The 135,538-nt window shown below is 39.3% G+C and overlaps 1 protein-coding gene and 3 non-coding genes across 8 annotated transcripts; all 4 read left to right on the forward strand.

Moving 5' to 3' along the window:
- The first annotated feature begins 14,979 nt into the window (after nucleotides 1–14,979).
- LOC125108125 (small nucleolar RNA SNORA18) lies at nucleotides 14,980–15,110 on the forward strand. The gene has a single exon (XR_007129806.1). It is a non-coding gene; the product is annotated as a small nucleolar RNA SNORA18 (small nucleolar RNA).
- Nucleotides 15,111–60,961: 45,851 nt separating this feature from the next.
- On the forward strand, nucleotides 60,962–61,033 carry TRNAD-GUC (transfer RNA aspartic acid (anticodon GUC)). The gene has a single exon. It is a non-coding gene; the product is annotated as a tRNA-Asp (tRNA).
- A 626-nt stretch (nucleotides 61,034–61,659) lies between these two features.
- TRNAW-CCA (transfer RNA tryptophan (anticodon CCA)) lies at nucleotides 61,660–61,731 on the forward strand. Its single transcript has one exon. It is a non-coding gene; the product is annotated as a tRNA-Trp (tRNA).
- An 8,520-nt stretch (nucleotides 61,732–70,251) lies between these two features.
- TMPO (thymopoietin) lies at nucleotides 70,252–99,667 on the forward strand. 5 transcript variants are annotated; one of them, XM_047740471.1, is made up of 9 exons: nucleotides 70,258–70,782; nucleotides 78,378–78,504; nucleotides 82,170–82,328; nucleotides 87,849–87,946; nucleotides 94,833–94,952; nucleotides 95,052–95,147; nucleotides 95,566–95,676; nucleotides 96,639–96,727; nucleotides 97,423–99,667. In XM_047740471.1, the coding sequence occupies exons 1-9, from the start codon at nucleotides 70,504–70,506 to the stop codon at nucleotides 97,706–97,708; spliced, it is 1,365 nt and encodes a 454-aa protein (XP_047596427.1). In that variant the 5' UTR covers nucleotides 70,258–70,503; the 3' UTR covers nucleotides 97,709–99,667. The 5 variants fall into 5 exon arrangements, with proteins under 5 accessions (XP_047596426.1, XP_047596427.1, XP_047596428.1 ...); XM_047740472.1 differs by lacking the exon at nucleotides 94,833–94,952; XM_047740473.1 differs by lacking the exons at nucleotides 94,833–94,952; nucleotides 95,052–95,147 and having other exon boundaries at nucleotides 70,259–70,782.
- The last annotated feature ends 35,871 nt before the right edge of the window (nucleotides 99,668–135,538 follow it).

Genomic DNA, 135,538 nt, shown 5'->3' on the forward strand with positions numbered 1-135,538 from the left:
GGCATGAATTGAAACAAGAAATAGAATGAGGACTCATGCCAAGAATGCAGAACAGCCATGCTGACCACCAGGCTCCTCTTCTGTCCCATTTCAGAGCCTTCTCATGGCAAAAGATAATCCACAGAGGAGTTGTGGTTGGTATTAGAATTGTGGTCTCTGGAAGAAAGAAGTAGGACCGTCTGGAAAAACTGACCATCTCGATCAAGGAAATATGCCACATAGAAAACATTAAGAACTAATAAAAGATTAAAAAAAAAAACTGAGGACTGGGGTGCCAGGGTGGCTCAGTCAGTTGGGCAACCAACTCTTGATTTTGGGTCAGGTTATGACCTCAGGGTCCTAGGATCGAGCCCCACATCAGGTTCCATGTTCAACAAGGAGTCTGCTTGTGATGTTCTCTCTCTCTCTCCCCCTCCCCACCACGATCTCCCTTCTCTCTCTCTCTCTCTCTCTCTCTCTCTCTCTCTCATATAAATAAATAAATTTTTTTTTAAAAAACTGAGACTATCAGAGAAAGGTATTAGTCCTATAGGTGAGTTGTCCTAAAGTTCAGTCTTGGAGACATGGTATTGGAAAACCTGATTGTTGCCATGGATCCAGGCTGCAATCCCCAATTGAGCGTTACTAATTATAAAGCTGATTTTTTTAACTCTCCATCTGACTACTGTATTTACTTCTCAAATGGTTTGAAAGTTGGAAGAGGAAACGGTATGATTAAACCAGGACAGAACTGGGTGTTATACACAACTGATGAATCATTAAACTCTACCCTAAAATTAATAATACAGGATATATTAACTAACTTGAATTTAATCCAAAAAGAGAAAGAAAGAAAGAAAGAAAAAGAAAACCCAGAACAGAGACACTTAGAAAACCTTAGAACATTTCTTTCAAATATCTCTTAATTTTCTTTCTGTGCTCGCACTCCGTGGCAGTGGCTGCCGGCATGCCCTCAACATGCAGAACGAGGCTAGTGAGCCCGTGGACCTGTCCCTGCTGCAGAAATGCTCTGCCAGCAACTGCCATCATGGGCACCAAGGACCACACACCCATGCAGATGAACATGGCTGAGGTTGACAAGATGCCAGGTAGGTTCAATGGTGAGCTTATTTTTTTTTAAGATTTTATTTATTTATTTGACAGAGACTGAGAGAGAGATAGATCATGAGCAGGGGGGAAGGGTAGACGGAGTAGCAGACTTCCTGCTGAGCAGGGAGCCCGACACAGGACTCAATCCTAGGATCCTGGGATCATGAACTGAGCCAGAGGCAGCCGCTTAACCAACTGAGCCACCCAGGCACCCTCAATGGCCAATTTTAAGAGTCTCTTGCTCTACTGACTAAGCTAGCCAGGCACATTCAATGGCCAATTTTAAAACCTACACTATCTGTGGGGCCATTAGAAGAGTGGATGAGTCTGATGACTTCATCCTCCGACTGGCCTGGAGAGGATCATGGATATGGAATATTGTCATAAATAAATAGCAAACCCCCCACAAAAATAAAAACAAAAGACAAAAACTAGATATAATCTTAGACAGAACCTGAAAATGTAAAGCAGATAAAAATGCAATTATTTTAGTGAAAGTAGAGAAAATGAAGTGATGAAGTCCATCTCAAATTCAGGTGCCCCTCACTTCTGTGGGCCTCTGATTTTCCTCAGAGCACAGATTGAAAATAACTGCCTTGAAAAAAGGAGGAGACGAGAGGAGAAAAGAGAAAAGAGAACGGAAAAGAAAAGAAAAGAAAAAAAAAAGAAGAGAAAAACACTGCCTTAAAGAATTAGGGGCTTCTGTGTGGCTCAGTCCTTAAGCATCTGCCTTCAGCTCAGGTCATGATCCTAGGGTCCTGGGATCAAACACCGCATCGGGCTCCCTGCTGAGTGGGAAGCCTGCTTCTCCCTCTCTCTCTCTGTCCTTCCTCTTGCAGCTGCTCTCTCTCTCAAATAAATAAATAAACTCTTGGGGCGCCTGGGTGGCTCAGTGGGTTAAGCCACTGCCTTCGGCTCAGGTCATGATCTCAGGGTCCTGGGATCGAGCCCCACATCGGGCTCTCTGCCCAGCGGGGAGTCTGCGTCCCCCTCTCTCTCTGCCTGCCTCTGCCTGCTTATGATCTCTCTCTCTCTGTGTGTCAAATAAATAAATAAGTAAATCTTTAATAAATAAATAAATAAATAAACTCTTAAAAAGAAAAGGAAAAGAAAAGAAGGAAAGAAAGAAAGAAAGAAAGGAAAATGAATTAGAATCACCAGCCTTTTGATGCATAGGATGAACTGGCCATTTTTAATGGCAGTGAAACCCCCAGAGAAGCCTAATCCCTACCTTAACCCATTAAAAAAAAAAAAAAAAAAAAACACTCCTGATCTCTCCTTCCAGAGTATCCACAAAAATAAGGACTCTCCCTTTCCTCGCCGTTCCTGACTATACAGGGTACAATCCTGAAGTTTAACATGTATAAGAAACAGCTAGGGTTTCTGTTTTCAGTACAGATTCTTGAGACCCTCTCACAGAGATATCATTCACTGTTTCTAGTGAGGCTCTTAAGAAACAACTCTCAACAAGGTCCACGTAAATCTGGGTCAGATGTCCTGAGGACAACTCTTTAAGAAACACAGACTCAAAGACAAAAAAGGAAAAATGATTGGGGTGCTTGGGTGGCTCAGTTGGTTAAGCAACTGCCTTGGGCTCAGGACATGATCCTGGAGTCCTGGCATGGGGTCCCGCATCAGGCTCCCTGCTTGACAGGGAGTCTGCTTCTCCCGCTGACCTCTCTCCTCTCATGCTCTCTCTCTCTCATTCTCTTTCTCTTTCTCAAATAAATAAATAAAATCTTTAAAAAAAAAAAAAAACTTAAAAAAAAAGAAAAATGATTGGAGAACATATTAAAAAGCATCCATTGGCCTACATCATGAAGGATCTTGAATGCCAAGTGAAAACATTTGAACTTTATTCAATTAACTGCAGGGAGCTATTAAAGTTAATTGAGCGGCAGAGTAAAAAAAATGAACTTTAAGAAAGTTAGTCTGGAAGCAGGATGTGAAATCAGCTGAATAGGGAAACATATATTAGGAGGTTATTATAAGTGAGAAAGAATATAAGGAGTTTCCGGATTTGAACAGTTACAGTGAGAATGAAGACAAGGTAACAAGTAATCGCCCATATTGTGGACTGAATGTTTGGGTCCCCCCAGAACTCATACTCAAAATCTAACCCCTGACATGATGGTACTGGGAGATGGGATCTTTGGGAAGGTAATAAGGATTAGATGAGATTCTGAGGGTAGGCCTCTCATGATGGGATTAATGCCTTTATAAGAAAAGACACCAGAGAGCTTGCTTGCTTGCTTACCCTCTCAGCTCTCAATGCCATATGAGGACACAGCGTGGCCATCTGCAAACCAGGAACACAGCCTTTATCAGGACCTGACCCTCAATGCTGGCATCTTGATCTTTGACTCTCCAGCCTCCAGAATCATAAGAAATAAATTTCTGTTGTTTAAGCCATCCAGTCTATGGTATTTGGGTATGGAAGCCTGAGCTGACAGTCTACAAAGAATCAATATGGTTGTGCAGGTACAGATTGGAAATCAAGAGAAAAATGGATTCAAATACGAGACCAGGGTTTTCCAACTAATGGAATACATCCATTAGTTCCATCTTCCATCCATGAATTCCATCTTGGAATACAAGATGGTTGTTCCTTTAACAAAAGTGAAGAGATTGACCCACACAGATCATTGTGCTCACCCTGACTTGGGGCTTGCAAGAGGGATGACCACATAATCCCTCCAGCCATAACTGGTTAGACTGGTGTCAACATCTGACCCAGAGGCAGCCAACTTACAGGCTGATCAGGGACCTATGACCAGCCCTGGCTCAAAAACCTGCTCCCAGCCAATCAAATTACTTGTCTCAGGAGTCTGGGGAGAAAAAACCCACATATATATAAGGAAATCAGGCGGTTATATGTAGGTGACCCTGAAAGGATGCCAAGAAGAGTCATAAGCTTAAGAAGAACCATAAAGCATAAGTAAAATGAAGACATTAAAGCTGTGAGACAGAGGGAAAACCCAAGCCAGCAGCAAAGACAGAAGGAAGCAAGACATACAGAAAGTGAGGTCCATTGAGAATGAGTCACTAGAGTAGAAATCTACCAACAGCTACAGCTGAGGTCCTTTACTGGGTGTTTGGGATTCCTTCCTTGCCTAGCACATAATAAGCACTCAAAAACAGGTCCTTTGAACATTTAAAATGAAAGCCATTCATGTGTTGTCCCATCCTCCAGTCCCTGCTCTTCTGGAAGCCTTGATGTTTGCTTTCTCAGGTCCCCATGTGCATTCTCCTCACAACAGATCCCTCATCGCTTGGCAACCTGGATGAGAATTTGTCCACACCCAAGCAAGAGAGTGACTGAGGCAGAAACCGACTGTATTCAGGGTATTTCCAGAAAATTGAGGGGTAGAGGATGAAACTGCTGGAAATACAGAACTGAATGAAGCTCAGGGGAGAGGCCAAAGCACATGTGTACTTGAAGATCGCGCCTCTGAAAGCATTACATTACGCCTAGCTAGCTTGACAAAGCAGATCACACAGGATCAAGAAAAGAGACAAGCATAAGTCCTGAGGAAATCCCTCACTTAGAGGAGAAAAGTCAGAGGAGGCAAAAGACACAGAATCCATACTTTCAAAGGTCTAGCAGATTTTGCATCAGGCTTATACATGATCATTTGCACTGACTGTTTGAACACAGCTGCTTTTATCCTTCACAAATCCGAGTTTAGTGCGAGACCTCTTTCCCTTGGCTTTGTTTTCATGCAGAGTGATAGTAGCAAGAGTTAACAGTCCTGGCTCCTTGCCCACCCCCTTCCAGCTCCCAGGAGGAAGAGGAATGACTTACCGAATTGACAAACAGGTGACAGGAACAGCTATAAAAAAAAAGCTTATGCAGCACTCTGAGTACATTCGATTGGGAATGACAGATGAGCAAACCTGTTAGGCTCTGACCTAACCACATTCTCTAGTCTCCACTCTTCAATAATCAATCTAGAGAGATCTCTGTCTTTTTGACACATGTGCCAATCTCTCAATGAGTTCTGAAATTTGGGCTGGGCAAGGAAAAGTGTTTTGATTCTCTATCGCAGACTCGTTACAGAGAAAGCGACTCTGAGACAACAGTTAGCATGCAGGGAGCTGGTCGGAGCTGTTCTCAAGAATCAACAGCTGTGGAATAAGGAAAAGATGCACACTTCCGGGAGAAGAAATCAGGTCCCGATGCCTCATTGCTGCCAGATTTAGCAAATAAACACAGAGTTAACTTTGAATTTGAGATAAACAGTGAAAAGGATTCTAGCAGCAATATGTTCCATGCAATATATAGGACACACTGATTCTAAAAAATTGTTGTTTATCTGAAACTGAAAGTTAACTGGGCATCGGTATTTATTTTATCTGACAGCCCTAACACTTCGGCCACCCGGCGCGGAGCTTGGAAGCTGGGAAAGCCCTTTCAACCTGTTCTGGGTTGGGCAAGGAAGCTAGGGTTTTAGAGCCCCACGCAGGCCAGCCATTGGATGCAGCTGCTCCCGGGAAGGGTGCAGAAGCTGGAGCAGGGTGGTTCTTTCTAGCCACGGGCAATTCCTGGAAAGGGTTGGCAGCTGAGAAGTGTCCGCCAACTATAATCCAGGCAGCTGGGGGGATAAATCCTTCGGTCCTGAGAGGGAGACCAGGGTGGTACAACACAGCTACCATGACCTACCTCTCTCTCCTCCAAAAAGCCCTTGAACAATGATACATGATTTATTTAGTTCCTTCTGTGTTTTCAGCAATGGGCGAGAGCCCTCGAGGCATCACTTTTTTTTAACTGAAAACTGTCAGTTGGTGAAAAGAGAGAGAAGCCAATCTAAATATTTTGTGAGCTCAAATTTTTATATTGAGATTCTCGTGCTTTTCCTTGGTCTTTTGATTTGGGTAGGGCCCTGTCACAGTTATTCTTTCAAAAATAGTTTTTTGAAGACGCATATTCTATACCTATCCCAAATAGAAAATTTACAGTAACGTAGGGGAAAAAGATACTTTCTTAAATTGAAAAGGGATTTCCATCCAAAAGCCTAAAACAATTCTTACTTTTTTATTCAGCTCTATTTTTTATTTAACCTAATTTATTATGAAAATTTCAAACATATACACACAGAAAGAATAATGAGCTCTGTGTACCAATCACTCATCTTCAACACTTATCAACATTTTGCCAATTTCCAAATATCATTCTGAAAAGTAAAATATCTGTAAACTATCCTTAAGAGTAAAATACCACGTCTCCATAAAAGTCAGGAACAAGATAAAATGATGCCTACTTTTATGGTCAATAATTTGCCCTAGAGTTAATACCAACACAAAAAGATCAGAAAAAAAGAAATAAATAGGAAATATTTATAAATATACTGGCAAGGTAGATGTATATACCCAGAAAATCCAAGGCAATCACATAATATCTCTATGGACTAATCACAATTTTCAGAAAGACAGAAACAAGATTAACGTATAAAAATCTCATGCTATTCCTAATCAGCAACAACTAATTTGAAAATGTAATAGAGTGCTATAATTCAATTTCAATGAAACCTTGAATTACGTAAAAAACTTAAAAGTATGAGATGTATTGAAGACAACCATATAATTTTAATGAAAGTCTTAAAAGATATTCCTAGATAAAAAGGTTCAATATTATATAGATATGTTCTCCAAATTAAATAATACATGTGATGCAATTTTAATCAAAATTCCAACATGGTGGGGAGCCTGGGTGGCTCAGTGTGTTAAGCCTCTGCCTTCCGCTCAGGCCATGATCTCAGGGTCCTGGGATGGAGCCCCGCCTTGGGCTCTCTACTCAGCAGGGAGCCTGCTTCCCCCTCTCTCTCCCTGGCTCTCTGCCTACTTGTGACCTCTCTCTCTCTCTCTCTCTGTCAAATAAACAAATAAATAAATAGTCCAACAGAGCATTTTATAGAATTGGCAAGCTAATTCTAAAGGTCATCTTTGAGATGTGGCAAAAAAAAGTCAAGATTCTTTAGAAAAAGAACAAAAAAAGGACTTATTTAAACAGATATCAGTGCTCGCTTCGGCAGCACATATACTAAACAGATATCTACATGTACCATAAAGTCACAATATCTGAAATAATGTGCATTGTGAAAAAAGGCAAATAGGTGAATAGAACAGAATTAAAAATCCATAATATATATATGCATACAGGAGATCTTAGTATATGATAAATGAGGCTTTTAAAACAAGTCAGGAAATGAAAGAGTGTTTAATAAATGATGTTAGGAGAAGGAAAAAATTAAATAAAAATGCCTTCTTCATGCTACACTTTAAAATAAATTCCAGTTGTATTTTAAAATGTAAATTTTTTAAAGGATAAAAAATGGGAAAACATAATCTTGAGGGAAGAAAGCTGGTTTTTTTTTTTTAATAAACATATAATGTGTTATTAGCCCCAGGATAGTCTGTGAATCGTCAGGCTTACACACTTCATAGCACTCACCATAGCACATATCCTCCCCAATGTCCATAACCCCACCACCCTCTCCTGACCCTCCTCCCCTCCCCAGCAACCCTCAATTTGTTTTGTGAGATTAAGAGTCTCTAATGGTTTATCTCCCTCCCGATCCCGCCTTGTTTCATTTATTCTTTTCCTACCCCCCAAATCCCCCACATTGCATCTCCACTTCCTCATATCAGGGAGATCATATGATAGCTGTCTTTCTCCGAGTAACTTATTTCACTAAGCATAATACCCTCTAGTTCTATCCATGTCGTTGAAAATGACAAGATTTCATTTCTTTTGATGGCTGCATAATATTCCATTGTATATATATCCCACATCTTCTTTATCCATTCATCTGTTGATGGACATCTAGGTTCTTTCCATAGTTTGGCTATTGTGGACATTGCTGCTATAAGCATTCGGGTGCACATGCCCCTTCAGATCACTATGTTTGTATCTTTAGGGTAAATACCCAGTAGTGCAATTGCTGGGTCATAGGGTAACTCTATTTTCAACATTTTGAGGAACCTCCATGCTGTTTTCCAGAGTGGTTGCACCAGCTTGCATTCCCACCAACAGTGTAGGAGGGTTCCCTTTCTCCACATCCTCACCAGCATCTGTCATTTCCTGACTTGTTAATTTTAGCTATTCTGACTGGTGTGAGGTGGTTTTGGTTTGTATTTCCCTGATGCCGAGTGATGTGGAGCACTTTTTCATTTTCTAATGTGTCTGTTGGCCATCTGGATGTCTTCTTTGCAGAAATGTCTGTTCATGTCCTCTGCCCATTTCTTGATTGGATTATTTGTTCTTTCGGTGTTGAGTTTGCTAAGCTCTTTATAGATTTTGGATACTAGCCCTTTATCTGATATGTCATTTGCAAATATCTTTTCCCATTCTGTCAGTTGTCTTTTGGTTTTGTTGACTGTTTCCTTTGCTGTGCAAAAGCTTTTGATCTTGATGAAATCCCAATAGTTCATTTTTGCCCTTGCTTCCCTTGCCTTTGGCGATGTCCCTAGGAAGAAGTTGCTGCGGCTGAGGTCAAAGAGGTTGCTGCCCATGTTCTCCTCAAGGATTTTGATGGATTTCTTTCTCACATTGAGGTCCTTCCTCCATTTTGAGTCTATTTTCATGTGTGGTATAAGGAAATGGTCCAATTTCATTTTTCTGCACGTGGCTGTCCAATTTTCCCAACACCATTTGTTGAAGAGACTGTCTTTTTTCCATTGGACATTCTTTCCTGCTTTGTGAAAGATTAGTTGACCATAGAGTTGAGGGTCTATTTCTGGGATCTCTATTCTGTTGCATTGATCTATGTATCTGTTTTTGTGCCAGGACTATACTGTCTTGATGATGACAGCTTTGTGATAGAGCTTGAAGTCCAGAATTGTGATGCCAAAAACTTGGCTTTCTTTTTCAATATTCTTTTGGCTATTTGAGGTCTTTTCTGGTTCCATATAAATTTTAGGATTATTTATTCCATTTCTTTGAAAAAAACTGGATGGTATTTTGATAAGGATTGCATTAAATGTCTAGATTGCTTTAGGTAGCATAGACATTTTCACAATATTTGTTCTTCCAATCCATGAGCATGGAACACTTTTCTATTTCTTCGTGTCTTCCTCAATTTCTTTCATCAGTACTTTATAGTTTTCTGAGTATAGATTCTTTGCCTTTTTGGTTAGGTTTATTCCTAGGTATCTTATGGTTTTGGGTGCAATTGTAAATGGGATTGACTCCTTAATTTCTCTTTCTTCTGTCTTGTTGTTGGTGTAAAGAAATGCAACTGATTTCTGTGCATTGATTTTATGTCCTAACACTTTACTGAATTCCTGTACAAGTTCTAGCAGTTTTGGAGTGGATTCTTTTGGGCTTTCCACATATACTATCATAGCATATGCAAACAGTGAGAGTTTGAGTGTTCTTTGTCCATTCGGATGCCTTTAATTTCTTTTTGTTGTCTGATTGCTGAGGCTAGGACTTCTACTACTATGCTGAATAGCAGTGGTGGTAATGGACATCCCTGCCATGTTCCTGACCTTAGCAGGAAAGCTCTCAGTTTTTCTCCATTGAGAATGATGTTCGCTGTGGGTTTTTCATAGATGGCTTTGATGATATTGAGGTATGTACCCTCTACCCTACACTTTGAAGAGTTTTGATCAAGAAAGGATGCTATACTTTGTCAAAAGCTTTTTCAGCATCTATTGAGAATATCATATGGTTCTTGTTCTTTCTTTTATTAACATATTGTATCACCTTGATTGATTTGCAGAGGTTGAACCAACCTTGCAGCCCTGGAATAAATCCCACTTGGTCATGGTGAATAATCCTCTTAATGTACTGTTGGATCCTATTGGCTAGTATTTTCGTGAGAATTTTTGCATCTGTGTTCATCAAGGATATGGGTCTGTAATTCTCTTTTTTGTTGGGATCCTTGTCTGGTTTTGGGATCAAGGTGATGCTGGCCTAATAAAATGAGTTTGGAAGTTTTCCTTCCATTCTATTTTTTGGAAGAGTTTCAGTAGAATAGGAATGAATTCTTCTTTAAATGTTTCATAGAATTCCCCTGGGAAGCCGTCTGGCCCTGGGCTTTTGTTTGTTTGGAGATTTTTGATGACTGTTTCAATCTCCTTACTGGTTATGGGTCTGTTCAGGTTTTCCATTTCTTCCTGGTTCAGTTGTGGTAGTTTATAGGTCTCTAGAAATGCATCCATTTCTTCCAGATTTTCAAATTTTTTGGCAAAGAGTTGCTCATAGTATGTTCTTATAATTGTTTGTATTTCTTTGGTGTTGGTTGTGATCTCTCCTCTTTCATTCATGATTTTATTTATTTGGGTCCTTCCTCTTTTCTTTTTGATAAGTCTGGCCACGGGTTTATCAATCTTATTAATTCTTTCAATGAACCAGCTCCTAGTTTCCTTGATTTGTTCTAATGCTTTTTTTGGTTTCTATTTCATTGATTTCTGCTCTGATCTTTATGATTTCTCTTCTCCTGCTGGGTTTAGGCATTGCCTGTTGTTCTTTCTCCAGCTCCTTTAGGTGCAGGATTAGGTTGTGTATTTGAGACCTTTCTTGTTTCTTGAGAAAGGTTTCTATTGCTATATATTTTACTCTCAGGACTTCCTTTGCTGTGTCCCACAGATTTTGAACAGTTGTGTTTTCATTATCATTTGTTTCCATAAATTTTTTCAATTCTTCTTTAATTTCCCTGGTTGACCCATTCATTCTTTAGAAGGATGCTGTTTAGTCTCCATGTATTTGGGTTCTTTCCAAATTTCCTCTTGTGACTGAGTTCTAGCTTCAGAGCATTATGGTCTGAAAATATGCAGGGAATGATCCCAATCTTTTGATACTGGTTGAGACCTGCTTTATGACCCAGGATGTGATCTATTCTGGAGAATGTTTCATGTGCACTAGAGAAGAATGTGTATTCTGTTGCTTTGGGATGAAATGGTCTGAATATATCTATGATGTCCATCTGGTCCAGTGTGTCATTTAAGGCCTTTATTTCCTTGTTGATCTTTTGCTTCGATGATCTGTCCATTTCAGTGAGGGGGATGTTAAAGTCCCCTACTATTATTGGATTATTGTCGATGTGTTTCTTTGATTTTGTATTAATTGGTTTATATAGTTGGCTGCTCCCATGTTAGGGGCGTAGATATTTAAAATTGTTAGATCTTCTTGTTGGACACACCCTTTGAGTATGATTAGTGTCCTTCCTCATCTCTTATTATAGTCTTTGGCTTAAAATTTAATTTGTCAGTAAAAGGATTGGCACCCCAGCTTTCTTTGGATGTCCATTAGCATGGTAAATTGTTTTCTACCCCCTCACTTTAAATCTGGAGGTGTATTTGGGTCCAAAATGAGTTTCTTGTAGACAGCATATTGATGGGTTTTGTTTTTTTATCCATTCTGGTAACCTGTGTCTTTTGATTGGGGCATTTAGTCCATTTACATTCAGGGTAACTATTGAGAGATATTAATTTAGTGCCATTGTATTGCCTGTAAGGTGACTGTTACTGTATATTGTCTCTGTTCCTTTCCGGGCTACTACTTTTGGGTCTCTCTTTGCTTAGAGGACCCCTTTCAATATTTCCTGTAGAGCTGGTTTGGTGTTTACAAATTCTTTCAGTTTTTGTTTGTGACGGAAGCTTTTTATCTCTCCTTCTATTTTCAATGATAGCCTAGCTGGATATAGTACTCTTGGCTGCATGTTTTGCTAGTTTAGTACTCTGACTATATCATGCCGGTTCTTTGTGGCCTGCCAGGTCTCTGTGGATAAGTCTGCTGCCAATCTAATATTTTTACCATTGTATGTTACAGACTTCTTTTCCTGGGATGCTTTCAGAATTTTCTCTTTGTCACTAAGATTTGTAAATTGTACTATTAGGTGATGGGGTGTGGACCTATTCTTATTGATTTTGAGGGGGATTCTCTGCACCTCCTGGATTTTGATGCTTGTTCCCTTTGCCATATTAGGGAAATTCTCTACAATAATTATCTTTAATATACCTTCTGCTCCCCTCTCTCTTTCTTCTTCTTCTGGAATCCCAATTATTCTAACGTTGTTTCATCTTATGGTGTCACTTATCTATCGAATTCTCCCCTCGTGTTCCAGTATTTGTCTCTCTTTTGCTCACCTTCTTTATTCTCTGTCATTTGGTCTTCTATATCACTAATTCTTTCTTCTGCCTCATTTAACCTAGCAGTAAGAGCCTCCACTTTTTACTGCACCTCATTAATAGCTTTTTTAATTTCAACTTGGTTAGAGTTTAGTTTTTTTATTTCTCCAGAAAGGGCTTTTATCTCTCCAGAGAGGGTTTATCTAATATCTTCCATGCCTTTTTCAAGCCCGGCTAGAACCTTGAGAATCATCATTCTGAACTCTAGATATGACATATTACCAATGTCCATATTGATTAGGTCCCTAGCCTTCGGTACTGCCTCTTGTTCTTTTTTTTGTGGTGAGTTTTTCCGCCTTGTCATTTTGTCTAGATAGGAATATATGAAGGAGCAAATAAAATACTAAGAGGGTGGCAAAGATCCCAGGAAAATGTGCTTTAACCAAATCAGAAGAGACCCCAAATCATGGTGGGGAGAAAGGGGATAAAAAGAAGTTCAGAGAAAAAAAATTTAAAAAAGAAAAAAAATAAAGAAAAAATATAAAAAAGAAAAATATATATATTAGACTGGTGACTGGAACAGGGTCACCCACTTAATTTGGGGAGTATTTTGGTCTCTTAGAAGCAACTACTTCCCAAAATTTTAAAGAATGAAAAACATATATAAGGGTAAACACAATGAAGGGATGGAATATGCCTATAAAGATGAAAAAAAATTTTTTAATTTTTTTTAAAAAAGGAGTTGATAAAGTAAGTTGGTTGGGAGAATAAAGAAAAAGGAAATGGAGAAAATTTACTCAGGCTGGAGACTAGAACAAGCCTGGAGCTTGATTTAGGGTATATTTTGATCTATTAGAAGTTGTACACCAAATTTTTTAGAAGAAAAAGCCCTATGTGTATACAAAAAATAAAATTAGATACAATGGAGAATAAAATATGACTATAAGAATGAAGGTTCAAAAAGATTATTAATTTTTTTTATGAAAGGTGTTGTTAAGATAAACTAGTTAAAAAACGTTAAAAGAGGAACGGGTAAAAGTTAAAAAAAATTAAGCAGAAGAAAAAAAATTAAATTAAAAAATTAATTAACTGCAAGACTAAAGAATCATGGGGAGAAAGCCATGAATTCCATGCTTTGCTTTCTCCTCCTCTGGAATTCCTCTGTTCTCCTTGGTAAGTGAACTTGGTCTTGGCTGGATTTCTTGTTGATCTTCTGGGGGAGAGGCCTGTCATAGTGATTCTAAAGTGTCTTTGCCTAGGCAGAATTGCACCGCCCTTACCAGGGTCTAGGCTAAGTAATCGGCTTGGGTTCGCTTTCGGGAGCTTTTGTTCCCTGAGCGCTTTCCGTAGAGTTCCGGAGGACGGGAATGAAAATGGCGGCTTCCCAATCTCCGGCCCAGAGGAGCTGAGAGCTCGGGTCCCCACTCCTCAGTGCGCCTTAAAGAAAAGCGCTCAATCACTCCTGTCTCCCTGGCCTCCAGCCATGCTCCGAGCTCAACCAGCCTGTGACCAAGCATCTCTGTCTCTGGCACACAGCCCCGCCTGGAGTCTCCAAACCCCGCAGACCCCTGAGCTCTTCCAGGGGGTGTCTCCCTGAATCTTGTGGGGACCCCACTCACAGAGCAGTGGCCTGCGCCACAGACCACAATTTAAGGTAACCCCGAGTTGAGAACTCACTCCTCGGCTCTGTCTCTGTGGCCGGCTTCTCTGTTCTAATACCTGTGAGCTCTGTGACACTCAGACACCTCTGATCCTTCTGTGACTCCACGGGACCTGGGGCCACACTGACCCCACATGGGCGTCACCCCAGTTTAGCCTCTGGAGCGATGTCCCTCAGTGGAGCAGATTTCTAAAAGTCCTGATTTTGTGCTCCATTGTTCAGCCACTTGCCAGGAGCCAGTCCCTCCCCCCCGAGGTCTATCTTCCTGTCGCTTTGGATTCACTTCTCTGCTGGTCCTACTTTTCAGAAAGTGGTCGATCTTCTGTTTCTAGAATTGCTGCTCTTCTTCTCTTCGATCTCCTGTTGGATTTGTAGGTGTTTGCAATGGTTTGATAAGCTATCTAGCTGATCTCCTGCTACCTGATGTCGTCCCAGCCTACTACTTCTCTGCCATCTTGACTCCTCCCCCCGAAGAAAGCTGTTTTGATAAAGGCAGAAGACATATAAAGAAAGTCACTTAACTACAGACAATGGGGTACCTGGGTGGCTCCACCAGTTAAGTGTCTGCCTTCAGCTCAGGTCATGATCCCAGGGTCCTAGGATCAAGCCCCACATTGGGCTCCTTGCTCAGTAGGGAGACTGCTTCTCCCTCTCCCTCTGCCTGACACTCCCCCTGCTTGTGCTCTCCCTCTTGTACTTTCTCTCTCTCTCTGCAAGTGGATAAATAAAATCTTAAAAAAAAAAAAAACTACAGAGAACTAACTAATGGTTACCAGAGGAGAGATGGGTAGGGACGATGGGTGAAATAGGTGATGGAACTTAAAGAGTACCCTTATTATAAGCACCGAGTAATGTATAGTGTTATTAAATCACTATATTTACACCTAAAACTAATATAATACTGTATGTTAACTACACCAGAGTTAAAATAAAATAAAATAGAAAGTCAAAAAGCAAGTGAACTATGACAGACAATACTGTAACTGATACATCAAAATTTTAACTCATTTTTATGACATATGCATATCAATCTCATTTTATATGAATTAGCTAAACATACATTAATATTTTATATACACATACATTTATATTTTATATATATTATATCATATTATATTTTATTATATTATATCAATCAATAAGAAACAACTGAGGTAACCGAGGTCTATCCCCATGGGGCTTTCCTGTAGACCCATGTCACTGAAAATGTCTCATCGAGTAATGATGTGGTTTTGCTTTCCTAACAGAATTATTTTTTAGGTCTGTGGGAAAGAACTATAAGACAGAGTTATAAAACTATGAAAGGCCGAATGGTTAAATATTTTGACCTAAGCTATTGGCATATCCCACAGTCTGTACTATACTTGGGAATGATAAATGGGGAGGGACTATGATTTGACCCTAAAAGTGGCCCTAAAGTAAATCACTTGAAGAGATTAGATCTCAAGGATTCCAGGTGGGTAAATGTTTGAAGTATGTCATCAGTATGTCCATAGTCAACTGGAAATAAAAGAGGCCCAACTAAAATAATTATTGACTGAACACAACACAACTATGAATTAAGCATAGGTTCTTTTCAAAAGACCCATATGGAAGATAAAACCTGAGTCAAGCTTTAGAGGAACTGCTGTGAACTTGATGGGCAATAGAAGGAAACACAACATATAAAATTCCTTAAATAAAAATGTATTGACTTTAAATAATTTTCCCTAATGTTACACATAATTTTGAAAAACGGTTTACATTGTAGAAAAAGAAAAAGCAATAGTAATCTACCATCCAATTAAAAATGACCCAAAACAAGTAAAAAATAAAAACAATTTGCAGACAAGATACAGATGTTCAAAAGCACATACAGAATATTATTGCTATGAATAAGTTAATAAAATAACAAGACGTCAATTTTTTTTAAGATTTTATGTATTTATTTGACAGAGACCACAAGTAGGCAGAGAGGCAAGCAGAGAGAGAAGAGGAAGCAGGCTCCATGTCAAGCAGAGAGCCCAATACGGCGCTCAATCCCAGGACCCTGGGATCATCACCTGACCCAAAGGCAGAGGCTTTAACCCACTGAGCCACCCAGGTGCCCCACAAGATGTCAATTTTTGACCATCACCCTAAGTCAGAAAATATCAAGGGCTTGCAATTTTACCCTACTTGCAAGGTAGTAAGTTACCTTACAACAATATTATACACATTCTGACAGAAGAATATTTTAACACCCTCTAAAAACAAAAAGGTGCTCTGATAAGCTAATACATGTATGAAATCTGTTTGGTGTTTATGTTCCAGCATATGTATCAGTCTCTTAGAGGTTTGGTTAGTATGACTCAGTTGCCAAGTGTATGATCAACTCTGAATATTGATTAATTGTTACAGTAAGACCCTTGAACGTTCAAGTCTAGGAACAGAGTGAGGATCCATAGTGATTTTATCAAGGTATGGTCAACCTGCTGTACAGCAGTCTTTCCCAAAGACATCTATCTCTCTGACCCCTTGCACACTTTCATCAAACTGAAACATTTCCAGCTGTTTCTCTCTTGAGATCATTTTCAACCCCTGTCATTATCATAGTCATTTTCAGTTTATTAGTATCTGTTAAAATGTATCATCCAAACTTGAACACCCCACTACAGATGGAATCTGAATAGCATAGAACATAGCATACATACTGGACCCTATTGGTGCATGAATGTACCCTAAATATGAACTGGCTTTTTCTCCAGTTGCTGTACTTGGAGAACCTTCTCAAGCTTATCTTTAGCCCTAATTCCCAGGTCTTTTTCACATGTGGAAGGAATCAGATGAGAGCTTGCATTGTGGAATCAGACTTCCTAAGTTTGAATTCTTGCTCTGCTGAATGTAATGTTGGGAAAATTAATGACTCTAAACCTTAATTTTCCTACCTGTAAAATAGGAGCGATAATAAAAATACCTATCTCAAAGTATTGTTGTGGAGGTAAGTCACCTCCAAAGAAATACTTGGTACAGGTTGGAGGCAAGATGGTGGAGGAGTAGCAGACTGAGATGACATCAAGTCACAGGAGTTCAGCTAGGTAGTTATCAAACCATTTCAAACACCTACATACCCAACAGGAGATCAAAAATAAAAAAAGCAGCAATTCTAGAAACAGAAAATCAACCACTTTCTGAAAGGTAGGATGTGAAGAGAAGTGAATCCAAAGCGATGGGAAGATAGATCATAGGGGGAAGAGCTGGCTCCCGACAAGCGGTGGAGCAACAGAACACAAAATCAGAACTTTCAGAAGTCTGCTCCATGGAGGGATGTCGCTCCAGAGGCCAAGCAGGGGTGGTGCCCTTGTGGGGACAGTGTGGTCTCAGGTCCCGCAGAATCACAGAAAGACCGGGGATGTCTGAGTGTGGCAGAGCTCCCAGCCATTGAAGTGGGGAAGCTGGCTGCAGAGACAGAGCCAAGGAGTCAGTTCTCAGCTCAGGGTTACCTTAAACCATAATCCGCGGCACAGGAGGCCACCGCTCTTTGAGAAAGGACCCCAAAATGGCAGATCCAGGGAGACTCACCTCTCTCCTCCAGAGAAGCATGCTACAGAAATCTGCTGTGTTTGGAGATTCCAAATGGGTCTCTGTGCCAGAGACAAAAATGCTCAGTCACAGGCCAGGTGAGCTCAGAGCACAGCCAAAGACCAGGGAGACAGGAGTGATTGACCCCTTTTCTCTGAGGGCACACTAAGGAATGGGGCCCTGAGCTCTTGGATCCACCAGGCCGGAGATTGGGAGGCCGTCATTTTCATTCCCGTCCTCCAGAGCTCTATGGAAAGCGTTCAGGGAACAAAAGCTCCGAGAGCAAACCAGACCAGATTAATTAGCATAGCCTCTAGCTAGGTTGGTGAAATTCTGCCTCCGGCAAAGGCATTTGAGAATCACTGCAACAGGCTCCTGCCCCGGAAGAGCAGCAAGAACATCCAGCCAAGACTAAGCTTACCAGTCAAGAACAGCAGAACTTCAGCACTAGGGGAAAGCAATGAATGGAATTCATGACTTTCTCCCCAGGATCCTTTAGTCTTGCAAAGTTAAATTAATTTTTTTTTTATTTTAAGTTTCTTATTTTATTTTTTTAACTTTCTTCCTTCCTTTTTTAATGTTTTTTAATTAGTTTATCTTAACAATACCTTTCTATTAAAAAAATCTTTGTAAACCTTCATTATTATAGTCATATTTTATCCTGCATTGTATTTAACCTTATTTTTTGTATACATTTAGGGTTTTTTTTTTTTTCTAAAAAATTTTGGGATACAATTGCTTCTAAAAGATCACAATATACCCTAAATCTAGCACAGGGCTTTGTTCTAGTCTCCAGCCTGAGCACGTTCTCTCCACTTTTTGTTTTCTTTCTTTTTCCAACCAACTTATCAATTGCTTTTTTAGAATTTTTTTTTTAATTTTCATCTTTACAGTCATATTCCATCCCTTTATCAAGTTTTATATATATATATAAATATATATATGTTTTTTCTTTCTTTAAAATTTTGGGAGGTAGTTTCTTCTAAGAGACCAAAATACAGGGGCATTTGGGTGGCTCAGTTGGTTAAGCGGCTGCCTTCGGCTAGGGTCATGATCCCAGATCCAGGGATTGAGCCCCACATCAGGCTCCCTGATCAGCAGAGAGCCTTCCTCCCCCTTTCCCCTCTGCTTGCCACTCTGCCTACTTGTGCTCTTTATCTCTCTGTTGAAAAAATAATAAAAATATTTTTTTAAAAAGAGAGAGAGAGAGGGGGAGACCAAAATACACCCAAAGTCAAGTAGGTGGCTCTGTTCTATTCACCAGTCTAATATATACATATTTTTTTTCTTCTTACCCATTTCTTCTCCCCCAATTTGGAATCTCTTCTGACTTGGTTAGCATACATTTTTCTGGGGTCTTTGCCACCCTTTTAGTATTTTATTCTCTCTTCCTATATTCTTATCTGGATAAAATGACAAGGCAGGAAAAACTCACCACAAAAAAAAAAAAAAAAAAAAAGAGAGAGAGAACAAGAGGCAGTACCGACAGCTAGGGACCGAATCAATACAGACATTGGTAATATGTCAGATCTAGAGTTCAGAATGACAATTCTCATGGTGCTAGCTGGGCTCAAAAAAGGCATGGAAGATATTAGAGAAACCCTGTCTGGAGAAATAAAATCCCTCTCCGGAGAAATAAAAGAATAAAGCCAAACCAAGCTGAAATCAAAAAAGCTATTGATGAGGTGCATTCAAAAATGGAAGCTCTTGGGGCACCTGGGTGGCTCAGTGGGTCAAAGCCTCTGCCGTCAGCTCAGGTCATGATCCCAGCATCCTGGGATCGCGCCCCATGTCAGGATCTCTTCTCGGCAGGGAACCTGCTTCCCTTCCTCTCTCTCTGCCTGCCTCTCTGCCTACCTGTTATCTGTCTGTCAAATAAATCTTAAAAAAAAAAAAAATGGAAGCTCTTACTGCTAGGATAAATGAGGCAGAAGAGAGAATTAGTGATATAGAAGACCAAATGACAGAGAATAAAGAAGGTGATCAAAAGAGAGACAAATACTGGACCACGAGGGGAGAATTCGAGAGATAAGTGATACCATAAGATGAAACAATATTAGAATAATAGGGATTCCAGAAGAAGAAAGAGAGAGGTGGGAAGAATGTACATTGGAGCAAATTATAACAGAGAATTTCCCTAATATGGCAAAGGGAACAAGCAACAAAATCCAGGAGGCACAGAGAACCCCCTCAAAATCATTAAAAATGGTCCACACCCCGTCATCAAATAGTAAAACTTATAAGGCTTGGTGACAAAGAGAAAATCCTGAAAGCAGCTCGGGACAAGATGTCTGTAATATACAATGGTAAAAATATTAGATTGGCAGCAGACTTATCCACAGAGACCTGGCAGGCCACAAAGAACTGCCACAATATATTCAGAGCACTAAATGCAGCCAAGAATACCATATCCATCTAGGCTATCATTGAAAATAGAAGGAGAGATAAAAAGCTTTCAGGACAAATAAAAACTAAAAGAATTTGCAAACACCAAACCAGCCCTACAGGAAATATTGAAAGGGGTCCTCTAAGCAAAGAGAGAAACAGAAAGGAACAGAGACAATATACAGTAACAGTCACCCTACAGGCAATACAATGGCACTAAATTCATATCTTTCAATAGTTACCCTGAATGCAAATGGACTAAATGCCCCAATCAAAAGACACAGGTTACCAGAATGGATAAAAAAAAAAACAAAACCCATCAATATGCTGTCTACAAGAAACCCATTTTAGACCCAAAGACACATCCAGATTTAAAGTGCGGGGGTGGGAAACAATATATCATGCTAATGGACATCCAAAGAAAGCTGAGGTGGCAATCCTTATATCAGATCAATTAGATTTTAAGCCAAAGACTATAATAAGAGATGAGGAAGGACACTAATCATACTCAAAGGGTGTGTCCAACAAGAAGATCTAACAATTTTAAATATCTATGCTCCTAACATGGGAGCAGCCAACTATATGAACCAATTAATACAAAATCAAAGAAACACATCGACAATAATCCAATAATTGTACGGGACTTTAACACCCCCCTCACTGAAATGGACAGATCATCCAAGCAAAAGATCAGAAAGGAAACAAAGGCCTTAAATGACACATTGGACCAGATAGACATCACATATATTCAGAACATTCCATCCCAAAGCAACAGAATACACATTCTTCCCCAGTGCACATGGAACATTCTCCAGAATAGATCACATCCTGTGTCACAAATCAGATCTCAACCAGTACAAAAAGCTTGGAATCATTCTCTACATATTTTCAGACCACAATGTTCTAAAGCTAGAAATCAATCACAAAAGGAAAGTTGGAAAGAACTCAAATGCATGGAGGAATAAGAGCATCCTACTAAAGAATGAATGGGTCAACCAGGAAAATAAAGAAGAAATGAAAAAAATTCATGGAAACAAATGATAATGAAAACACAACTGTTCAAAATCTGTGGGACACAGCAAAGGAAGTCCTGAGAGAAAAGTATATAGCAATATAAGCCTTTCTCAAGAAACAAGAAAGTTCTCAAGTATGCAACCTAACCCCACACCTAAAAGAGCTGGAGAAAGAACAGCAAGGAAAGCCTAAACCCAGCAGGAAAAGAGAAATCATAAAGATGGGAGCAGAAATCAAGGAAATAGAAACCAAAAGAAGAAACCAAAAAAAGAAAACAAAAGAGTAGAACAAATCAACAAAACTAGGAGCTGATTCTTTGAATGAATGAATAAGATTGACAAACCCCTGGCCAGAATTATCAAAAAGAAAAGAGAAAGGACCCAAATAAATAAAATCATGAATGAAAGAGGAGAGATCACAACCAACACCAAAGAAATACAAACAATTATAAGAACATACTATGAGTAACTCTTTGCCAAAAAATTTGAAAATCTGGAAGAAATGGATGCATTCCTAGAGACCTATAAACTACCAAAACTGAACCAGGAAGAAATAGAAAACCTGAACAGACCCATAACCAGTAAGGAGATTGAAACAGTCATCAAAAATCTCCAAACAAACAAAAGCCCAGGGCCAGACGGCTTCCCGGGGGAATTCTACCAAAGATTTAAAGAAAGAATTAATACCTACTCCCCTGAAACTGTTCCAAAAAATAGAAATGGAAGGAAAACTGCCAAACTTATTTTATGAAGCCAGCATTACCTTGATCCCAAAACCAAAGACCCCATCAAAAAAGAGAATTACAGACCAATATCCTTGATGAACACAGATGTTAAAATTCTCACCAAAATACTAGCCAATAGGATCCAATAGTTCATTAAAAGGATCATTCACCATGACCAAGTGGGATTTATTCTTGGGCTGCAAGGTTGGTTCAACATCCACAAATCAATCAATGTGAAACAAAACAACTAATATGATTAATACAATTAATCAAAGAGAGAACAAGAACCATCTGATACTCTCAATAGATGCTGAAAAAGCTTTTGACAAAGTACAGCATCTTTTCTTGATCCAAACTCTTCAAAGTGTAGGGTAGAGGGTACATACCTCAATTTCATCAAAGCCATCTATGAATAACCCACAGTGAACATCATTATTAACGGGGAAAAACTGAGAGCTTTTCCGCTAAGGTCAGGAACATGGCAGGGATGTCCATTATCACCACTACTATTGACATAGTACTAGAAGGTATCCGAATTGGCAAAGAAATCAAACTCTCACTCTTTGCAGATGATATGATACTTTATGTGGAAAACCCAAAAGAATCCACTCCAAAACTGCTAGAACTCATACAGAAATTCAGTAAAGTGTCAGGATATAAAATCAATGCACAGAAGTCAGTTGCATTTCTATACACCAACAAGACAGAAGAAAGAGAAATTAAGGAGTCAATCCCATTTACAATTGCACCCAAAACCATAAGATACCTAGGAATAGACCTAACCAAAGAGGCAAAGAATCTGTATTCAGAAAGCTATAAAGTACTCATGAAAGAAATTGAGGAAGACACAAGGAAATGGAAAAGTGTTCCATGCTCATGGATTGGAAGAACAAATGTCGTGAAAATGTTTATGCTGCCTAAAGCAATCTAGACATTTAATGCAATCCTTATCAAAATACCATCAGGTTTTTTTTCAAAGAAATGGAACAAATAATCCTAAAATTTATATGGAACCAGAAAAGACCCCAAATAACCAGAGGAATGTTGAAAAAGAAAGCCAAAGTGGGTGGCATCACAATTCTGGACTTCAAGCTCTATTACAAAGCTGTCATCATCAAGACAGTATGGTCCTGGCACAAAAACAGACACATAGATCAATGGAACAGAATAGAGAGCCCAGAAATAGGCCTCAACTCTATGGTCAACTAATCTTTCACAAAGCAGAAAGAATGTCCAATGGAAAAAAGAGTCTGTTCAACAAATGGTGTTGGGAAAATTGGACAGCCACGTGCAGAAAAATGAAACTGGACCATTTCCTTATACCACACACAAAAATAGACTCAAAATGGGTGAAAGACCTCAATGTAAGAAAGGAATCCATCAAAATCTTAGGGGAGAACACAGGCAGCAACCTCTTTGACCTCAGCCGCAGCAACTTCTTCCTAGAGACATTGTCAGAGGCAAGGAAAGCAAGGGCAAAAATGACCTATTGGGACTTCATCAAGATCAAAAGCTTTTGCACAGCAAAGGAAACAGTCAACAAAACCAAAAGACAACTGACAGAATGGGAGAAGATATTCGCAAATGACATATCAGATAAAGGGCTAGTATCCAAAATCTATAAAGAGCTTAGCAAACTCAACACCGAAAGAACAAATAATCCAATCAAGAAATGGGCAGAGGACATGAACAGACACTTCTGCAAAGAAGACGTCCAAATGGCCAATAGACACATGAAAAAGTGCCCAACATCACTCAGCGTCAGGGAAATACAAATCAAAACCACAGTGAGATACTACCTCACACCAGTCAGAATAGCTAAAATTAACAAGTCAGGAAAGGACAGATGTTGGAGAGGATGCGGAGAAAGGGGACCCCTCCTACCCTGTTGGTGGGAATGCAAGCTGTTGCAACCACTCTGGAAAACAGCATGGAGGTTCCTCAAAGAGTTGAAAATAGAGCTACCCGATGACCTAGCAATCACACTACTGGGCATTTACCCTAAAGATACAAATGTAGTAAAATAAATAAATAAAGATACAAATGTAGTGATCTGAAGGGGCACATGCATCCGAATGTTTATAGCAGCAATGTCTGCAATAGCTTAACTATGGAAAGAACCTAGACATCCATCAACAGATGAATGGATGAAGAAGATGAGGTGTATATGTATATATACAATGGAATACTATGCAGCCATCAAAAGAAATCTTGCCATTTGCAATGATGTGGACGGAACCAGAGGGTATTATGCTGAGCAAAATAAGTCAATCAGAGAAAGACAAATATCATATGATCTCCCTGATATGAGGAATTTGAGAGGCAGAGTGGGGCATTTGAGGGGTAGGGAAGGAAAGAAATGAAACAAGATGGGATCGGGAGGGAGACAAACCATAAGAGACTCTTAATCCCACAAAACAAACTGAGGGTTGCTGGGGGAAAGGGGTTATCGAGAGGGTGGTTGGGTTATGGACATTGGGGAGGGTATGTGCTATGGTGAGTGCTGTGAAGTGTGTAAGCCTGACAATTCACAGACCTGTATCCCTGGGGCAAATAATACATTATAGGTTAATAAAATAATTACTTAAAAAAAAGAAAAAGAAATAGTTGGTACAGTTGAGGCTATTTATTTCCCATGCATCCCACAGTGTATTGGATAGACAACATTTTACTTAATGCCCACAGGAATGTTGTGATATTTATATTATACTGCATCCACTTTACAAATGTGAAATCTGAGGTTTATAGAGTTTGAGTAGTAGGTCAAATAGTTGTTTAAGTAGCAGAGGCAGGGTTTTAATAAGATCTGCCTGACTCCAAAGGCCAAGTTCTCTCTCTCTTGCACAATGGAGGGGCATTCTTCCCCTTTCTGCATTTCTACATTTTTTTTTAGCCTTCACATGGTATAATGAGGAGGTTAAGAGTGCAGACTCCCAAGGCAGACTGCCTTGTTTGATGATCTTGAACAAGTTAATCTTTATATGATACGAGACAAGTTATTTAACTCTCCAAGTCTCAGTTTCCCCATCTGTAAAATGAGAATTTTAATAGCAATACCTACCTCAGAGATTTCAGGACTGATTAAATGAGATAACCATTGAACACAGTATCTACCCATTCACTAATATATTAACAGATGTTAGCTGTGTAATTCCCACTCCAATTCACCTTGCTGATTCCAGCCAAGTCTGCTTAGGAAACCATCCTAGATTATTTCCAGGGTTTTGCCTCAAATTTATAAAATATCTCTGAACTTCCTTAAATACATGTTTTCCTGTATCTAAGATATGTCAGATTCCATCTAGAGTTCTTTTCCTCACTTTTATGAATTCCGGGATTATAGGGTTGAAGAGACGGAGAAATCAAGGACATCATAACTCATAAAATGCATAAGATGCAGAAATAACAGAAAGTTGACAGCTATGACTCATCAAGCGTGACTCGTGTCAGTTCCTACTGTTATACCACAATTCACTTCCCATATTGCTCAGCCCTATTTGTCTATCGCCTGCAACTCACTTTTGAGGGCACTGATTACAAAATGTTCTTTTATATATCAACCCAGCTGCCAGGAGCTCCCCCATCCCCACACTTAACAAAAATTGGTTTGGATAACTAAGTTTTCAGTATTTTAAGGCTAAAGGAAAAGTAACTCATAATCCTTACCATAGGCTTTGTAAGATATTTATTCTTGTCCCCAGTTTGCAGCTGAGGAAGGTAGGGCTTCTTGAGGCCACTATTTGTATTTTACCCAAAGTCACAGAGTTGATTAGGGGTGGAGATGAGTGTTGACCCTGCTTTCCCACAATGCCACTCCAGACAGAAGTAGCTTATAGGCAGCAACAGCAATGGCTCCCAAACTGGTCCTCCAACCACATGCTACTCACCTCAGCTTTGTAATATCTTCCTGCCTCCTAAATTTTATTTTTTTTTATTTTTTTTTTTTGGCACTCAGTTCCTCTACAGTTTATTGTTACAGCTTATTTTTTTTAAATCAGTGCATGTTTTGCTACCTAAATAAATGTAGAGAATACTAGTCTAAACAGTATCAGCTGTGAAATCACAGGCTTTATACACTGTGCATATATTGTATAATACAGCTTTTAAAGCGCATTCATTTCCCAAGGTTGCCATAACAAATTATGACAAAGTGGGTGGGTTCAAACAACAAAAATGTATTCTTTCATAGTTCAAGAGACCAGAAGGTCAAAATAAATGTGTCATTAAGGTTGGTTACTTCTGGAGTTTCTGAGGGAAAAACTGTCCCACACCCCTCTCCTAGCTTCTTGATGTTCCTTAGCTTGTAGACACATCTCTTCATCCTCTATCTCCATATTCACATAACCACTTCTATATATATGTGTCAGTGTCCAAATCTCCTTCTCCTTTCTCTCATAAAGATGCCAGTCATTGGATTCAAGGCCCACCCTAAACCTAGGATTACTTCATCTCAAGATCCTTAATTAACTCTATCTGCAAAGACCTTATTTCCAAATAATGTCATACTCTGAGGTTCTGGGTAGACAGGAACTTTGAGAAAGACACTACTGGACCCACTATAACAAGTAAATAATAATTATAATTTTTTTGAAAGTTTATCCATGTACCACCTAAAATCATCTTGCATCCTGCTAGTGGTTTGCAAACCACCCTGCAAAGACCTTGGTGCATACATCTGGAGGCCCCTGGGCACCTCTCCTAGTTTTAAAAGCAGGACATTTTACAGTCAAGATGTTTGGATGGTTGCATTTCCTTTACTGCATTTGAACCACTGTATGTTTCGGTAAATCAAGAAGATGTTCTCCTAGATAGAGCTGATTTTCTGGTTTTGAGAACTCAGGAAATGTTATTAATAACAGGTTGTTTCAAGTGCTATTTCAAGAAGGTAGATGTAGCTTATTGCATGATTCGTTATTTTCTGAAATTAGTAGCTGTGCACATACAGATCTCTGTGGGATTGTATTGGGGATCTATTAAGTCTTCTCTCCATGGAGACAACCAAAGAATCATAAGGTGGATTTGCAATTTAAAAGAGGCCATTAGGTAACACTGGATATTGTGAAACTCCATTTCGTGTAGGAAGACAGGCTGCCTAAGAACACTATAAGCAGGAACCCAGAGCAAGCCCAAATTTTCAGTCCAGAGAAGAAGGAGGGAAAGGGGAATTTATTTTCAGCAGCCTTTATGGATCTAGATTTCCATATGAATCACAAATTGAATAAACTTCGGTTTTTCCATCTGAGATAATATTCAGACAACCTTACTCTTATAAATGCACAGACATCAACTCTTTCTAAAAAGTATGCTTTAGATAATGGAAATTAAAGGTCTCAAGAAAGCCTTTTTTATTGATCACTTTTTATTTTTGTTTAGATCCCTTTTTGCTCCAAAATATTAAAAATTACCATTTACTGGGCGCCTGGGTGGCTCAGTGGGTTAAAGCCTCTGCCTTTGGCTCAGGTCATGATCCCAGGATCCTGGGATCGAGTCCCGCATCGGGCTCTCTGCTCAGCGGGGAGCCTGCTTCTCATCTCTCTTTGCCTACCTCTCTGCCTACTTGTGATCTCTGTCTGTCAAATAAATAAATAAATAAAATCTTTAAAAAAATGGCCATTTATCAAAAACATAAGAGGAGAAACTCTCTCTAATGAAAAATTATCAGATGGTGAAGATCAATTATAAGGGCTCCATGCAAAATATTATAAAAGATGCATAAGAGCAGATGCTATGCCTGAAAACATCTAAATAAGCACATTTCCATAAACACATATGGTGTAGGAGCTTCCATATACATACCTTAATGTTTATTACTAGTTAAATAATTCAAGATGGTATAACCAGCTTACAGAAATGTGATAAAAACACTTCAAATGAATTGGATTATGGCCATGACAAATAACCTAAACAAAAGAAACAATAACAACAAAACCCACTTAAACAAGAGGAGGTGGAGAAGTTCCCAAAACTGAAAGGCTCAGTATTTGTTGGTAAAAACTCAGAGTACAAAATATTACTAATCCGTACCTTGTATTTCCATCTTGAAGCAGCCCAAATTTTCACATATAAGTGGATACTGGCCTTCAAACAATATTTGCCACAATATGACTCAATATCACCCAACACTATCGCCAACATAGAGAGCTTTGTGAAACTTCTTTGCAGAATTTCCTTAGAGACTGACCACTCACCTCACAAGAAAATGTATTCTTTTGTTTTAATCATTCCCAGGTTTTCATGATGTGAGTTGCCAAATGAATAGGAAGGCTTTGGAGGATCAAGGACAAGCATCTCCAAATGAAAATATTGCTTTGCCAGAAATGTAAAAATGTACATTTTTAAAGATTTCTTTATTTATATTAGAAAGAGTGAAAGAGAGAGAAATTCAAGCAGACTCCATGCTGACTGCTCAATCTTGTGACCCAGAGATCACAACCTGAGCTGAAACCAAGAATCAGACGCTTAACCAACTGTACCACCCAGGTGCCCCAAATGTGCATTTTTTAGAAGTTTATTTTTTTGAGTCATCTCTACACCCAACATAGGGCTCAAAGTCACAACCCCAAGATCAAGAATCACATGCTCTCCCAGCTGAGCCAGCCACGTGCCCACCAAAATGTACATTTTTAACAGGTGACAGGCAGCATTCTGATAAGCTTTGACAGGGTAGGAAGTGGCGAAATGGGGAAAGGGAGAAGAGCCCACTGGAAGAAAAACTGAGAATGAGAAAAAATTTTGGTGTTATTTACTCTATTCCCCTTTCAGGGATTTAAAGCAGGTATCAATGTACTAAAAGCTCTATGAAAACTTTAACTTGGTTCAGCCTATCCTTTCTCAAACTGACCTAACTACAAATCCCTGTCTCCATGTAACAATTTGTAACATCCCAGTTCTACAGGATGTGTTTTAGGGAATATAGTAGTCTAAGACAGCTCTAAGGCTGTCCCCATGACTCTCACCTCCTGGTACTCCCATCTTTGTGTATTCCCCTCCCACATTTTCTAAGATTCAACTTGTGTAATGAAAATGATATTGCAGAAATGATAGATCGTAACCTTTGAGGCTGGGCCATTAGAGACATTGTGACTTTCACCTTGCAGTCACTTGGATAGCTCACTCTGGAAAAAGCCGGCCACCATGTCATGAGGACACTCAAGCTACCTGTGGCGAGGCCCACATGTGGAGGGACTGAACACCATGTGAGCAAGCCATCTCGGAAGTGAATCCTCAGCCCCAGTCAAGACCTCAGGTAACTCCAGCCCCAACTGACAACTTGACTACAACCTCAGGAGGGACCCTGAGCCAGAACAACCGTCTAAGCCAGTCCTGAATTTCAAACCACAGAGACTATGAGAGATCATAAATAGTGATTGCTGTTTAAGCCACTAAACTGGGGAGTAACATGTTACAATAGATAACTAGTACAGGGACTATTAACCTAAAGCATTTGGTATCAATCATTTTGGTTTGTCATTTAATAAGCATGAGGCCGTAGTGTAGAATATGTTTTTATATTATTCTACCTCTCTAGACACAGCTAATTATTTAATGGATGGACTCATACTTAAAGCCAAGTCAATCAGGGTCATTCCTTGGGATCTTTGTAACTGAAGCTGAACAGAGAGATTTATTTTCTGGTGGTAAGGATAAGAGAGATGAGACTCAGGAGCTGAGAGTGGCCATATTTCATACTGTGTAAAGAAAGATTTTCTAAGAGAAAAAATTTGACAACACAGAGTGAAGTGGGATTGAGAGACTGAAGAAAAAAATACCTAGCAGCATTCTGCTCCCCAGTTCTAATGACCACTGATCTGCCCCTCACCCTTCTCAGTGTGAGCCTTCCAATAAATTCCCCTTTGGGGGTTCCTGGGCAGCTCTGTCAGTTGAGTGTCCAACTCTTGTTTTGGTTTGGGTCATAATCTCAGTTGTGACATTAAGCCCCACTTCCAGCTCCATGCTCAGCAGGGAATCTGCTCAAGATTCTTTCCCCTTCTGTGCTTTTGTTCCTCCCCTTCTGTTCCTTTGTTCCTGGCTCTGCTCTCTCTCTCGCTCTCTCTCTCTTGCGTGCGCTCTCTCTCAAATAAATAAATAAAATCTTTTTTTTAAATCCCTTTTTGTCTAAGTTGGTTTAACTTGATTTTCTAAGCCTTGCCTCCAAAAGAATTTTGACTGATCCACTGATACACTCCCACATAAATTCATGCTTCCCCTAACACAGCACTGGTAACACTAGGCTGTAATTGCTATTGCTTATCTACCTCCCTGTCCACAGTGATCTTCATGTTCACAGCATTCTGCCCTTCTCTGGAAACTACACTCAACAGATAGGGTAAGACTCCAACAATCATGTCTGTACCTCACAATCTTGGGGCCTGAACCATAGTTAAGTAACTCAAGGTGAACCAATCAAATTCTCCCTTTAGGAATTTGGAACTGATAGCCACAGAGATTGGACACAGAAACCCCTTCACACTAACAAGAACACTCTCGGAGGAGGTGGTTAACCTCCAGCTAGTAAGATGCCCCAAGCTGCCTTAGTCCCTGTGAATTCTCTAAGAACCTCTAGTATTCTTCCAACAAGCCTGCAAGGACATTTTGCTTCCTAAAGCCAAAAGAAGGCTGACTAATACATGCCCTTACCTACTGTAATCTCCATGTGAGCAGAGACAAATTGTTCATCTCCAGATCCACAGTCAGAATTCACTAAATATTTTATGAATGACTGGAGCTCCCTGCACTCTGTGGGAGATGCTCTTCTTCCCACTAGTTGGCTAAATCTTGATTATTTTTACTCCCTTGTCTTCAAGGCCCTAAAGTCCTCTGTCCTGGCCTTGGTTCTCCCTGTGCTGTCAGCTATAGGGACCAATGACTCCTTTGTAAGCAGTACATCACATCCCTGATCAGCAATGCATTTTAGATACTAAAGGTCCTAGGCCTCCCATCACCCAGGAAGCTTTACCTTTGACTGCATGCCCAGGGCCACCAGTCTTATCATCCTGTTTTTATTGTGCATCTTGTCTGTGCTGAGCTAGAGCCATGCTGACCAGATAGCTTCCATGGCCAGAGCTGGTTTTATCCTGACAATGCTATATTTCCAGCAGGCTCTGACCCTTAGATCTTATTATTCCTCTGGTCTTTGCTCTCAGTAGTCTAGAAGGGGCTTTTTAGCATGAAGCTAAAAAGCGTTTTAACTTTGGGTGGGAAAGAATGAGTTTCTTTCTCCCATTGCTTTGGCTGGGAAAGAATGAGTTTCAGGGAAAATTCTGCCTTTCATAGGACCATCCTTTTAAGAACAGACCTTGTATATAAAGAAAATAAGAGCTAGGAATGGGACAAAGCACAGGAATTACAAATCAAGTTCAGGAGCTTCCAACTGCAAGAGAAGGAACTAAGAAATTGTGGTTAGCAGAGGATAAAGAAGCAAAGTGTGGTGGGCAATTGTTGAATGACTACCTAAAATTCATTCCCCATTTTCTCATATTTCTAAAAGTGCCCAGAGTTTCCTTTGGGGAACTGCTCCCCTATGCTTAGCTATGGATGGAAGTGATACCCCTTTAGCTCCACACCCAAAGAACCTGAACCAATCACCTTTTACCTCAGGGATCAATCATCATGTGACATTTCTCTGGTCATGGCACCTGATAAGCACATTACCTAAACTGGTTTAATCAGACTGAAGCCCAGCTCCTTGATATTTGGAGGACAAAAATCTATCTTTCTCTGACATGGAAAAAATACGTAGACCCAGAAGCTGCTGGCAGCCATCTTGCACCCATGAGGGCAGGTAGCCTTTGGATAAAGCTGGCAGCATGACAGGTAGAGTTGAAAATGAAAATGAATTGGGGAAGGGGCACCTGGATGGCTCAGTCAGTTGAGCATACAATTCTTGATCTCTCGATGGTGAGTTCAAGCCCCACATTGGGCATAGAGTTTACAAAGAAGGAAGGAAGGTAGGAAGGAAGGAAGGAAGGAGAGGGAAAGGAGGGAAGCAGAGGCAGGAGGGAAGGGATGGGAGGGAGGAAGGAAGGGAGGAAGCAGGGAGGGGAAGAGGGAAGGAGGGAGGGAGGGAAGAAGAAGGAAGGAAGGAAGGGAGGGAGGAAGGAAGGAAGGAAGAAAACGAACTGGGGCACCTGGCTGGCCAAGTCAGTAGAGCATGAGACTCTTGGTCTCAGAGTCCTAGAGTTCAAAGCCCACCTTGGGGGTAGATTTACTTAAAAAAAAAAAAAAAATTTTTTTTTTTTTTAATGAACTGAGTCCTGAGTGATGTCTTTGAGCTCCTAGAGCAAACTAACCTGTTGGCCCATTCTAGATTTGGCAGTGACATAAGCCAATAAACTCTCTAAGAGGTTAGAGTTTATATTCAGTTTCCCGATACTTAATGTCTAAAAAGTATGAACCAATACACAAGAGCTAACTAGCAAGCACCACATGCTAGAGTCTGGGCAGAACCATAGGGATGCTCTTCTACTATAGGAAGGACTCTTCCACAGTCTCTCGGTCCTGCCCCTCAGTAGGTATAAACCCACTGGTTTCAAAAGGGTAGACTTAGAACCCCAGAGTTGACAGAAATTCATTGAATAGTTGAAATGGAGGTAGTAATTCTAAAGTTTAGCAGCAAAAAGTGCCTTGTGATTTGAGCTATATTTAAAATTGCTACATCTAGTATGCTTTATTTAAAGTGTAGTTTAATCATAAGCAAATAAAAATTTACTAGCTGAACTCACTTGCAAGTTTAAATGTTGGAAACTGACAGAGGCTATTACCTTCTACTGAACTGTAGAGAATTTAGAAGTTTCTTGGGTTTGTCCAGTTTATTAGAAGGGAGTTTTTGAGGGGGGAAAAAAAAAGATCTTCAACATTTATAGGAAAATAAAGTCATTTGTTTTCCTGAAATCCCAGGAAGTTGGAAGCAAGGCGGGATGCATGTGTCCTTCTAGTGAACTCTCTCCCACAGCCCTGCATTTGATTCCTCTCTGGGCGTGTTCTACTTCCCCTACATTACAACCTTTGATAAAACTGGCCAAATGAAAGGTTGTACCTAGTGAACACTTGAGGAAAATAATTCTGCCTTAGGCTGTGAGCCAGAGACTAGGCAGGGCCGTTGGAACCCAGGCAGGCCTTTTCTCCCTCTGGGCCCTGGTCCCATTTTCCTCACCAGTGCCCTCCAGTTCACCTCTCCATTCTCTGCTGGGACCTTGATCCACATAGTATTGTGATTTTCCCCTTATTTCCAACTTCTTTTCTCCTGCTTTTCCCACTTAATCTATAAACATGCTCAAATTGCTCCTCATCCTAAAGAAAGAAAAGGGAGGAGGAGAAAACAGAAGGAGAGAAATAGAAAACACAACCTTCCTGTATCAGGTTGAATAGTGCCCACTACCACCACCCCCACAAATTCATGTCTACTTGGAACCTCAGAATGTGACCTTATTTGGAAACAGAGTCTTTGAAGATATAATTAGTTAAATTAAGATGAGATCATACTGAATTAGGGTGAGACCAAATCTAATGACCGGTATCCTTATAAGAGAAAACAGAGACCCAGAAGAGACACCCAGAGAGAATACCATGTGAGACACAGGCAAAAATTGGAGGGCTATATCTACAAACCAAGGAATGCCAAAGATTGCCAGCAACCACTGGAAGCTAGGAAGAAGCAAGGAAGGATCCTCCCCTAAAGCCTTCAAAGCAACCATGGCCCTACCAACATCTTGATTTCAGACATCTATCCTCCAGAATCACATGAATAAACTTCTGTTGTTTTAAGTCACCCAGTTTGAGGCAATGTGTTATGGTAGCCCTAGGAAACCAATCCACTTCCCATTCTGTTATTTTTCTTCTTGCTCATTTGAACTCTAATTTTTCTACAATGGACATGGATTATTTGAACAACAAAAGCCTAAAGATTCCAAACACTTCCTTGATTCTGCATCCTCTTGCTCCTTCCCTGCTCTCAAAGGCTATCTATACCCACTGTCTCTACTTGCTCTCCTCTCAAACCCTTCTCAACCCACTCACTGCTCTGGATTCTGCCTTCATCATCCCAATGAAACTGCCCCAGCAAAGTCTTCACATTCCCAAATCCCCTAATTTTTAACCTTTCTTATTGACTCTCTCTGCCATATCTGTCAAATATTCTTGCCTTCTTAAAAAGCTCTCCCTCTAACAATGTACAACATGGAGTATTTACATTAAAAACTATTGGTTAGATGTATATACATCACAGCAGACATGGATGGATTTTAAAACATAATGTTTGGTGAGAAATGTAAGAAATGGAAAAAGATCTCTAATACATCACTTATACAAACTAGAAATATATACACAAAGCATCAATATGCATTTTTTCAAATACATTAGAATGGTCTCCCACATGGTAATGGGGCAAAAGGAATAAACAAGTAAGGTCTTTCATAGACCAATAAGTTGTTCTTAGTATGCCATGAACTACAGTTGGCTCAATCCTCCACACCTGGGGTCACCTCCCTACCCCTAGAAAAACCCATCTCTCTTATCTGGGCTTTCATGACCCCACACTCACCTATCCCCCTCTTTTTTTTTCTTCTTCCATAAATACAGTAGTTCCTCAGAATTCCTCAGGGTTCCTTCTGCTCTTGCTTAGTCTCCCACAACTGGGCCTTCAAATATCATCAAAGGTTGATGACTCCCGTATTCTATATTTCTAAATCCAGGTCCATAAATCCAGCTTCCTTATATACCAGGAATACATGTTCATGAATTTATCAGAGCTAGGATGAGCTTCCTGATCACAATGTAGTGGCTTAGGTTAAAATCCAGAGTCAGCCTTACACAGGTTAAGAGGGTGGTGTGATACAAGACACAAAAAAGTAAGGCTCTCTTTTCATTTTTCACCCGGCCTTCTACTGCTAACTTACTTTCGGGCAAGCAGGTAGACACTGGGCTTATTTTACCTAACAGTAGCTGCTATAACACATAAACCCTAAGTTCTCAGCATCCTATTATAATCAAGGTTATTTCTCACTCACATCACAGATCAATGCAAGTATAACTGGTGGGGCAATCATCCTCCATCAGTGATCTAGGGATGGGGCTGCCTCTTGTGACATCACCATCTTTAACATACAGCACCCGAAGTCAACGCTGGTGGATGTCTCTCCACCAGCCATGAGAAGAAGAAACTAGTACTGAAGATGGTCCCTGGGGGATTTTATGGAACAAGCCTGTTGGTGATCACCTCTGCCCATATTCCAGTGGGCAAAACTCAACATATGACCACATTTAACTGCAGAGGAGACTGGAAAATATGGCCCAGCCATGTGCCGGGAAAGAAGAGGAAATCACTCAGGCAGACATAGCAATCTCTTCCACAGGGCTTTTCGTGCATTATCTCACTCTTTCCACAACTACTTTATTATCTTTATTTTACCAATTAGAAAATCAAGTCAGAGAGAAAAGTGAACAACGAGCCTTAAATGCTCAAGACCCTGAAGCATTTTCTCCTGGCCAAACTTACCAGTCAGGCAGTCAATTAGAGCTACAAGATCCGATTGGCAAAACAAAACCACTTCCATGAGCAACTTGTTGCTAAAATCCTTGAAGATGGCATGAATTTCATTTAGGAAACAGTCGATAGTCTAAGAGTCACAATTACCAATCTGTTTTTTTCTCTCTCTTTTCAGAGTTGAGCATTTGAACATAGGGATCCACAAATGGCTGGTACAGAATTCTCTTCCTGTGTAATAGCGGCTGGTGCTGTGTCTTGACGGTCTTGATTTAGAGTCATATTCCTTATTCGTTATGTTCAGGTACCTTTCCTTTCAAACAAATTGATGAAAGATAAAGGATTCACCTAGGCAGCTGAGAGCTGACATCTAAGTATTGTTCTATGCACTGACCTCCAATTAGCAATTCTAATTTTTTTGAAATAATGCACTTGACTTATAACCACTTTTAAATTCTAGTAATACCAAACCAAATGAAGGTCTTTACCTCCCTGTTAAAGTCTGACTAGTATGTTGACATTAGTTATATTATTCATAATTCCTGTTATAAGACTTCCTACCAATAACTCATTGTGCTACTAGGCCAGAATGACCTTGTAGAGAAAAAAGAAAAAGAAAATGTTACATTTGTTTATTCTGTTCTCATGATGAGACATTGGAGCTAGAGGGCATCTGGAGAAGTTGGAAGTTGTCTGCCAAAAGAAAATAATTACCATTTTTCCAAACTTGACCTGAGCCATGTGTACTTTTGTCTCTCAGAGTCATGTTTTATAACCTCTTTTGTCAAAACTTAAAAAATGGGATTAAACAATCCCTCTGCTCCAACACAGCAGAAAGGAGACAGTCCTTGCCTCACTGGAAAACAGGAGGGGGTCTTCTACAGTTAACAGAGGCACAGGGAACCTCAGTGAAATTTCCCCTCGGGACCTACGCTGACACAAGGCAACTGTCTCATTCAACTTTATGTTTCCATAATGCTGCACATTTAAGGGGTGCATGAGTATTGGAGCACCTGGTTGACTCAGTTGGTTAAGCATCTGACTCTTCATTTTGATTCAGGTCATGAGCTCAGGGTCATGAGATCATATCCCATGTCAGGCTCCGAGCTCAGCATGGAGTCTGCTTGTCCCTCTCCCTATGCTCCTCCCCCTCAGACTCTCTCTCTCTCTCTCTTTCTCAAATAAATAAATAATAGAAGTGCATGAGTATTAAAAAATACTTGAATTAGGGGTGTCTGGGTGGCTCAGTTGGTTAAGCTCTGCCTTCAGCTCAGGTCATTATCCCAGGGTCCTAGGATTGAGCCACACATCAGGTTTCCTGCTCAGTAGGGCGCCTGCTTCTCCCTCCCCTGTGCCCCCTGCTTGGGCTCTCTGTCTGTGTCAAATGAATTAATAAAATCTTTTTGAATTATTTAATGTTAGGCCATGTCATCTTATAAAATCAAAACATTAGAACTCTGTAAAAATTCAGTAGACTTATTCAGAATTCTATTCCTTTATTACTGAGACAATAAAAATTGGTTGAGCTTTCATATTTTCAGGAATTTGGTATGAAAAAATATTAACAAACTTCAGGGAAAATATTTTAATATAACTTCTTGCAATTGATTTTTATGAGAATAAAAATTTTTCTACCTTCCTCATTATTGAAACTTAAAAAACAATCAATGAACATAAGCCTTTGGAAATCAAAATGTTATTTAGGTTTTGTCTTGGCAGGCAGGTCTTAGGTTCCTATTGCATCGATAGGTCTATTTAAGTAAAACACATCACCTGTTTTTCCTCTCTAAAAGGTTTCGCTCCCAGATGATTTCTATGGCTTAAATCCTAGGACTACTCATTTCAGCAATCTGGAAGCTCAGACCTTCCCTTTACTTAAGCTTTCCAAGTGTTACAACTTGCTTTAAAACACAAAATCAAAACCACAAATACACACACACACTCTCCTTTCCAGAGCTCTTCTAATAATCTCGTTTATTTTCAAGGAGGTTGGCAGCGCCAAGAGAGTCTTCATTTTCTCTCTCTGGTTGGTTGTCCAGGAATGCCAAGCACGCCCTCATAGATGATGCTGGACGGGCATGTCAGTCTGGCAGCAAGAACGTGCTCTGTTCAACAACTACCACGAGACTGCCCAGAAGAACAGCACCCCCATCTTCCCTCCCTCACTCACTGAGTCAACCTGAACCAGATATGAAATCCAGACTAGGATCCAAATTCTAGCCCAGAGAAAAACCAACTGCTCCAGGCCAGGCATGAGGATTTCTTCTGACCTGGAATGACTCAGGAGCTGGCAAGTTAAAATCCACCCACTGAAGCTTCTCTAAACCAGGGGCTGCCTCTGAATTAAACCAGCATGTACTCTTCCTCCAATGACTTAATCAGCCTCTGATAAAATTAATCAGAGACTCAAGTGGTTTCTAATTCTACTCCTTTCAATACACTCACTTCAGTGAAAGTATTCTGTATGGTGTTATAATGGTAGGGACATACCATCACATTTATCCAACCATGGAGAATGTAACCCTAGGGTTACCAAGAGTGAAGACTAATGTAAACCATGGACTTGGGGTGATCATGATGTGTCCATGCAGGCTCATCAGCTGTAACAGATGTACCACTCTGGTGTTAGATCTTGATGGTGGGGAAGACTGTGCATGTGAAGGAGAAGGAGGGGAAGGCAAAAATTTATGTATCCTCTGTATTTTCCACTCAATTTTGCTATGAACCCAAACCTGCTTTAAGAAATAAAGTTTAGGCCGCCTGGGTGCCTCAGTGGGTTAAGCGTCTGCCTTCGGCTCAGGTCATGATCTCAGGGTCCTGGGATCGAACCCCACATCAGGCTCTCTGCTCAGCGGGAAGCCTGCTTCCCCTTCTCTCTCTCCCTGCCTCTCTGCCTACTTGTGATTTCTCTCTCTGTTAAATAAATAAATAAAATCTAAAAAGAAAAGAAAGAAAGAAAGAAAGAAAGAAAGAAAGAAAGAAAGAAAATCTATTAAAAAATAATGATAGATAGGGACACCTGTGTGGCTCATTCGGTTAAGTGTATGCCTTCAGCTCAGATCATGACCCCAGGTCCTGGAATCCAGTGGCACATCACTCTCCTTGCTCAGCAGGGATCCTGCTTCCCCTCTCCCTCTGCCCTTCCTCCTTGGTTGTGTTCTCTCTCTCTCTCCCTCAAACAAGAAAATAAAATCTTTTAAAAAAAAGAAAATGAGGGGGAAAAAAACATGATTTTTCTCACCATCCAGATGTGCATCATTCTCTTTCATATATATATATGTAACAGGACAATTTCTAAAATATTAATTGTTTTTGCTTTCTGTTTGTTGCTCCCCACCTTCAGCCAGATGGGTGGTCAGTCACCCAATGCTTTAGAGATTTTTAGCAGAGGTACTAAAGAGAACACACCATGTGTATATATATTTTTTTCCTTTTAATGTCAAAAGCCATATTGCAGTATAAAACAAACTACTGGAAAGGATATGCAAATAGTTGAAAACAGTTTTCACTGGCCCCTCCCCTACTCTACCACCCATTCCCTGACAAGCTAAGACCTTCTGAGCTGGAAAATTCGAGGAGAGTCAAAAGAGGAAGCAAGGTCAAGCGCAGAGTGTGGAGTGTGCATTGAGCCCTCCAAACAGACTCTGCTGTGACCCAGTATCCAGCCTCCACTTTCTTTCTTACTTCTACAACCTCAAATTTGTTCAGGTGTCATTTTCCCAGCCTTCTTCTTACAGTAAAGTATGGCCACGTGACATAATACTAGCCTACTACATGTGAGCAAAAGTCTGCTAGAAAGTTTAAGAAAATATTTTGCTTTTTTTATATAGACACCCTCTCTTCCTTCTTCCTTAAATGCAGAACTGATACCCAGTTGGCTACCATGAGGCAGCAAGTTAACAGACTAAGAAAGGATAGCAAACAAAAAGATAAAAGCCTTAGATCTGTCTGTCCAATGCAGTAGCTGTTAGTTTCATGAGGCTATTAAGCAACTGAAATGCAACCAGTTCAAATGAAGATGTGCCATAAGCATAAAATCCCATCAAATTTTAAAGAATTAGGACCTCCCAGAAGTGTAAAACAGTTCTGAAATAATCTTATTTCTAACTGTGTATTGCAAGGACATTATTGGGAATATATTGGGTCCGATGATATATATTACTAAAATTAATTTTACCTATTTACTTTTTTAATATTGCTACTAGAAATGTTTAAATTACATGTGATTCACATTATATTTCTACCAGACAGCACTGCTCTAGAATATGAATGACATCGTGGAGTCATTGCACCACTGAAACTTATGAGAAAAAATAAATCATTATTAAATCACAGTTAGTTAGGTTATCAGTTTCTTGCAATCAAATGCATTCCTGGCATATACAAGCATCCTTGGAGTGGAGTTTCAGAATGGGTAGAAATTTAAGAACCCCTTTAAACTTTGGGGAGCCAAGAATAGAGATCTGTAAGCTGAGCATAAGCTGAGGATGTATAGAGTCTCCTGACAGCCTCATGGAGCAGCAATCATAGAGCAGAAGAGAGGGACATTTCCATATTAAAAGAGCCTGGTGATCCCTAGATCTCCATGGTTCCCAGATTGCCCTGCAAGAGCATCCAGAAGCTTTTCAGAGTCTAAATGGTGCTTAGAAGTAAGCTAAATGAGGAAAGGAACTGCCTGGACCATAAGATCATCCTTCAGGGAGCGCCTGGGTGGCTCAGTGGGTTAAGCTGCTGCCTTCGGCTCAGGTCATGATCTCGGAGTCCTGGGATCGAGCCCCGCATCGGGCTCTCTGCTCAGCAGGGAGCCTGCTTCCTCCTCTCTCTCTGCCTGCCTCTCTGCCTGCATGTGATCTCTCTGTCAAATAAATAAATAAAATCTTTAAAAAAAAAAAAAAAGATCATCCTTCAGCCCAGATAAGAAATCACTACTACAAAAGGTAGGACATGGCCTTGCTATACTTGGGGAGTGTTGAGGATGAGGCCCCGTCTCCAAAGAGTGGAAATTAGCTGGAAACAGGCCAGGGCCTGAAGACCGTCAGGTGGGTAGGGAGACATTTGATGCAGAATGTCATGTACAAGAGGAAAAGCAGGCACCCCCTTTGCCCTGTTGCCAGAGTGGTGTTTACATAAGTTTCCGTGAAGTTCATGAAATAAGGAGGCCACTAGACTGATATGGCTTTAAAGCCGTGATGAGCCTACATAAGCAAACCAACTTCTAAGCCTGAAAATGTCCCAAATTTACAAAATCAAAATGCTAAGGACAATCAACACAAACGTCCTTCTAGGCTTTAAGTTGCAGCCGATCTGGTAACTTCCTTTCTTTGCTTCTGTGCCTTCTCTAGATGTCTTTCCCCTGATTCCTGTCCACAGAGCGCTCCTAGCCTCTTCTGGTTTGGCACAGCCCCCACTGGAATCGACTTTTGCTCAGATAAACTAAAATGTTTAATATGCCTCCATTTAACTCTTAACACTCCCCAGGGCTTAGCATCAACTCCAGGAGGACAAGAGGAACACAGAGAGGAAACAAGCCTATGTCAGGACTCAAAGACTGAATGACTGAGAAACCACTGAGGCCAAGTGTGTTTATCGGAAGCAGCTAAGTACCATTTTCTAGATCAGGAAGAATGGGCAGATAACTAGGGATGAGAATTGGGAATTGTAGTCATAAATTGAGTTTTAGAATATAATTATGTCACATTTTTAGCACAACCAATTTTTTGTGACTTTGATAGATCATACCCTCTATACACTCACACACACGTGCGCACACGCGCACTTATACATGTAGAGAGAGATACAGCTTTAAGTATTTTTGTAAATGGAATCATACTGTACATGCTGTTCTATAATCTGCTTTTCTCTGTTGATAACATACCTGAAAGTTCTTTACATGATCCAAACTTTCAATGCCAGACTGAAATGCACTCAGTCCACCAGACCCTTCCAGGGTCCAGGAGACTACATTTTCCAAAGAATCTTCAACAACATCTCCTACCCCACATGCTCTTCTGCCATGGGACCTGGCCCTCCGCCATCAGGAAGTGGAGACTAACCCCCACCCCCCTGAAATCTGGGCTAGCCTTGGTGACTCACTTATAGCAAAAAAAAAAAAAAATGTAGCAAAAGTGACCGCTTTATGACTTCTGACATGAGGCCAGAAAAGGCCATGCAGCTTCCCCTGGTACCCTTGCACAACTTGTTGTCTGAATGTGCTCTCTTGAAACGAACTGTAACAAACCTAAGCCCCACAGGAAGGCCAAACGTAGGTGCTCCAGGTAACAGTTCCAGTTAAGCCCAGCCTTCAGGATGTCCCAGCTGCCCAGGCACCAGCCATGTAAGTAAAAAGTCTCCAGATGATTCCAGCCCCTCACCTTCTAAATCATCCTTTGCTACTCAAGTCTTCCCATCTGAGGCACCAGATATTGTGGAGAAAAGGCAAGCAATCTCCACAGCCCCCCACTGGATTCCTGACCCACAAAATCTGGAAGCATAATAAAATTGTTCCTTTAAATTGCTAATTTTACGGTGGTTAGGTCTGCAATGATTGAAAACCAGGCCACAGGGCACCTGGGTGGCTCAGTAGGTTAAAGCCTCTGCCTTTAGCTCAGGACATGATCTCAGGGTCCTGGGATCAAACCCCACATCGGGCTCTCTCCTCAGTGGGAAGCCTGCTTCCCCTTTTCTCTCTGCCTGCCTCTCTGCCTACTTGTGATCTCTCTCTCTGTCAAATAAAAAGAGAAAGAAAGAAAAGAAAGAAAGAAAGAAAGAAAGAAAGAAAGAAAGAAAGAAAGAAAGAAAGAAAGAAAGAAAGAAAGGAAGGAAGGGAGGGAGGGAGGGAGGGAGAAAGGAAGAAAGAAAACCAGGCCACAAGTCCAACAGTATCTAGGGTGCTACAGACAGAATGTATCCCAGCCAAAATTCATATATTAAATCTTGGTCCCCCCATCCCACCCCCACTGTGATGGTATTAAGAGGTGGGGCATTTTAGAGAGGATTAGGTCATCAGGGTAGTACCCTTATGAAAGAGGCCCAAGAGCGCCCTTATCCCTTCCACCGTAGGAACACATATGGAGAAGACAACCATCTGTGAACCAGTAACAGAGCCCCCACCAGACCCCAGATCTGTCATAATCTTGATCTTAGACTTCCCACCCTCCACGCCTCTGCAAACTAGATTTCTATTGTTTCTAAGCCCCCAGTCTATGGTATTCTGCTGTAGCAGCCTGGACAGAGTAAGACCCAGGGAAAATGAATGCTGCCAGCCTAAAAACTAACTAAAAAAGCAAATTCTCTATAAACATCTAATGGAGTACAATAAGAGTCAAGCCCGAATTTAAATTTATTTTGGATTCTCTCTGCCAAATATCCCCCTTGTCAATGTGTGGCTTCATCATGTGTGGCCAATGCGTGTGTCAGACACTTTACAAAACACCAAACATACTAAACAGTTCATTTAATTCGCAAGAACTGTAAGAAAAGTATTTTACCCTCATGCTACAGATAATAAATCTGAGGCTCAAAACACTTAATCAGCTAATATATGGCAGAGCAGAGATCTGAATGCCAACCCTCGACTCCAGAACACCAGGCTCTACCCACTCCATTCAAGAGTTAGCTGTGTAGCATTTGCAGGAAAGCTTACATACCATAATAAACCAGCTTTTCCCACCATTCCCCTAAAAACAGAGAGAGGATTTCAGTGATATATGATCATGGAGAAGATCCCATGGCCTCATCCCTAGTTCTTTTTTGTGATGGTATACTCTGGCAATGTAGCCACTCATCTATTTCATGGGGTGGTTATATAGTTACATTTACATAGTTCAAATCCTTTTCTCAACCAAAATGTTTATCAAGCCAGTCTGTCAGCATGTACACATATAAAAGACCCGCTCCACCAAGAAACCCCAAAAATAACATTATCAATATCAACATTCTCTGAGTTGTTCTTTTTTCTATTTTTGATTTCTATAAGGGCATATGTTGAGTTATTACTGTCATTCTCTGATGTAACAGTGGACAAATAAAGTGGGGAGAATACATGGGTAGACAGTGAGTTTGACAGAGGCATTTATAATTTATCAGGATATTGGTACTAACACTTCTTGATTTTTATTTTTTGTTGTTGTTGTTGTTTTACCCAGAAAAGGGGGATCTGAATTTAACACTAAAATAACTCCTGGGACATAAACCATCAAATGGTTTCTATAAAGGTTCAATTTTATATCCTCAGCTTTGATTGTCCTAATATCAACTATAATACCAACAACATCTAGGATAATAATATGAGCTTATAATTAGAGAGTGTTCACTAGGTTAAATGCTTTACATTTTACCATGTTTAATATTAATAGCACCTCTACGGTATTTCCACTCCTATTATCTGTAACTTATACATGAGGAAACAGGCTTGAATGGCTGACCCAGAGTGACTCGGGAGAAGCTGTAGAGCTGATCTTGAACCAAGGCCCATCTGACTCCAAAATCCATGCTCTTAGCCCCTTGGGTTCTCTTTCCATTTGGCTGTCTTGCTGCCTTCACCGTGGCCCAACATCTATTGTACATTCTTCCTGTTTGGAGAATTTCTCACATGACAAGTCCCACACTCAAAGGCAGAAATCAGAGACTTGCTTTCTCAGCCTCTCTTGCGCCTAGGCAAGGCTCTACTAATCAGATGCATCCATATAAAAATTCAACTTGCAGAACCAGAGGAGACAACAGGCAGTGTCTTCTGGGAAAGGTGCCAATGGAGTTGCCAACCTCTGGAGGCAGTAGGGATAGATGTTCCAGTGGAGGTCTTCACCATGGACAGCAGTACACAGAACTCTAACAGGGCCTTTGGTGTGGCCACCATGTCATTTGTTTCTGGCTGTGAGGCCCCAAGCCTGACTCTGACCCTCTCAGAGTTTCTCTGACCTGTCAGTCCGTCCTCCATAAATGCTGTTTCTGCTAAACTAGCTACTAAGCTCTCTGGGACTAAGAACCCAACTGGCACAATACCTTCAGAACTCAACAAATATTTCAAAAGGAACTATACAGTCCTGTTTGTTTTGTTTTTCACAAGCTACATTTAAATTTATTAGTAATCATTTATTTTTTTTAAGATTGTATTTATCTATTTATTTGACAGAGAGAGAGAGATTACAAGGAGGCAGAGAGGCAGGCAGAGAGAGGAAGGGAATCAGGCTCCCTGCTGAGCAGAGAGCCCGGTGTGGGGCTCGATCCCAGGACCCTGGGATCATGACCTGAGCCAAAGGCAGAGGCTTTAACCCACTGACCCACCCAGGTGCCCCAGTAATCATTTATTTTACATGCACACAGATTTTGGGGCACCTGGCTGGCCCTGTTGGTGGAGGATACAACTCTTGATCTCAGGGTCATGAGTTCGAGCCCCCCATTGGGTGTGGAGCCTAGTTCAAAAAAATTAAGAATTAAACGCACACAACTTTTTCTAAGTGGATGAGTTCCCTAATAATTTGTCAAAAACGGTGGGACTAACTAACCTCCTCAGCTATGTAGAACAGACCACTGACTTTCTCACCAACTGAGAACCATTTCTTTTATGAACGGAAATCCCCAAAAAAACTTCAAATATACTTTTTTCCCTTTGGAAATATTTTCTTTCTTGGCTTTTTTGCAATTAACATTAATGTGATATACCTGGTTCTAATTATGAATTTCTTCAAATTTGTATTACACTGCCTTAACTTTATTCCTAAAGCCAAACTCTAAAAATTTTGCTCATCCTTATCCTTGACCTCTGCTCTACTGACAGACTGATCACTGCACCCTAAATGATGTTACATAACTGCAAAACATTCAAAACACTTTTAAAAAAGAGATTTATTTACTTGAGAGAGAGAGGGAAAGGGAGAGACTCTCAAGCACACTGTCCACTGATCGTAGAGCCTGATACAAATCTCAATCTCACAAACCCCGAGATCATGACCTGAGCAGAAATCAAGAGTCAGACACCCAACCAACTGAGCAAGACTGGTGTCCTCAAAACACTTTTGATATGCTCTTGCCTACTGGTTGCCATCTAATCAGCAGTCTTCAGGGTTCAGTGACATCACAGATACTATACTGAAATTGGGTGTATTAAATAACTGAGTTCACAGAATGCTGAATGCTGAGACCCTCAGTTCTCTTTCCTTATTTGTCTCCCGAAATGTTGGCAACAGGATCTGAATCCTCCATGTAGATAACTGAAACACTCTCGGAGATAAACAGCTCACAAGGAAAGAACTAAAGAGAGTCATGGGAATTGAGAATGGTCACTCAGGGCACCTACACAGTGAGGTTCCCAAAGTGAACAAGATTTACCTGTACTCTCAAAAGTGCAAAGTGCCTCTTGGGTGCTCACTCTTCATCAGGAGTGAGACAACCCAAGGTTTCCAATCATCTGAGAAAAACCCATAGCATATATAAAATATATATATATTTTATATAGTATATATATAATGTACTATATATATACTATATAAAATATATATTTATACATAGTACATATATTATATATAAATATATATTTATAAGCATATACAGAAAAGCCCTCTGACTGAGGGTCAGAGAGATGATTCTACCAGCCTGCAGAGAGAAGAAAGGGACCACATATAAAATATGAAGAATCAAAATTGCTTCAGATTTCCACACAGCAATACAACTGTACAAGTCAGGGTTTATCCAAGAAAACAGAAGTTACTCTATGAAAAAAAAAAAAAAGTTACTCTAAGCAGATAAATAGGAAGGGTTTGAGTAGAGGGAATAGAGGCTTATATAACCAAGGGTTGAGGTTATGAAGGTCAGGGAGAAGCCAGTCGAAGCAGGTGATTAGAGGACTTCATCTGCAAACCTCTGAACATCTCAGCACCCTAAGACAAGCCACTGCCTTTGGTTGCACCTGCTGAGCAAGGATCTGAGGGCCACCTCTAAAAGCTGAGAAAGGTCCCCACAAATACCCAGCAAGACAATAGGGACTTCCATCCTAGAGCTGCAAGGAAATGAATTCTGCTAATAACTTGAAGAAGCGTGGACATGTAGCTTTCCCAGTCAAGCCTCCAGATGAGACACAACCAATAGACACCCTGATTTCAGCCTTGCAATACCCTGGACAGAAGGGCCAGCTAAAATGTACTGGACTCCTAGCCTGTGGAAACTAAGGCAAAATAGGTGGGTGTTGTTTTAAGCCACTATATTTGTTACTCAGCAACAGAAAACATACCCATCACGGCCTGCTGTCTGGATGAGCTGAAGAACTTTACTTCACCCCATAGAAGGGGCCAGCTTTGACTTCCTCATGAGAACAGCGGAGAGGCCACAGAGAGCTAGAAAGCTGCCCACGCCAACTATATTTCTGCAGATGGACAATACCTGATACAAACTACACCGTTACGGGGTGTCCCAACTGTGGTATAGCCTGTGTTTCCCAGAACTCGCTCTTGATCCTGACCCCTGACCTCCCAGAGGAGTTTGTGGATTCCCTGAAGAACGCTGGGGCTAGACTTATCTTGGAGATCTGTTCAGCCTGTCTTTTGAGAGCCTGCGGCTACAGTTGTGTTTGCCACTCAATTGTCAAGGATCCGAACTACATTTTTATTTTTCAAAAATTTTTTTAAATTCTAGTTAGTTAACGTAGCGTGTAATATTGGTTTCAGGGGCAAACAATGTATTTTCTAAGGATAGAGATAGGTGGTAAAAGCATAAAACAAAGCAAAGAATAATTACAAAAAATCAGGATAGTGGTTACCTTTCGAGTAGGTGAGCAGAGAATATGATTAAAGTACAGCACCAGAAGGAATTTCAGGTTACTGGCCATTTTCACTTGTGAACCTGGGTAACAGGTACATGAGTGTCATTTTACCATTATTCTTTATATTCTACAGATGTTTCATACAGTCTTCTGTGCGTATTACACTCAACACAAAAGTGCTTAGCAAAAGGTGGTATTAATTGTAAAATGGAGAAGTGTAAGACATGAAACTAAAGATTAAATTTTCATCCTGACTCCTCTGCCCTTCAATTCCTTTCCTTAGACTTCAACAGAGTATTAAAAGTATGGGGTGCCTGGGTGGCTCAGTTGTTGAGCATCTGCCTTCGGCTCAGGTCATGATCCCTGGATCCTGGGATTGAGCCCCACATGGGGCTCCCTGCTCCACAGTGAGCCTGCTTCTTCCTCTCCCACTCCCCCTGCTTGTGTTTCCTCTCTCACTGTCTCTCTCTCTCTGTCAAAATAAATAAATAAATAAATAAAATCTTTAAAAAAAAAAAACAAGTACTAGTCATAAGAAATGGGGTCTCTGGGGCACTTGGCTGGCTCGGTCAGTAGAGCATGCAACTCTTGATCGCAAGGTTATGAGTTCGAACCCTACACTGGATGTAGAGATTTCTTAAAAAAATAAAATCTTAGGGGCGCCTGAGTGGCTCAGTCCTTAAGCGTCTGCCTTTCGCTCAGGTCATGATCTCAGGGTCCTGGGATCGAGCCCCGCATTGGACTCCCTGCTCAGCAGAAAGCCTGCTTCTCCTTCTCCCACTCCACCTTCTTTTGCTCCCTATCTTGCTGTGTCTCCCTCTGTCAAATAAATAGATAAAATATTTAAAAATAATAATAATAATAAAATCTTTTTTAAAAAATGGAGTCCCAGGGGCGCCTGGGTGGCTCAGTGGGTTAAGCCGCTGCCTTCGGCTCAGGTCATGATCCCAGGTCCTGGGTTCAAGCCCCACATCGGGCTTTCTGCTCAGCAGGGAGCCTGCTTCCTCCTCTCTCTCTGCCTGCCTCTCTGCCTACTTGTGATTTCTCTCTGTCAAATAAATAAATAAAATCTTTAAAAAAAAAAATGGAGTCCCTGAAAATCAGGAACCTTTTAGAGTTTCCATTAGTAGTAAAAAGGTGGGATCTTTGATAAACAATAATAAATTGACTTCATACCTCAAAATTTACACAGAAATAAATCTCAGATGGATCAAGATTTATATGTGGAAAACTGAAAACCTGAAAGTACAGGCATACAATATGGAAGAATTATTTTATAATCTGGGAGTAGGGAAAGCCTTTGTGAGCATAATACAAAACATGGAAGCTATAAAAAGCTATAAAAAAAAACATGGAAGCTAAATATAAATACTTTTTTTTAGTATATGTGCTGCTGAAGCAAGCACGAAATACTTTTTTTTTTTTAATCCTACTTAGGAAAAAAAAAACATAAACAAACTCAGAAGACATAAAAAACTAGGAACAACAATTTCCATTCCTACAAATCAATCAGAAAAAGACCGATAACTTAATTGAAAATGGGCAAAGGAAATGAACAAAAGTTCCCAGAAACGGAATTTCAAATGGCTTTTAAATATATGAAAATACGCTCAATCTTCTCCAGAATAAGGGAAATGCAAATTAAAACTACCAGATTGTCAGATTAAAATTTTGATAACACCATGTAGATGAAGGTTAGGAAAACAGATGCTCTCACATATTGCTGGTGGGAGTATAAACTGGCTCAGCCCCTGAGGAGAACAATTTGACAATATCTATCAAAATCTGAAATGCATATTTTGGCAGGCACCATTAGTTGTAGACCCCAAAATCATTCCCCCAGATTCCCTGCTAACAGAATCCAGTTGCTCAGGTGGCAATGTGCCAAGCTCCAAGTAATGAGTTTATTTATTGATTCATTCATATTTAAGCATTTTCTGTTCTAGCTCTGAGGATACAACATTGAAAGAAGCAGACCAAATCCTAGTCTTCATGATAATCCTGCACCAACTAATGGATATTCCAGATTTTGATGTATACTTCAAATAAGAGGTGACTGTATAATTTTCATCCAATTAAGACACTTTTGAGAGTGAATGGAGTGCTATTAATAAAATACACTGGGACAGAGGCACCTGGGACAGGGACAGGGTGGCTCAGTGGGTTAAGCCTCTACCTTCGGCTCAGGTCATGATCTCAGAGTCAGGGGATTGAGCCCCACATGGGGCTCTCTGCTCAGCAGGGAGCCTGCTTCCCCCTCTCTCTCACTGCCTGCCTCTCTGCCTACTTGTGATCATTCTCTCTGTCAAATAAATAAATAAAATCTTAAAAAAAAAAAATACACGGGGACAACAAAGTGCTAACTGGGGCTGTTCCAGGCAAACTGGGAAACACGGTCATCTCTAGTAATCCTTAAATAAAGATGATACCACCACTGGTCCAGTTGCTGTCCTAAACTATGCCCTTCCATTCTAACATGACTCCACCTGGAGTCCTCCAGTCCACTCTGGAAGAAAATTAGGACCCAAACTAGTTTTAGAGAAAGTACAAATGACAGATAAGTTATGAAAAGTTACTCATTAATAATGAGGAAAAATGGAATTAAATCAACAGTAAGAAGACTTGGAAGGATTTCAAAAAAAGAAAGGATGTGATCAGAATGCTTTCAAAACATATGCCTTTGATTTAAATGTTAATGCAATTATATAATTTTCTGGGCATATCTCCAGACATAAAAGTGATTAAAACATTATTGTTAAATTAAGGAAAAACAGTGTTATGCTAACAAATTTCAGTTCTTAAAAATAGCAAAGAAGACTAGAATACTAAAAACTGATATTTTAATCACTACTCATTTCCTTTTGCCAGATAGTCACTTTCCCAATCTCCTTGTGATCCAATACTGGCTAAAAAAACAGGAAAATAACCTCACAGTGCTTCCAGAATGATTTTCTTCCTGTTAAAAGGGACAAATTCAAAAGGAGCATTTGCTCAAATTGCTTCCTACCTCATGCTCCAACCTCAAAAGTGGCCATTATGTCTGGAGCAGCAGCTTGTAACCATGAAGGGACAATCATGAAAAGTCAATTTGTATAGGATTGTAGAAAAAACACACCTGAGGAAAAAGAAGAACCCAGAGCTCTTGATGACCTCAGTGAGCTACTGAATCCTCACATCACTTGGGATGGAAGAGAGACTTTCTTCTGTATACACTTTGGTACTTACTGAATTTCATATTTTGTGCACAAATCACCTATGAAAGGTAGCAGAACATGCCACCCCAAAATATGCCACTTTGGCATAAGAATTATTTTTGGAAAAATAATTTGGAAAACAGAAGGTTTTCCTTCCTAAAAGCAGGAGATAAAACGCACATTTGAAAAGTATCCTTCTTACACCAAAAGGAAAGAACTATGCTTATCACCAGAGATGGGGTTTCAAGGCTGAGAGAATTCTGTACAAACAGATCTTGTTAAAATAACTCTTATCTTCCTCTAGCCTCCCCCATATACTTTGGTTTCTTGTCCAAAATTGGCTCTCTTTGTTCAAACTGATAATATAAGCATTTAGGTTTTGCCGCTTCTTTGAGCCTTCATTTTCCTATGGGGGGGGGCACACACATTTTGTAAAAACTAGATGTTTTTCTCCCGTTAGTCTGTTTTATGTCAGATTAATTCTCAGACCCAGTATAGATCCCTAAGAGAACAGAGGTAAAGTTTTGCCTTCTCAACAGCCATTCAAATAAAGCTTAAAGCCTGGGATCTTGTCAGTTCATAAATATTTAAAACAAAAATATTATTTGCCTATATTGTTTTGCTTTGTGGGTTTTTTTGTTTTTATTGTTTTATTTCTTCAGTGGAAATGTAATTTTTAAAAACGCACAGTTTGATGAAAAATGCAGTATGAATAATTTACATTAGAAGAGGACTTTCACGGGGCACCTGGGTGGCTCAGTGGGTTAAAGCCTCTGCCTTCGGCTCAGGTCATGATCCCAGGGTCCTGGGATCAAGCCCCGCATCAGGCTCTCTGCTCATCAGGGAGCCTGCTTCCTCCTCTCTCTCTGCCTGCCTCTCTGCCTACTTGTGATCTCTGTCTGTCAAATAAACAAAATCTTTAAAAAAAAAAAAAAAGAAAGAAAGAAAGAAAAGGACTTTCAGGGTTGCCTGGCTGGCTCAGAAGAGCACGTGACTCTTGATCTGAGCATTGTGAGTTTGAGCCCCACGTGGGGTGCAGAGATTACTTACATATATGCATGCATACATACATACATACATAAACAAACAAACAAAAAGGACTTTCAGTATCAACTCTTGTAGTATTGTGATAAACCTAAAAGCGGCAGAAATCATTATCAGGAGTCAAGCTAAAGTCTAAGTATCCAGGCCTCTTTCACCTAATGTGTCAGCAATTACTCCAAAGTATTGACTTGCTAGAATTACAGAACTAAATTTGGCTTTCTTAGGTTCAGAAACCAGAAACCTAAGCTGACTACTTTCAGAATAGACTTACTATTAGATCTCTTTTAAATATGCAGATACTGATTTTAAGTGTTTTCTAAAAAATCAACCCACACCTATAGTTTCAAAGAGTAAACCTGCCAAGCTTTTGACGTGTGATTTCTTCCTCTAAAATGCCAGACGTTCTCGTCTCCAGGCATCATCACATGCGGTGAGTACTGTGTGAAAATGGCCGTGATCTTCGTGGGTTATGTCTAGTTATACCACACTGGGACACCAGAGGGCGCGCGGAGGGCCGGGACTTGTTTTTCTTTAAATCTTGAATCAAAATCCTTGTCGAGCACAACAAAAGACTGGGAACGCAGGGGCTGGAAGACAAAGGGACAAGGAAAAAAGGCTGCACACCCAGTTTTACTGACGTTGAAGTTCGCTTCCTCATCCCTTCACGTCCCTACCTTAAGGAAATAAAACAATTGAAACTGCAAAATGAAATCTTCAACTAACAAGGAAAATCAGAGTAGAAGAAAGAGGTTTTTATTATAGTTCTAGGGAAGACTGTATCACAGGTGTGCATTTACGCTGTTTGCTTTGCTTGGTATTAGTAACTTTTTTTTTTTTTTAATGTTACTGTTTTTCTGGGTTTAAGAATAATATATGCCCAGGGTAGATAATTTGGAAAATAGAGAAAAGCAAAAAGAATAGGGATCATCAACACGCTTTCACCCAGATATAACTACTTTTAATATTTGCACATATTACTTTCCAGACTTCTTTCAGCATTTATAAATGCAGGGGCTCCTGGCTGTCTCAGTCCAAGGAGCAGGAGGCTCTTGATCTTGGGGGTGGGTGGGAGGTTGTGAGTTTGAGCCCCAGCTTATGTGCAAGGATTACTTAAATAAATAAATGTTTAAAAAAAAGATTTTAAAATATTCATAAATGCATAGAAAAATAGTATTCTGCATACTTTTTGTGCTAGTTTTGTTCTCATTTACTGTATTATCAATTTCATTTTTACCAATAAATTCTGATAACCTTGCTAATCACATGAGTGACTCACAAATAGAAGAAATTTCAAAAGTGTTAGAGGCAGCTTTTTTCCTACGATGGCAGCTTCAATGCCAGACCTGAGTATTTAAGGCAGGAATTTTTGTTTCTTTGCATTTAGAAGAAGAAAGAGCTAAAGACAAAGTAAAGAAGTAGACATTATTTCATCCCACCCCAAATAAGCTGAATGAATTTGTCCTTCCGGTGTCTGAAAACTGACCTCAAAACTGATCTCAAAGGGTTAGGAGAGAGTGTGGGTCAAACAGGACCCAGTGGTTCTCCCAGTGGGGCCAGTGCTTGCCCCAAGGCCAGACAGATCAGCAAGTGTCATTATTAATACCAGCAAACCAGAGCAGGTGGTCTGCAAGGCACAAAATGTCAGGAACAGGAAATCAATGACCCTGAAGCTTGTAACCAATGCCAGCAGGTGCCTTCCTCAAAGGAAAAGAAGCTGAGAACAGCCCAAGAAGAGTTATCCACAGGAAAGGTGATGCCAAGATCTGATGCCCTGGATTCCCTTGCATCACTGCAACAAATAAAGGGGAAAGGGGTGACATTCTCCACCCTGAGAATTAGGGAAGTCACTGGAGCCCTCTGGGCCTCAGTTTCCTTAACTATATAAATGAAAGGGTTGAAAAGATCTGTAAGGTTCCTGCCAGCTCCTCAAAGTCTGTGATTTTTAACTATCCCCAACTGTGCATTATAATGAACAGTGAAGACATTTCCTGCCTCCCGCAACCCTATCCCAACAGCAGCAGGCCTTCGACTTGGCGTTTCCGAAATCCCACATACTCTTTCACAAGCTCTGAGCCTTTGTTAGTGCTTCCCTCTTCCAGAAGTGCTGGAAAGTCTTTTCCCTTCTCTTTCAAACCTCATCATCATCTTTAAAGATCCAGCTGAAAGTGGTTTTCTTTGAAACCCACCCCTCCCCCTGCCCCCGCAGACCCAGTCTTTCCTTTTTTGGAATCCCACAGTAGTTTACACTACTATGCATAACTTTGTTTCTTTGTGACCTTAACCTTCTTGTGCCTCAGTTTCATCATCTGTAAAAGGGGAAGAATTACTGTACCAAATTTACAGGATTGTAAAAAACAGTAAATAGTTTTCTTATTCTTATGTAAAACACTTAAAACAGAGCCTATTCATGGTAGGCTCTCAGGAAGCATGGACAATGTTCCCACCAAGCATTTAACAAACTATCAGCAAGAGGGTCCACCTCCCCCATGGAAACTGAGTTTTTCGAGGGCAGGAAGTGAATATTACTCATATCTTTGTCCCCATTGTCTATCTTCATACCTGGCACAAATACTAGATCAACAAAGTTGGGGTTTTTGTTGTAGTTTGTTGTTTTGGGGGGGTGGTTAATGAGAAGGAAAAGACTACAGTGTTGATTGGACTGGGTCGGGGGGGAGATTTGCCTCTCAGTTTTAACCCTGGATTATTTAGATAATTAGGCTGGGAGATGGTGAAGTATAAGCATCCTCAATAGAAACTTTTTTCCTTTAATAATCTAAACTTGTGGGGCACCTGGGTGGTTCAGTGGGTTAAGCCTCTGTCTTCAGCTCAGGTCATGATCCCAGAGTCCTGGAATCAAGTCCCGCATCGGGCTCTCTGCTTGGCGGGGAGCCTGCTTCCTCCTCCTCTCTCTCTCTCTCTCTGCCTACTTGTGATCTCTCTCTGTCAAATAAATAAGTAAAATCTTAAAAAATAAAAATAATAATAATAATCTAAACTTGTACCCACCTAAGTCTGTCTTCCAGGCCCAAATCATAAACATTCACCTTTATATTGAATTTTAATGTTTATGGAGGGTCCGTTTCATATTTGCATAGAAGTGTTGCATTTTAATAAACATAAATCATGTTTCTGTGAATGAATGATTCTAGAATCCAAAAACTACCAGGAGCAATTTAGACTCTTCTATATTTATGGAGGAGGAGGAAAGGGAAAAGAGAATGTTGAGTAGTGAGCTGGCCCAAGCTCTTGTTTACACTGTGTTCAAAGGTTAAGTTGAGGAAGTGAAAATAATACAGAAAAAAAGGGAAGAAACACAAGGTCATTATGCTCTGATAAAATAAAAAATTCTTTACTCTTCACTATAGGAAACAAACTGAGGACTGCTGGAGGAGAGGTGGGTGAGTGAATGGGGTAACAGGGTGATGGGTTTTAAGGAGGGCACATGATGTGATGAGCCCTGGGTGTTACATGCAACTGATGAATTATTGAGCTCTACATCTGAAACTAATGAGGTACTTACTATATGTTGGCTAAGTGAATTTAAATTTTAAAAAAAAGCTATACAAGTTAAAATTTTTAAAAAATCAAAAATTCTTTAAGAGAGGGGTGCCTGGGTGGCTCAGTGGATTAAGCCTCTGCTTTAGGCTCAGGTCATGATCTCAGGGTCCTGGGATCAAGCCCCACATTGGGCTCTCTGCTCAGCAGGGAGCCTGCTTCCCCCTCTCTCTCTCTGCCTGCCTCTCTGCCTACTTGTGATCTCTCTCTCTGTCAAATAAATAAATAAAATCTTTATTAAAAAAAATTCTTTAAGAGAGTGAAAAAAACAGGCACAGCTTGAGAGAAAATGCATCTCCTAAGATATATCATATATGCGTTGATATATCCCAAGATATACATATCAGATTTTTAAAAACAAGTAATCAGAATATACAAAAAAAACTTTCAAAATTCAGCCAGAAAACCACCCAATTGAAAAATATGCAAAATATAGAGATCTTTAAATAAACCCATGAAAATATGTTCAACATCATTATTCATTAGGGAAAGACCTATTCACCACACAGAGATTCTACTACACACCTATCAGAATGACTCAAACAAAAACTACTTACAATCTCAAGTGCTAGCAAAGATGGGGAACAACAAGAATGCTCATGTATGGTCAGTGGGAATGCAAAATATTCCAGTTAGTTTGGTAGTTTCTTATAAAGGCAAACTTACACACATGCCAAGACCCAGCTAGCCTACTCCTAGGTATTGACCCAAGAGAAATGAAGATAAAAAAATCTGTGTACTGTTAAAACACAAAACTCAACTGAATAAATGTGAAGACTTAATTGACTTTATTCAATGATTCATAAATCGGGCAGCATCCCATCTTCCAAGTAGAAAGGAGCTGCAGGGAACTATACCAAATAGAATTTTATAGGCAGAAACAGGAAGATTGCTAGCAAAAGGAAAGATTGTTTCAGGCAAGTTCACCTTCCCCTTAAGGGGCAGAGCAGGTGATCTTATCATCCATATTACCTCACAAGTGTGGACGAGGGAATTCCAGACTGATTGGTTTAAAATTTCACTCCTCCAGTGCCTGGGTGGCTCAGTCGGTTGAGCGGCTGCCTTTGGCTCAGGTCATGATCTCAGGGTGCTGGAATCGAGTCCCACATTGGGCTCTCCGCTTGGCGGGGAGCCGGCTTCACCCTCTCCCTCTGCCTGCCGCCCTGCCTGCTTGTGCTCTCTCTCTGTCAAATAAATAATCTTTTTTTTAATTAAAAAATAAATAAAATAAAATTTCACTCCTCTCAGAGAGGCTGAAACTGCAAACAGGTCTTGGTGGAGTGTAGCAAAGTGACTCTGTTTTGGTCCTGTTTCTTTTTAACAACACTAATGTTTGTAATAGCTGTATTTATAATAGTCAAAAACTGGAAACAACTCAAACGTCCATCAGCTAGTGAGTGGATAAACATCCATACGGTGGTACACTAATCAGCAATAGGGAAAAAAAAAATCTCGCTGGTATAGGAAACGCTGAAAAGCATCACGCTAACTGAAAGATGCCATATTCAAAAGAATACAAACTGTACCTTTCCATTAATTTGATATTCTGGACATGGAAATCACATCAGTGGTGCCTGGGGCTGGAAGGAAGGGATTGACTGCAAAGGAACTTAAGGGAAGTTTGTGGTGGGAGTGAAAAGAGTGATGGAAATAGTCTATAACTTGATTGTTACACCTAAAAAAGAGTTAATTTTACTAGATATAAATTGTACTTCAGGGGCCCCTGGGTGGCTCAATCCGTTAAGTGCCTGCCTTTGGGTCAGGTCGTGATCTCAGAGTCCCGAGATCAAGCTCTGTGTCAGGCTCCCTGCTCAGTGGGGAGTTGCTACTCCCTTTCCTTCTACCTGCTTGTGTTCTCTCTCTCTCTCTCTCAGATATATAAATAAAATCTTTTATTAAAAAGTTATTCCTCGGGGCGCCTGGGTGGCTCAGTGGGTTAAAGCCTCTGCCTTCAGCTCGGGTTGTGATCCCAGGGTCCTGGGATCGAGCCTCGCATCGGGCTCTCTGCTCAGTGGGGAGCCTGCTTCCTCCTCTCTCTCTGCCTGCCTCTCTGCCTACTTGTGATCTCTGTCTGTCAAATAAATAAATAAATAAATCTTTAAAAAAAAAAAAAAGTTATTCCTCGGGGGCGCCTGGGTGGCTCAGAGGGTTAAAGCCTCTGCCTTCAGCTCAGGTCATGATCCCAGGGTCCTGGGATCGAGCCCCACATCGGGCTCTTTCCTTGGTGGGGAGCCTGCTTCCTCCTCTCTCTCTCTCTGCCTGCCTCTCTGCCTACTTGTGATCTCTCTCTCTGTCCAATAAATAAATAAAATCTTTAAAAAAAATAAAAATAAAAAGTTATTCTTCAATAAACCCTAAAAATGGTAAATAAGCAAAAAATACATTTATTTTTAAATGAACAAGAGGCCAAGAAAAGGTTAACACAGCTTGAGAGATCCTGCACCGCCCACCCTACTGCCATGGGCCTTTCACCGTCATCTCTCCCACGGTCCTCAGGATCCCCATCCACTTCCACCCTCTTTGAAACCCTCTACTCACCACACTTCCTCAGTTCTTATAACCTCTGCACATACAACTCTATCTACCAAGAAAGCTCTTCCTTCTGCATCTTCTTCTTAGTAACTGTCACGATTGTAATTTTACTTTCTTGTTATTATTCTTTGGTAATGATATGTGTCTCCTTCGCTGAAATGAAAGTTCCTTGAGATCAGGGTCTTTGTTCTTCCGGGCACCTCCAGCACAGAGCACAATGCGTGGCCTATACAATGAGTACTCAACAGTAATGTTCAACCACCTACTCCATGTCTCAACCTTAACACAACCCAAACCGAAATGCTGATTATCACCCCCCCCCAAATACTGCTCCACATGCAGAGCTGCCATGTTGCACACTTCCAAGGAGGGCCAACCACAGCATTTGTGTGAATGGTGCCCTGCCTCCTCCCCAGTGTGCTCTTGTAGGGGGCCAAGGCGAGGCTGCCCCAAAATGGGCTACGTTGGCATTAATATTATTTTGAGTTAAAAAGCAATCCAAACCGAGCTGATTCAGAAAAAGCTCATGAGCCAATCCACAGCTGCCTAAAAGAATTGAGATATAAGTAACTACATTACAATATGAGCTAAGTATGGTAGATAGGGAGAAACCTAGCAAGGCCTATTTGGTTAAAGTCCTCTCTTTGTCCCTTGTTTCTGAGTAGCCCAGCACACACTCCTTTACAAAGTATTTACTCTTTTTCATTCTGCCTGAAGAACACAGGCCTTCCCTTTGAAGACCAAGATCCTTACCCCTTCTCAGTTCCTAATGACATATATGCCTCATTTTGCCTGTCTTTGGAATTTCCATGTCTGAATGGATTCCCTGTATGTATGTTATTAAATTTTTTTTTCCTATTAATATGTCTCATGTCAATTTTTTCCTTTTTTTAAGAGGGTTGGGGAGGAGCAGAGGGAGAGAGAATCTTAAGCAGGCTCCATGCCCAGCACAGAGCCCAACGTAGGGCTCAATCTCACAACCCTGAAATCTGTCTCATGTCAGTTTGATTCTCAGTCTAGCAAAAAGGACCTTCAAGGGGACAGGAATTCTTGCTCCCTTCGCAGAGACTATCAGTATCGATGATGCTGTCTGAAGTTGTGCACTACTCTTCTCCACTTCAGTTGATAGCAACTTTACCCTTCCAGTTGCTTAAGCCAAAAAATTTGGAAGCATCTTTCATTTCTCTTTTACACCTCTCATTCATGCTGTCAGGGGGTTCTGTCAGGAAGGCTCCACCTTCAAAATATCTGAGCACCTCTCACATTCTCCACAACTCTCAGGCTGGCCTGAACCACCTCACCTCCTACGTGGGTTATTACAATAGACCTCATTGATCTCCCTGCTTCTGCTCTTGGCCCTCTAGAGTCTATTCTCAACCCAGTAGCCCAAAACTCTAAAACATAAATTAGACCAGGTCACGTTTCTGCTCAAAACCCTACAGCAGCTCATTTCCCCTCAGAACAAAAACCAAAGTCTTGGGGCACTTGGGTGGCTCCGCTGGTTGGACAGCTGCCTTCAGCTTGGGTCATGATCCCAGGGTCCTGGGTTTGAGCCCCGTGTTGGGCTCTCTGCTCAGTGGAAAGCCTGCTTCTCCCTCTCCCTCTACCTGCTTGTGCTCTCTCTCTCTATCAAATAATAAATAAAATCTTAAAAAAAAAAAGGTCAAAGTCTTTACAATAACCTCTAAAGCCCCACAAATCTTCTAGATAACATAAGACCACGCCTTCAAGTCTGTTCAAATGCTACCTTATTAAAATGAGGCCTCTTCGACCATTGTATTTAATTTGCTACTCTCTAAAGCCCCTTATAATGCTACTTTTTTCTATTTCCACTCTTGTCACCATCTGGCATATTCATATATTATATCCCTTGTTTATTATTGTCTACCTTCCTTCTATTAGAAAATAAGCTCCACAAGAACAAAATGTATCCATTAAACCCATGTGTCTAAACCAATGTCTGGCACATTGTAGGTTCAATAGTGAATGAATAACTACAGTGCCTAAGCAATTAGAGACTAGTAAATATTAATACAGGAACGAGTGTGACACAGTATGTTGATACTAGTGATAAAGAATTTTCTCTCCATAACGCATGATTTGTTACTGTACAAGTATGTGGAACTATACAGCAGGGTGAATTCTGTACAAAATTTGCAGTTGAGGCCTGGGTGAGTCCTGGCCTCTCACCACTTCCTATCTGTGTGACTCTACAAGATTCTCTTTCTCCTCCTGTAAAATAGGGATAAAACACCCGCCCTAGTAACCTCCGAGGACTGTGGAGAAGATGAAATGAATGTGAATGGTTCTGCAAGCTGTGATAAGCTAGACAACCAATTACTTAGGTAGAGCAAGATTTGAAACTTTCAATAACATTGATTGTCACCATGCTATTCACCTCCAAAGAGAGTTCTGTGCCCTCTTTACTGCCAGTCAGATTTTAACCTTTACTTTCACCCAGTGCTGACAGTGAGGAATCTCTGAGCTCCCTTACCCTCTTCAGGTTAATTATCCTCTCTTCTTTTCCATTTTAGGAAAATGGGCAGCAGGTGGTATTTCCTGCTCCATGATCTCTGCTGACTCAGGCTGCTTCATTTCCCTAGGGAGGATAAAAAAACCACATAGAAACACATGTATGAACACTGGCATAGCTTTACCACAGCTTAGGTGGAGAGGACGATGTCTCTTCTGAGGGACGAGGATCAAGCTTCCCCAGTGGGAGTGGGGGAGGGTAAAGACAAGCTGTGTTAAATTAATTTGGGTTCCAACTGCTGTTGGCATTTTGCCAACAGAGACACCTGGGACAAATTCTTTAACTCTTACAAGGAAAAAGAAATCATCATAGTCATCACAGAGCCTTTTAGACTTCATAAGAGTTACTAGACAGAAGTAGAAGGAGGCCACAGGACATGGAGTTTTACTGAGGCTTTTGGTGCATTTAAGAGTGAAAATATATGCCAAAACAGGCCTCAAAAATTGCCGTTTTTTAAAGTCTGCATTAAATAATCCCTTTCATCAGATGGAAAACACCATGTAACCCATGATCCCTCCAAATTGTGTTAATTCATTACACTACAAGGAATGGATTCCATAAATTCAAGTTCGACAATGAAAACTTTCAATCATGTCAGTTTGTGACTCTACAAATTTGCTTATTTAGAGTTAATGTCAAAAGTTTATGTGGGGGGTCGTCCTTGGAACAGGTTTGATCCTGTTTATGAAGAAGCTAACAATGGTACAAATTATTCTATTAGCACACCTCTTTAACCTTCTTTTTAATTAATGGCACATCCTTATTGAGTTATTTAAGTGTATTATTATTTTGCCACTTATGTGTTTATCATTTTCAAGCAAACTGTAGACGCCTCAGGAAAGAGACCGAAATACAGGGGGGAAAAAAATCAGCCAACAGAATTGCGTTTGGCCACAGCTGGTCCAATGCGTGAGCCCCTTTGAGTCATAAAAGCTTAAGAATTGTTTGAAGAGGCACTGTATTGTGGGACAACCCTGACTGCCCTGGACATCTGGCAACCATATGATACCCTTGAACTTCGACTTCAGAATGAAAATAAGAACTTGTGAAGGTAAAGTTCTGCTTCAAGTCACATCCCCTTGGTCACTATTAAATTAAAAACCTCCCTTCAGAAACCTAAATCATCTGGAAAGCAAAAAGCTCCGGAAAACAATTTTCATTAACTCAATACTACTCAAACTGGAAGCGCATTTTGTTTCACTTATTCTAAATAATTTACCCTTTCCACCAACGACAAGTCGAAGTGCCCAGAGGGGATAGTGAGAGGAAGAGCGGTCCAAGTGCTCGCATTTTCCACACTTCCGGGTGGTAAGCGGAAAAGAAATGAGCCGGGGAAGGGGATCTTTCCTACATTTGAAGGGCTGTTTGGAAAAGCCCTTGAGCGGCTCCTCGTTAGTATAGTGGTTAGTATCCCCGCCTGTCACGCGGGAGACCGGGGTTCAATTCCCCGACGGGGAGGTGGCTGCTTTTTACCAATCCAATTGTTCTTTTCCTTATAATTCAACTCCATGGCATCAGACCTGCTGACAAATACAATATGCAGATATTTGTTTTACCACGGGTGCCTCTTAAGCTTAATGCTCACCTTGAAATAAAAGCCTTCCCTGACATTAAAAGCTCCGTATTGTTGGTGGAAGAGAAAGGGAACCACACGCTCCTCCACGCTAGCTACCAGAGGCGAGCTGGCACAGGCGTGCGCCTGCGCAGGACGCCTGCCAAATTCCAACTTGAGGTCATGAACTTGGCGCCGAACCCGAAGTGGGGGAGGGGAGAGAGAAGGCGGAGTTTCCGCCCCTAAAGGGGCGGCTAAGAACGGAAATTGACGTAGAAGAGAAAGGAGCAGTTTCCCTTGACCCTGGGGACCCGACTGAAAGGGAAACTCAGTTCTCCCGCCTTCGCTGGTCCCGTCTCAAGTTAAGTGGAGGGCTGGCGATCAGTAAAATTTGGGCGCTAAAGTGATCAGTCTCCAGCTTCAGCGTGTACCGGGTGGAGGGGCAAGGAAAGAATTGAAAAAGAGATGCATGTCCGGAAGAAACGTCATGTTACTTGAGTCCTAAGAAACTGCGCGAGCCACAGCCCAGCAGGACCTCGTGGCGCAACGGTAGCGCGTCTGACTCCAGATCAGAAGGCTGCGTGTTCGAATCACGTCGGGGTCATGGGCTTTTATAAGCTTTTTAAAAAAAAAACACTGGCTTCTTGAGATCCAGGAGCATTCCCGCCGTTTTTCGAAAATGCTTTAATTTTAAGATTAAATCTTACTTCTTCAGATGTAATCCTAGTAATCCTTAGGGTGCGAAAAGATAAGGCTGACTTTATATCGCATTCTTAACGCTGATCGTTTTGTACTGTTTGGATTTATAAATGGAGTTTTTTGTCATTTAATGTTCGTAATACATAGAAATGTGGACTATTACTACTGTGCACTAGTGGGCATATCAGTCCAACCCTCCTTCAGAAGAAATGTGCAAGTTGTTTTCCCAAAAATGGTGTTAGACCCTTTTGAAAGCAAGAACAATAGAGTAAAATTTCTAACTTTGAATATTGCTGCACTTTACACATCTTAGCCTGTGTGCCAATAAGCAATCTTACAACGTGTGATTAGTATCCCACTTTTACAGTCCCTATTCCTCTGACAAACAGAGGAATAGGGACCTGCCAAGGGTCACTCAAGTTTCCAAACAAGGTAACTTACTATATCCTTGTCTTTACTAAGTTTTATAATAAAGGTGGGGAAATTGTTGAAAAAACGTGCTAGAAGCCTTTGGGCCTAAGTGATATTATCAATGCCCCTTTGTATTTTCACCAATTCATATGAGTGGGGACAAGTCAGCTATCACTTTCAATTAATCTCTTTAATAGGGAGCAAAGCTTAGTCAACCTTTGTGAGCTCCAGAACTCTTAGTACTGAATATTCCCTGACAAGCATGTGTCAAACACTTGTACAAAAAATAAATAGCAAGATGATGAGAAATATTTTTAGATCTTTATTGGTCATGTTCCATAAAAGTCCCTGAGTGTTTCTGCTCCGTGTTTTGAAAATATCAAGTACTAATTTCTTATGACTTAACCTAATACAGCAGTATAGCTGGACATCATATTTTCACTTTGTGTAGTTTGTTCTTCTTTCTCCTCTTTGGATGGATTGAGATTAGACCATTTCAGCAGATATGAACCACCAACTATGATGAGCCTAATACTGTGCTCAGCACTGAGGGACACACTGAGTAACCAAATACTGTAATATGTTGGGCTAAGTGCCATGAAAGTAACATGAACAGAATGGTATGTAGATGCTAAAATAGGAACATTAACTCTGCCTTGGGTAGCTCAAGAAGACCTCATAAAGGAGGCTCTTCAAAAATAAAAGTTTGCTATGTTACTTTAGGCAGTAGATATATATGAATGTTTTCCATGAGTCAAGCACTGTCACTTAATATCCCTGGGGTCTGATTTATTCAATTACAAAAGTAGTTCATATTAGTTTGCTAGAGCTGCCTTAACAAAAGACCACAGACTGGGAGGCTTAAACAAGAAATTTATTTTCTCATAGTTCTGGAGCCTAGAAGTTCAAGATCCAAGTGACAGCAGGGTTGGTTTCTTCTAAGACCTGTCCTTGGCTGATAGGTGGCCACCTTCTCACCATATCCTAACATGGTCATTCCTCTGGATGTGCATATCTCCTGCTGATGTCCAAGTTTCCTTTTATAAGGAAACCAGTCAGTTTGGATTAGGGCCCACCCAATGGCCTCATTTTAACTTAATTACCTCTTAAAAGCCCTTATCTCCAAATATAGTCACATTTTGAAATACTGGTGGGTAGGACTTCAACATATGAATTGTGAAGAGTCACAATTCTGCCCTAACAGAAGTTATATTCCTTCTCCCCTGGCAACCTTTACATGTATAGAATGTATCTGTAAAAATACTCACTTTATCTTAGCTTGGACCAAATATGTTATCTCATTCGTACAAAATCATACTCTTGTGAGGTAGAGCAGGTAATGTTACCTTATTAATCATTTTGTGATAGCGGACCTAGCAAACTAATACAGCGCCTTTGGAGAACTGCTAGTACTCCAGCATGGCTGGAGAGGAAAAGAGAAATCTATTAAGGTAAAACAGGAATCAAATCAGTCAAGACCTTCTAACTAATTTGGATTTTATTTGAAAGGCAATGTAAATATTATTCAAGACTATGACAAGATCAGCTCTGGCTTTACAAAGAAAGTTAAAAAAAAAAAAAAAAATGGCCTAAAGCTGTTGTTTCCAGACCAGTACCCCCTGTGAACAAGTTAGATATGCAAATGTTCAGGCCCCACACCATACCCCATACCCACATCAGAAAAGTATGGGGATGGGGCCTAACAATCAGAGTTTTAACCAGCCTTCCAAGTGATTTTGATGCCAGCTAAAGTTTGAGAACCACTGGCCTATAGAGCAAAGCCAGATTGGAGATCCCACTTACCTGTCAGGGTTGTTAAGAGAATCAAATAAGGCACAGCATAGGGAATATTGTTATGATATTATAACAGCATTGTATGATGACAGATGTTAGCTACACTTGTGTTGAGCATAAAAGTAGTCAGTCACTATGTTGTACACCTGAAACTAATGTTAACATTGTGTCAACTATACTCAAAAAAACTTTAAAAAAAGAATCAAATGAGACATACATAAAAATGTTGTAAGGCAGTATATATATATATATATATATATATATATATATATATATATATACACATGTCATCATTTATACTGCTGTAGCTCTAAAACTGTTACTTCACAGGTTCCAGCTTCTTTCCAAGTTTGGACATCTGTACTTTCCTAGAATAGCCCATTTGCTGACTTGCTATAACTCTGAAACAACTTGAAATCCAACACTTCATTTTATCTTCTACAACCAATATATAGGAATGATGTCAGGAAAGAGGCTCTGAAATATAGATCCATATTTGAATTCCCACTTAATAGATCTGTGATTTTGTTCTTTTCCTCTAAAAACTTTCCAGGCATTTATTCTTCCAGGTAGATTTATCGACTAGTACAGAATGCTCTGACTATTTATTTCACCTGTTTAATAAACTAGCTTTCTCTTTTGAGATTATTTTTAATCAGTTACCGAAGACTGATGAGCTGATAAAATGGACGCTTTGGAAATATAAAACTGAAAGACTGAATTCTGATAAGCCAACTGATTACCTAATTTCTCACACTCATTCCAAAAGAAAAGTAGTTATGTTTATAAAAGCAAGTGTTCATCATAGAAATTTTGATAAATACAGAAAAAATAAGAAAGAAAACAAAAATTACTTGTTCCCCATCACCTAAACAAAATTACTACAAACACTTTGGTCTATATCTAGTCTTTTTTATTTGTATATATTTTAAAAAAAAATATCCATACACACTGTTCTTTACAGAACTGAGATCTTACTCCAATATGGCTCTCTTTTTGTTTTCTTATTTTTTACTTAAATGCTGTATTGTGAATACACTTTCATATTCTTAAAAAAAAAAAAAAAGTCAAGAACATGACTTTTATGACCATGTAGTATTTGGTCATCTGCTTTTGTTTGAGGTGACACCTTTAAATTCACAACCAAGCTCTATGCAAAATGGAATAATGAAAAACAAAAAAGTCAGCTGTACGTTAATAACATTTAAAACTTCAAAAATGAAAATGAAGTCAGTTATCCAAGTGATTTATGGGAAAAAAAGTTCCAGAACAGTTTTCTGACAAAGTCATTCCATTGATTTATTTTTTTAAGCTGTGGCTTCACATAAGATTATCTTTCCACTGTCTCCCAAGGTTTTAGGTATCAATGCTGCAACATTTTAAAGAGTTTAAAAAAAAAACAAAAAAACGAAAACCTAATACCTGTTTCAACATAAAAGGCAATTTTTATTTATTTTTATTTTTTTTTTTTAAGATTTTATTTATTTATTTGTCAGAGAGAGAGAGGGAGAGAAAGCAAGCACAGGCAGACAGAATGGCAGGCAGAGGCAGAGGGAGAAGCAGGCTCCCTGATGAGCAAGGAGCCCGATGTGGGACTCGATCCCAGGACGCTGGGATCATGACCTGAGCCGAAGGCAGCTGCCTAACCAACTGAGCCACCCAGGAGTCCCAAAAGGCAATTTTTAAAAATTTTATTTGTATGAATATAACAAGATAAAATATTAAGTCTTTTTTTTCAATTAAGAAATTTCGCAGGGCAGTAGAGCATGTGACTCTTGATCTCAGGGTCATGAATGAGTTCAAGTGCTATCTTGGGCATGGTACCTACTTAAAACTTAAAAAAAAAAAAAAGATCTAAGAAATTTCACAGGCATTGATCAAAGAATCAAGTCCTTGAACAGGAGAGAAGGATGAGATCCAGAGTACAAGGGGTGGAGTTCTTTGATAGGAGTTCTCTCTTTTCCACTGAAACAAGAAAGATGCAAGAGCAAATGATCACAGTAATAATCTTCTGAATCTTCTGGCATTCCCTGCAGATGGTTTCCAGTTTCTTAAGTATGATCCAAGTTCACCAGCTAAAAATGGGGATAGGTGGGGAGAAAAGGATGTAAAAGATTTGAGTAGAGAAGCCAAGGTATGAATGGTTAATCCAGCGAATGAATACTTTTGCCAGACAGTATAAAGTGCTCCCATGAAGTCTGAGGTCATGAATTAAAACCAGTCAGCCCTGTCGTATGATTTTTCTATAGCAGTCTTTGCTACTTGGATGCAGCAATGAAATGGAAAAGTTTGTTTCAGTAGGGTTCAGTCCAAACATGACTAAGTAAGAGTCTACCTTGAGGTTCCTCCAAGTAAGAAAGAGACAGACATTGGGGTAAGAGAGTTGAAAATGTCTGCAAAAGAACAATTACAAGGATTAATTGAGGAACCTAAATTGAGTAAGTTGGAAGTGTTTATGAGGTCAGAAGCATAGTAACAGTTTTGTTTTTTTTTTTTAAGTGTTGGGCTTCATAGAATGGAGGTGGTAATAGGTCAGTGAGAATATAATGAGTTGAGGAAAAAGGCTAGTGATTGACAACTATGATGATTGAAATTGAGATTTAGAAGGCAAAACAGTTACTTATTGCAAGGTTCTAAGTTACCACTTGCAGTGGATGGATGATACGGAATAGAGGAACAAGTTGCTGGAGATGAAGAAGTTAAAATTCTACAAGGCCAAGTGCTGAGCGTGCCTGGCTGGCTCAGTTGGAAGGACACGTGACTTTTGATCTCACAGGTCATGAGTTTGAGCTTCATGTTGGGTGTAGAGATTATTTAAATAAACTTTAAGGGGTGCCTGGGTGGCTCAATCGATTAAGCGTCTGCCTTCAGCTCAGGTCATGATCCTAGGGTCCTGGGATAGAGCCCTGCATCAAGCCCCACATGGGGCTCCTTGCTTGGTGGAAGCCTGCTTCTCCTTCTCCCACTCCCCCTCCTTGTATTCCCTCTCCCTTGCTGTGTCTCTCTCTGCTGGTGTCGTGCGGGCCATCTATAAGAATGTTAAATTCAGGGGCGCCTGGGTGGCTCAGTGGGTTAAGCCTCTGCCTTCGGCTCAGGTCATGATCCCAGGGTCCTGGGATCGAGCCCTACATCGGGCTCTCTGCCCTGAGGAGAGCCTGCTTCCTCCTCTCTCTCTGCCTGCCTCTCTCCCTACTTGTGATCTCTGTCTGTCAAATAAATAAATAAAATTAAAAAAAAAAAAAAGAATGTTAAATTCACAGAGAAGATAGTGATGGCGGGAAAAGCTAGAGCAAGGAAAAACAGCCCATAATATCTGAGGGAGAGTGGCCAAAAGGTTGATAGATGATCAAGATGTTAAAGGTGATTTAGCAAGATGATATGAACTTCAAACATTTCTGAACAAGGAAAGAAGAAAAATAGTTTTGTAGTAGTAATCAGGATCAAAGAAGCCACCCAAATTCTGTAGCCCAACCTCTTGGCCTTAAGGTACACGGAGTATGGAGAATAAATAACTCCTACTTAGGAGCTCTAAAGCAGAGTTAAAAGCAAAAATTACCTTCATCCCTAAAAATTAATAGTGCTAGGGATATAGCTGGGTGCATCTAGGACAATTGCAAGTCTGAATTTGATAAGTCATGACTTAGTGGATGATGTAGAAAGGCGATCTGTCTGATAGCTTATGACATCATCCATGTCTCCTGGGAAGCATAGAATCTGCAAGTAAGCTCCAGTTGATAGTGTCTAAGAATAAGAAAAAGAGAGGTAATTAATGAAAGGGAATGAAATGTTTTTGCTCAAGGAATATTCATTTCAAGCATCTAGAATGCAGTTCTTTGTGAATTATATTATCTTTACGGTTGGCCTGTAAGGCATAGCACTTGTTTACTTATTTTAAAGATTTTATTTATTTGAGAGATATAAAGGGGGGGGTGGCGAGAAGTAGAGGGAGAGGGACAAGCGGACTCCATGGTGAGCTCAGACCCCCCTACATGGGGCTCAATCTCACAACCCTGAGATCATGGCCTGAGCTGAAATCAGAAGTTGGATGCTTAACAAACTGAGCCACCCAGGTGCCCCATACTACATCTATTTAAAACAACTTGCAAAAACAAACACCTTGCAAACTCAACAGGTGACTGATTTCTTTTAGCTTGTGGTTAAAAAGTAGGATAAAGTATTATCTCTAAGGATTAAACAGCCTGGAAAATGGAAAAATATCTGGTGCAAGGAAACTATGAAAAAACTCACTGCACTATCCTTGGGTAATTCTTTGACTTCATCACTGTATTCTAATGACATCAAATTTAGGTAGAATATTATCCTCAGATATCAGTGATGCCTCCCTCTCTAAGGATCCATTTCAAGGACCAAGCTCCTCAGGTATCCTCAGACCATGGGGCAGCTGTCAGAGCCGAGAGACCCTTCTATGTACCCAATCTGGTCAGATCATATATAGCCCTGGTAACTCTGACCCTTTAGATACAGCAGCAAAAACCACCTCTTAAAAACTGTTAGTATAATCAGGCCGGAGCCAAATTCTTCAACTAGCAAGTTGATTTAGCAGGATAATTTACTAATCCAAATAGGGTAGACTAGACCCATCAACTGGGGTCTTGCCAAGATTATGCAGACTGGGACTATCCCACGTGCATTAATTACATTTGTGGTGCAAAATCATGGTCCTTTGCCTCTCAGCTCAGTCACCCTATGAAGATAAAAGCAATTGCCTATGTACCCAGGGAAGCTGTGGGGAAAAAAATGAGGTAACTTTCACAAGGCACCCTAAAAATGTACTAAAAAATTTGCTACTTAATTTTTAATTTGCATTACTAGCTAATTACTATTGCTGAAATATATGGAATACTGAGAGTTCTAGAAAATAATTTAAATAAATAATTGCCCCTAGGGAAAGAATCCATCATTAAACAGCATCTCCTCAATTTGAACAAAATATAATGACTTATCTCATGGGGAACATTCTTAATGAAGGCACTTTAAAAAAATTTCCTCAAACAACAATGCAGAAATCAGATAAACATTTTTTTAAAATTAAGCAGCTTATTAAACAGCTTGGAGGTCAGAATTTGGGGGAAATGATTAAAGTACCCTAAATGCAAGGTCAGTTTTTCTTTCGTGGAGGAAAGCATCTTGGAACATGTACATTCGTAAGAAACACAAATATTTGTCATCACTGGTATTTGTTTTCAGGAAGACATTTTAATCTTACGAAATTCCTGATACTTTTCAATTTGGATCAGTAATATGGGCTTGATTAGGGTTCCTGGCCTGATTATAGGTCACCAGGCTCTGCTATGATTGAAATCTAGGTATGCACCGTCTCAGTTACCTTACGTTGCCCATTAAGGCATTCCTAACTGTTTTGCTTCATCCTGTTTTATTATTTAACATTAGGTTTGATGAAGTTATGGTAAGATAAACTTATGAGTGTAAGAATCTAATCCAGAGATGCTCTCAACAAAAATGCAGTTAGCTGTGCCCCAGTGTTCAAAATGAAATTTAGAAACGTCCCGACCTGTAGGGTAGGAAACGAATGAAATATTTGACGATACAATTTTGTCACAGATTCAGGAACATTTTAAAGTGCCCAGTCGTTGAGGTCTGGCTTTTCCCGAATTTCAGAAACAAAAGAAGCACCTGCAAGCAGAGAGGGATTTTACTGCTTGCCCTCCCCTTTCCTCCCCCCAGGTAAACCAAATCAAGGAAGCGGAGTGCCGATAAGCACGCCTTGCTCCTTTTCTTTCCCTTCGGGGCGAGCGTTTGGGGAAGGAAAGGCTGCGGTCATTCTTCGGTAAATCAGTGTCCTACGATTGAGAAAGGCCCAGTCCAGGGTCCTCGCAGCTGGCGTGAAAGTCGGCCCATTGGAAGGCGATCGACCCTAGAGAGAAAAGCCCCTTCTCAAGCAGGGCGGGGGCGGGGGCGCGGGGGGGAAAGAAACCGCACACACAGTAGTACGACGTGTCCCTTATCGGCATCTTAGGGGAAGGGTGGAGAAAAAGGAAATAGAAACAGACCAGGCGCCGGGGCTCCCGCCCCAGCGGCTTTTAAACTGCGTTTCTACAACCTCTCGCACCGTGCAGCGGCTAATGGAACCCGCGCGAGGGATCCTACCAATCACCGCCCGGCTTCCTCCCACCGCGGGCCAATGGCGGCGCGCGTTCTTGGGGCGTGGGTGAAACAGGCTGATCTCTCCTTGCTTGTGTAGTGTGTGGGCTGGGGTTGGTGGAGGCTCTTATTTTGGCCGCACTTGGTCCGCACTTGTGCTCGGGGGGGCTTTTGTGTCCGGCTTTTGCTTTGCTTTGTGTGTGCGAGTTTTTGCTTTGCTCCGCGGCGCTCCTCCCGGGCGGGAGTCGTAGGGCTCGGAGGCGGCAGCGCGGTCCCCCCGGGCAAAGAGCGAGCGCGCCGGCTTGAGCTGCGGGTGTGAGGTCTGCAGGGAAGGGGATTCGCCGCGGAGATGCCGGAGTTCCTGGAAGACCCCTCGGTCCTGACGAAAGAGAAGTTGAAGAGTGAGTTGGTCGCCAACAATGTGACGCTCCCGGTTGGGGAGCAGCGCAAAGACGTTTACGTGCAGCTCTATCTGCAGCACCTCACGGCGCGCAACCGGCCGCCACTCGGCGCCGGCGCCAACAGCAAGGGGCCCCCGGACTTCTCCAGCGACGAGGAGCGCGAGCCCACCCCGGTCCTCGGCTCCGGGGCCGCGGTCTCAGGCCGCAGCCGGGCCGCCGTCGGCAGGGTAAGGACGCCCAGCCGGGGCCACAAAGGCGGGCGGTTGGCGGTTGTCGCCACTACCCCCGCCTCCCCGCGCGCGCTCGCAGCCCTTCCTCCTTGGCGCCCCCTCTTGCCTCCTCGGTGGCGGGGCTGTCCCCGCGCGGGACCGAGAGGCTGGCCTGTGGGTCTGCGGACGCAGGATTCAGCTTGCAGCTCTGGAAGGGGAGGCCGCTGGAGGGAAGAGTCGGGAAGTTGGGGCCGCAGGACTAGCGGTTGTGTGTGTGTGGAAGGTGTGAAGTCGGCGTTTGCTGTTCTGTGGCGCGCGGATAGCTCGGTGTCCCTCGACCGTCGGGAGTGGATATTTCGGCGGGGACTTCCGTGCCCGATTCGAAAGCCCTTTGGGGAGGGTCAGCCTGAAACTGCAGTAGGTTACGTTCGAGCGTTTTCCCGCTTTATTAACTGAAATGACTAGTAACCGAGTCTCAGAGCGCTCCCTGGAGGGCAATTTGTGACATACTAATTTCTAACCAAAATTTGAAATAAAGAAATTCCCGCCTTTTTATGGTTTTGCATATGGAGGGCTTTTTGAACCGTTTATGTTTTTCTCGTTAAGTGTTCCAGCAACAGGCTATGTTTTGGCGGGGCAGTGTTGTTCTAAATTAAAATGAGCACTTAAAAATAACATCGTTAAGCGGTTATCTTAGGCGCCTAGAATATTTGGAAATTCTAGAGGGCTTGGGTTTTTGCTTTTGTTTTTTTTTTTTTTAACTTTTTGGTAAATTTTGCATAAGAAAAGGAAAGATTTCGGAAGCCGGAGTTGCTCATTTCTTGGCATTCTGATGTATCAGTGATTGCAATTTGGATTATCTAATCCCGGTTAAGTCTCAGATTGGTTTTACCAAATGCATATTCTGTTTGAGAATAGTTTGGGTTTTGTTCTGTGGGTTTTTATGTGCCGTTTTGTTGGCGTGAACTGCGTACTTCTCAGATTTCAAATCATGACAGACCGTAGTTAAAATTGGTGATTGGATGTAATCAATCACGTTGCTTTGTAAGGCTTTGAATGTGGAGTTTATAGTTGTTGAGTTTAATAACTCAGAAGTACTGCGTTCTTCAAAGTTGTATTGTTTAGTTTTTAAGAAATCTGTGTGATGTGTTTTTCTGGACTACCAGGTGGAAATGAAAGAAAGATGTAATCTAGATTTAACTGAAAATCTTAATCTGAGCTTTAGAGAAATTGAAAATCTTATTGTCTTAATAAGGCCAGGCAATTGGGAGTGTCAAATATTTATTCGTTGAATGAGAAACCAACTGCACCTTATTGCTTCGTATGTCTTAGTGGATTTGCAGAAAGCCAGTTTACTTCTCCATAATAAAGAGAAATTTAAGAGATTCTTAAAGACAAAGTAAAGCATATTGATTATCTGCTTTTTCCCAGGCCCCATGGGAAAAAATATTCAAATGATTTTAGTAAAGATTTTGGTGGAAATGAAATCTTTTCCATTTAAATCAGCACACTAAAAAAAAAAGTTCTTCTGTAGAATTCTATATTGTATTCTGTGTAAATGTATTCTTGAACCGTGGAAGTACTTGGTTGTGTTTATAATAGGATTGTTTGTTCTTAACTTGATTCGTTTTCAGCGGAAACCTCCACCTTGGTTTTGATGCTTTTCCTTCAAAAACTTTTTTTTTTTAATTTTTTTTAATTTATTTGACAGACAGAGATCACAAGTAGGCAGAGAGGCAGACAGAGAGAGAGGGGGAAGCAGGCTCCCCGCTGAGCAGAGAGCCCGATGCGGGGCTCGATCCCAGGACCCTGGGATCATGACCTGAGCCGAAGGCAGAGGCTTAACCCACTGAGCCACCCAGGTGCCCCTCCTTCAAAAACTTTTAAAGTGTGTGTCCCAACTAGTATAACATTGTATGTTAAGTATACTTCAGTTTAAAAAAAAAAAAAAGCATGTCACAATCTGCTCTGTGTTTTGGAGGTGTAAAAATTTGAGTTCAGTTATCCAGCATTTTGTAATTCCTACCAAGTGTTCATAACTACTGGAGATTGATTTCTGCAGACCCTACCCACTACCATAATTATATAATTTGTTGGATTTTTTGTATGCTAATTGATTGTGTTTGTTACTCAAATTTCCCATGGTATCAGAGTTGGTCAGCACCACTCAAATAAGTTCTGGGTGAAAGGAATTAATATTTTAAGAGAATCTACAATCTCCAGTGGCATGTTATGCCGTTTATATCTCATTTAATGTTCTAATCCATATAAAGAAAAACTATCTCGTAGCTATATATTCAAGTGTTATCTGCCTTGAGTTTTTAAAACTCAAATACCAGGTTCAATGGTGTGAACAACTTGAGAAAGTAGTGGTAGTTAGGCGGTAGCATCATTTTCTGTTTTAAAGCACATTAAGTAAAAGTGACTTTAAATTGAATTTAGGAATATGATAGACTTTATCAGGCATAGGAAAAATAATCTTGTATTTGCAGGAAAAGAGCCTTAGGATATTTATAATACTCAATAAAATCATTCTCTGTACTCTTATGTGTACAGTATTTTATGTTGTGGCCATTGTTAGCCCCACATGTAAAACAATGTAGTCACATTTTTTTAAAGAATATAATCTAGCAGAAAGTCAAATTATGTTTGAGAGTTGTAGATAAGGCAGATTTTTTTAAGTGGTAAATTTTTAGCATTTTATTTATTTATTTTTTTTTAGATTTTTATTTATTTATTTGACAGAGAAAGATCATAAGTAGGCAGAGAGGCAGGCAGAGAGAGAGGAGGAAGCAGGCTCCCTAAGCAGAGAGCCCGACGGGACTCGATCCCAGGACCCTGAGATCATGACCCAAGCCGAAGGCAGAGGCTTAACCCACCCACTGAGCCATACCAGGCACCCCAATTTTTAGCATTTTATTTTATTTTTTAAAAGATTTTATTTATTTGACAGATACAGATTACAAGTAGGCAGAGAGGCAGGCAGAGAGAGAGGAAGCAGGCTCCCCGCTGAGCAGAAAGCCCAATGATGGGATGATGCGATGATGGGATGATACGGGGCTTGATCCTGGGACCCTGAGATCATGACCTGAGCCGAAGGCAGCGGCTTAACCCACTGAGCCACCCAGGCGCCCCAATTTTTAGCATTTTAAAACAAACCAAACATTACTGTGACTTGGCTAAGGACTGAGGATATACCTTCTATTTAAACATGGGTTTATGAAGAGTATTTTTGATTGAAGGAGAAATTTTCCATTTAGCCATGGCCACGGTCTTTTAGATTCATTTGGTGTGATATGACAAATATTTGCATGTTCAAATTTTTGGTTTTGGTTTTCAGTTTTCTTGTTTCTGAGCTTTTTATTTTATGCATCTTGATTATGCCAGTGTTTTTAGGTGTTGAAATTACTTAGATTGTTGACACAAAAATAAACAATCACAAAGTTGGCAATCTGCCCTATTGTTCCAAGGTACAAAGCACAGGTATAGCTATTTGGAATCCAGTGGAGCATAGCATTCTTGAATGGTCTGATCTAGCAGATCATGAATTTTTTACAGGAAATATTTAAAGACATGGAATAGAACAGTAAAAAGTATGCTAGCGATGGTGAGTGTTAATTAAATCATAAATTGACTGCCATAGTCTTCAGTAAGGTGTTAAGTGTAGACTTTTGAATTAGAGTGTTCTAGAGTGGGGATTAAAAATCCCAGGTCTGCCTCCTATTGGGTTGACCTTGAACAATGAACATTGTCTATCAGATGCTCAGTTTTCATTTGGAAAATAAGAATAATCTAGTAACTACTAGTAGCTACTTAATTGAGGATTATTAAAGGTTGCATTTGTTAAGGTATCTAGTGCTCAGCGGTTGATGCTATTACGTGTGATTTCTGAATTTTTTTGTGTTTATTTAGCTCCAGAGCAATACAATGTTACCATAATATTTTTTTCAGAATTGGATGAGGTAAATTTGTGAAAGTGATACAGGCCTAAAGTTTATCCAAATGTTTCTGTATTGCTGGAGTTAGCTGTGCCTCTTTGAACTTCAGTTTCCTCTCCTAAAACGGGGATGTTAGTGTCTATCTCATAGGGTTTTTAGGATTCTGTGTAAGTTAATACATGTAGGAAGTTATCCAGAATACAACCTGGTATATAGTAAGTGCTCAGTAGAATCTTTTTTATAATGATTATCGTTGTGCTTCATCTTGCTACTAATGGTGGAAATTTAAAAATAAGAGTAGCTGGGGACGCCTGCTGGCTCAGTCAGCATGCAACTCTTACTAATCTTGGGGTACTGAGTTTAAGCCCTGCGTTGGTCGTGGAGCCTGAAGTTTTAAAAAAGTAATGAAATAAATAATAGCTCATAGGTGATATTATCAAAGAACTGTTGGATTTTTAAAGTTGAAAAAGACATTAGAGATCATCTGGTAGTTGGGAAGAAACTGGAGAACAGTGCCTGGCATGTAGTAGGTACCTGGTATTTTTGACTGAATGAAACTAAGATTATGTGATTTACTCAAAGGAACAAAAACTCTGGATGCAGAAATCAGTACAAATAATGGTTCCTTCTTCTTGATTGAAACTGCTGGTTTGATAATTATGCATAAGACACTAACCTGTCTCCCAGTTTGTATTCCTATTAAATTTGATATTTCATAAAAATAGCAATACAGGGGCGCCTGGGTGGCTCAGTGGGTTGGGCCACTGCCTTTGGCTCAGGTCATGATCCCAGGGTCCTTGGATCTGCCCTGCAGTTGGGCTCTCTGCTCAGTGGGGAGCCTGCTTCCCTCTCTCTCGCTGCCTGCCTCTCTGCCTATTTGTGATCTCTCTCTCTCTGTCAAATAAATAAATAAAATATTTTTTTAAAAATAGCATTACATTTCTGGAACTTTTGTGCCTGCAAATTAAAGATAAAAATCAAGTAGTTTGTTAATTCCCTCTTTATTTGACATACCTTATGCTAGTTTATTCTCCTCTGAAGATTTTGTACAGCTGTAATCTTTCATTATGTTTTAAGAAAATAGAAGACTGTTGGATTCTGCTTTGATTTGATAAGGCTTTGTTTCTTTTTTTAAATATTATTAATTTTTATTTATGTATGTGAGAGAGAGCATGGGGGTGGACAGAGGGAGAGAATCTGAAGCAGACAACCCACTGAGCTTGGAGCTGATGTGGGGCTCTGTCCCACAACCCGTGAGATCATGACCTGAGCTGAAATCAAGAGTCAGACGCTTAACCCACTGAGCCACCCAGGTGCCCCAAGCCTTTTGTTATTTCTTAATAAGAAATGGATTTTTAAAAATAAGTGACTTATTTCTCCCTCACTGGATGACACTTTCATTCACTCAGCAAAACATCTGTCAGATACCTACTCTTCTTTCAGGCAGTCTTTTTTTTTTTTTTTTTTTTTTTTTTTTTTAATTTTAGATGCTTGGGATACAATATGAATATGACAGTGCCTCTTTCTTTCTTTCTTTTTTTAAATTTTTTATTTTTTATATTTTATAAACATATAATATATTTCTATCCCCATGGGTACAGGTCTGTGAATCGCCAGGTTTACACACTTCACAGCACTCACCATAGCACATACCCTCCCCAGTGTCCATAACCCCACCTCCTTCTCCCAACCCCCCTCCCCCCAGCAACCCTCAGTTTGTTTTGTGTGTGCTCTTCTTTCTGCTACCCTCTTAAATGTTGCATCCAAAACACCTGAGATACATGTTAAAATACAGATTCTCAGGCCCAAGGTTAGGACTCAGACTGGGGTAAGACTTTTTAAAATAGGGGCTAACTTTTCCAAAAATTTTAAAGTTCTGATAATAAACCAAACTTAGGCACTATTGCTCAAGGAATTTACCTTCTGGAGAAGATAAAGTATGTTTACAAGTAGTGGTGTGTGGTGAGTGCCAAAGGAAGAGATTTCTTGAAAACCTCAGGCTGTTGTAAGAAATTAAAATTCTTGGATGTTTTCTTGATAATAAAATGTGAAAATTCTTAAGGTGGGAGGGATTATCTACCAGTAATCTGTATTTGATTGATTTTCTTTTATTTAGAGTATATATTTTTTATATATTTATATAAGGGAGCTTTTGTTCCCAACCTTTCCGCAGTTTTTGGAAAATTCAAGTAGGTCATCAACACAGGATTTGGTCTATTTGATATTTTAAAAAGTCTTTAAAGAATTCAGGGCTATGATAAATAGAGCTCTTAGACTCTTGGAAGCTATTTTGACATTAACGTGTAAGTTGTTTACAGATTTGAGCCTGATCCTATCAGTGCAATGTGTATTAAAGCCTTCTGAAGGTACCCTAACTTTCATAGCCATTTTTTAGTTATATAAGATTTCTCTTGGTAAGATTTCTCTTATTGGCAGTTATCTTTAAAAATTAATTTCTCATAATCTTGCTTTATATAAAATACTTCAAATTTGTATTTGGCTGATTTCCCCCCCTCAGAATTATTAAAAGTAAACAGTCTGTGCAACTATTGTTTTCACCATTTTGCGTAAAATATTTCTAGGATTCAGTATTGACTCATTTGCCTTAAATAACAGTTTGCCTAAATTGACTTTGATATTTGTGACCATTATTTAAAAAGCCATTTTTTTGTTGTTGTTGTTCAGTTCTTTGAGGCTTTCTGGGGTTACTGAGGCATTTTGTAAGGCTCTCTGCCACAACCCTAGAAGGCGCCCATACTTCTGCTCTCTTCTCTTGGTTAGCCTTGGAAGTTTATGTAGTTTAGATAGTTCTTCAGTACAGACTGCCATTGCTTAAGTTGAAATTTCTCTCAAAGCTTGTTCCATGTTCTTTCGCCCTTTCTATGTAAAACAGCCACATAGAACTAAGTGTGGTGACAGAGCTGTGTCAGGAGGTGATAGCCATAAAGTTTTACTTCCTTCATAGGTCAAAAACTGGGCACTAAAGTCACTGTATTTCAGTATTCATTTGGGCTTCTTAAATTCTGATATGCTTGTTTAAAGGAAATCATTTTTATTCTTTTTTTTTTTTTTTTTTTTATTTTGATAGAGAAAGAGATCACAAGTAGGCTGAGAGGCAGGCAGAGAGAGGAGGAAGCAGGCTCACTGCTGAGCAGAGAGCCCGACGCGGGGCTCGATCCCAGAACTCTGAGATCATGACCTGAGCCGAAGGCAGAGGCTTAACCCACTGAGCCACCCAGGTGCCCCTAAAGGAAATCATTTTTAAATATAACTAAGACATATCTTTATGGTAAAGTCTTACTTTCATAGAATAATTTAAACTTTTAAGGATTTTTAAAAGAGGTCAGTAGTAAATTGTATTTCTGATTATCTGGGTGAAAATGTTTAATCCCAGTCTGTTTACTCTTGAATTTTTTATGCTATCATCTTCTCTATAGATAGGTTAGCCAAAACTGACCATATTAATAGTAATATTTTAAAAAGTATGAGTTATTTATTATAATATCTTCAAATAACGAGTTGCTTTTAATTATATTGCTAAGGCCTGATAAAGCTATAAATCAACAGAGGGTATGCTTGCAGGTTTATTGTATACAGTCTTAATTATATAGTAGTATAGTAAAAAAAGAACATTTTTTTAACTCTGTGCAAATAATAACTGGACTTTCTTTGCAGAAAGCCACAAAGAAAACTGATAGACCCAGACTAGAAGATAAAGATGATCTAGATGTAACAGAGCTCACTAATGAAGATCTTCTGGATCAGCTTGTGAAATATGGAGTGAATCCTGGTCCTATTGTGGGTAAGTTGGTAAAATTTCCTTTTCTGTGAGTGCCCTACATTGTTTTCTTGTCTTGTCTAGCAGTTAGAGTTTGGGTTCTAAGGAACAATGTGTCATTAATTATTTATGTGGCCAGGACACAAGTTCCTAGACTATAAATGAGGAAAATAAAATGAGAAAAATGAATTTAGATAATCTCCAAGATTATCTCTGTTGTTGAAATTGTTTCATAATGGTGCTCATGTCACAAGTACCTGGTGAGACATAGGGATCTTACATGACAACTGAGGAAAATATGAGGTGACATAGTGGGCCAGGTTCATCCAAATCAGTAAATTGGTGACAGACTTATTAATATAACCCAAGTTAATCAATTCCTAGCATAATACCCATTTTTAGTTATCATTAAATGTACCATTTATAAAGTCTTGTTTTGATTAGAAATCAAGAATGGTCCCTTAAAGAACAAACTAAAAAAAGAAGACTTGAAACTAAATACACTGGATTTCTATCATTTGGTTACTATTGGTGATTTTTGCCTTAATTTTGGAGGGTCTTGACAATAACCTCAAGGTGAGAAATGTCTGTTTTGGTATTCTGAATTGTGTAAAATTTTAAACACTGGACAAATCATAAGAGACTCAACCATAGGAAATTGAGGGTTGCTAGAGGAGAAGGGGGTGGAGGGATGAGGTAACTGGGTAAGGGGCATTAAGGAGGGCACATAATGTAATGAGCGCTGGGTATTATGTAAGACTGATGATCACAGACCTTTACCTCTGAAACTAATGATATACTATATGTCAATTAATTTAAAAATTTTTTTAAAGATTATTTATTTGACAGAGAGAGAGATCACAAGTAGACAGGCAGGCAGGTGCCAGAGGAGTGAAATTTTAAACCAATCAGTCTGGAATTTCCTTGTCCACACTTGTGAGGTAATATGGATAAGACCACCTGCTCTGCCCCTTAAGGGGAAGGTGAACTTGCCTGAAACAATCTTTTCCTTTTGCTAGCAATCTTCCTGTTTCTGCCTATAAAATTCTATTCGGTACAGTTTCTTTCTACTTGGAAGATGGGATGCTGCCCAATTTATGAATCATTGAATAAAGTCAATTAAGTCTTCACATTTATTCAGTTGAGTTTTGTGTTTTAATAGTACACAGGTTTTTGTATCTTCATTTCTCTTGGGTCAGTACTTAGGAGTAGACTAGCTGGGTCTCGGCATGCCTGCGTGTAAGCTTGCCTTTATAAGAAACAACCAAACTGACTGGAATATTTTGCATTCCCACTGACCATACATGAGCATTCTTGTTGTTCCCCATCTTTGCTAGCACTTGAGATTGAGCTTTTGAGTCATTCCGTTAGGTGTGTAGTAGGATCTCTGTGTGGTGAATAGGTCTTTCCCTAATGAATAATGATGTTGAACATATTTTCACGGGTTTATTTGAAGATCTTAATATTTTGCATATTTTTCAATTGGGTGGTTTTCTTACTGAATTTTGAAAGGTTTTTTTGTATATTCTGATTACTTGTTTTTAAAAATCTGATATAGTGCTCGCTTCGGCAGCACATATACTAAAAATCTGATATATATCTTGGGATATATCAACACATATATGATATATCTTGGGAGATGCATTTTCTCTCAAGCTGTGCCTGGTTTTTTTCACTCTCTTAAAGAATTTTTTTTTTATAAAGATTTTATTTGTTTATTTGACAGAGAGAGAGAGATCACAAGTAGGCAGAGAGGCAGGCAGAGAGAGAGAGGGGGAAGTAGGCTCCCTGCTGAGCAAGAGCCCAATGCAGGGCTCCATCCCAGGACTCTGAGACCATGACCTGAGCCAAAGGCAGAGGCTTAACCCACTGAGCCACCCAGGCGCCCCAAATTAAATAAAATTTTTAAAAATTTGAACACTGGCAATTTGGGGATTTGTTTTTGTTTTTGTTTCTATTTCTATAGGTGAAGTTGCAAACAAAAATTTAGAATGTTATCTTTCATTTTATTTAACATAGTACTTCCAAATAGCTGGAAATAAGCCTATGAATATAATTACCAACAGACATTTAATGCACTTTTTAATTTTTCATTTAAAATTCCAAAAGGGAGGGGCGCCTGGGTGGCTCAGTGGGTTAAGCCGCTGCCTTCGGCTCAGGTCATGATCTCAGGGTCCTGGGATCGAGTTCCGCGTCGGGCTCTCTGCTCAGCAGGGAGCCTGCTTCCCTCCCTCTCTCTCTGCCTGCCTCTCTGTCTACTTGTGATCTCTCTCTGTCAAATAAATTAAAAAAAAAAAAAAATCTTTAAAATTCCAAAAGGGAGATGCTACTAAAATGTGTATTATATATCAATATATATTAAGTTACATGGTAGCATACCAGCTGTTCATTTTTTCCCAACCTTTTTGGGGTATAATTGACAAGTTACATATATTTAGTATGTATAACTTGATGTTTTGTAGTATATATTGTGAAGCGATCACTGTGATCAAGCCAGTTAATATATCTATCACCTCACAGTTTTAGTTTGTGTATGGATGTGTGATGAGAGAGCACTTAAGGTATACTTCTGCAGATTTCCAGTATATATAGGCCATTCTAGATATTAGATTTTCAGAACTTAATTCATCTTGCAGAAATTTCGTACCTTTTGACCTATATCCTACACTTCCCCCTCCATCTTACAGCTACTTATGTAACATTTTGAGATGTGTTGTTTCTAAAATATGTATATTTATCATCATTGTATTCATCTTATAGAAACCAGGGAGACATGCAGCTAGTGTAAAATAGAAAATAAAAGCTATTTTTGGCTTTAAATTGTCATTCATGCTGAAATGTGTTAAAAGTGTGTTTATAGTCCATTTTATTTTGCTATCTAATTGGTATGTAATTTCTGCTTGTGGCACACATTTTCCATAAAAGGTTATTTTAATCACAAAGTAGTTTTATCTAAAATGATTTAATGCCTTAAATATATACAATTTTTTTTTTTTTAAGATTTTATTTAGTTGAGAGAGAGGGCACGAGTAGGGGTGGGGGGAAAGGGCGGTAGGAGAGAGAGAAACAGGCTTTCCACTGAGCAGGGAGCCTGATGTGGGGCTCAATCCCAGGACCCCAGGATCGGAACCCGAGCCAAAGGCAGACACCCAACCCACTGAGCGACCCAGGTGCCCCCAAAATTTATACAGTGTTATATGAAAATATATTCAACTAAAAAAGTTATTTATATGCTTTTTCTTTTCCCATAACTGAGTGGCTCTTTTTAGGTGTATTAAACTCTGAGAGTCTTGGGGTTTTAATCATAGTATTCAGAGGAATACGGTTTATAAAAGTGATTTTTTTTCTACAAGGCAAATACTATTACATAGTACTAGGGGAAAATATACAGAGTCCAAGACTTTTCAGTCAAAAATACTTGGTCATACATGGCTCTTTAGTAGGTGATCTATAGTAAGATTTGTATCAATCTACTATGTACTTCATGTTACTAAAAGATACATTGTTGTAATCATGTATTAAAATCTCAGAAAAACACCTATTTTAGAAAAGAATCCTTTATATAGTTTTTAAAGCACTTACATGTAGGAAAGGAAAGAGTGAATGTAACATTTTAATGTTGCTAAAGACAATGAGTAGGATCTTAAACAAGACAATACAAATGCTAACCAAGTTCTGCCTTAATACAGGAACAACCAGGAAACTATATGAGAAAAAACTGTTGAAACTGAGGGAACAGGGAACTGAGTCAAGATCGTCTACTCCTCTGCCAGCAATTTCTTCATCAGCAGAAAATACAAGACAGAATGGGAGTAATGACTCTGACAGATACAGTGACAATGAAGAAGGTAAAATTTTAAATGATGTTAGTCAAATATATGTAATTTTTTTCAGACTAAGGTACAGTAACCATGAAGAAGATAAAACTTTAAATATTACCAAGTTACATGTAATTTCTGTTCATATCATCAGTAATCCTCTAAGTAATTTCATTTGAGTACCTTTTGAGAATTCTAAGAACAGAAATGTACAAATGTCTGATTTTTTTTTTGGTCACCTAAAATTGCCAGGTACCTTTTTTTTTTTTTTTTTTTTTTTTTTTTTCAAATTTCATTTTTCTAAAAGAATAAAGTATTAAAAATAAAGATGAAGTTCTCCCACTTAGCCTTTCCAAGTATTATTAACACAGAAGCAACCACTGTCATTAATTTGGTGCTAATCTTTCCAATCCATTTTTAAATACCCTTTTTTTTTTTTTTTTTTTTTTTAAAGTAGGCTTCCATGCCTAGTCTGGAGCCCATTATGGGCTTGAATTCACAATCCTGAGATCAACACTTGAGCTGAGATGAAGAGTCGGATACTTGACCGACTGAGCCACACAGGCACCCCAAATACTTTTTTATATGCATCTAAAACATAATATTATTTAGAACTTTTTAAAAAATTATATAGATAGCATGCCAAATCTTTTCACTTGCTTTTGAGATCTCATCCTATGATAGATTACATATGTGTCCAGTTTATTATAATTAATATATAGTGGTAGTATTTATAATATGGCATATATTCTGTTCTCTGTTAATATTTAAATTTATAGTTTTGCTAGATAATGTGATTTCAGGGCACCTATGAAGCAAATATTTTGACGTATTTTTAGTGGACTGTTATAAGAAAATTTGACCATAATATTTAAGTATTTTTTGAAAATAGTACGTGAAATTAATGACCTTTCTATAATAAGAACAACTTGATACTTTTTAATTTTTAATTTCATATAACTTGTTTGTCAGTTTCTTGATTATTTAATTTGATTCAAATTACTTATATCTTCATAAGCACTGCCTGCCAGGGCACAGTGTGTCGATTGGTTGTTCAGAATATGAAATATAGTCTTTTCCTTCAACAGCACTATGTTAGCAAGGAGGCAAAGAATAAAATTAGCTTGAGCACAAGTAATGCTTAAACTTCCTGCCTCTTTTGCCTCTACAGGAAAGAAGAAAGAACACAAGAAAGTGAAGTCCACTAGGGATTTTGTTCCTTTTTCTGAACTTCCAACTACTCCCTCTGGTGGATTTTTTCAGGGTATTTCTTTTCCTGAAATCTCCACCCGTCCTCCTTTGGGCAGGACTGAACTACAGGCAGCTAAGAAAGTTCATACTTCTAAGGGAGACCCACCTAGGGAACCTCTTATTGCCACAACTTTGCCTGGCAGGGAACAATTGCAGAAGTTAGCCTCTGGAGGGAATTTGTTTACTTCCTCCAAGTCTAGCCATGATAGATGTTTAGAGAAAAGTTCTTCGGCATCTTCTCAGCATGAACTCGCTGCCATGTTGGTCTCTGCTGCAGCTTCTCCTTCACTGATTAAAGAAACCACCACTACTTGCTATAAAGATATAGTAGAAAACATTTACCATGGAGAGAAAAGTGGAATTCAACCATTGTGTACTGAGAGGTCCCTTGTTTCAGATCAGTCAGTTCTCTCCAGTGAAAGGAAAGCACTAGAAGAGTCTGAGAGATCACAAGTAATTTCTCCACCACTTGCTCAGGCAATCAGAGATTATGTCAATTCTTTGTTGGTCCAGGGTGGGGTAGGTAGTTTGCCTGGGACTTCAAACTCTACAGCCCCACTGGATGTAGAAAACAGATGGAAGAGAATTGATCGATCTAATTATCAAGACACTGAGTCCCTGTCTCCTCCACGAAAATTCCCTCGGCTCAGTGAAAAGTCAGTAGAGGAAAAGGATTCAGGTTCCTTTGTGACATTTCAAAATACACCTGGATCTGAACTGATGTCATCTTTTGCCAAAACTGTTGTCTCTCACTCACTCACTACCTTAGGCCTAGAGGTGTCTAAGCAGTCACAACATGAGAAAATAGATGCCCCAGAACTATCTTTTCCCTTCCATGAATCTATTTTAAAGGTAATTGAAGAGGAGTGGCAACAAATTGACAGACAACTGCCTTCATTGGCATGCAAGTATCCAGTTTCCTCCAGAGAGGCAACACAGATATTATCAGTTCCAAAAGTAGATGATGAAATACAGGAGTTTATTTCTGAAGCCACTCCACCAGTAGGTATTCAGGCAACTTCCACGGACTCTTGTGATAAACAGTTAGACTTAGTACTTTGTAGAACATACGAAGCTGCAGCATCAGCATTGCAGATTGCAACCCATACTGCCTTCGTAGTTAGGGCTCTACAGGCAGACATTAGTCAGGCTGCACAAATTCTTAGCTCAGATCCTAGTCATTTGCACCAAGCACTTGGGATTCTGAGCAAAACATATGATGCAGCCTCATTTCTTTGTGAAGCTGCATTTGATGAAGTAAAGATGGCTGCCCATAGCATGGGATCTTCCACTTTAGGTCGCCGCTATCTCTGGCTGAAGGATTGTAAAATTAATCCAGCTTCAAAGAATAAGCTGGTGGTTACTCCCTTTAAAGGTGGAACATTATTTGGAGGAGAAGTGTATAAAGTAACTAAAAAGCGTGGAAATAAGCGCTAATAAAGTTAAGAATAAAAATACCTATTTGATCTTTGATACGGGGAATTTAGCAGCTTCCCTAAGAATTTCAAGTGCTTTTATGCCAAGATTTTGAAGATCTTTTTAGACTCCAGATTGGGCTATTTTCGAAGTCAAGCTTCTGCCCATCAAACTATAGTTTCAGACTATTTGCCTATGTAGAACTGCCTTTATTTTTTCGGTTGCACAGATAGGAAAAGCCTGATAGAAACAATTTAAAGATTTCTGGGTCACATTTTTGCCTCACACAGTTCATTCTCTCCTCTTAAGATTTTACAATTCTCCAAGATATAGAAAACGCTAATAGCTAGAATATAAGTGGAGTCTTCACTGATTTAAATATTATTAATATTTTTTCACTTTCTGGAACTTGTCTACATTTTTTTCTTTTATTCTCACTTTTGTTTGTTTTTCCTTCTGTATTCCTTCATAATATTCTAGATCAATGAAATTCAAAGTGCCAGTCTGTAGACAGTTACTGATCACTGATAAGTATGCACCAGAATTTGGATCTAGAGACACTTTTTAGATGAATGACAGTGTTTATTTTTGTGGGAAATTTTTATTGATAAAACAGTGTGCCAGTTTACATTCTGGTGCAAGTGTCTCATTTCTTTAAGGACTGGTAACAAACAGTTCATGGACCACACCTTACAAAATACTGCTTTAAACCATGTAATTGTGGAATGGTGCATTCTAACTATCACTGTAGTGTGTCAGATGAACTAGACACTGGAAAAGTGGGGCCTTTTTTTTTTAATAATTTCAGGTTATGTTGTGGTTCATGGATGGTTAGATTTAATCTAAATTCTAAAAGCAGATTTAAGCTATTTTTTAAAAATTCCTAAGAAACACTATATTCCATTGTGTAAAGCAGTATATTGTGTTTTCATTTCTATGATTGTAAGATGAGTCTAACTATAGAGACATTTAATAATCAAATTTCTTTGTATTTTTATGGAAAATGGTAGTGTTAAGTATCAGCAAAGTTCAGTCCCTTTGGTACTCCTGGCAATTATTATATTTTTACTATACATGTCCATCTTTGCATCTTCCTGGGAGTAATTTTATTTGTCATTTGTCTTCTGGAATGTACATGTATACATGTACCTACTAAGTGCTATGTGACTTTTTCTAATGTATTACTGTAGAATGCTTCTGCAAATTCAATAAAGTTGTAATTTGAACAGTTTTGTGTGGTCTCCAGAAACATGTTGTATGTGTGTTTTATTCTTGGAGTTGCGACAAGTTAGGTATTTGTTCTTGAACATTTCCTTTCCATTTTTTCAATGAAGAAATGAAACTTGCTTGAGATTCCAATGGTATAGTTTAAAATACTCTACTTATTGTGTGGTTTTTCTTCTGTTAAAGACCATGTTTTTATTGGCTGTTGGAATTTAAATTTGAAAGGAATTAATCTATAACCAGATACTTTATTTGTTTAATCAATTTCTGCTCAATTACCATTGGGTTCTTTAGTTTGTGATTTCTTATTCTTAGATTTTGAATTAATAAAACATAAGGTTTATAATGCTAAAGGTTGTCACAAACTTAAATATATCAATAGATAGATTAATAGACATTTGGGGAGGTGGGGGTGGGGTTGATACATTAATCCTAAGTAAAATTGAACTATTTGAACTAACATAGTAAAAATTACTAGTTGGGGGAAAATTGCAAATAGACTCTGGACTGACTAGTACTAGACTAGATAGTAAAACTTAACTGTCCTGATTACTTTTTAGCACCAGCGCATCAAGTTCATGAAAAGCTAAGCTTTTTAAGAATTAACTCTATTTCTATCTTTGGTAGGAAAGTACTCCAACTTAAATTTTTGGTAATACAAGTTTTAGTAGTCACAACAGACGTTAATTTTGCTATACTATGATAAATGATGACAAAAATGTGGTACTTAACTGAAACTTTTATAAGTCTTTAAAAATCTAGCTCTTCAGGGGCACGTGGCAGGCTCAGTCGGTAGAACGTAGGACTCTTGGGGTCATGAATTCAAGCCCCATGTTGGGTTTAGAGATTACTTTAAAAAAAAAAAAAAACTAGCTCTTCAAATGGTGATAAAAATGAAGGCTAGGAGAATGGGATATTGAAGACTATAAAAAGATATATTTGAGTTGGTTAGCATCATGGTGAAATGCTAATTAATATATATGCACTGGCTTCTCTTCAAATAAATGTTACTTTTATTATGGAGTGACCTGTGAGTATTACTCTCTGTGATCAGGATTCTTTATTACCTTCTTAGTTTTACCCAGTTTTTTTATAATCACATCAAAACAGAAGTGAGGACTTTTAAACTGCACTGAAGTATCAAAGTCACTGCAATTACTTTTTTTAGGGGCTTAATACCATACTGTTGTTTTCAGTCTTAAAGTTCCCTATAGCTTTTTTCTTCCGTATTTCAAATTTTAATGACCTTTGTTTATATGGTAATAATGCACTGTATGAACAAAAGAATATTAGCAACTGTGTGTTTTAATAGCCTCTTCCTTTATCCAAGTAGTTTTTTTGTGAAAAGCCTCCATGGGCAGTTTGAATTCACTTTATGTTTTAGGCTATTAGTCCCAGAAAAAGGGAAGAATAGGAAGAAGCAGTGAACAGATGAAGGAGTAGGGGAGATGAACAAAACTGGAATAAAATAAGAATGGAAAAGTAAAGTTTTTAAAGACAAATTGCAGTTGAGTAGTCATGGTCTGTTGAGGTAATAACCAATAGGCAAACTTTTTTTACGTAAGAATGCCTAAAACCAAGGTTCCAGAATAATGTTAGGATGACATTGTAATTTATTGTATATTTCAGAGAGTAATGTTTCTCCGATGTTATTTCCAGACTCTAAAATAGAGCTCAAGCTTGAGAAGAGAGAACCACTAAAGGGCAGAGCAAAGACTCCAGTAACACTCAAGCAAAGAAGAGTCGAACACAATCAGGTATCTTTAGTTTTATGATCACTGTGTTCAGGTACAAGTAATCTGACAACACTAATTTGCTTGTGTCCTAGCCTTTGGTTAAATAAACTCCAGCGCTCTCAATGAAGTGTTCATTCCATTGTTCATTAAATGGCATTAGAAATCTAAGCTTCATGTTTTTTGTCAGTAGTGTAGCCTGTGCTTACTGCAAAAGCAAGTGTTTAATAAATGTCTCATTTGTGTTTGATTCTGTGCTGAGCATGGTTCAAAGCCAGTCATATACTGCCTTTTAAGGGAAATATTTTAAAAGGTGGAAATAAATGCCTGAGCTTTTTTTTTTTTTTTTTTTTAAAGGAAAGGAAGGATTTTATATTTAATCTTTGTCTAGGTTTCTAACTTTGCTTTTACTTTTGCTTGTCTTCTGTGGCTTTTCCCTCAACTCTGAAGCTAGTCTGCTCCTAAGACCACACTTTTCTTTCCTTATCTGAGGTGAAATTTATCTTTTTCATTGTAGGTGAGGCAAGATACAATTTTCCAAAAGGAAAATGTAGGAAACTAAGTGAGAACTAATAAGATAAGCACAGGTATAAATGAACTAATTTACAGAGAACAAATTATTGACTAATCTAGCATTGATTTGGCTGACCTTTACAAGGTAGCTATCCCAGGAGTCCTTTTCCTTACCCTTATTTTGTCTAGCTGGAAAGATTTGTCTAGTTGGTTATTTATCTTTTCCATCTTCTCTTTGTCATTTTAAAGCCATATATCCTCAGAGAAAGTTCTTGATTTCTTAAGCCATGTCTGTCTGGGGTCAATGACTTGATAAGTTGAATTTCAGAATTCTTTGTTAGAAATAATCTTGGTGATTATGGAGAATGTATAGAGCACTCAGTGAAAGATTTTGTTTAATATAGAACCAAATACTGGAATAAAGATACTGCCCTTTTATTTAGTAGGGAAGAGCTCCAGGGTCATGCTGAAGAATAAGGAAATAATAGAGCAAGAGAAACTAAGAAAATCTAGCGAAGGACGATGAAAATAGACAAGTATGGAGAATTTTAGTCCACAGTATGAAGGCAGGATGGTATAGTGCCATCAAGAATGCTGGACTGATCAGATAATAGGTTAAAAGCCGGGATGAAGGATGGTATTATAGATGGTTTAATTGAGTTGGGGAATCCAAACTGAAGGACAGGATAAGTAGATTTAGGAGATGATTATGGCCCTAACAAAATTTAAAAACATTAAGAAAATTGGAGGGAAGAGTTTAATGACCCTCTAGTCACAGAGCCTCACAAGTTTTTAACATTTTATGGTTTTATTTCATCTTCACCTGTACCTTCCAGCTTTTTAAATTCCTTTTGGTATTGCTATTTTTTGCTTTTTTGCTGGAATATATTAAAGTGAATCTCTGACATCATTTCACACATTAAAATGTCAGTATTTCAGTATATATCTCAAAAAGATAGCTGTTTCATACATATATATATAACAACAATGCCACTATCACACCTAATAAGATTAATAATTCTTTCATGTCTAATCTATTCAAATTTCTCCAGTTTCAGAAATACCTCTTATGATTAACTTACTCAAATCAGGATCCAAGTAAGCTACACATACTGTTTGGTATTTGTTTTGTTTTGTTTTTATCTCGTAAGCCTATAGTTGTCTCCACTGCAAGTTTCCCCTCTATTAATTTGGTGAAGAAACCAGGTCAGTCTCTCCAGAATTTCCCACATTCTGGATTTGGCAGATTGTTTCTTCAAGTGTTGTTTAATCTCTTATTCTATAACTGCTTTCTGGAGACTGGAGTTAGACCTGTAGTAGAACTGTGTAGTTAGTAGACCTTTCTGTGATGATAGACGTGTTCTTTATATCTGCTGTCCATTGTGGTAGCCATTAGCCACATGTGGCTATTGAATACTTGAAATGTGGCTTGTGTGGTAGAGAAGCTATAACTTTAATGTTACTTAAATAGCTATATATGGCTAGTAGTTTCCATGTTGAACAGCATAGATCTAGAGAATTGGTTAGATTCAGGTTCAGTTTCTTTGACACAAATACTTCATAAATGGTGTTCTGGTTTTCATATTGCATCATTTCAGGAGGCAAATGATGCTAAGTTAGGTTCAGGTGTTGAAAGCATGATCCATCCATTTTAAAGACCCATTTCAACCTTTCATTTAATCGTTATGGCTGTCATTTATGATTATTGCCTATATCTACTATTTTGGTTGTAAGGTAATGATTTTTCTCATTCTCTTACTCCATTACATCTGTAACTGGAATTCTTTTATAAAGAACTTTTCCCTCATGACCTGCATAGTTATCTTCAAATAAAATTCACACAGGAGAGCCAGCATAATTTGCCAGCTTTCAAATTAAAGCCTAGTCACTTTGAAAGGTGATCAATAAAATCATTTTTAACTAGTATGGTTTTTATCTATTTCATTTATGACCAGTTATCCTCATCATTCTTTTTCCATGTTCAAACTGTGCCATCTTCAGCCATTAGGTTCCTCTCGTTCTGTGTTGGTTCCTGTGTCATTTTATTGACCCTGTTTGTCTTTGGTAGTTTCTTGTTTTCTGCCACAGTAAGATGTCCCAGGCTCATGTATGGGGCCTGCCTTTTACCAAATCAGCCCTTTTTCCAAAGAACCCTAATCCTTTTCATTGCAAGTATTATTTGGAGGCTACCTACAATCTGCGTGGTAGGTTGTTCATTTCTGCTGGGTTGTCATTGCTTCTAGGCATTTTTACTAAGTAGAGCTAGGAGTACTTCTTTTTTAGAAAGAGAAAATAAATCATGAATTCATCAAATTTATGAATGCAAGCTATCTAACTTCTGGGTGTTTTGCCTATATCTCTTATGCTGAGTGTCTTGGTTCTTAAAATAATGTGATTTATGTAGTTACCACTATATAGATGTTTCAACATAATACAGTGCTCTTGATCATAAGGCTGCTAAATGGTAGTTTTGACGGGGGGGGGCGGGGTTGCAGTTTTTGTCTTTTGAGCATAAAATTAAAATACTGTGCTTCAAATCACTTGAATGAATTTTCTTTCATAACTTTTAATATTGAATATATAGTTTTATTTAGGCAAAATAAGATGGAGTCAGAAATTTGGCTTTTATCTTTGTTCCTTCCATTTATAGGCAACTTTCTGTTAGGTTGGGGTTAATTTCTTTTTGAAAACAATAAGTAAATACATAGATTTATACACTTATTTTTGCTCCCCTCCTTACATAAAAGGCAGTAAACTTTGCACATTTCTACCTTTCTGGTAAACTAAACATGGAAGTCACTCTGTATCAGAATACAGTCTAGCCATCTTCCTCATTGCTCTGTACCACTGAATGTCCTTGCATTTTATGGATGTACTGTATTTTATTCAGCTGTTTTACTTCTAGTGGGTATTTGGATTATTTTCAGTTATACTGTTTAGGTAATGCAAAGATGAATTGATGAACAACGGTTTGCATGTATCTTTTCATATTTTAGCCAATTTATCTTGAGGAAATCTAGAATTGAAATTACTGGGTAATTTTGCTAGATGTTCTACAAATCCTCTGCATAAGAGTTGAAGCATTTTGCATTCCCACCAGCAATGTATGAGTGTACCTTTCTCTAATGGAGGGATAGGACACTGTTTTGAGAAAAAAATTAATATGAGTTAACCAGATTACTAAATTGGTAGTTCTTCAGAGTAAAGTGGCTTTTAATTATACTGTTTCTTTTTATAACTTAGTTTTGTGTAAACATTTTGTTCAGAGCTTATATTTTTACTGACAGATCTATAGCTACCTTTTAATAGCCCAGCTCCTGCATTCTCTTGTGCCGGAACTGCCTACGGTCTTTTTTGCCTGGTAGCTTATTGAAAGGCAATGTGAGAAGGTTTTTGTTTCTTTCTCCTGTTGGTTTCCTGATAAATTAAGAGGAGTTGCTGCAGAACATCTTGCTGCAGTTAGTTTTTGATACAGAGTATATAGCAATCACATGAACTAATTTTACATAACAATGAATTTCTTTTCAGTCAATAATTTTCACTTATTTGTAATGGACTCTGGTAGAAAAAAATCTTCAGAGTATCTTTTCTGGTGTGTGAAGAGGTGTCAATTAGTTTTCTGTGAAGGTGATTAATTCTAAATAGATAATAATAGTGAAAGAACTAATAAAACTAGTTGACAGTCCTCAACCAAAGAATTTAATATACTTGGACAAAAGGAAATATAAATGATTTATAGTAAAAAGTTGCTTTCCCCACCTCTTCCCAGGTATTCCCACAGGCAACCAATGTATTTCTTGTGTTTCCTTCCATAGAAGAAAATAAAAGAATCTTTAAATGGAATTTATTTTAATGTCAAAGACGAGTAATAAATATAAACATGTTATTTTTTATCAACCATAATAGTTTCAGTAGATGTTGGTAAAATTTTTGGTGAAGAGCTCATTTCAGTTCAAAATATAACATGGAAAATCATGGAATTTGGTAGAAAACCCAATTTTAAGGAAGTGATACTTCTCCCTCATCCCCACCTTCATGGACAAAGATAAAATATCTGGTCTTTATATTTTATCAGTTTTATTGGCCCTTTCAAGAAATGTAGGGGTGCCTGGGTGACTCTGATCCCAGAGTCCTGGGATCAACCCCTCATTGGGCTCCCCACTCGGTAGGGGGCCTGCTTCTCCCTCTCCCTCTGCCAGTCCCCCTGCTTGTGCTCTCTTGCTTTCGCTCACTCTCTCAAATAAATAAATAAAATCATTTAATAAAAAAAAAAGAAATGTAATTTTTAGGGGCGCCTTGGTGGCTCAGTCAGTTGGGTGTCTGTCTTCAGCTCAGGTCATGATATCAGGGTCTTCCTCAGTGGGGAGTCTGTATCTCCCTTTCCCTTCGCCCCCTCCCTGACTTGTCTGAGCTCGCTCTCTCTCTCTCTCTCTCTCTCTTTCTGTCTTTCAAATAAACAAAATCTTGGGGCACCTGGGTGGCTCAGTGGGTTAATCCTCTGCCTTCGGCTCAGGTCATGATCCCAGAGTCCTGGGATCAAGCCCTATATCGGGCTCCCTGCTCAGCAAGGAACATGCTTCCCCCTCTCTCTGCCTGCCTCTCTGCCTGCTTGTGACCTCTCTCTCTCTCTGTGTCAAATAAATTTAAAAAAAAAAAAAGTAGTTTTCTTTGAAGAGTTTCAAAATACTTAGTATCTACTAATAATACCAGATAGGCTGTCAAACCAGAATATTTTTTAAAAAGTGCTTTTAATTAATTTTACTGGCACTGAGCAATTGACTATGAAAGAGGAAACAATTTGAATGTAGTTTTAAGAAGGTACTTGACTTTGAGATGCATCACAATTCAGTTACAAGATCTTAAACCAGGTGTTCTCAATGCTGGCTGCACATTAGAATCCCCTCAGGAGTTATAAAAATTAACTATTCCCAAGGCCCTTCTAGAAGAGATTCAGACTTAATTGGACCAAAGTAGGGTTTGGGGCATTTGATATTTCTCAGAAGCTCCCAGTTGATAATTGTGCTGCCAGGATTGAGAACCTCAGATTAAAACTATTTATTGTTCCTATATAATTTAACAGATTGGACTGACCTTAGATTTGCATTCAGCAGAGATTTCCTAATGGATAGCAGGAAAAGGAACCCAGAGTTTCCAACTGCGAGTTAAAGAGAAACTCTTACGTGTTAAATCCCAAATATAGATAAATACAAAATTAGGAATGAAACTATGTTTGTAACTTGTGGGGTTCTGGTAGTAATGTTGCCATGAAATAAGCATGCCTATTGGATAAGTGCTGTTGTCCCAGGATAAGAGTGAAATACATCTGTCTTTAAAATTAATAGGCACTCTAAAAAAAAAAAAAAATTTAATAGGCACTCACTTGAATATAAAAAATCAGTTACTTAGATAAAATACTAGCTTGAAAGCAGAAGCAACAATATATGCACACTCTAGTACAATACTGATCATTGGTGGATGGTCTCTGGTTAATTTATCTGGTAATAGTGGCTTCAAAGTTGAATAAATTGCTACTTGGAATGCAGAATCTCAGGCCATACCCCAGAGCTGCTAAATTAGAATCTGCATTTTAACAAAAGCTCCACATGATTAATATGCATATTATAGTTTGAGAAGTATTAGTCTAGTGGTTTTTAAGCTATTATATAAGGACTACTAAATTATTTTTTAAGTGAAGAAAAATCAGTTCCCTTCTCAGGGAGACAGGAGTCTGGGACTGGAAGATACCGGTGACCCATCACTAGTGCTTTCTTTCTGTAGTGAGGAGTGGGTAATCACTTGGGTTTGGCATTGATGTTATAGGCTTGCCAGTTTGTGAAAGAGGTGACCACCAGATTTTTGTTGCTCAATGTTGTCAGTGACATCTGGTAACTTCTAAGTTCAGATAGCTGTGTGTAGATTATAATTTAAACTGAACCTATTTAAATACTCCTACTTGGAAAGGATAATGTTTAATTTGTGCTAACAACTATAAAATTTTATTTTGTTTTTAAAGGAAACTGCTTTGTTACAATAAATGACTTTCTTATAAGTCATGATCAGCCTGCTATTTGTTGAGATAGCCAAAGAGATGCAGTTGTGATACGAGAGCCAAATAGCAAGTCACAAAAGGAGCTGGTGATAAATCAAGTGCTTTTTTTCTTCTTGCTTTTATTACAATTTGTGAGCTCCTATGTGTTTTACCATAGTGTCAGTGTCTTCCGATGGCCGCATAGTGGGTCAGTCAGTACATTTTAGAAATATTTTGAGATCATAGCATTGTTTGCAAAAGATGGCATTTAGAGATTTTTTTAAGACTTCTCAGTGCACTAGCTAATGGCCATTATTAAGGTGTTTGATGTTAGAATCTGACTTTTTTAATGTGTCGATGCTTGAATAGAGCTATTCTCAAGCTGGAATAACTGAGGCTGAATGGACAAGTGGATCTTCAAAAGGCGGACCTCTGCAGGCATTAACTAGGGAATCCACAAGAGGGTCGAGAAGAACTCCAAGAAAAAGGGTGATGCAAGGCTTATTGCTTAGAATTGGGTTTTCAGATTGGTAGGGTTTTAGTGATTATTTTACATTTATTGTTTTTGTTTTGTTTTCAAACTAACAGGTGGAAACTTCAGAACATTTTCGTATAGATGGTGCAATAATTTCAGAGAGTACTCCCATAGCTGAAACTATAATGGCTTCAAGCAACGAAACCTTAGTAAATATGTTTCATAAACTATACAAGTGGTATTCTTTGTAAATTACCCTTTATTTAGAATTGGGGAGGTGGTAAAGTTCAGCAGATCTCAAACTTGTGTTTTAAACAATTTTTAAACTCATTTTCCCATATAATTCTGAATTTTAGAATTTTTTAGTATAGCCATGATATATACATATATAAATTTGTACAAGAATCTTACCTCTAAGTATTATAAGGAAACTTTTTTGCTAAAATATTTAGAGTGCTAAGGCTTCATATGAGAAGCACTGAATATGTTCATTTCTAGGTTCTTTTGCCTAAGTTTTTATTAGGGGAAAGCTTTCAAATGTTACAGAAATAGAGTATCTTTTTTTCTTTTTACATGTCTTTGTTATGTTTGGATAATTCTGAGTCTGAATAATTTGAATCTTGGCAGGTTGTCAATAGGGTGACTGGAAATTTCAAGCATGCAGCTCCTATTCTGCCACTCACTGAATTCTCAGACATACCCAGAAGAACACCAAAGAAACCATTGACAAGAGCTGAAGTAAATGCATAAAATTTAGATCGATGCTATCATTGATCTTTTAAAGAGGAGATTTTTTTATTTTTTTTGCAGTGGGAGGGAGCAGAGCTTTCTTAACTGGGTGGGGTGTGTTTGTGGGTGTGGGTGTGTGTGTTTAAAGACACTTTTATTAGTGACAATCAAAAGTAACTAATATAGTATGATAAGCTAATACTATCTGCTTGTTACTGTATGCCTCTTAAGTTCCACTTTTCAAGGGAATATTCATTTATGTGCTGCTTCTAATATGTTCTCTTTGTTATTGATGTGGGTTGAAAGTGTTACTGGGCTGTTGGGAAGGCTATACTATCTTTCACTGAAAGGTCAAATAATGGGACTTTAAAGTGACTTTGTATAAGGCTTGAATTGATTAACTCCTTATAATTAAGCTTTAAAGTACTAACTGCATGATGCATTATAATTTTAATGAATTTTTACCAAAGGTTGTTTTGATCCGGGCTAATGGTAAACAGCAAAACAATCAGGTTGTTTAAAAAATCATTTTACGGCTTTTTAAGTTAGGAAGATTGAATTGACTATGTTAATTTGATATCCTCCATATTTGATCATTTATTTTATTAAAAATTCTTAACAGAAGAAACAGTGTACTCTTAATGAGAAGCATAGGAAAATCCAGTGGGGGAACTTAATGCTGTCATATTAGCTATACTGAATTTTAGTTTTGTGGGGTTTGTTTTTGTTTTTGTTTTTTCTTAAACTTGGTTGAATGTGTGGTAATCCCCCATTACCACGTTAACATATCTCCACATTGAAGAAATTTGAAGAGAGCTTTGGAAGTTTATTGATACTTAGGTAATGATGAATTTAGAAAGGGCAGCTGGGGCAGACTTGAATGCACTCTGTTCTCTGAAACTTTTTTTAAATTATGTTTTAATTGCACATTTACACTAAATGTTAACTTGTGGTTGTTTGTTTCTTATTAGGTGGGAGAAAAAACAGAGGAAAGAAGAATAGAAAGGGATATTCTTAAGGAAATGTTTCCCTTTGAAGCATCTACACCAACAGGAATTAGGTATTCAGATACATTAAAACAAGAATTAGTGTATTCTGCTAGGGCATTTTTATTTATTTACTTTTAATTGAAGTGTGGTTAGCATATAATGGGAATTTTAATTTTTAATTCTTCACACAGTTATTTATTGTACCTGTGTCCTCGGAATTAAACTGTTCTTTTGAGAGCAGTTTAATTCTTAAGTCTCTAGTTCATATTCTTGAAAGTTGAGTCAGATTCAAAGTTAACTTGGATAAGCTGAAATATTATAAATTATTTGCCTACTATCTAATTCTGATTTTTCATAGTAAGGAAGAAATACTTGTTTTCCTTAAAGGTTTCCCTTTTCTAATTGAAAAGACTTTAGGTAAGAGCTAAATTGTTTCCTGACTAAAAGAATCACAGCCAAACTACCTTATTTTTCTTCTATCTCCTAAATATATTGGCCCTGAAAAGAAGTCAAGTTTAGTGAATACTTACCAATGTTCTGAAAGTTATTTTTTAATAGAGTGAACATCCAGCATTTTAAATGAAATATGTATAGAGATTTTAAATAGGCTGACCTCACTGTTTACATGTGACAGTTTTCTACTATTGTCTTAAGAATGTGTTTGAAATTAGGAGTGGTAATGACATTTTATATTTTATATTATACATCTAAATCATGACTTTTATCTAAATTTATTTTTTCTTCTTCCTGTTTTCACTCCCAACAGTGCTAGTTGCCGCAGACCAATCAAAGGGGCTGCAGGCCGGCCATTAGAACTCAGTGATTTCAGGATGGAGGAATCTTTTTCATCTAAATATATTCCTAAGTATGTTCCCTTGGCAGATGTCAAGTCAGAAAAGACAAAAAAGGGACGCTCTATTCCCATGTGGATAAAAATTTTGCTGTTTGTTGTTGTGGCCATTTTTTTGTTTTTGGTCTATCAAGCTATGGAAACCAACCAAGGAAATCCCTTCACTAATTTTCTTCATAATGACTCTGGAAAATCCATCTGAATGAAATCTCTTTGGCACACTCAATTTGGTCTCCTATTTTTTCTAATAACTATATAAAAAAAATTTGTGTATACTTGTTGACTTGAGAACTAAAAATAATGTGATTTCACCTCAGTTAAAGTAGTATTCCGTTGAAAAGCAAACAGGATATATAAATGGACTTCATTTAAATGTTTTGGACTTTGGATTAGTAGGAGATCACTTCGTGCCATATGAATAATCTTTTTTAGCTCTGGAACTTTTTTGTAGGCTTTATTTTTTTAATGTGGACATCTTATTTCACTTTTGAGAAAAATGTATATTGTTTTTGTGTATTTGGGAAACAAGAAGGGCAAAACATGGTAGTATAATGTGAAGCTACACATTTAAATGCTTCAAATTCTTACAGAAAAGATTTTAAGAATTATTCTCTGCTGTATAAAAACTTTAGAGATATGTGAAACATGAAATTTGGTAAGAAAAAGAGTAACTTGGGTTGTACTTTTTGTAACTGCCACAGGTTTGATGTGTTTATGGGGGAACATACAGCAATAATCTCTTCTGTAACTTTTATTAATAGTAATATTATTGTAGTCCTATTGTACTCACTTTTTAAAAGATTTCTAGTATCATGAATGTCCTACTTCAGTAAGACCCATTTAAATGCTGTTGATATTTTAGCAGGGATCTTTAGTGCAACATACACATGTTTTAGAGAATTGTTAGCTGGCTGTACATGTTTTTAGAAACTGTTTAGCTAGCTGTAAGGCTGTAATTGGAAACTTGTACTTTTTATTTACAGCAAAACATTTATTCTCTCAATCCAATTTGCTACCAAAATATTTTTTAGATAAATAAGTGTGTGTCTGTTTAGAAGTTAGAAACTTTAAAACACTGGTCTGAGGTTCCATTTTGATTCATTTTTGCATTGCCTTCTGTTACCAAAAACAAAATTTGCCAGGTTTTTTCTTTGCCCTACATTTTCCAACAGAATTTGATTTAAAAGTACAAAAAGGGTTTCCTTTAAAATTACATAGTAAACTTTTCTTAGATACAAAGTAGTTAATACATAAGTTTTTAAACTCTGAATATGAAGTGGGCATTATGATTTTTGTGTACTCTTGAAATGGTTAACTTATCTTTGTGGTTGATTTATTTTTTAGCTAAAACTTACCTCATGTATAACTTGGTTAAGTAACGTTGTAGGTAATTGAAATTTTAGTAGAATCAAGTAAAACAGAAATTTGAACTTACTCATTTGAATTTCAACTTTACAGTCATTGACCATAAAGCACACTAAAAATATAAGTTATTTTAAATATCATCTGAAATTTAAAAAATACTTTTTAAAAAGAAAAAAGCTTAATATGTATATTTAGGCCAGCACACAATTTTGATTTCATTAGCTGTATCCTGATGTTTAGCTTTGAAATGTTTTGTAGACATTTTTTACTTAACTTTGCAATTGATCAGAAACTTTTGTAGGTCTGGTCCCATGAGAGAGTGGGAAACTTACTCCTAGATCAGAAATGCTTGCCTCTCTGAGTAAAAGTGTTTCTTTGAGATGAGCCACAGAGGGGGCACATTTTACTCTTTTCTGCAGTACAGTAATAGCAATACGCTTTTTCCTTGTTTCTAAATTTTACTTCCCATAGTTTTCTATCTTTTCTTTTTGATTAGAAATTGTGAGAAGCTTCATTTATTGTTTAAAAGTATGGGAAAATAAATTGAACTTGTATGTATGTAAGATCAGTTTTCTAATAGAAACGTACGGTCCAAAATAGTAAAAGAAGGACCACGTAAAACATGTAGTCTTTTTTTTTTTTCCCTTTTGATGTGTACGTGGTCTTTTGTCTGTGTCTGTTTTATTCCACTAGAATAAATGTGTCCTTGATGTAAATGCAAAGCATTTCTTCCTGATTAAATTGTAGATGTAGACTTTACAATATAATTCAATAATAAAAATGTAATTAATCTCTAGTTTTGTCATTGTAATAAATGCTTTTCAGACAACACAAACAGTAAGATACCTGATAACATTTCTTAGGTGATTTTTATGGATTTTTGGGCTTTAGTTCTCATTTCAGTTTTCTCCTTTATGTCTCCTGTATGCTTCTAATCATTTCATAATCAACTCCTCATTTGTTCATGGATGAGCAGTGTATAGCCATTATACTCACCATCTTAGGGAAGCTTTCAAAGGCACCTTTCCCACTCTACAATACAGTAATATAGTAAATATAATATACTTTTTTCAGTCTCCCTTTCCTTTTTTTCCCCTGGTTGTACTGTCTTAGTACTTATATCTGACACTCATTGTTAGTCTTGCTTTGAGATTAAGCAAAGATGTTGCCAAGGTATATTATCATGGAGCTGTGTTCATAACATGAAAGTGCTTTTCTCTTTCCATCATTCATGTGTTCCCCCAAAGAAGTTGTGTGAGTTTATTTAAATTAGTGACTCTTAAAGCAATATATATCCTATAATTAATTAGAAAGCACACAGCATCAAAGACATACTGTGCTGCTTTTTTTTTTTTTTTTTTTTTAAGATTTTATGTATCCATTTGACAGAGATCACAAGTGGGCAGAGAGGCAGGCAGAGAGAGGAAGGGAAGCAGGCTCCCCGCTGAGCAGAGAGCCCAACTCGGGGCTCGATCCCAGGACCCTGGGATCATGACCCGAGCCCAAGGCAGAGGCCTTAACCCACCAAGCCACCCAGGCGCCCCAAGACTTACCATGCTTATTGTATGCTTACCATGTGCTAGACACTGCTTTATACCCTTGACATGTATTCACTTAATCCTTGTGATAATCCTATGAAGTAGGTATTTTCTTACTGTCTCATTACAGATGAAGAAATGCATGCTCAGAGGGGTTAAGAAACTTGTTGAAGTTCGCACAGCTGGGAAATGATGGGTCTGGTTCCATATGTATGATATGGCAGAAGAGACATGAAAGAACCAACATGCCACATGTATACTGTGTATCCATTTTCTTGTACCGCCTTGCTCCTTACACAGTTCCGGTGCCTCTAAGTTCCTGATTTCATTGGGGGGTTCCTTTTTTTTTTTTTTCCTTTTTCTTTTTTTTCCTTTTTTTTTAAGATTTTATTTTATTTATTTGTCAGAGAGAAAGAGCGAGTGAGCACAAGCAGGGAGAGCAGCAGGAAAAGGGAGAAGCAGGCTCCCCACTGAGCTGGGAGCCTGATGTGGGACTCGATCCCAGGACCCTGGAATCATGACCTGAGATGAAGGCAGCCGCTTAACTGAGCCACCCAGGTGTCCCAAATTAGGAGTTCTTTAAGATCCACTTCTAGTTTTAATCTTTCTCCGTAGCCATTTAAGTTTTTTGTTTGTTTTTTAATAAATTTGATACTACATTTTATAAATTAGTATGTACATGTTACTTTGATATATTTACTTATTGTAATATGATTGCTGTTGTGATTTATCACATTATACAATTAATGGTGTAATGTCATTTATACTAAAGACCAAGCATTCTTCAAAATAATGGGATCTCTTTTCAAAGTTCAAATTTTGTTGAAAGTTATGTTTAGTTCGTCATCATAGTCATAGTACATTAAAATACATTGATCAGTATCACCCTATCCTGTCATGAATTATATACCAACTTTTTTGGATAGGGTCCTTTTTTATTTAAATTCAACTAATTAGGGGCGCCTGGGTGGCTCAGTGGGTTAAAGCCTCTGCCTTCTGCTCAGGTCATGATCCCAGGGTCCTGGGATGGAGCCCCGCATTGGGCTCTCTGCTCAGCGGGGAGCCTGCTTCCCTTCCTCTTTCTCTGCCTGCCTCTCTGCCTACTTGTGATCTCTGTCAAATAAATAAATAAGATCTTTTTAAAAAAAATTCAACTAATTAACATAATAGTGTAGTATTAGTTTCAGAGGTAGAGTTCAGTGATTCATCCGTTGCATAGAACACCCAGTGCTCATTCCATCAGGTGCCCCTCTTAATGTCCATCATCCAGTTACCCCATCCCCACACCCCCCTCCCCTCCAGCAACCCTCAGGTTTTTTTCCTATGCTTAAGAGTCTCTTATGGTTTGTCTCTGATTACATCTTGTTTTATTTTTCCCAGGTTTTTTTTTTTTTTTTAAGATTTTATTTATTTATTTGACAGAGATCACAAGTAGGCAGAGAGGAAGGGAAGCAGGCTCCCCGCTGAGCAGAGAGCCCAATGCAGGGCTCGATCCCAGGACTCTGGAATCATGACCTGAGCCAAAGGCAGAGGCTTTAACCCACTGAGCCACCCAGGTGCCCCTGTTTCTTTTACTAACCAGAATCATGCTGTATGTATCTTTGATGGGCTTGTTGAGATGTTCTCAGCCTAGCACATTCCTTTTATCCATTATATATTCCAGAGAATCAGTGTCACTTGTTTGGGTTGCTTCTTTCTGCTGTTACAATTATGACCACTTTTTTGCACAAACTGACTTGGACATTGAGCAGGTGGCAGGCCATGCATGCTGACTTGGGCAGGAGAGTGACTGGACAGTGAATTTGGGACAGACAGGTCCATGGTATCATCTGTGACACAGACAGGGCTGGTTTTGCTTTTAACTTGTTTTTCTGAGGAACTCTCTCCTAGATGAAAGCCTTCCTGGATAGAGTATTCTTAGCTGTAGATTTTTTTCCTTTTAGCAGTTGGAATTTATCATGCCACTCTCTTCTAGCCTGCAGAGTTTCTGCTGTAAAACCCAATGATAGCAGTATGGGGTTTCCCTTGTATGTCACTGCTTTCCTTTCTCCTGCAGCTTTAAAAATTCTCTCTTTTGGCCATTTTACTTAGTTTGTGTCTTGGTGCAGACCTCTTTGGATTGGTTTTGTTGAGGGCTCTCTCTGCCTCTTGGATCTAGATTTCTCTTTCATTCTCCAGATTCAGGAAGTTTTTAGCTGTTATGTCTTCAGACAAATCATCTGCCCCCTTTTTTTGCTCTTCTTCTGGGATCCCTGTCATGCAACTGTTACGTTTGACAGTGTCGCTGAGTTTCCTGGGTCTATTCACATTTAGCATATTTTTTCCCCTCTCAACTGCTCAGCTTGATTACTTTCCATTACTCTGTCCTCCATGTGGCTGATCCATTCTTCTACTTTCTCTTGTTTGCTGTATATTCTGGGTGGTCTATTTTTATTTCCATTTAGTGAGTCTAGCATCTCTAATTGGTCCTTTGGAGGGTCTCATGGAGGGCCTGCACTCTTTTCTCAAGTCCAGTGAGTATCTTTATGAGCATTACTTTAAATTCTTTGTCAGGGGGCGCCTGGGTGGCTCAGTGGGTTGGGCCGCTGCCTTCGGCTCAGGTCATGATCTCGGGGTCCTGGGATCGAGTCCCACATCGGACTCTCTGCTCAGCGGGGAGCCTGCTTCCCTCTCTCTCTCTCTCTCTCTGCCTGCCTCTCTGCCTACTTGTGATCTATCTCTGTCAAATAAATAAATAAAATCTTGTTTAAAAAATTCTTTGTCAGACGTATTTATCATCTCTATTTCTTTTAGGTCTCTTGCTCTGATTTTGTTCTGTTCTTTCATTTGGAACATATTCCTCTGTCTCCTCATTCTCTTTCTTATTGTGTCTATTTCTGTGTTAGGATCCTAAGTCAGTTATGTCTACCACACTTGGAAGTAATGGCTTTATAAAGAAGAGGTCCTGGAATGCAGTGTCTCCTTTTCACCAGAAAATGGTCCTTCAGGGGTATCTCCTATGTGTTTTGCTACGGGGGTGTCCTACTGTTGTGGCAGAGCTGTGTTTGCCTTGAGTCCAGCCTGCGATGGCTCTCTGCCTGTTGTGGGCAGAGTCTGGTGCTTGTGGTGTTAGTGGGCTGTCAAGGGCTGCCTTGCGCTTGAGTTGAGTCAGACCAGGTGTTTGCCAGAGCTGAAGTAGCACCAAACTGCAGGCATTTTTCATGTGTGGTCCCCTGAGAAGCTTTTGTTGATCAAGCTTTTTTTGAAGCTGCAGTCAGCTAGCTGCCCGCCCCTAGCCCACTGTTGGGGTTGTAGTCAGACTGGTGTGTGGTTATCTTCCCTTCTCCCTAGAGCAGGACTCACTGTGGAGTAGTGCTGGTCCACACTGCCAAGCTTGTGGTACCTCTTTGATGGGATCTTGCCAAGAGCGATCAGGGCGGGGGTGGGGGTGGTGGATCTGCTTTGCTGTGGCCTCTTGTCTATGTCAGGCTGCAGAGAGTCTATTCTTCCAGTGTCCCGGTTGCTTTCTGGGTTATTTATGCCAATGTGGGTGTTCTCTAGGTGGCCACGAGGCAAGAGGTGAGCCCAGGGTCGTCATACTCCACCATCTTCTATATACCAACTTTTAAATGCATAAATACTAACACTTTTTCTCCTTAAGTTTAAAACAATGATTTCAGGGGCTCCTGGCTGGTTCACTCAGTGGAACATGTGACTCTTGGTATTGGGGCTGTGAACTAGAGTCCCATATTGGGTGTAGAGATTTACTATAAATAAATAAACTTTAAAAAAAAAAATGAAACTGGGGCACCTGGGTGGCTGAGTTGTTAAGCATCTGCCTTCGGCTCAGGTCATGATCCCAGGGTTCTAGAATTGAGCCCCACATCAGGCTCCCTGCTCAGCAGAAAGCCTGCTTCTCTCTCTCTCCCACTTCCCCTGCTTGGGTTCCCTCTCTTGCTGTGTCTCTCTCTGTCAAATAAATAAAATCTTAAAAAAAAAAAAAAAAGATTTCAAAATAACTCGTGATCATGTTAATTTCCTTAAATATGTTATCTTCTGATTTATATCTTATTTGCACATCCTGTTTTTTCCTCTTTAAGTTTCATTTTCTTTTTAATTATAGTATAGTTAACATGGTGTATATTAGTTTCAGGTCTACAGTATAGTGATTCAACAATCCTATATATTACTCCATGTTCATTAAGATAAGTGTACTCTTAATCCCTTTTACCTGTTTCACTCATCCCTAACCCACCTTCCCTCTAGGAACCATCATTTTTCATAGTTAAGTGTCTCTTTTTTGGTTTGTCTTTTCATAGTTCACTTTTTTCCCCCCTTAAATTCCACATATAAATGAAATATGGTATTTTTTTTTAAATAGGCTCCACACCTAGCATGCAGCCTGTGCAGGTCTTGATCTCACAACCGTGAGATCAAGACCTGAGCCAAGATCAGGAGTCAGACATCTATCTAACTGACTGAGCCACCCAGGCACCCACATGTGATATTTGTCTTTGATTGACTTATTTCACTTAGCGTTATACTCTCTAGATCCATCCATATTGTTGCAAATGGCAAGATTTTGTTCTTTCCTATAACTGCATAGTATTCTATTTTGTGTATGCATACACCACATTTTTTTATCCATTCATTTATCAACAGACAGTTGGATTGTTTCCATAACTTGACTGTTGTAAGGAGTGCTTCAGTAAACTAGGGGTGCATATATCCTTTCAAATTAGTGTTTTCATATTCTTTGGGTAAATACCCAGTAGTGGAATTACTGGACCATAGTGTAGTTCTGTTTTTAATTTTTGGAGGAATTTCTGTACTGTTCTCCACAGTGACTATACCAGTTGCATTCCCACCAACAGTGCATGAGGGTTCCTTTTTCTCCACATCCTTGCCAATACTTCTTGAGTTTTTTATTTTAACCATTTTGGCAGGTGTGAGGTGATATCTCATTGTGGTTTTGATTTGCATTTTCCTGATGATGAGTGATGTTGAGCATCTTCATGTGTCTGTTGGCCATCTGTAGGTCTCCTTTGGAAAGGTGTCTGTTCATGTCTTTTGCCCACTTATAATTGGTGTGTGTGTGTGTGTGTGTTCAGTTGCATAAGTTCTTTATAGATTTTGGGTACTAACCCTTTATTGGATATGTTATTAACACATACCTTCTCTCTCATGGGACTCCTGGGTGGCTCAGTCAGTTAAGCGGCTGCCTTCAGCTCATGATCTCAGAGTTCTGGGATCGAGTCCTGAATTGGGCTCCTTGCTCGGTGGAGAGCCTGCTTCTCTCTTTCCCTCTGCCTGCCACTCTGCCTGCTTGTGCTCTCTCTCTCTCTGTCAAATAAATAAATACAATCTTTAAATATATATATATTTTTTTCTCCCATTCAGTAGGTTGTTTTCTGTTGATTTGTTTCCTTTGCTGTGCAGAAGCTTTTTTTTTTCCCCTAATGTACTCCCAATAGTTTATTTTTGCTTTTGTTTCCCCTGCCTCAGGAGACATTCTAGAAAATAATGTTGCTATGGCTAATGTCAGAGAAATTACTGCCTGTGCTCTCTTCTAGGATTTTTATGGTTTTAGTTCTTACATTTAGGTCCTTAATCCATTTTGAGTTTATTTTGTGTACAGTGTAAGAAAGTGGTCCAGTTTTATTCTTTTCTATGTTGCTGTCCAGTTTCCCCAGCACCATTTGTTGAAGAGACTTTTTTTTTCCTGTTGCATATTTTTACCTTTTTTATTGAGGATTTTGTTTCTTAATCTGTTTCTTAACCTGTTTTCCATCTTCATACTGTTTTTTCAAATATCTTGTCTTTGACATCTCACTTCTCTCCCATTCTGTCATTGTGGTAAACATTTTTTTTGTGTGTGTGTGGTAAACATTTTTAAATCCCTTTTCAGTAATAGAGTCTCAACAGGAAGAGGCTATGTAGTCAGGCTGTCACCTTGAATTAGCAATCCCAGACTGCTTTTCAGAATTCATATAAAATCCTCCCACCAATGATTTAGGAAGGAAGTAGAGAAGACCCCGAGTCTTGAGTGCAGGGCGACTGCAACAGATTGATTCCATTATGTTCTGGCATAGAATCATCAGTTAGCTGATATTTGATGGCATTTATGCTATATTCATAGTGTTTTGAAATTGATTGCTTGTAAAATTTTGCCACCCACCTGAACAAATACTTATTTGATGCATCTATGCCAGGTATAATTTTTTTCAGTGCAGGATGAAGTTTTAGAAATATCTTTGAACTTGTCTTGGGCATTCTTATGAGAAGTAGTTTTAAAAAATAAAATTATTCCATTAAGTAACAACAGTATAGTTTTTTCAGCATTTTAAATATTGTTGCCAGTTTTCTTTACCTTATTTATTGAGATAAATTCATAATGTTTAACCCTTGTAAGTCAAAGAACCAAACATTTGTCAGATCTTATTGGGAATAAGTTATGAAAATACAATTCTAGTCAAACTCTAATATCCTAGACCACTATGGACTTTGTAGTTGAGAATTTAACACAGTGCTCTTGTGGTAGTGCCTAATTTGAAACTGAGGCAGTGTAAAGTATACCTATGTTTATTTGTCCTAGTAACAGAAATTATAGTTTATCACAGCTATGGATTAATTAGAAGAAATAAGTGATCTGTTGGTGTGTAATCAAGACTTAATTTAATTATGGCCGTTTCTATGGGTCAGAAATAAGGGAGTGACTTGCCTGTGTGTGTGGTTGTGACTAATGGTCTCGTAAACTGCCAGCCAGGGCTGCAATATCATCTAAAAGCTTGACTAGGGCAGAATCTTAATGAAGCTCACAGTATAGTTGGTACACCTTTGAGGTTCCTTACTGAGTTCCTCCAACTGTTGAGGAGAGACATAGGTTACCTGAGTCCCCTCATGACATGGCAGCTGGCTTCTCCCGGAGCAGTTCAGGAGAGAAAGTGTATACACGATTGAAGGAAGACACAGCATTTATATTACCTTATCTTGGAAGTGACACACCATCACTTTGCTGTATGTTGAACTGGTCTTACAGATAGAGATGACTGTTAAGATGGAGACGGTACTACAAAAGATTGGGTACCAGGAGGCAGGGATGATTGTGGTTCATCGTGCAGTTCGCTACCACAACTGTCTTAAACTGATGGGTTATATGCTTATTTAATTTGGCCCGTGCTATACCACTTGGAAACAGTGTTAAATATTGCTTTGGAATTCATATGGACATTTCTTTATTTGCTTTAATCTATTCATTATTCCAAAAACTGATTATAAAATTAAATGTGAATGAACAGCATTGAGACTGGGGAGATATGTAAATTTATCTTTCAGAGGTAAGTCCAACAAACAGACTTGATTAATAAGATGGTCAGAGAGGGATAATTAAAAAATTACCTTTAAGTCTTTTACTTAATTGGTCTAGTGGAAAGTGGTACCAGTCACTGAAAGAATTCTAAAGGAAGACTAAATATGGGAGAAAGAAGATAGACTTTTGGTTTAATTATATTGAATTTGATATCCCTCTGAGAAATTCTAGCACCTAACACAATCCTTAGCACATAGTAAGCACTTAGATACAATGTGAATAAATTCAAATAGAAATCATCTGTTGGCAGTATGATCTGAAGCTTAGGAGAGAAACTGGGAATAGTTGGGTGTCTATAAGAAATCTATAAATTCCAAGTGACAGTAATATATAATACCATCCACAGATTTGGAAGTGGGAAAGAGTTAAGGGTGAATGTCCGTATTTAAGGAATGGATGATGTAGGAAGACCAGGAGAATGCATTGTCACTGAAGAGAGCATTTTTTTTTTTAAGATTTTACTTATTTATTTGACAGAGATCACAAGTAGGCAGAGAGGCAGGCAGAGAGAGGGAAGCAGGCTCCCTGCTGAGCAGAGAGCCCGATGTGGGACTTGATCCCAGGACCCTGAGATCATGACCTGAGCTGAAGGCAGCGGCTTAACCCACTGAGCCACCCAGGTGCCCCATGAAGAGAGCATTTTAAGAGGTGTGGTCCATAGTTAGGCTGCATAAATGTGGGCAGAGAAATGACGTCTACTAAATTTGCCATCAGATGACTTTGCTGAGAATTTCAGTGTTGTGGCAGGGACAGAAGTGTAGACAGCTCTTAAGAATAGAGCAATGGTTTGAAAGTTGGCGATTTGTTAAGGGAGGATTTGGGTTTGTGCCTAAAATGAGACCATACAGCCCCACACAGTCCAAGAAACAATATTACCAATCCCCCAGAATCCTCTTCCTTCTAGTTTCTGCCCCTCCACAACTCACTACCTGTTGTAACCACTGCCCTAACAACACATTTTCTTTTGTTGCTTCATAAATAAAGTCATACATTTCGTATACTCCTTTGAGTGGCTTTCACTTAATATTGTAAAATTAATCCATATAATTACATGTAGTGGTAGATTGTTTATTGTCATTGCTATGTTGTATTTTTAGTATAGTTTATTTTTATGTTTAATTTTTTTATATAGAGATTTTATTTACTTGAGAGATAGTGCACAAGCTGGGGGAGGGGTAGAGGGAGAGGAAGAAGCAGACTTCCCACTGAACAGGGAGCCCAATGTGGGATTTGATCCCAGGACCTGGGATCATGACCTGAGCCAAAGGTAGACGCTTAGCTGACTGAGTCACCCAGGTGCCCCTATTTCCTTTTAACTTCCAGTGGGCATTTGGGTTGTTCCAGAGTTTTGGCTATTAACCAAAAATGCTACAAACATTTCTTTGTTTCTTTTGGTGGGTATATATGTGCATTTCTGTCTGCTGGGTTATAAGGTCTGCTTATATACCAGTGACAACTTTTATACTGATTTATAGTTCTTAAATGTTCTGGATACTAGCCCTTTGGCAGTCTACCGGATTCTAATCAGGAGGCAGAAATGACACCAGTTATTTGAACAGAAATAATTTAAAGAATTAATTAACCGGGGACCTGGCTGGCTCATTTGGTAGAAGTTAAAGCCTCTGCCTTCGGCTCAGGTCATGATCCTAGAGTCCTGGGATCGAGCCCCACATCAGGCTCTCTGCTCAGCAAGGAGTCTGCTTCCCTTTCTCTCTCTCTGCCTGACTATCTGCCTACTTGTGATCTCTGTCAAATAAATAAATAAAATCTTAAAAAAAAATATATGAGTCACTGCATAATTTGTTCATGTAGTTCTATCCATGAAAGGATGATTTTTTTTAAATATAAGAAATATAGTCGGTGATATTGTAATAGTGTTGTCTGATGACAGATGGTAGCTACACTTGAGCTATCATAGCATAGATACAGACTTGGGTTGGACACTTGAAACTAATGTAACCTTGTCAACTACAAAAAAAATCCCTAGAAGAAAGTTCCCCAGTGGAATTTGAGATACAGAAAAAGAACTTTCTCACCCAAGCATCAACGGAACCACATAGTATTGTGTTCAGCACATCACAAAACCTTTTAACAATTCTGTTAGAACGGTTGTAAATATTCACAAATTCAGATCCAGATATGCAGTGTATTTTTGTTTCTCAACTTCAGTTGGCTGGTCCTACACCCCCATTATGCTATTTCAGTAAAAACAAGCACTACCAAGTTTAAAAAAAAAAAAAACAAACACAGGAATATTTCTATATAGGAAGAACCCCTAATTCCTACAATGCACAAAAAATTAATTTGAGGTGGATCATTGACCTAAATGTGAAAGCTAAATCAAGCTTCTAGAAGAAAACGGAAATACCTTTTTTTTTTTTTAAGATTTTATTAATTTGAGAGCATGAGCAGGGTGGCGGGCAGAGGGAGAGGGACAAGCAAACTCCCCACTGAGCAGGGAGCCAGACGTGGGGCTCGATCCCAGGACTCTGAGATCATGACCTAAGCTGAAAGCAGACGCTTAACCAACTGAACCACCCATTTGTCCCAAAACCTCCAAATGTTGAAAGACTGAAATATTTTATAGTGTATTTTGTGACTACAGTGCATTTAAGCTAGAAATCAATGAAGAACAGTATTACTGAGAAAACCTTTTATTGGGAATTAAACACTGCACTTTGAAATAACTGTTGAATCAAAGAAGGATACAATAGAAATTGGAAAATATTTTGACCTGAATGATAACTAAAGATACAACTATGAAAATTCGTGAGGTATAATCAGTAATTAGAGCAAACATCATACTGTAGTAAAATTTTAAAATATTTCTATTTAAAATCAAGAGTAAGACAATGTCCTCCATCAGCATTTTTATTCAACGTTGTACTGGAGTTCTTTTTTTTTTTTTTTTAAGATTTTATTTATTTATTTGACAGATCCCAAGTAGGCGGGGGCGGGGGGGCGCAGGCTCCAGTTGAGCAGAGAGCCCTATGCGGGGCTCCATCCCAGGACTCAGATCCTGACCTGAGTTGAAGGCAGAGGCTCAACCTACTGAGCCACCCAGGCGCCCCTGTACTGGAGTTCTTAACAGGAAGACAGAAAAAAATAAAAAGGAAAAGCTGGAAAGGAATAAATAAAATTATTATTCACAGATGACATGACTGTATATGTAGAAAAGCCAAAATAAGAACCTATAGCTAAACAAATAGGTTTATTTATTTAGCAAGGCCTCGGAATATAAGGTCATTGCATTGAGGTCAATTATGTTGCTGTATATCAATAACAACAACAACAAATAGAAAATGAAATTCTGAAAAATGCCACTTAGAATAATACAAAAAACATCAAGCACATGGAAGTAAATCTAACAAATAATGTGAGAGACCTTTCACTGAAAACTACTAATTTTAAAAGAAATTAAAGGAAATCCAAATGAATAACATAAAGATGTTAATTTTTCCTCAACTCACAGATTCAGTGTAATTCCAATCAAAATCCCAGCAGACTTTTGATTAAAAAATTGACACAAAATTTTGATTGAGCTGATTCTGATATTTAGATGGCAATGAATAGAGTTAAAAATAGCTATGGCAATTTTAAAGAAGAACAAAGCTGAACAGTAACACTGCCAAATAGCTTGACCTATTACAAAGCTGTGGAAATTTTAGTGTGGTCTTGTTCCAACAATGGACAAATAAAACAATGGAACAGCACAGAGAGAGTTCACAGACAGGTTGAATAGAGTCACCTGATAGATGACAAAAACTATATTTCTCTGTAGTGCAAAAATAATGGTCTTAGTATGGATCAATTGAATATTCACATGAAAAAAATTAATCCCTACCTCGCAATCATATAAAAATTCCAGATGGATTATCCTAAAAATTGGAAAGATCTGGCAATAAAGAATTTTTTTAAATATAGGAAATATAATATAGGAAAATAGTATCTCTTTTTGAACTTGAAGAAAGGTAAAGCTTTCTTAAGACGAAAATTAATGCACATTAACAAAATAATTGATAAGTTGAACTCCATCTAGTAAAATTAAAAACTTTGTTCACCAAAAGACATCATTTAAAGAGAGTACAAAGGCAAGGCAAAGATACTTTGCCTTGAAGATATTTGCTATATATGTGTGTCTGATAAAGGGCTTGTATTTGGAATAAGTGAAGAATTTCTAAAAGTCTATATTTTTAAAAAAGCAACTGGGGCACACGAGCGACTCAGTGAGTTAAGTGACCGACTCTTAATTTTGGCTCAGGTCATGATCTCACGGTCCTGAGATTGAGCCTCTGTCAGACTCCATGCTGGGCATGGAGCCTTCTTAAGATTCTCTCTCTCTCAAAAACAAAAAAAAAAAAAAAAATGAAAGCAACTAGTAGAAAAATGGGCAAAAGAGTCATTTCACAAAGGAATATGCTCAAATTTCCTGTGTATATGTGCATATATTTCCTGTGTATATGTGGACTTTAACCATAAACAAACAAACAAACAAAAAAACCATAACTTTTACTACATTAAAATTAAGACCTTCACTTAGGGGCGTCTGGGTAGCTCAGTGGGTTAAGCCTCTGCCTTTGACTCTGGTTGTGATCTCAGGGTCCTGGGGTTGAGCCCTGGGCTCTCTGCTCAGCAGGGAGCCTGCTTTCCCCTCTCTCTCTCTGTCTGCCTCTCTGCCTACTTGTGATATCTGTCAAATAAATAAATAAAATCTTTTAAAAATATTTAAAAAATAAAATTAAGACCTTCATTTCATCAAGAGACCTCATAAAGAGAGAAAACACAGAACATGAGAGAAAATATTTACAACATATATAGGTGGCAAACGATGATCTAGAACATAAAGAATTCCTACAAATAAATGACAATCTTTTGCCAAAAATGAGCAAAGGTCTTTAACACATCACAGATAAACATAAAAAGGTGTTTAGCGTCATTGGTAAGTAATTAGGCTCATGTAAAGCAAAACCACAGATACGATTCAACATTCACCAACCTGCCAAAAATTAGTGTTACACCAAAAAAAGCATGTGGAGTATAATGGGAATATCCATGAGCTACTGGTGAGACTTGTAAATTGGGACAACTTTGAAAAACAAGACATAGATGTTGAATATAAGTATACCCTAAGAATGAGTAATACTACTCAAATATATACCCTGGATAGACTCTTACACTTGAGCATCAAGATGCATGTGGGGGTGCCTGCCTGACTCAGTCAGTAGAGTATGCAACTTTTGATATCAGGGCTGTGAGTTCGACTCTGGTGGGCATAGAGATTACTTTAAAAAAAGAGAAAGACGCACATAAAGAAGGTTTATATACAGTACTGGTAATAATTCCAAAAGAGGGACTACTGGGTGGCTCAGTTGGGTAAGCATCTGCATTCAGCTCAGGTCATGATCCTGGGGTCCTGGCTTTGAGCTCTGCATTGGGCTCCTTGCTCAGCGAGGAGCCTGCTTCTCTCTCTGCCTGCTGCTCCCCCTGCTTGTTCTCTCTCTCTCTCTGACAAATAAATAAAATCTTAAAAAAGTAATTACCGGGACGCCTGAGTGGCTCAGTTGGTTAAGCAGCTGCCTTCGGCTCAGGTCATGATCCCGGCGTCCTGGGATCGAGTCCCACATCGGGCTCCTTGCTTGGCAGGGAGCCTGCTTCTCCCTCTGCCTCTGCCTGCCACTCTGTCTGCCTGTGCTCACTCTCGCTTCTCTCTCTATGACAAATAAATAAATAAAATCTTTAAAAAAAAAAAAAGTAATTACCAAAAGAAGTTAATAAGCTATCCATCAGTAGTAAAACAGATGGGTAAATTGTGGTATATTTGTACACTGGAATATTATAATGTATGAATTACAGCTAGGCAGCATGGAAGAATTTCACGATGTTGAGCAAAAAATGCAAGGTAAAAATAATAAAATACAAATTAGAGTTCCAAAACAGGTAAAATTACATTGTTTAAGGACATATAGTTAAATAGTAAAACTATAATGAGAGGAAAATAATTTTCAGGAAAGGCTGAATACGGGTAACCTCCTGTGAATGGAGGGGATTGTGATCCAGGAAGAACAGAGTAAGGAAGTAACTGGAGGGTAGTGTTGCATTTCTTGACCAGGGTGTGGTTTTATGGTCATGAAATTGTACATTTATTATATGTACCTTCCTTATGATATAGCTCATATTCTTTTAAGTCCAAAAAGCTTCCCAAAATCAGCTAAAAAGTGGTTGAGATTATCAATGTGAGAAAGTGATTTTAATAATTATAAATGATATATACTTGGTTTTTCAAGTCAGACCCTGAATAGCCAATAAAATCTTGAAAAGAACAAAGTTGGACTGGTTTCAAAATGTATTACAAAACTACAATAATTAAAACAGTGTGGTACTCACATAAGACAGACATATTGACCAGTGGAATAGAATAGAGCCCAAAAAAGAATCCTTACACATATGGTTAAATGATTATCAACAAGGTTACCAAGAGCCCTCAATGGTGAAAACCGTCAATAAACAGAGTTTGGAAAACTGGATATCCATTTGCAGGATAATTAAGTTGGACCCTTATACACGAAAATTAGCTCAAAGACTTAAATACAAAATTTAAAACTAAAAATCCTAGAAGAGAACGTAGGAGTAAGCCTTCATGACATTGGATTTGGCAATGGTTTCATGGAAATGACACTAAAACCATAGGCAACAAAGGTAAAAATACACAAGTGAATCTAAACCAAGCTTTAAAACTTCTGTGCATCAAAGGGTACAATCAGGGGCGCCTGGGTGGCTCAATGGGTTAAGCCACTGCCTTCGGCTCGGGTCATGGTCTCGGGGTCCTGGGATCGAGCCCCGTATCGGGCTCTCTGCTCCGCAGGGAGCCTGCTTCCCCCTCTCTCTCTGCCTGCTGCTCTGCCTACTTGTGATCTCTCTCTCTCTCTCTGTGTCAAATAAATAAATAAAATATTTTTTTTAAAAAAAGGATACAATCAACAGAGTAAAAATGCAACCTACGGAATGGGAGAAAATATTTGCAAATCATACATCTAATAAGTTAGTATCCAAAATATATATTTTTAAAACTCCTACAACTCAACAGCAACAAAAAACCCCAAGTAGCCCAATTCAAAAATGAGCAAAGGTCTTGAATAGATAGTACTCCAAAGAAGATAGACAAATGGCCAAGAAGCATAGGAAAATTGTTCAATATCACTGCTCATTACAGAAATGCAAATCTAATGAGATAATAGCTCACACCCATCATCAGGACGAACACTATAAAAAAAAAAACAACCCACTCTGCAAAACAAGTGTTGTCACAGATGTGGAGAAAAAGGAACCTTTGTGCATTGGTGGGAATGCAAACTGGTATAGCATTGTGGAAGACAGTATGGAGGTTCCTCAAAAATTTTAAAAATAAAACTATCATATGATCCAGTATCACACAACTGTGTATTTAGCTAAAAAATACAAAAACACTAATTTGAAGGGATACATGCACCCCATGTTTATAGCAGCATTATTTACAATAGCCAAGATATGGAAGCAGCTCAAGTGTCCATTGATTAATGAATGGATAAAGAAGATGTGGTATATACATATGATGGAATATTATTCAGCCATAAAAAACACTGAAATCTTGCCATTTGCAACAACAACATGGATGGATCTAGAGAGAATAGTGCTAAGTGAAATAATCAGAGAACCAGCAATTCGACACTTATGTATATAATCTGATTACATCTTGCACATATGCACCAGGAATTGTACAATAATTTTCATGACAGTAAAAATCCTAGACAGTAAATCATGACAGTAAAAAACTGAAATTCCATGGGGTGCCTGGATGGCTCAGTTGGGTAAGCTTCAGCCTTCAGCTTAGGTTAAGATTCCAGGATCTTGGGATCGAGCCCCGCAGCCGGCTCTCTGCTCAGCAGGGAGCCTGCTTCTCCTTCTCCCTCTGCCCACCCCCTATCTGCTTGTACTCACTCTCTCACACTCGCTCTGTCTCTCTCAAATAAATAAAATATTTAAAAAATAAAAAAAATTAAGTGCCCACTCATTATTTAAAAAAAGAAAAACAAAAACTTTGTAACCTAACAATAGATGGGAAAGTCCTTAATTGATAAAGATTACCTATCAAAAACCTATAGTGATATATTACACTTAACAATAAAACAATAGACTATTGCTTTACCCAAAAAATTAGGAATTTAAAAATAGTTGCTAAATAATTATTTTAGGAACTAAATAAGAATGCTTATTTTCATCACTACTTGTTCATCTCTAGGAAGCAGATTAAATCCTCATTTTGACACTAAGGAAACTAAAGTGCAAGTGGATTAAGTATTTTCAAAAGGCCACAAAGCTATAATCAAGATGGAAGTTTTGAACCCAAAGCTGACCAAAGAGTTTATATTTTTACTTGTGATAACAAAGGAATGTCAAACCAGACACAACCAAGTAACTCCAAACATTCAGACTCAACTCCTTAGTTAGGTGAGGATTTTATGGATAGCTTTGATTAATAAAATGAGGGCTGTCATAATCAGATAACAGAATAAGTCCAATTTTTTCTTTGGTGATGGGACCAGAAGGGCTGTAATTGAGGTTTATTCAGTTAAATTGGCTTGGTGACCTAACACTAAAGTATTTGTTTCTAGGGTATCATAGTAACAGTGACACTTAAGACCATTCCAAATCAATATAACAGGAAAAAGTTATATGGCATTGTCAGTAAATAGTCACTTTATGGATTGTTTGGTTTTTGTAAATGAGTCATTTTGAAGCTATTTGGATCTTTTTATCACACTAGATATGTACCGTGAGAACACCAAACAATACCACATTTTATACTTGAATCTAAGGATTAATAAGCAGACTTTGGTTAGGCTGTTTACTTAAGGATTTTAAAAATAGTGGCTAGTCGTATGTCCACAAGATACTATCTCAGAAATACCCAGGTATAAGCAATCTTACAAGAAGGGTCCACTAGATGTCACAGTAGAACTCACTGTTCTTGTAATACGGGTTCCCTTCCTCCCCCCAACTACCATCCCATCCAAAAGTAGAGTATTCCTATGAAACCTTTCATAAACCAATATGATATAAAGTGAAGAAGCACTCAGCATTTTGTAAAAGCAAAAATTCTCTTTAGATTTCTTTTGGTTAGTGAAAAACAAGTAGTAACATAGTCTTCTGTGAAAGTAAAGTGGCCTAAAGCAAACTTTCCGGTAGCAGGGAATACCTATATTTCTTACTGTGGGAGAACTTCACTAAATAGAATCTTGTCACTTGTAAATAACAATTAAAATGTTGAGTTGCGAGGGGTTCTTGGCCAGCTCAGTTGGTAGAGCATGCAACTCTTAATTTCTGGGTTGTAAGTTCAAGCCCCACATTAGGTATGGAGATTACTTAAAAATAAGATCTTAAAAAAAAAAAAATCTTAAAAAAAAATGTTGAGTTGCTATCATTGCATGCTGAATCAAAAATGGTATTGGAGAATTCCTGGCTAGCTCAGTCCGTAGAGTGTGCAAGTCTTGATCTTGGGGTCGAGAGTTCGAGCCCTACATCCGGCATGGAGTTTACTCGAGATTTCTTTTTTTTTCCCCTAAGCTATTAGACTCCAGGAGTGCCTGGGTGACTCAGTCAGTTGGGTGTCCAGCCCTTGATCTCAGGTCAGATCTTGATCCCAGTGTCATGAATTCGAGCCCCATGTTGGGCTTCATGCAGGGCATGGAGTCTACTTAAAGAAAAAAGAAAAAAGCTATTAGATTCCAATCATTATGTTCATGTCATTACACTAAAATGAGCATAAAGGTAGAGTAATAGAAAGTCAGTAAATAGGAAAAAAGCAACCTTAATTTTGACTTACTATTTCCAATATAATATAACTTGTTAATCAAGGTTTTTAAGTAATTTAGTTTAATTTACCCCCCAACTGACAACATAATTTTTTAAAAGATTTTATTTATTTTACTTGAGAGGGGGGGAGAGAGCAAAAGCAGGGGAGCAGCAAAGGGAAGGAGAAGCAGGCTCCCTACAACCAGGGAGCCCGAGGCAGGACTCCATCCCAGGACCCCAGATCATGACCTGAGCCAAAGGCAGACACTTAACTGACTGAGCCACCCAGGTTCCCCAATATTTCATTTATTTTTTTGAAAGAGAGATAGAGAGAGCATGCACAAAGGAGAGTGAAAGGGAGAAGTTGACTCCCCGCTGAGCAGGAAGCCCCAGGTAGGGTGGATCCCAGGACCCTGAAATCATGACCGGAGCCGAAATCAAGAGTGGACATTCAACCGATGGAGCCTCCCAGGCATCCCAACACCTCAGTCTTTATAGAATGTCCATACTGCCTCACTCTCGGTAAAAGGATGAACATTTACTGAAATCACTCCTAGCAATCTAGAAAATCTTAAAAACAGGACAGTGTTGAAAAAAGGACAGTGAAAATTTTTTTGTGGACTTAACTGCTGGCTTTTAAAAAAATGTAATACAATATAAGAACATCAAGGTAAATTGTAGGACACATAGTCTATTTTAAGCCATGAATCTGTAGCTGCAAATGGCTATAATAAATGAAAGGAAAGAATGTAACTAGTCTATGGTGATCCTTGAACTTGAAATTGAAACCATATCTTCAACACATTTCTCTAAGACAGGCTTCACAGCATACAAACTGTTCAGTAAATATTTATGGAACACTTTGTGTGCACACCTGGCATCTAGGTGCTGAGAATCCACATACAAGGGCAAAACAGACCCTTGTATGAGCTTCTAGATAATGGAAAGGAGGGAAATGCTTTCTCAACCTTAGCAAATGGAACTAACTCAGTTCTACAGTTCAGAATGCCCAAAATAAGTAGGATTCAAGAAGAAAGGACAATTCCAGGACCAGAGAATGAAAAGAACAAGTGAGTCAGGAGTATCTTGCATCAGAAAGCAAGGATGTGCTCAAAAAATGATGGAACATGTTAAAAGAACACAAAAGCCAGGTTGCAGTGGCTCTCTGAGCTAATTTGAACATCAAAATAACAGTAACATTTTTTTTAAAAGATTTTATTTATTTATTTGACAGAGAGAAAGAGAGATCACAAGTAGGCAGAGAGGCAGGCAGAGAGAGAGAGGGAAGCAGACTCCCCGTTCAGCAGAGAGCCCGATGTGGGGCTCGACCCCAGGACCCTGAGATCATGACCTGAGCTGAAGGCAGAGGCTTAACCCACTGAGCCACCCAGGTGCCCCTAACAGTAACATATTATAACCAGAACCCACTGAAACAGAATCCAGAGTCTACACTGAAACAAACAAACAAGAAAGAGAGAAGGAGAAAATGTTAAGGGGTGCCTGGGTGTCTCAGTCAGCTAAGTGTCTTGTTTTTGATTTCTGCCCAGGTCATGATCTCAGGGTCACGAGATTGAGTCCCACATCAGGCTCCACGCTCAGCGTGGAGTCACCCGAGTCTCTCTCCTCTGTTCCTCTTCCCACTTGCATGCTCTCTCTCCCTCTCTCTCTCTCTCTCTCTCTTTCTCTCTCTCTCTTTTTCTCATAAATAAATCTCTAAGAAAATGTTAAGAGGGGGGCTTGGGGAGCTCAGTCAATTAAGCACCTGCCTTCAGCTCAGGTCATGATCCCAGCATCCTGGGATCAAGTCCCTCATTGGACTCCTGCTTGGCAGGGAGCCTGCTTCTCCCTCTCCCTCTGCCTGCCACTCCCCTTGCTTGTGCTCTCTCTCTGTGTCAAATGAATAAATAAAATCTTTTGAAAAAACTAAAAAATGTTAAGAAATAAGGATTTAGAAAATTTCCATCTTGCAACCATCATCGTAGTCATTGGCTACAATGGCAAGAATCATCAGTGGATATAAATACAAGTAGGTACAAGATTTTCCAGAAACAGGGTATTTAGTCTCAAAAGTATTTCCCCACAAATTGCTTGCCAATTACAAAGGGAAAAATAAGGTCTTTACAGAGAAGAAACGATAGACTACCCTAAACCCCATGATTAAAGTTAACCTCACCAGTAATGGTGTGAATTAACAAAAATGCCTCCTCAGGGAGGCACTGAGAAGCACATTATCACTTACCTAGTCATCTTTCCCTAAAAGCACAGCTTCAGTCTAATCATGAGAAAACATCAGACAAACTGAAATTGTGGGACATTTTACAAATTAGCTGGCCTGGACTCCACAAAAATGTCATGAAAGACTGAGAAAGACAAAAACTTCTAGAGCAAAGAAACCAGAGAGACAGCACCACTCAACTTAGCGTGCCATCCTGGACTGGATACAAGCCTGAGAAAAGGCATTGCTATGAAAGGACATGATGGAGGGCACCTGGGTGGCTCAGTGTGTTAAGCCTCTGCCTTCGGCTCAGGTCATGATCTCAGGGTCCTGGAATCAAGCCCCACATTGGGCTCCCTGCTCAGCAGGGATCCTGCTTCCCTTCCTCTCTTTCTGCCTCCCTTTCTGCCTACTTGTGATCTCTCTTTCTGTCCAATAAATAAATAAAATCTTTTAAAAAAATAAAAGGACATGATTGGGATCACTGGTAAGTTTTGAATGTGGATTATAGATTCAACTATCAATGTTAAATTTTCTGATTTTTTTTAGATCAATTTTGAGGATTTTATTTATTTATTTGACAGAGACAGAGATCACAAGTAGGCAGAGAGGCAGGCAGAGAGAGAGGGAGAAGCAGGCTCCCTGCTGAGCAGAGAGCCCATTGCAGGGCTCAATCCCAGGACCCTGAGATCATGACCTGAGCCGAAGGCAGAGGCTTTAACCCACTGAGCCACCCAGGTGCCCCTAAATTTTCTGATTTTGATAATTGTACAGTGCTCATGTAAGATAATATCTTTGTTCTTAAGAAATACATTCTGGGGTGCCTGGGTGGCTCAGATGGTTAAGTATCTGCCTTCGGTCCAGGTCATGATCCTGAGGTCCTGTGGTTGAGCCCCGCATCGGGCTCCTTGCTCAGTGGGGAGCCTGCTTCTGCCTCTCCCTCTGACTGCTTCTCCCTCTCCCTCTGCCTGCCACTCCCTCTGCTTGTGTTCTCTCCCAATCTCTGGCAAATAAATTAATGAAATCTTAAAAAAGAAAGAAAAATACATTCTGAAGTATTTAGGGGTAAAACATCGTTAAGTCTGCAACTTACTCTGGAAGGGTTCAAATTAGCGATGCCTGGGTAGCTTAGTCAGTTAAGCATCTGCCTTTAGCTCGGGTCATGATCCTAGGTGTTGAAATCAAGTCCCATGTCAGACTCTTTGCTCAGCTGGGAGCCTGTTTCTCCTTCTGCCCTTCTCCCTGCTTGTGCTCTCTCTTTCTGACAAAATCTTTTTAAAAAATGGTTCAAATTTTATAAATGAATGGTTCAAATTTTATAAATTTTTATAAATTTTATAAATGACAGATGCATAGATCAATAGATGGATGGGTAGATTTAAGAGAAACTTATAGTGGTTGCAGCAAAATGTTAAAAAAATACTGGTAAATCTCGATGAAGTATATATGAGAATTCTTTATTCTTACATCTTTTAAATTTGAAGTTATTTCACACTTCTATTTTATTTAAAGATTTTTATTTATTTATTTATTTATTTATTTATTTATTTATTTGAGAGACAGTGTGAGCAAGCAAGAGAGAGATAAAGAGAGGATACACGAGGGGCGCCTGGGTGGCTCAGTGGGTTAAAGCCTCTGCCTTCGGCTCAGGTCATGATCCCAGGGTCCTGGGATCAAGGCCCGCATCAGGCTCTCTATTCAGCAGGGAGCCTGCTTCCTCCTCTCTCTGCCTGCTTGTGATCTCTGTCTGTCAAATAAATAAAATCTTTTTAAAAAAAAAGAGAGAGAATGCATGAGCAGGGAGAGGGAGAAGCAGACTCGCCCCGTGGGGAGAGGAGCCCGATGCAGTGCTGGATCCCAGGACCTGGAGATCATGACCTGAGACAAAGCCAGATGCTTTAACTGACTGAGCCACCCAGGCAACCCAAAAGTGGCTTTAAATAAATTAATCCAACACCTAATAATTTTTATAGATGACTACTGCATTTTACTAGTGTATATCAAAGGGCTGTACGTAAGAGGTTTACTCATTGTTTCCTGGTCAACCTCCTTGTTACCTTCCTAGAAGGTTCATCAGGAAGCTACATCGTAGTCATCTAGATATAAACAGAATCTATTCAAAAGTGTCTTCAGTGGTTAAGAATGAGACTGTCACTGGTCCCTCAATATCCATATGCTCCTCTTCCTTTCTCAGTCCTCTGCATCTGGGTGGTGTCATGAGATTAATTTTCATTCAAGGAACATAAGTAGAAGGGATGTGTCACTTTCTCTCTGAGGCAGGTGAATGTGGGCGTGCCTTCCTCTGTTCCTTCTCTTCCCCTTTGGCCAAACCTAGAGTGGTCATGTGTTCAGATGGCAGAACCATAAGAGAAAGCAGCTTGGATCCATGAGTCACCCCTGGGTGGAGAACTCTCTGGAGAACTACCTGATCAGCACTAAACTTTATAGGTGCCAGAGGCAAACTTTATTGTGTTGTACTGATTAGACGTTAATCTGCTAAATTGAAATACTCAGAGCTGCTTTCAATTCCTCTTTCTCTTCTCCCTCTCTTTTTTTCTTTTCTGTAGAAAATATCGATTGGTTTCTCTTCTCTGAATTATTGGTTTCTTTCCTAGCTAGGGCCAGTAGGATCTGTAAGGTTGATGCCAAGGAGGCAGCCAGCAGGACTGGAAAGTTGGTTACCTACAGGGGAATGAGCAAGTAAGGGACAATATATTGAAGATAATGAAAACCAATTTAATCTCTGTCAGAGAAAGTAGTTACAAATGTGAAAAGGAAAAAAAGCTAAAATGAGTCCTGTGGTATTCTGACTTGGAATTGGAGGTATTAGTTGAACTCATGGTTTAATTTTTTATTTTTTAAAGATTTTTATCGACTTATTTGACACAGAGAGAGAGATCACAAGTAGGCAGAGAGGCAGACAGAGAGACAGGGGAAAGCAAGCCCCCTGCTGAGCAGAGAGGCCAATGGGGGCCTCCATCCTAGGACCCTGAGACCATGACCTGAGCCGAAGGCAGAGGCTTAACCCACTGAGCCACCCAGGTGCCCCTGAACTCATGGTTTTAAAAGAAGAGAGAGAGAGAAATGTGTGTGTGTATGTATATATACTGAGAGAGCCTAAAAGCAATAATACCCCAGAGAATAAGCACATTTTGCTCTCAGATCAAATGCTTTTCTCCCCTAAAGAGAACCAGAGCTCTTTGGAGAAATGGCTTATTCCAGAGCTGGGGAAGAAAAAATAGATGATGAGTCTGGGGGAAGTTGGGTGGGGGGATGGGTGAAATAGGTGATAGGGATTAAGGTGTGTACTTGTCATGATGAGCACCAGGTGTTGTATGGAAATGTATACACCTGAAACTAATATTACACTGTTTTAACTAACTGGAATTTATATAAAAACTTAAAAATAATAGCAAAAAAATGATAAATAAATAAATGAGATGAGTCTGGAACATTTGCTGTACCAGAAAGTAACAAAGTGCTCAAAAACTGATGGGGACTTATCAGAATACAGGATCAGTTTAAAGAGGTTTCTACTGGCCAAATCTGTGTTAATATAAGCATCAAAAGAATGTTTTATTAGATTATAATTCATTGAATAAAATAGGAATCCATATGTGCATACTGATATAAATAAATGAAGAATGAACTAAATAAATGAAGAGAAAGTAAAGCACTTCCTTAGTGTAGAATAATAAATGTAGGACCAATAGAGTTAGAAAATCACCATCTGCCAATTATCTCATAATAATTGATTCAGGCAACAATCAATGATAGATGCAAATTACTTATTAGCTAAGATAAAAATAGTAACTTTACAATGAAAAAACTTGGCAAACACCACCTTCATCAAGTGATCAAAATTCATCTCACCAGGGGCACCTGACTGGCTCAGTTGGTGGAGTGTGCAATTCTTCATCTCAGAGTTGTGAGGGGCACCTGCGTGGTTCAGTTGGTCGAGCATCTGCATTCAGCTCAGGTCATGATCTCAGGGTCCTGGTATCGAGTCCCACATTGAGCTCCTTGCTCAGCAGGGAGCCTGCTTTTCCTGCCCCTATCCCTGCTCCTGCTCTGTCAAATAAATTAAAAAAAAAAAAAAAAACTAAAAAAAAACCCAAGGGGCGCCTGGGTGGCTCAGTGGGTTAAAGCCTCTGCCTTCGGCTCAGTCGTGATCCCAGGGTCCTGGGATCGAGTCCCACGTTGGGCTCTCTGCTCATCGGGGAGCCCGCTTCCTCCTCTCTCTCTGCCTGCCTGTCTGCCTACTTGTGATCTCTGTCTGTCAAATAAATAAAATCTTAAAAAAAAAAAAAATCAAGCCCCACATTGGATGTAAAGATTATTTAAGGGATAAAATCTTTTTCTTTTTTTCAGATTTATTTATTTGGGATGCCTGGGTAGCTCAATTGGTTAAGCACCTGCCTTCAGCTCAAGTCATGATCCTGGAGTCCCAGGATGGAGTGCTATGTCAGGCTCCCTGCTCGGCAGGGATTCTGCTTCTCCCTTTGACCCTCCCCTCTCTCATGCTCTCTCTCAAACAAACAAATAAATAAATAAATAAATAAATAAATAAATAAATAAATAGATCTTTAAAGAAATAAAGATTTATTTATTTATTTGGGGGGGGAGTCAGAGGGAGGAGAGAGAATCTCCAGCAGACTCCCTGCTGAGTGCAGAGCCTGAGGCAGGGCTTGATCCCACAACCTCAAGACCTGAACTGAGCTGAAATCAAGAGTCTTACACTTAACTGACTGAGCCATCCAGGTGCCCCAGAATAAAATATATTTTTAAAATTCACCTTACCAGTAATAGGACAAATCAGCATTATGCGCCTTCTGGTATGAGACTCTGAAAAAAAAAACAAAACACAAAGGATCACTTCCATGATATTCCTACCTTAAATGCAAACTCTAGATCTAATCATGAGAAAACACCAGAGAAATCCAAATTGTCTATCTTGTACTTCAAAATAAGTGTCTGATACTCTTCAAAAATGTCTGGGTCATGAATGACAAAGGTAGGTAGAAAGCCTGTTCCCGATGGAAGAAGCTTAAAGAGACATGAAAATTACATGGAATGTCCTCTTAGACTGGATACTGGATTAGAAGAAAAAACATTTTTTGTTTGTTTTGATTTCTTTTTTATAGGCTATAAATGATGTTATTGGGAAATTTGGATATAGGATCTATGGATTGGATGGTAATATTATACCAATACTCATATCCTGATTTTTTATGGCTGTGCCTTGTTTTTTAGGAAATACACACTGAAGTATTTAGGAGTAATGAGGCATCGTGTATTTTTTTAAAGATTTTATTTATTTATTTGACAGACAGAGATCACAAGTAGGCAGAGAGGCAGGCAGACAGAGAGGGGGAAGCGGGTTCCCCGATGAGCAGAGAGCCCGATGCGGGGCTCGATCCCAGAACCCTGGGATCATGACCTGAGCTGAAGGCAGAGGCTTTAACCCCCTGAGCCACCCAGGCGCCCCAAGGCATCGTGTATTTAACTTCACCCTCAACTGGTTCAGGAAAAATATGTCTTTGCATGTGCATATAGGTATGCATGTATATTTCTGTGCATATTCATAATCTATATATCTATACATGTAAGCATATTATTATGTGTATGTAGGAAAATGTTAACAATTGGGAAAACTGAGTGAAGGGTATATAAAAGTTCTTTGTACTAGTCATGCATCTTTTCTGTAAAATTACTTCAAAATTTAAAAAAGTAAGCAAATACCCAAAGCCAGAAAATATGAAGAATAAGATGTTGAGAATTTTCCCATAAATAATGAAAGCTAATCCCATGGGAGTGAAGGAGAGTCCTAGGAAGAGAATGTAAGAGAGGACAAAGACAGAACTTTGGAAACAGTTACAGTATCCTAAACTGTGTGTTCAATAGATATTAGATAATTTAAAAATATAGCCTAGGGGCACCTAGGTGACTCAGAAGAATCTGCCTTTGGCTCAGGTCATGATCTCAGGGCCCTGTGACGGAGCTGGAGTCAGACTCCCTGCTCAGCATCTGCTTCTTCCTGCTCTCCTTACCTCCTCACCACCTTATGATCCTTCTCCTCTCTCTCTCAAATAAAGAAATAAAATCTTATTTAAAAAAAAAAAAGGTAGCCTAGGGGTGCCTGGGTGGCTCAGTGGGTTAAGCCCCTGCCTTCGGCTCAGGTCATGGTCTCAGGGTCCTGGGATCGAGCCCCGCATTGAGCTCTCTGCTCAGTGGGGAGCCTGCTTCCCATTCTCTCTCTGCTTGCCTCTCTGCCTACTTGTGATCTCTGTCTGTCAAATGAATAAATAAAATCTTAAAAAAAAAAAGGTAGCCTAGACTAATCTACCCATTATATTGATTTTCAAAATTAGTGTACTAAGATACTTGTATTTTTCCTAGATGTATTAATGGTTGTTTTTATTTGTTTGTTTTTTGTTTTGTTTGTTTTGTTTTAAGTAGGCTCTGTGCTCAATGTGGGGCTTGAACTCACCACCCTGAGATCAAGAGTTACCTGCTCTATCAGCTGAGCCAGCCAGGCATCCCATATTTACACTTTTTTTTTTTTAAGATTTCACCTATTTATTTGAGAGAGAGACAGAGATAGTATGAGCAGAGAGGGCATGAGCAGGGAGGAGAGGGAGAAGCAGGCTCCCTGCTGAGCGGGGGGCCCCATATGGGGCTCGATCCCAGGACCCCAGGATCATGACCTGAGCTGAAGGTAGACACTTAACCAACTGAGCCACCCAGGCGCCCCCATATTTATGTATTTTAACAATCATGCTACCTTACATATTTTAAGTCAAAACATGCCTATTTAAAAACATGCCTTTTAAAATTACCCTTGAATCCATTATGTTAAGGCAAAATCTCAAATGTTTCAACAATTCTTTAAAATAGATGTTACCTTTCTTTGTTTTTATTTTTTTGGTTATATTTCTTAGAGTAAATGGTACCCCAAAAATCTTTACGTTGTCTAGATTATTGTTACAATTTCAATATATTTTGGCAAAAGGGCAAGAAGGGAGGATGCTTTGATATTTCTTGAAAGATGAGACCTAATTGGGAGATTGTCTTAACAGAAAAACAATGACTACAAGTAGCCAGCAAAATGAAACATAGCAAATAAGAAGTTCTTAATGGTTAAGACTAAAGATTGTGACGTAACTCAGAAGATTTGTTTATGTAATGAAAATTATGAAAGCAGTGATATATAAAGACAATTCAGGTTGGGTACAATTTGTTTGAAAGACAGTAATGAGGGGCGCCTGGGTGGCTCAGTCAGTTAAGTGCCTGCCTTCGGCTCAGGTCGTGATCCAGGGTCCTGGGATGGAGCTCTGCATTGGGCTCCCTGCCCCGCAGTGAGTCTGTTTGTCCTTCTCCCTCTGCCCCATCCCCCCACTCCCCTTGTGCTCCTGCAAGCTCTCTCTCTCTCTCTAATAAATAAATAAAAATCTTAAAAGAAAAGACAGAAGTGATATTGGAACAAGTAATATTGTTCATGTGAAAGAACACAGTATAAGGAATCCTAGAATCCACTAATGTACAAACAACGTATACCAGTTTAGTTCCAAGTGTCATCACATTTCCAGGACACCTGGCTGGCTCGGTCAGAAGAACAATCGACTCTTGATCTCAGGGTCATTAGTTTGAGCCACACATTGGGTGTAGAGATTACTAAAAACTAAAGTAAATAAGTCAAAAAAATTTTTAAGAGTTATTACATTTCCATTTACACAGACTTCAGGTGTTTTATCATATTTTTTTAAAATAAAAAATTGGTCTTTAGCTTCAGCCATACCACTTAAATAATGAAGTAAATAATACTGATTATTTATTTGTTTGTTTTTAAGACTTTTATTAATTTGAGAGAGAGAGAGAGAGAGCAAGTAAGCAAGTGTGTGAGCAGGGAAAGTGCGGGGTTGGGGGGGGCGCAGAGAGAGGGACAAGCACACTCCTCTCTGAGACTCTGAGTGAAGAGTCCCATGCAGGGCTGGGTCTGGAGAACCTGAAATCATGACCTGAGCCGAAGTCAAGAGTTGACCGCTTAACCAACTGAGACACCCAGGCACCCTTATTTATTTATTTTTAATAATACTGATTTTTAAAAAGATTTTATTTATTTATTTGACAGAGAGATCACAAGTAGGCAGAGAGGCAGGCAGAGAGAGAGGAGGAAGCAGGCTCCCCACTGAGTGAAGAGCCCGATTTGGGGCTCGATTCCAGGACCCTGAGATCATGACCTGAGCTAAAGCTAGAGGCTTTAACCCACTGAGCCACCCAGATGCCCCTTCTTTTTCTTTCTTTTTTTTTTTAGAAGAATATATTTTTTAAAAGGTTTTGTTTATTTATTTGACAGAGAAGAAGAGAGAGTGAGCACAAGCAGGGGGAACGGCAGGCAGAGGGAGAGGGAGAGCAGGTTTCCCACTGAGCAGGGGGTCTGACCCAGGGCTCTATCGCAGGACCCAGGGATCATGAACTGAGCTGAAGACAGATGCTTAACAGACTGAGCCCCTAGGTGCCCCTAAATATTTTTCAAATTGGCATTCCTAATATCAAAAGAAAAATATGTTTCTTTTCCACCTGTTTTAAAACAGCACAAATTATAGAAAATTTGAGGAATTGCTTGTGTTAGTAGGTTAATTATAATTGTGTAGCAATCAGCAATATTCAGTTTCTTTCAGAAGAATAAAGCCAGTTACTTCTACTAACATTTGAAGTTACTGCTGTCTAAAGAATGCATTTAATTCCCTAAAGCAACTCCTTCCCAAATGACTATCTTTCAAGTTTAGAGATATAATAGTAGAATTCAAGAGTTTTCCCTGAAATTTCATTATGTATACAAATTTTAATTTCATTTAGGATTGCCCGCAATTGCACTGTATTCATGTGTGAGTAGGCCCCTTAGTTACCTACAGCAAAAATATCACGAGTGACATGAGGTTTGAATTACAACAAATTACAATACATTTTGTCTCATAATGACCCAGGGCATAAACAGAAACTTAGGTAGACTCTATTCTACGTCTCTAAGGCTGAGTGGAACTATTTCTACTCCTTTTAGTAAAGCATCATCCCTTCATTTTATATTCATTACTTCTCATATTTGCTATTTTGGGGGGGTATATATATTTCTCCCTATATATATATTTCTCCCTACAATTTCCTGTATGGTTACCAAGTCTGTGGCTGTGCCCACCTTTGAGCAGCTGATATTCCCCTGTCCCCCTTTATACTTAAGCAGTTGCCCCATCTTGTATGGCGTACTGATGGCACACACCACAGCCTTGCACCTTGTTCTTGCAGGTGTAATAACAATGTGAACAGTCAGTTGGAAGCAAATCAGATCAGCTGGGATTCCGTTCCAGTAAACTGAGCACTTCACATCCATGGCGAACCAGGTAATTCAGGATGTCGTCTCATTTTCTAGATAAGAAACTTGTGTCAGACTCGTTCTATGGGCTCATGCTTTGAATTCCTTATATCATTGGTTCCTACACCTGACTATTTACAGGAATCACCTGGGGATGTTTAAAAAATGGCAGATTCCAGGACTCCTCATCAAACTTAGTAAGCAGAATCTTTTGCCGCCTCAGAACATCTGTGTCTAAAAAGCTCTCCAGGTGCCTTGATGAGAAACCATATTTGGGAACTTCTAACTTGTGATGATGACCGGCCTCATTTAAAAGCTGTCCAATGGGGCCCCTGGGTGGCTCAGTTGGTTAAAGTGTCTGGATCTTAGTTTCAGCTCGGATTGCAATCTCAGAGTCGTGAGATCAAGCCCTGTATCAGGCTCCCTGCTCAGTGGAAAGCCTACTTCTCCCTCTCCCTCTGACCCTGTTTGTGTGCTCTCTCTTTCTCTGTCAAATAAATAAATAAATAAAATCTTAAAAAAATAAATAAAAAGGCTGTCCAAATGGTAGATTATAGCCAAGCAGTGACTAAAGTTGCCATCTACGTGTGCACCTTCTATGTGGACTATTTTAGGCTCTGCCATATCTAGGTATGCCTCTCCTCTGAGCCAAACTATATTTTATGCTTTTAGTTGCAGAAAGAAGGAAATGTCGAAACATCAAGATATAAAGACCGGGTAGAAGCAGTCACCTGATTTATTTCCTATAAAATACAATATCCCCAAATAGGCAGATCTAACTTAGACAATTTTCATCCCCCTGCACAAAAATGCATAACTTCAAGAGTTTGAACTGGGGTCCCAGAGCTCTTAGGGTGCACTTAGGGTGCACTTTGTGCTCTTGGGGGTACACTTTGGTAAAGGTATTGCCCCTAGTCTTATAGCCAAGGTACTCTAGGCCACCTATGATACTCTTCCAAAGAAGGATGGGGATGGTTTGACCTTTTAAAACTTTTTTCAGAATGGAAATTACAGCCCCATGGTGAAGTCCATTTTATTTTATTTCAGATAGAAAAAGACAAATTTCTCCCTAGTCTCTTTAAGGAGACATGAAAACAAACAAGATTTCTAATCAAAAAAGACAATAACTGGGGCGCCTGGGTGGCTCAGTCGGTTGGGCAGCTGCCTTCGGCTTGGGTCATGATCCCAGGATCCTGGGATCGAGCCCCGCATCGGGCTCTCTGCTCAGTGGAGAGCCCGTTTCTCCCTCACCCTCTCCCTCTGCCTGCCGTTCTGCCTACTTGTGCTCTTTCTATGTCTCTGTCAAATAAATAAATAAATAAAATCCTTTGGGGAAAAAAAAAGACAGTAACTAAGGTGCTAGAGGTGCTACCCTTTTTTTCTCAAGGAAGATATGAAAAGGGACTTTCGTCTACCTTGCATAATTTGTTACAGCCCTCCATTAGATGGCTGTGGTAGGACTTATTTTGGGTTTTTTTTGTGTGATTTCCCCATGACAGGCATGATCCTCAAATCTATCAGTGCCACCTTGACCTCTGGCTCTAGGTTTACAAGGGCCTTTAGGAAAGTTCTACTTGAATGTCCTTTCTCTATCTAGCATCTCAAATTCTCTTTATCTCTCAGATATGCTTCTGTGTTGAGACTGGCCACAAGGGAAATTTGTGCAAGATTTCAAAGGCAGAAGTGAAGCCCTCACGCTCTGAAGGTCAATGTGAGCTGTGAGGTGCTGGGGCAGCTCATGCGCACGGATGCTGATCTGCTGCCTAGCCTGGGAGTGGAACAGCGGCCACGTTTGGAGCTCTTTCAGCAACTCCAGGACCTTCAGTTTCTCTGAGTCCTGGGCCAGATGGGTGCGCAGCACCTTGGCTCCTAGGAGCACGTGCAGCCTGGCTCCTGCCGGCACATGTGTTATTGAGATTGTAGGTGTTAAGAGACAAATGCACAGTCTAGTTTATCCTCATGGGATCCAGTTGGTCTTTGTGGATTCCACTTTGTCCCTGTTCATCCTCACTTCATGTCCAGCTTTCCTGACTGACTCTAAGCTCTATTCATTTACAGAAATTTCAGGTCAAACCCCAGACACAGAGGCAACCTCTTCTCCAGGTCCCACAGTTGTGTAAGACTTGGTCCATTTGGGCTCTCTGATCAGCAGGGAGCCTGCTTCCTCCTCTCTCTCTGCCTGCCTCTCAGCCTACCTGTGATCTCTGTCTGTCAAATGAATAAAAAATCTTAAAAAAAAAAAAGACTAATTCACTAAGATAAAGTTATTTCGTAAGGCTCATAGTGCTGGTCAAACTCTGATCCAGACAATGGTACTGGAAGTGATTCCAGAAGAACTAAAACTTAAGAATGGGTTCCATGAATCTGTTCCTGGTTATTTCATCTAGTTGGATTTAAAGGCACTGACCACCAGCTGTCAATGACAAAGGTGACACTGGTTATCCATGGCATGCATTAGCAAAAGACAGTTTCTTAAATCATCACCTACGGACACCTGTAATCAACTACCTAAAGAAGATAAGGCTGGGGCGCCTGGGTGGCTCAGTGGGTTAAGGCCTCTGCCTTCAGCTCGGGTCATGATCCCAGGGTCCTCGGATCGAGCCCCGCATCAGGCTCTCTGCTCAGCGGGGAACCTGCTTCTTTTTCTCTCTCTGCCTACTTATGATCTCTCTGTCAAATAAATAAAATCTTAAAAAAAAAAAAAAAGAAGATAAGGCTTTGGGTAACCACGTGGATACTTTCATAAAATATTTAAACGAAAACAATGAGTATAATGGAGTTGGTTGGTTTATGCTAATTATGTTGGATAAGTGGGGGGAAAGGAAATGATGAACTTAGGGCTTTAAATGTTCAGTTCAAGATAAAGGATCAGAAATCTTATGTAAGGGGCGCCTGGGTGGCTCAGTGGGTTAAGCTGCTGCCTTCGGCTCAGGTCATGATCTCAGGGTCCTGGGATCGAGGCCCGCATCGGGCTCTCTGCTCGGCAGGGAGCCTGCTTCCTCCTCTCTCTCTACCTGCCTCTCTGCCTGCTTGTGATCTCTCTCTGTCAAATAAATAAAATAAAATCTTTAAAAAAAAAAAAAGAAATCTTATGTAAAAAAAAAAATAAGAGAGAGAAGAAAAAGAAATCCTATGATTGTCTTCCTACATCTGCAACGTTGTACTTTCTAAAAGCCAAATCCAAAATCTAATCCTGACTTAAAATGCAATTGAATTCCCAATCTTGAAGGTCTCGTGTTAAAATTAATTTTTGTTTTTGTTTTTGAGCAGCAGTGAGATCCTGAATATTGGCATGGGAATGGGAATCTATGGGCAAATTGATGAGACTGGAATCATGAACTTCTAAATTCTGCTGAGGCCTCTTTTGCTAATATTAATGGCCTTTCCTCCCTTGCCCGAGGAGCTTAGTCTCTCCTTACATGTAAAATCTGTATTGGCCTCTCCGGGGGTAGTTAGTTGCCTTGTAGGGTCTGCTGATCCTCCTCAAGACCTATTATCAATACCTTCCATGGCTTCTATACCCATTGCAGGAGATCCTAGAAGGCAAGATAAATAATGTGCATGATTTATATTGACAGAAACCTGGGCAACATGTATGGGGATGGAGACAGAATGTGGGGTTAGGTGCATGGTAGTCATCCTCTAGGATGGCCCAGTGATCCACACCACCTTACCCACTTTGTATCAGGATTGGTCTCTGTGATCAATAAAATACAAAAGTGATAGCTTCTGAGATTAGATTATAGAGGGCACTACAGCTTCTCTCTTGGTTGCTATCTGTCTTTCCTAAATGACTCACTCTGGGAAAGCTGTGCCATGAGCAACTCTATGGAGAGGTCCATTTGATAAGGAACTGGAATGTCCTGCCAGTGGCCAAGTTAGTGAGCTTGGAAGCACGTCTTCCAGCCCCAGAGACCACAGTTCCAACCAGCAGCTTGACCACAACCCCATGACACACCCTGAGCCAGGCCATCTAGCTGAGCCTCTCCCAGATTCCTGACCCTCAGAAAATGTGAGATAATAATTGTTTGTTGTTTTATACCCTTAAATTTTGGGATAATTTGATAAGTAGTGGTAACTAAAATAAAACAGAAGGAATATAATGGTAGATCAAACCAAATTTATTGATATGGGTACCATTAACAATGTCTCAATCCATTGTTTTAGTTCAAATTTCTGAGAAGGTCTCTAACAGTTTGGCTGAAACTTGAACTCAGTAGTGGCTGATATTGAATGAAGTTAAAATACTAGACTTGGTATATTATATAGGAAAGTATTTTTTAAAATTGTTTTTTAGGTAGGCTCCTTGCGCAAGATGGGGTTAAGACTCACAAACCTGACATCAAGACTCCTATGCTCTAACAACTGAGTCGGCCAGGTGCCCCCTGGATAGGAAATTATTGACAAGGACACTCTCCTCTTTTTTCTTTTTCCCAAGATTTTATTTTTTTTTAAAGATTTTATTTATTTATTTGACAGACAGGCGCCCCCTAAGATTTTATTTTTAAATAATCTCCATACCCAATGTGGGGCTTGAACTCCCAGCCCCAAGATCAAGAGTGGCATGCTCCACCGACTGAGCCAACCAGGCGTGCCAAACAAGAGTCCTTCCTTGACCAAACCTTAGTTAGCCTCCTTGAACCCTTTTCAACCCTTTCAACATGTCCTTGAACATGTCCTCCAAGAGCCCACCTGTAGCAAGAATCTTGTCAAAAAAAAAATCTTGCCCTTTGCAACAACATGGTTGGAGCTGGAGAGAATAATGCTAAGTGAAATAATTCAGTCAGAGAAAGTTCTTTCCATATAATCTCACTCATATGTGGAATTTAAGAAACAAGACAAGTGGGGTGCCTGGGTGGCTCAGTGGGTTAAGCCTCTGCCTTTGGCTCAGGTCATGATCTCAGGGTCCTGGGATCGAGCCCCGAATCTGGCTCTCTGCTCAGCAGGGAGCCTGCTTTCCCCTCTCTCTCTGCCTACTTATGATCTCTCTCTCTCTCTCTCAAAAAAAAAAAAAAAAAAAAAAAAAAAAAAAAAAAAAAAAGGAACAAAACAAGTGAACAAAGAAAAAAAGAGAGAGAGAGAGAAACAAACTAAGAAACAGACTCTTAACATCAGAGAACAAACTGATAGTTACCAGAAGGAAGGTGGGTGGTAGGGATGGGTGAAATAGGGGATGGAGATTAAAGAGTATACTTATCATTATGAAAAAAATAAAATAAAATAGGAAAAAAAAAAGAATTCTATCTACTTAGCTTAACAAAAAACCTCCTTACCTTGATATCTTTTTTTAAAATTTGATATAGAGAAAGCATGAGTGGGGGTGGGGGGAGGAGGGAGGGGCAGAGGGAGAGGGAGAGGGAGAAGCAGGGTCATGATCCCAGGGTCCTGGAATCAAGTCCCCATCCGAAGGCAGCCGTTTCACTGACTGAGCCACTCAGGTGTCCCTTGATATCTAATTTATTTACTTATTCTTTTAGTAATCTCTACACCCAACTTGGGGATTGAACTCACAACCCTGAGATCTAGAATCACATGTTCCACTAACTGAGCCAGCCAGGCACCCTCCCCAGCCTTGATATCTGATTACCCTCAATACTTTATCAAATTCCTCATTCCCCAAGTAATATCTGGTTACCTTGGACTGCCTTCAGCAGTCAGACCTGTTAGGTCAAGTTAGCAAGAATTACCCTACCCTCTTAGTAACTTACTGACCACTGACCCTCTCCCTAACTCTGCCTGACTAAAGTCCCCACATTTAGATATTGTCTCAATGCATTCTCATAAACTTTGCAAGATAGATGTTACTCCCATGCAGGACCAGTTATGCAATTTGTAATTTCAGTGCAAAATGAAAAATGCAAGACCTCCTGTTCGTTATTATTAAGAATTCCAAAATGGTGACAGCAGAGCATCAAATCTAGCACAGGCCCTGTATAATTGTACAAGCCCATGGGGCTACCCGCTCCTGTCATCTTACATTAAGAAACAGGTTCATAGAGATCTAGTGAATTCCCAAGGTTACTTTGTCCAGAACCAGGGCTATGTCAGAGCCAGAATTATAATAGGAGTTTGAACCCTACTAAACTTTCCCCAATTAAACTAGGTCCTTTTGTGTTGAACTGAATCTAATGAAAAATTTCCAAATTTATTGAACACACAAAATGTGCAGCCACTTTCACTCTAGTTCAACCATATACCCCCAGGTAGTGTTAAAAGGCATTTACTGTATGTTTTGGTACGTCATATAAACCATTCTGATGAAACCCCAAGCCGTCTTGTCTAAAGAGTCCTTGCTGCACATTTTCTTTTAAAATACTCTCCTGTGGTCTAACGGCAAATGCAGACATGTCCATGTGTAATACTGCAGT

This window comes from Lutra lutra, chromosome 8 (genome assembly GCF_902655055.1).
Source record: "Lutra lutra chromosome 8, mLutLut1.2, whole genome shotgun sequence".
NCBI lineage: Eukaryota > Metazoa > Chordata > Mammalia > Carnivora > Mustelidae > Lutra > Lutra lutra.

Excerpts from the sequence above, each read along its gene's own strand:
- TMPO (XM_047740470.1), top strand. The coding sequence starts at position 70,504 with ATGCCGGAGTTCCTGGAAGACCCCTCGGTCCTGACGAAAGAGAAGTTG. Across the intron at positions 70,783-78,377 it reads GCCGGGCCGCCGTCGGCAGG|AAAGCCACAAAGAAAACTGA; the intron begins GTAAGGACGCCC and ends CTTTCTTTGCAG. Across the intron at positions 82,329-83,469 it reads ATACAGTGACAATGAAGAAG|GAAAGAAGAAAGAACACAAG; the intron begins GTAAAATTTTAA and ends TTGCCTCTACAG.